This window comes from Amblyraja radiata, chromosome 1 (genome assembly GCF_010909765.2).
Source record: "Amblyraja radiata isolate CabotCenter1 chromosome 1, sAmbRad1.1.pri, whole genome shotgun sequence".
Classification (NCBI taxonomy): Eukaryota; Metazoa; Chordata; class Chondrichthyes; order Rajiformes; family Rajidae; genus Amblyraja; species Amblyraja radiata.
The window spans coordinates 158,334,206-158,456,101 of NC_045956.1; the positions used below are offsets into that span (position 1 = coordinate 158,334,206).

Genomic DNA, 121,896 nt, shown 5'->3' on the forward strand with positions numbered 1-121,896 from the left:
ACTGTTATGTAGTTGGATTTGTAGGATTAGACTATGGGTAAATTTTCATGGGCAAACTCGTTTTGTGAATCACAACACAAGATGGGCCAGCTTGAGTATAAACGCGCTTTGAAAATGTTCTAAACAATGTGAAAATGGTCCTTGAGGTGTTTAGTGTAGTATTTTAATTTCTGCCACTTCCCTTGTACTTGGGTGTATTCTGGTTATACAGCCGCAGGTTTAGTTAAAGTTCTCTGCCAAGTTAGCTGATCTCTACCATTGCTAAAATTGATTTCAGTGCTATTTTATGACTAGTTATTCCTACTGAAAATGTCTAGGTGGGAAAACTTTGTTTATTGTTTTGAAACCCTCTGCCAGTTATCTATCAACTTTCTCCTTCTCCCAATTGGTAGTTTAAACTTGGATAAGATATTAGAGGGCTATGAACATGTGGAAATCTATTGCGGCAAGGGATTTGTAGAAAGGAGTAGAATAGGTTTTTTAAAGAAGTGTGGGGGGGAGGGGGGGTCCAAAGGTAGAGATAATAAGATGGATGTGAAACTGCAGTCAAATTAGTTGGATCCAGAGGAAAATTGAAGATTTATTGTTCAGTGGAGGTGGTAGACCTGACAATTGATTCATTGTAGCCAGTAGTTTATCTATTTTGCGTCAAACACTCAAATATAATTTAATTAACATTTTAAAAATGTTGAATACTGTTTGCCAGAAAATGTAATTAGTCAGTTTATATTTGAGGACTACTTTGAGCCATTAGTGTATGTGTCCTGCACATACTGTGGTCTTTAATAAAGGACAGACCACATCAGCGATGCACAAATACGTTTGCTGTTAGTTTGAATTAAATACTAAAATATTTGGGCTGACTGGGGGCAGTAGCAGTTTATTTCCCAAAAGGGGTGAGATTTGGTTGTGGTGACTGTATGTGAAGAGCTCTGGTCTTGGGTTTTGATCATTTTGCCAGTTGGCAAGTATTGTTCAATGGTCTCTATTTTTTCCTCCCCAGAGTGAGATATCTGGAGTTGTTTAGTTCATTCTTTGTGGGGAAGTACTTGGCTAACGAACAGTTGAGTGATGGATTATGAATAGTCCTGTTACTCCCGAAAGAGCTGTAAATCCTCACTATTGAAAATGTTAAAACCTGCAAATCCTCACTGTTGAAAATGTTAAAACCTGCAGTAATCTTGTAATCATCAATCCAGCAGTGACCAAACTTCAGATCCAACCATGAATCTGCAGACGACTCCAATAATATCATACATCCTCTGAGCCCCATGGTTTATTTTCTCTAATTTTTTTTTTTGCATATCTAAACTAGCCAACATTGAGCAATAACCACTTTCCTTCCCTGATGTTTCATAAGCTGTTCAAAACTATTTTCATTATTTAAGGAATGTAAGCATCACTAGTAAGGCTCTTAATGCCCTTCGAAATTGGCAGGGAGTAATCTTGAACTGCAACCCTTCAGCAAAAAGATATTACAACAATCCTGTTTGAGTGTTCTGGCATTTGAACTCTTAAGAAGGAATGATAATTTATTTCCAAATTGTATTGGAAACTTCTTTTGAGGGGAAGCTCTCGGTGACTCTCATCGTTGAACCAGGACCGGTAACAAACAAAGGACGAGGATCCAAACGATAGTGCAATTATCCAATATACCACATTTGACCCACATGCCCATCTTGCAACACTTCAGAATTTTCTTGTTTTAAGGAACCAACTACTTTGGTGGGATATGTGATTTATTGTTTGCAGATTTTATTCATGCTCCCTAATTTTAGAGGCCACACCATTCACTACCAAAATTGAGCCATGTTACCCAAGAGCTTAAGTTGACACAACTGTTCAGGAAATCTGGAGGTCTGAGCTTCCTATATTTTGTCTTAGATAGCTTAGAATACAATGATTAAAACACAGCCTGTTGCAAAGTAGCTCGACCAAGGGGGGGATGGGCTGGTTAATTGGACCAATTTGTGTTCATTACAATTTGGCCAAGCTGTTTTTATCATATAACAGTACATGATTTTCTTTGTGTGAGCCCTTTATAATGACTGGGAAACTTTATTTTCACATTTTTCATGTTGATAAGTTAATTGCTGATTCTGGAGTTAGATAACTGCTGAAATTGTTTTGGTTTGGATATACATGTACCTACCTATTATGATTACAAAGATGCCGGTGAAAGGTATTAACAGGACCAAAGTGTCACCCATGAATTGAGCCACACATCTTCACGTATTTTAATGATTTGGGGGGTATTGCATGATTTCAATTGCAGCTCTTTTTTGTAGACTGATGAAATTTGAGACAAACCAGTGATTTTTCCAATTTTATTTTTTCTGTAAATATATGTAAACTATCAATTTGTTGGAAAATCACTGTCCCATATATTTTTTGGAGACAATAGCACAGTGATCTACATAATTGGTTTGCAACCAGCCTGATTTTTCTTTTCTGACAGCCTCTTTATGTACGGGCACCTCTCTGGTGTCACGATTGCTGAAATTTCCCACTTGTGAATTTCATTGAGACGAAACATTTACTAAACATTTATTTAGCATCCAACTGATAAATCCCAAGATTGACTGATACATTTTGCATGTGGAGTTATGGTCAATGTCCATTTTAACTGGGAATACATGGGAGAAATAGTTTGTTGCCCAACTTGCAATAAACAAAATGAGGCTCATTGCTTTTCTAAATATCTCTGGAAAATTCCATGGTATCATCAAATATTCATAACTGTTGAAGTAGTATCACCATGAAAATCAATACTTTTTTCAAATCTTAATCTGTTTAAGGGAAGCTGTATAAAGAGATAGAAGATTGCGAGTTTTAAAACTCCAGAACTTCTGTCTATACCAGAAGTCCCAATAATTTTTTTCCACTGAACTCTGAGCTGCTTGCAGCAGTAATTCGGCATTGTGGTAATTTTGCAGCATTCCAGGCTTTCCCTCATTTATTTTTTTTCCTTCTGTTACAATATGGCCCTAAGATTCTATAACTACTGTAATTTATATTTACTATTTGAGGGCGATATAATGACTTTTAAAACAGGTAGTGTGTACCTAAAGTGAACTGCATGCTTGCTTTCCCACTTTGGCCTTGTATAGACAATGCAAATATCTTTCAAAACTCCTTGTGATGTTAAATATAGTTTGCCAATGGGTGCACATTTTTTGTGACCAGGTTTCTAGCAAATTCCTCTTCCCTCCCAACAAAATAGAAATTTGAGGTTTGTTATGATCCATACATCTGGCAGTATTCTTGATTTAAGAATCTGCTGCGGATTATTAATAACAGATTTGTCCCATGGAATAGTTAGCTGGAGGTATGAGTCTGTTAACTCCATCTAACAAAAGCAAGATTGTATTCTCAACCAACAACATTCAGATTTTTTGTTATAAGTTGACAAGCGACAAGCTTAGTTTCTAGTGCTAAACTAATTGAAGATTACTTGGAAATATTAAGCTGTTATGAATTTTGTGGCCTGGTGCTTAAGTCCTAATCAGAGGTTTGCAAGTTGCCCCAGAATTGTTCATTCACTATATGTTAGAGGAGCTTCCATGTGGGAACTAGGCAAGTAGTTTAAATGCAAAATGGAAGTGATGTGTACCTCTACTGTGAGTGGTTAGTAGGGTAACTTTTCCTACCAATCACTGGAGCCGAATGCACAGTAACAAAAGGAAAATTAGGGCAGGGATAACAAATCACTCAAATTAATCTGACTTTAAATCAATTGATCCTTGTATGCTTAATAATGTAGAAGAAGAAAAACCTGAAGTTTAATAGCTTACTCACCAATTTTGTGATGGCACATGGAGCAGACGGTCCAGATCAGTTTTGTGTTGATCTTGATGCCAGATTCACATCCCATGTTCAGTGAAATTTGACAAATTACAACGTGTAATCAAGAATTCTCTGCAATTGAACGCTTGTCTAATGCTCTTTGTGACAGCTCTCCCACAGTTGATAGCTATTTGGGTAAGTGGACATATGCATCTGGACCCTGGCAAACGGGCAACCTCCTCTTACGAGAAATGGTTAGAAAATGGTGATGCAGAAAATATTTTAAAAGGAAAATGAGTCCAGTAGATTTATTTGTCCTACTGCCATACAAGAACATTATTTTGTCAAAATACAACTGCAGTTTCGTTCTCCACTCAAGGGCAAGTTTAACTTCAGTACTTGTAAATATATATCCATCTAGTAGATATACAATTTTATTTTTATTTCCACTTGAAGTTACATTTCGTATTCAAAGTTTACAAAAATAAAGGTTTTTATTTCAAGATTTTTCAGTATGAAAATTGCCTTGATGGCATTTATGATGTAATGCATAACTTCACTGCTAATTTTTTGCTTGTAGACTAGTTGATGTCAGTATTAAAATTAACACTAGTTGCCATCTTGGAATAGGTATTGAACAAATGTTCGCTAAGCATGTATTTTGTATTGGTAAACTTTAAGCTGCATTATACACTACAATTGGAAAAAGCCAAGGAAATAACATTTCTGTATTATTTCTAGTTCAGAAAAAAATACAATTCAAGAATGGCAAAAACATACCAATAGAGTTTAGTATTTGCTAATTTTACTACACTGTTTGTTATGTATATGTAGGGAAGTGATAGGGATACAAATTCAATTTATTGAGTAAAGTTTAAAACCATATATTTTATGATAAAGGGCCTTTAACTTAATGTGGCCAAAGCACTGATATATATTTGCTGTAAAGAGAATTATAAGAGTTTTATTTTTCTGATATTAAAAGTTACTTAATAAAGATGGTTTCCATTAAAACTGATTTGTCTTCTTTTTAATGTTTGACTGATTATCTTTTGAGTTGAATGCAGTATAATGAAGACTTGAGAATTGGGCTGCCAGTGCTTAGCTGGAGAGTTAACAAAAGCTAGGTTTCTAAATTAGTGTCATATGAAAGCCAAGCACACAAAGTAGAGTAAGGCATAGTGCCTTTTTAATACGATTTGCCATTTAATACGATTTGCCATAACGGTAAGCAGCTCTTTGTACGACCTGCTGCACGCAAACATGGCGCACACACAGGATGCAGGTTCTAATTCATGGCATAATCGCTTTGTTTTTACCTTGGTCGCAAATTTAAGAACTTTGCAAAAGGGTACGCAGCAGCCATTGTTCTTGAGCTTGTGACAGCAGCTAGTATGTAGATAATATACAGAAGAAAACCATTGCCCCAAATATAGAATATGGTATTGATAAACTCCATCTGATCATGATTGGAACATTAATTCTAAATGAGATTGAGAGTCTTTATCCTCTTGTATTCCACTGATTTATATACATTGTTAATACTTTCTAATGTTAATACACAGTTAACTACTGGATCTTATTCGTAGCCAAGCTGGTTAGATTTTAAATGAGAATGAGGCAAAAAGGGTACTTTAACTGAAAATTCAATGATCCACCGGTTACAATCCAAGGGGATAAGACTGTCATATTCTCTGATCCTGATGATCATTTATAAAGCAAGCAACAACTATCCACTAGCTTTCCTTGTTTTTTGATATGTGCCAAAAATACACCTGCAGTTATGTAATTATGACAACATTTTTTTGTTCTTGTTTTTAATATAAGCAAGTTAACCTTACTAATTATGAAAAATGCTTTCAGACAAAAGATTAACAAACAAAAATGAATCCCATTCATAGTGGTGTTGGTTTATTTAGTAAGTTGCAATTTCCAGAATTAGAGAATTTGTTAAATGGAAAATATTGTGAGTGTCATTTCTTCCATATTTAAAAGTGAAGGAAGCTGCTACAGATATTTTGAATTAAAATCAGGGTTTAATACAAATAAAATGGATAAAGCCCTATATATTGGGACATAAGTTGGACAAATCTCAAAGGGCTTTAACGGATGTATGTGAAAATATTTACAAAGGTGTCCATATTAAGGAATTTTGCAATTTGGACAATTGCAAATGGCACTCCAACAAAGGATGAAGGCAACTTTCAGGTGTGAGGTGGCAGAACCCATTCAATAACGAAGAAGAAGACCTGTATTTGACTTTAAATGCTGTTAAGATACTTGCCGCAACTGCTTCTTCTGGTAGCTCATTTCATATTCTGCTACCCTCTGTGGAAAATGTTGTCCCTCTGGTTCTTTTTAATTATTTTCCCCCTCACCTTAAATCCATGTCCTTTGGTTCTTGATTTGCCTGCCCATGGTAAAAGAGTGCATTCAGCTCACATAAAGTGGTGGACACTGCCCGGTTCATCGCAGACAATGAACTCCATACCATCAAAGTGGATCGTTGAGGACCCACACCACCTTGGCCACGCTCTCATTTCACTCCTGTGACAAGAACTGGCCTTTGGTCCACAATGTCTGCCGAAAATGAAGCCAAGACCAACTGATCTGCCTGCACATAATTCATATCCCTCCATTCCCTGCGTATATATGCATATCCAAAAGGCTTTTAAACACCACTGATACCTGCCCGCAGCATGCTCCGGGTGATAACCACTGTCTACATATATGAAATCTTGCCACACGCATCTTAAAGTATGCCCTTTAATCTTCTACAGTTCCTGCTCGGGAAAATGGTTCCAACTGTATACCATATCAGTCTCATAATTTTATATTCTTCAATCAGATCTCCCCTCAAACTCTGTTTGCCACTCGGGCCACCTTTGACTCTCAAGTGGACATTAACACATACACCTCATACGTTTTGGACTACATCAAATTCTGCACCGACAACGTCACAACCCACAAACAAATAAAGACCTTCCCTAATCAGAAGCCGTGGATGAGCAGAGAGGTCAGACTCTTGCTGAAGGCTCGTGACGCCGCTTTTAGATCTGGCGACGCTGAGGCATACAGCTCATCCAGGGCCAACCTGAAAAAGGGAATCAGGAGCGCAAAACTCAAATACAAACGGCAGATCGAGGAGCATTTTCAAAACCACTCCGACCCCAGACGCATGTGACAAGGCATCATGTCCATTACCGACTACAATAAAGTTAACGCCCCCCCCAGACAACGCCTCCCTTCCTGACGAGCTAAACTATTTCTATGCTCGTTTTGATCGGGACAATAAAACACCAGCCATCAAAGCTGCCCCACCCCCGAATGAACAGCCCCTCAGTCTCTCCACCTCTGCTGTACAAGGCACACTGAGCAAAGTGAAAGCACAAAGCTGCCGGCCCCGATGGCATCCCCGGGCGTGTGCTCAGGGCATGTGCTGGACAACTATCCCTGGTCTTCACTGACATTTTCCAATCTGTCACTGGCCCAGGATGTCGTCCCTACTTGCCTCAAGACCTCAACCATTGTGCCAGTGCCCAAACAGTCAGCTTCAGGGAATCTCAATGACTCGCCCAGTGGCACTCACCCCTGTCATCGCAAAGTGCTTTGAGCGGCTGATCTTGGCTCACCTCAAAGCCAGCCTCCCCCCCCACACTGGACCCCCATCAGTTTGCCTACCTGCCCAACAGGTCTACAGAGGATGCCATATCTGCAGCCCTACACTCTGCCCTGACCCACCTGGACAACAACAACTCCCACATCAGGTTGTTCATCGACTTCAGCTCCGTATTTAATACTGTCATCCCCGCCAGCTTCATCATCAAACTCAGCGGACTTGGCATCACCACCATCCTCTGCAATTGGACACTGGATTTCCTCACCAACAGACCCCAGTCTGTTAGGATCACCAACCTCACCTCCTCCACTCTAACACTGAACACCGGCGTGCCACAGGGCTGTGTGCTCAGCCCTCTCCTCTACTCCCTCTTCACCCATGACTGCGTCCCTGCGTATGGCTCCAACGCCATCATAAAATTTGCCTATGACACCACGGTGGTAGGACTGACCAGGGACAATAACGAATCAGCCTATAGGGAGGAGGTCCAGAACCTGGCAGCCTGGTGTACCAATAATAACCTCGTCCTCAACTCAAAGAAGACGAAGGAAATCATCGTAGACTTCAGGAAGACCAGAGGTGGCAGACATACCCCCATCCACATAAATGGGACTGAGGTGGAGCGCGTCTCCAACTACAAATTCCTCGGGGTACATATCTCAGAGGATCTGTCCTGGTCCCTCAATACCACCAAACTGATCAAAAAGGCGCAGCAGCGCCTTTACTTTCTGAGGAGGCTTAAGAAAGCTCACCTGTCCCCCCAGATCCTGTCCAACTTCTACCGCTGTACCATCGAAAGCATCCTGACCACCTGCTTCACGGTATGGTACAGCAGCTGCACCGCAGCTGACAGGAAGGCACTGCAACGGGTGGAGAAAACCGCTCAGCACATCATCGGTGCCCCGCTCCCTGCCATGGATGCCCTCCACCGCAAACGGTGTCTGAGACGGGCCGGGAAAATCATTAAGGACCCCTCTCACCCTAACCATGGACTATTTGCCCTCCTCCCATCAGGGAGGCGGTACAGGAGCCTCAGGTCTCGCACAAGCAGGCTGAGGAACAGCTTTTTCCAAAATACCATTACCCGGCTGAACTCACAGGCCCAACGCTAGCTATCTTTAGACTCTTATCTGTATATATTTATTGCCTATGTACTAGTTTAATTCATCCACATTGCACATATTGTTTTAACCAGTATTTTTACTACCTTGCACTCTGATTAGATGCTAAACTGCATTTCGTTGTACCTGTACTCGTATTTGTGCAATGACAATAGAATCAAATCCAATCAAATCAAACTCCAGTGTACCAGAGAAACAATACAACTTCTTCCTGTCGCTAATAGCCCCCTAATCCAGGCAGCATTCTAGCCTCATAAAATCATGTGATAGGAGCAGAATTAGGCCATTTGGCCCATCGTCCATTCAATCATGGCTAATTTACCTCCCTCCTAACCCCATTCTCTGGCCTTCTCCCCTTAACCCCTGACACCTGTACTAATTAAGAATCTATCCTATCTCTGCTGTAAAAATATCCATTGAACTGGCCTCATCAGCCTTCTGTGGCAAAGGATTCCACAGATTCACCACCCTGTGACTAAATAAATTCCTCCTCATCTCCTTCTTCAAGGATCATCCTTTAATTCTGAGGCTGACCTCTAGTCCTAGACTCTTCCATTAGTGGAAACATCCTCTCTACATCCATCCTATCCAAGCCTTTCACTATTTGATACATTTCAATGAGGTCCCCCCCTTATCCTTCTAAAATCCAGCAAATACAGGCCTAGTGCCGTCAAATGCTCCTCGTATGTTAATCCACACATTCCTGGGATCTTCTTGTAAACCTCTGGACTCTCTCCAGAGCCAGCACATCCTACCTCAGATATGGTGCCTAAACTTGCTCACAATACTCCAAATGCAGCCTGACCAGCGCCTTATAGAGCCTCAGCACTACATCCCTGTTTTTTGTATTCAAGCCCTCGTGAAATAAATGTTAACATTGCATTTACCTTCCTTACTACCGATTCGACTTGCAAATTAACTTTTTGAGAATCCTGCACCAGCACTCCCAAGTCCCTATGCGCCTCTGATTTCTGGATTCTCTCGCCATTTAGAAAATAGTCTATGTCATTATTCCTATTTACAAAATGTATGACTCTCCACTTTGCTACATTATATACCATCTTCCACTTCTCTGCCCACTCTCCAAACCTGGCCACGCCCTTCTACAGAGTTCCTGCTTTCTCTACACTTTCTGCCCCTCCAACTATTTCCGTGTCCTCTGCAAACTTTGCCACAAAGACTTCAATCCCCTCATCTAAATCATACACATACAACGTGATGAATAGCGGCCCCAGCACGGACCCCTGCAGAACTCTGCTGGTCACTGGCAGCCAACCAGAAAAAGCTCCCTAATCAACCAGCAAAAGCTCCCTAAAGCTGTCGAACTAACCACCATTCTGTCTCATCTGCACCCTTTGCGAAGCCTCCACATCCTTTCTGTAATGGGGTGACCAGAACTGCACATAACTACAAATGTGGCCGAACCAAAGTATTATAAAGCTGCATCGTGACTTCCTGACTCTTGAACTCGTATCCCAACCAAGAATGGCAAGCATACCGTACGCCTCCTTCACCACTCTACTGAGCCACTTTCAGAAAGTTATGGACTTGGACCCTAAAATCCCTGCGTACATCAATGCCATTAAGAGAACTTTTTTCACACAGAGAGTGGGGAATCTCTGGAACTCTCTGCCACAGAGGGTAGTCGAGGCCAGTTCATTGGCTATATTTAAGAGGGAGTTAGATGTGGCCCTTGTGGCTAAGGGGATCAGAGGGTATGGAGAGAAGGCAGGTACAGGATACTGAGTTGGATGATCAGCCATGAACCATATTGAATGGCGGTGCAGGCTCGAAGGGCCGAATGGCCTACTCCTGCACCTAATTTCTATGTTTCTATTATTGTATACTTTCCCTTAACATTTATTCAGATTAAAACATCATCTTCCATTTCTCTGCCCTTTTCAGTGGCTGATCTATATCTGACTGTATACTTTGGCAGCTTTCCTCATGGTCTACAATCCCAGTCATTTTGGTGACATCTGTGAACTAATCCTCATCTATTTCCTCATCTATCTTTATATGATCACCCTTCCGCCTCCAGCGCTCCAAGGAAGAATGTCTGAGCTGCCCAATCTTTCCCCAACAGCTGAAGCCCTCGAGTCCAACTACATCCTCTTAAATCTTCTGTATGCTCTTTCCAGCTTAATGACATAGTTCCTGCAGCAGGGTGATCAAAACAGAATCCAATGCTCCAAGTATGGCCTCACCAACGTCTTCTCTCACTAATATGACATCAGAACTTCTACACTCAGTACCCCGACTGATGTTGATCACAGCTGATGTAGACCCTGCTGTAATTTTGATAACTATCTTCACTATCAACAATACCACATACTTTAGTGTCATCTGCAACATTTCTCATCATGCCTAGCCCATTCTCATCCAAATTGTTGATATAAATCACAAATACCAGTGGGCCCAGCAATGATCCCTGAGGCACATCAAATGCTTTGTTTTCATTGATCCCTTAATTTGATCTACTCTAACTGAATTCTAGAGATCATCCCTGTGTTGAACTTTTAGTCAGCTGTTTGCAGCTTTTAGTCATTCGTCCTGTATAGTGAGTGTTACACCAGCAGAGGGTCTGAAGAAGGGTCTCGACCCAAAACGTCACCCATTTCTTTCGCTCCATTGATGCTGCCTCACCCGCTGAGTTTCTCCAGCATTTTTATCTACCTTCGATTTTCCAGCATCTGCAGTTCCTTCTTAAACACCAGTAGAGGGTGTTCTGTTCATTTCATCATGATATCCACCTAATTATATTAATGCTCAAATAAGTATTTTTACAAGAGGGACTGAATAGCTGTGGTATTTGCTAGTCTAGAATACCAAAAATGGTGGTCGAACATTTACCTCAATTGTAAGTACATGAAGCTCCATGGACTAAAGTTGTTCAAATTATGAAAACTTAAAATTACTGGCATTAGCAAGTAAGCGAAGTGAAATTGCCTTGGGCACCTGCACCTATTTGATATATTGTAATTACTTAATCCCAGTTGTTTAACATACTGAAGATCATAATCTAGGAGTAAATTCATGGGCAGTGTAAATTCTTCAGTCATTTATACTCAGAACATGTCTGTTTTGTTTCATGGCATTTTGCTGCAAAACTATTGCTGCTTTTGTCCTTTTTTTTTACAAAGGCAGAACATGATTGTTTTGTGAAACACCAGTTCATTTCCATTTGTTCCAAGATTGCAGCCTTTGGTAGCATTTAAATCTTTCTCTCTGACACTTTATACAGTAAAACCTCATTTTTACAGACCTCTTTCGCACGGATTTCAGCAGATGGACCTACCGACGATCACTACCAACCATGCTGCCCACACTGATGTGGCCCACACTGCCTCCCCAGCCATTTCTGGGCCCAGCTGCCGACCTTCACTGCTGTACACTTGGACTAATCCACAGACTAGGGACAATTTACAGAAGCCAATTAGCGTGAAAAAACCTGTACATCTTTGGAGTGTGGGAGGAAACTGGAGCTCCTGGTGAAAAGACCCATGCAGTCACTGGGAGAATGTATAAAATCCATGCAGACAGCACCCATAGTCAAGATCAAACCTGTGTCTCTGGCACTGTAACGCAGCAACACTACTGTGCCGCCCTGAACCACCAGAGGTTGAGGGGCATTAGGGGTAGACGGTCAGAAAGTTTTTCTCAGGATGGAAATATGATAGCTTGAAGGTGGGGGACAATGTTTAATGGAGGTGTGCAGGGCAAGAGTTGGAGAGGGTGGTGAGCAGGTGGAACTTGCTGCCGGGATGATGGTGGAGGCAGATAAAATAATCATAGTCTTACAGCGTGGAAACAGGACCTTCGGCCCAACTTGCCCACACGAGCCATCATGCCCCATCTACACTGGTCCCACCTACCTGCATTTGGCCCATATCCTAACCATGCACTTGTCTAAATGTTTCTTAAACATTGCAATAGATTTATCAGACTTGGATTGGCACATGGATGCGCAGCAAATGGTAGGATATAGATTATATGCAGGCAGGTAAGTGTTGGTATTGGCATCATGTTCGGTACAGATATTGTGGGCCGAAAGGCCTGTTCCATTACTGTATCTCTACTAAGATGTGTATCAGGTTGCTGCAATAATAATAGGATAGTATCAGTGGGGAATTTTAACTTTCCTATTACTGACTGGTTCACCCATGGTGAAAAGGGGCCAGATAGAGTGCCATTTATTACAAGTGAACAATAACGTTTTATTAATCAATATATAGACTAGACATAATACATTAAGGACTTTTTTTTCCCCAGGATGAAAATATAAAGAGACATAGCTATAAGGTCAGAGGAAAAATGTTTAAAGATGTATAGGGCCAGCTTTTTAGTGATGGGCATCGGGAAGTGGATAAGGTAGTGGCATTTACGAGGCCATTTAGGTAGGCAATGGCTATGCAGAGAATGAAGAGATATGGGTCATGTGCAGACAGAGAGTAGTTTAATTTGGTATGTTCAGCACAAACATTGTGGGCCAAAAGGCATGATTCTGTGATGTTTAGTTCAATGTTCTATAGAGAGAGAGGGAACAATGTGGGGCAAGTGACTGCCGTGTCAGTGGGAGAGCAATTTGGAACTGGTCATCATTAGTAGTTTTAATTATAAAATGTTGATGGAGAAAGATAGGAACTAGCAGAGGTCGATTGGGGAGAGATTAAAGAGAGTAATCTGCATCTGGAATGAGTTGCCAAGTGGATATCATTGTGACTTTTAAAAGATATTGGTCTCCTAATCTGAGGAAAGACATTCTTGCCATAGAGGGAGTACAGAGAAGGTTCACCAGACTGATTCCTGGGATGGCAGGACTTTCATATGAAGAAAGACTGGATAGACTCGGCTTGTACTCGCTAGAATTTAGAAGATTGTGGGGGGATCTTATAGAAACTTACAAAATTCTTAAGGGGTTGGACAGGCTAGATGCAGGAAGATTGTTCCCGATGTTGGGGAAGTCCAGAACAAGGGGTCACAGTTTAAGGATAAGGGGAAAGTCTTTTAGGACCGAGATGAGAAAAAAAATTTCACACAGAGAGTGGTGAATCTGTGGAATTCTCTGCCACAGAAGGTAGTTGAGGCCAGTTCATTGGCTATATTTAAGAGGGGGTTAGATGTGGCCCTTGTGGCTAAGGGGATCAGGGGGTATGGAGAGAAGGCAGGCACGGGATACTGAGTTGGATGATCAGCCATGATCATATTGAATTTTGGTGCAGGCTCGAAGGGCCGAATGGCCTACTCCTGCACCTATTTTCTATGTTTTCTATATTTGGACATACATGGATAGGATGGGATTAGATGGCAATGGGCCAAATGCAAGTAAATGGGATGAGCCTCTTGGTTGGCATAGTCATTTAAGGGCCTGTTTCACTCTTACTGTTTGCAAGTAAATGGTGGGAGGGCTTTTTAAAGTACGATTGCAAGAGTTCAAGTTCAGCACTTTCCCGTTGGAGTGGGCAAATTTAGGAATCACTGGATAATGAGAATTATTGAGACTCTAGCCAAGAAAAAGATTTAGGCAGTTGTTAATCAAACAACTCCCTCAAGTATAAGAAGTGGAGTATACTTGACTCGGAAATCAGGAAGTCAAAAAGAGGGCATGACTAGGATCTGGCAGGGAAGTTAAAGGAAAATCCCAAGCATAAAAAAGTGAATGCGCACAATCTTTTTCATAGACCAGGAGGCTCAAAACTACAGATGTTTTAAATGTGAAGGGAAAGATTTGAAAAGCCCCTGCGGGACAACTTTACAGAGGGTGGTGCTCATATGGAGCGAGCTGCCATGAAAGGCCATAGATATAAGTACAATAATATTGAAAAAACATTTGGTCAGGTATGTGTAAAAGAAAGGTTTACAAGGGTTTGGGACAAGTGTGGGCAAATTGTACAAGCTTAGGTGAGAATCTTGGTCAGTGTGCACAAGTTGAGCTGCAGGGCTTGTTTCTGACTGCATTGCCATGGTTTTCAAATACAACACAACTCGTCTTTTAAAGTTCAAAATAATTTCTGCGTATTTTGATCTGCCATCCCAAAGCTGGCTAGTGTCAGATCATTATTGGTTTTGTTGCAGAATTTTTTTTATATTAGAAAGATGAAAGTACTCTTGACAATAAATAAAACAAAATACTGGATTAATACTGGGTCAGGCAGCATCATTGGAGAACATGGACAGTGACATTTTGGGTCAGGATCCTACTGCAATAACTATCATATCTATATCAGTGGCAGTGTATCAACAATTGATTGTGAATATTGTAGTCTGGGCTGTAGTTCTGGACCATAGAAACTTTCCCATGTCAACTCCCAGGGACCTGATGGGATAAATGAAGGAAACTTTGCAGTAAGGAATGGGAGGGACCTGGATATCTTATACAGTGCATTCAGAAAGTATTCAGACCCCTTCACTTTTTCCACATTTTGTTATGTTACAGCCTTATTCTAAAATGGATTAAATTCATTTTTGTTATCATTAATCTACACATAATACCCCATAATAAAAAAGTGAAAACAGGTGTTTAGAAATTTAGAGCCGGTGATTCCAACCACGGCAGCCTCCTGAATGCAGAGATGTGTGAGTTTACTGAGTCCAATGTGTCGCTACAATTGTAGGTATGTTACAATACTTACCTTCAGCGGCGCTGCAATTCTGCCACTGGCCGTGTGCGCGATTTTGGCGCCTTTGAGGGGGGGGACCTGATGGGATAACTGATTAATTTTAAAATCAGTTTCTAAAGCCGTCAACGCCGACAACGGGAACGGATTTCACGTACGGGACAGGTAAAGGAAAGCCATTTATTTTATGTATAAAAGTGCTCCTTAAGATGCCTTTAATTCACATTTTACGTTGCGAAACGGTGATTTTTTCCCCATACAAACCAGCAGTATTTTTCCTGCCGATATGGGTCTAAATTCACCGCAACCGCAACGTTCCAATTGATCGGGTTCCAGAAAAGCACACTCGCAAGAAGATTTAAATGGCCATTCATTTACAGGTATTAAACATTAAATTCCTTCCATTTGGCCTATTGTGAATTCTTGTGTGAATGTTATTTGCACATTTAGGCTATTTAAAAATGTTAATCTATTCTTAAAGTGATAGATGTTTAGATCTAGTAATTGAATTTTGTAATTAGCTACAATTAGGTAACTAACTAATTATAAGCTTTAATTTCAAGTCATCTAAGTAAGATTGTTTCAGAATGCTTCAATCTATAATAACTGAAATTTTATTTCAGTTCTCTTAATTTTTAAGAAAGTTATTGGCTTTTGACTGTCCTTGATCACAGCTTTTGTGTTAAGTCAATGGAAAAGCAATAGGGAGGTTTCACGGCAGTCGGGTCACGACCCATGACCCGTACTGTTGCTATGCTACTCCAAATGGATTACACGCGATGTACTGCAGGTAGGCACTTACCGTTGTTTCCAGCGTAGCGGGCCCGTTAAAACCCGCCGAAAATGTCAATAAGCGTGTGAGACATTTATCCTACTTCAGAACTCCAAAAGTGAGGAGAAATTACGCTAGATAGAAGCGAGAGCTGAGGGGACAATAACAGACAGAGTGCTTAGCAAACATTGGCCGTTTACTCACTGCATTTCATTAGCTAAAGCATTATTTGTGTTTTTTCTTGATTTCTTTGGCATCTAAAAAGTTTCAGAAGTGATAAATCTGGCTGTAAATTTTTTAAATCGCCCATGGTTCTCAAGTGGGTTTTTACATACAAAATGAAAACGCATCTGAAGAAAAATTTACATCCAGATTGATCACTTCTGAGACTTTTTAGATACCAAAGGAATCAAGAAAAAACACAAATAATGCCTTACTGTTGATGAAATGCAGTGAGCAAACGCGATACTTCCCAATATTTTCAATTACGATATCTGCACGGCCAATGTTTACCAAGCACTTTAGCTGCTGTTGTCCCTTCAGCTCTGCTTCTCTTTACCTTCATTTCGCTTCACTTTTGGAATTCTAAGTCTCTCACACTTACCCCGACTTCCACAATTTTTTTCAACGTAAAAATTCAACATTTTGGCGGTTTTTAACAGGTAGGAAAGTACACGTTTCTTGCATTAATAACATATACCGGAAGTGACGGATGTCCTCCAGATGGATTGAGCGGCTCCGTGCATCAAGCCCTTTGAACCAGTGACCTTACGTGCAACAAGATGTTATAGGGAACAAGATGCTAATTTCCGAGTATGAAAATGGTCATAATGTTTTTAATACTGAAGATATGAAAGTGAATTAGGTGTCAAATTAAACTTCTTTTTACGCTTTATCTGATGGGATAAATTACAGACTTGATTTTTGAAATCTCAAAATGTTGTAACATTGCTAACAATTGAGTCTGGTTTAGGTTTTTAGTTCAGTCAATGCCCAAGGCAGACCAAACGTGTTAAACAGAGATTGGTCAGATACTGAGCTTCACACAGTGATAAATCATGTAAAATAATCACTGAATGTTATTTTAAATGAATGTACCTGCATGTTATACTGTTTAGTTTGGAGATACAGCGCAGATAGTCCACTGAGTTCGCACCAAAGACCTTTGGTTCGCACCGACCAGCGATTTTATTGTTTTCCTATTTGCCAATTAATTTGGCCCGATTATTTGGTGGCCAATCAGCCGTTGTCTCCAAGGGCATTGTGTCCAATCACATAATGCAGTTTAATGGTAATTAGCTGCTACGGTGAAGGTTGGAAGCAGCGGAGGTACTGACAGTCAGATGGGAGCAGGAAACATTCACACAGTGTATAATCTATAGCGCCCTAGTGTACAATTTCATAATATATACTAAATAACAGGGCTGACACACCTTGGCTGGGAATCTGGGGTTCACCAAAATTGTTCCCAATTGGGCCCCGCACCCCCTAAGGTCGGCCCTGCAGGTGTCATTCAGGTTATGGCTGATTGAAATTCATGAAATTCATGCTTCTATGTTGTATTTCTAAAACTGGTCGCTTACTTGGAAAAGCCCTTTGTAAATGTTGATAATTGTTTCGCTATTTCTTTCAGTGTGCATGCTCTGAATGCTGCTGAACCAACTGCTGGTTTGCATTGCTGTTCACCAGCACCACTTGCTGGAGCAAGATGCTACTGCATTTCAGTGAGTCATCATAAGCTTGGTCGTATTGCTGCGATGCACCCTTGGCATTATTAGAAGCCAATAGACAATAGGTGGAGTAGGCCATTCGGCCCTTCGAACCAGCACCACCATTCACTGTGATCATGGCTGATCATCACAATCAGTACCCTGTTCCTGTCTTCTCCCCATATCCCTTGGCTCCGCTATCTTTAAGAGCTCTATCTAACTCTTGAAAGCATCCAGAGAATTGGCCTCCACTGTCTTCTGAGGCATAGAATTCCACAGATTCACAACTCTCTGGGTGAAAAAGTTTTTCCTCATCTCCGTTCTTGACTCCCCCAACATTGGGGCCATGATTTCAATGCTGAGGCAGGTACGTACGTGCCTGAAGGCCATTTCATAAAAATCTCTAGACAGGTGAGCAGCATAGCCAAAACAATGGAAGGGAAACAGTAATGACCTCTTCATGGAGAGAACTACACGGTGAGAGTAGATGTTGCCAGTGCCTTGTACTGGACCCCAATCGCTGTTCTGATCTGGTGCAACAGGAAAGTTCAAGATACAAGATACATTTATTTGGGTTGGGTGTTACACTGTTCTGGATACAATCCAGTGTACTGCATGCAGTGTTCACACTATGGCCTTCTCTACAGGGGTGGTAGCAATCACAGAGCACCTGTACTCAGGCTGCAAGAGTGGCCTTCAATGTCTGGTTATCTGTCATGTTTCTTTACTCTCTAATTTTCTTCTTCAGCAACTCATTTTCTTTTTCAGAAGCTACCTATCAGCCAGGGTGATATTAGAGGGGAATTTCTTCAATATGCCAACATGGCCTTGAGAGACAATGGACTACCTCTATAACAGTCAACAGATGTGGACTTAACCAGATGCGCAAAGGTATTTTTTCCCCACTTCTAATATGGTGAGACATCTCCAAGACAGAATAAAATGAAATAAGCAGCCTTTTGTGGGGAGTTAATGAGCTTCTATTTGATAATCTATTCCAAAAAATGGGATGGAAAATTGAGGAAACTAATGCAAGTTTCTGATGCACCACATAAAGTCAATTCTGAAAAACAAATGTCAGCCATTTTGGGGAAAAAATCATCTTATTTGATTCACGGGACTGCCTGACTTGTGACTGCTAAAAATAGAGGAAACTGGTAAGGTGCCCAATATTTTTGAAGGGAGTATGCTGAAGTTAAATGGAGAAGTGCCGGTCATTTTTTTTTTAACAGAGGGTTATGAGTGCCTGGAATGCTGCTGAGGTTGGCGGATGAGGGATAGATGATAGAAACATAGAAAATAGGTGCAGGAGGGCATTCGGCCCTTCGAGCCAGCACCGCCATTCATTGTGATCATGGCTGATCGTCCCCTATCAATAACCCGTGCCTGCCTTCTTCCCATATCCCTTGACTCCACTAGCCCCTAGAGCAATATCTAACTCTCTCTTAAATCCATCCAGTGACCTGGCCTCCACTGCCCTCTGTGGCAGGGAATTCCATAAATTCACAACTCTGTGGGTGAAAAAGTTTTTTCTCACCTCAGTCTTAAATGACCTCCCCTTTATTCTAAGACTGTGGCCCCTGGTTTTGGATTCGCACAACATTGGGAAAATTTTTCCTGCATCTAGCTTGTCCAGTCCTTTTATAATTTTATGTTTCTATAAGATAGCCCCTCATCCTTCTAAGCTCCAGTGGATACAACCCTAGTCTGTTCAATCTTTCCTCATATGACAGTCCCGCCATCCCAGGGATCAATCTCGTGAACCTACACTACACTGCTTCAATCACAAGGATGTCCTTCCTCAAATTAGGAGACCAAAACTGTACACAATACTCCAGATGTGGTCTCACCAGAGCCCTATACAACTGCAGAAGAACCTCTTTACTCCTATACTGAAATCCTCTTGCTATGAAGGCCAACATTCCATTAGCTTTCTTCACTGCCTGCTGTACCTGTAAGCCAACTTTCAGTGACCGGTGTACAAGGATGCCCAGGTCTCGCTGCACCTCCCCCTTACCTAACCTGTATGATAGGGGTATTTAAGAGACTTTCCGATAGGCATATAGATGTGCAAGGAATGGAGGGATATAGATTGTGTGCAGGTAGATCAGAGATAGTCTTGGCATCATGTTTGGCACAATGTGAACCAAAGGCACTGTTCTTGTGCGGTACTGTTCTAGGTTCTAAAAATAAGAGAGCGATCCAAATAAATTGTTATTCTAGCTTATTATCCATCTGTGGTAAAGAGGGTCTTACCAGACATCTCTACCCTCATAGAACTCAGATGGAACAAGTCTGATAAAATGATTTTCATGGCTGTTGTAAATATCTTTAAATGCATTATCCTTCACACGTGTGCATTCAATTAAAAATGTACTTATCTGTCCATTGATATCTTCCTGCAGACTTCAGCTGTCCTCCTCATTGTTAATCCAATTTTTGTACCAGTGTTAAGATACCAGTGTATAAAATCATGAGAGGAATAGATCGGGTAGATGTACAGAGTCTCTTGCCCAGAGTAGGTGAATCGAGGACCAGAGGGCATAGGTTTAGGGTGAAGGGGAAATGATTTAATAGGAATCTGAGGGGTAACATTTTCCACACAAAGGGTGATGGGTAAATGGAACAAGCTGCCAGAGGAGTTAGTTGACGCAGGGACTATCCCACCATTTAAGAAACAGTTAGAAAGTTACATGGATTGGACAGGTTTGGAGGGACATGGACCAAATGCAGGCAGGTGGAACTAGTGTAGCGGGGACGCGTTGGGCCGAAGGACCTATTTCCATGTTGTATCAATCAAACCTTGTATGACAATCAGCTGGATTTCCATTTAAGACTGGAAAATGCAGATGCACCTTATCTCTGCTCCATATCCCTTTTAGTGGACTAAAGGCATTTTATTTCAAATAGCAGTTGGGAATTCAAGAAATGAATTGAACCAGGATCCAATGTTGATCGGAAAGTAAAGAAATGACAGGCAAACAGAACTTGCGTTCAAATTACACAGGCAGCACAGTAATAATTTAAGGTCAACCAAAAAAGGGTAGAACAAGGGTGGTCTGCTTAAGGAAGAGATTTCAATACACAACTAAAACTAGATTTCATTGTAAGATACTTATTCAAATAATGCTACTGTGTAACTGGAACACTAACAGATGCAGATTAAAAGTAAATGCAGTCACACTACATTAAAATGTAAAGTATGTGAAAAAAAATCATTAAACTTAGTACTTAAACGCTGTGGTATCAGGAACAACATGAAAACTTGATTCATTAACTTAGCCAATACAAATTAAGCATAGCAAGAGACAGGGTGCAGCTGCAAAGTATTTATTGCAGTCCACACCTACAGAACATAATTGAATCAATCTACATTATTTGGAGATGTACAGTTTTTCATAGATATCTGAAATTAGATACTCTTAAGAGGCTGTAAAAGTGAAAGAAATATTATACTTTGCAAACACTTTATTTATACTAGTTGCTTAAAAGAAAACGCATACATTATTTGCTCCAACCAAAACATCCAATGACATTTTGTTAGAATTGCCACCCGATCACCAAACAGTGACTCAAAGTAGCGCACATCAGAATGCCTGACTTGCAATAATAAAACCATGTTAAAGATCTGGTATTGAAGTCACAAGGGTAAATTCTTAAATTTGGATAACATTTAATTAATATGGACAGGTATGATTTGCACTATGAATTTTTTCCAGGTTTCTCCCCCACTCATATCTCAATTGAGCTCAGTCAATTCGGGTATGGCCTTGATTAGTCTATTGTTATAGTCCATTAAATGCCAAATTTGTTCCTTGTTTAGATTTAGAAGATGTAGTCCCTTCCAGGGTCTCTTGTGGAAAGGATGTTTGTTTTCCATCCGTTCACTTGTTAGCAGACAATAATAAGAACCTAAACTGAACGAGCACAAAAATTGACTTGCGCTCGGACTTGGATCTGGACCGTGTTTTTAATTCCATTTTTTAAAGTTGGGTGTTGGACATCTTCAAACTGAAACGTATTCCTAAAATTAAATACAGACTTATAGAATGAAAATTGGTATTCTGAATACATCTACATTAAGATTTTGCAATCCCCATCTCTCCCCCCCCACCTCCAAATTCAAATAATTAAAATCCATGTGTGAGACAGGCACTCAGTCATCTTGGTGGAGCTCATTATCATTATTTCATTCTATCCCGTGTAATATCACTGCACGATCTCTTGCACATTAGTTTTAATAAATACCATTATGCAATGCGACTAATGTAAGAAAAAGGGCTGCCTTTACTATTTTTAGATATTTCAGACCTTTATCATTTTTATTTTTTTTGAAGTAACCTAATAATACTTGGTTTCTAGTAGTCTCTAGATACAAATTGTGCCTAAGCATAGTATAAAGAATTTGCAAAATGTGCACACATACACATCTAAAAAGGGAGGATAAAAGGTTGCCAGCAATTCCTCCTTATCCTTTGGTAAAGTTTTAAAAACTTTACAATAGCAAATCACTTGCAATTTAAATAATAGCTCGTAATCAGAAAGCACATCATTGCAGAATCAACATTTTAAAGAGAGGTGTGCAAAAAAGAAAAGCTTGTACTGGTGTTAGCACCCATTACATTCCTAGATGGTCACACATTCAACATTATAGACAAGCAATTCAAATCTATGTGGTTTTGATATAAACAGATCTAAATTCATAGTTTCCTATCTTCACTTTTAATTCCTGTAAAAATTACAAATGGTTCATAAGAGGCACACTTCATTTTACATTTGGTTTCGCCTGAATTGGTGGTATTAATAGCAGATGCAATCAAGAGCACCAAATAAAATAATTTAGATTTCAATAATGCAAAATATTCATAGACACACTATTTTGGGAATTTCTTTCTTTGCACCAATTTGGATATCAGTAAAGGATGATCCTCGACACTTCAAACTGGTATATAATAACCCAAACTGGGAAAAAATCTATCAACATAATCACAGTTCAAATTTAGGTTGCATCGATGAGAATGTTTGCATTCTATAACACTGCTGGTGATAATGGGAGATGCAATATCATTTATGAGGAACTATTTTCAGGCCAATTACATCAAGGATTAACACTATTGAACTGTCTAAAAATTGAAGTTCAAATCCATTTATACAGTGAGATGTTAAAAACAATATAAAATTTAATTCTGTTGCCAATCTTAACAATATTCACCATCATCAAATGCTGAAAATAAGCATATCTTACAGGGAACACCACTGAACAAACAAAGTTTGTCCTTTCTTGCTCACTCCTGTTACTGGTTAAAACACAAAAGCTTAGTTGGTGGGGATAAAGAAAATAATAGACAACAGATATGCTGCTGAATAGCACATGGGGAAAAAAGTTCTGCCTTTTTAGTGTTACTATAAGATCGAGACTCTTACAAGTCTTATTTTCTCCCTTCGATCAGAAGTATTTCTTGAACCTCTTTTCTGATCATACGCTGTGCACATTCTGAAAACGTTGGCCAAACCAAGTTTATAAACAATGGCCACATGAAAATAAAAAAAAATAAAAATAAAAATGGAAGCAAACATATTAATGGTGAAGAACAAACTGTACAATATAAACAGCTCTCTGCACAGGAGATCTTTCAATGGTGCAGTTTATTTTTAAAAAATGAATAAAGTGCCAATAACAGGCAAATAAAGCCTGGATCTGTAAAGAGTAGCTAGAGATTGATCAACCTGCTAGAATGCATGTATGTTGTTGCTATAGAACTTTGCCAACCAACCACCTTTTAAAAAAAAAGTTTTTGGCTGCTCTGGAAATTTCTAAAATATAAATCAGAAACCATTCCTTTCCCCTAAATTAAAATACATCCCCTCCTTTGTGCTGCATCTTGTATAGGCAGCGAAAACAGTGGAATTTGAAAAATAAATCCATCTGCATTCCTATATTTTGTCCAACCCAACTCAGTCACCACCAACCAGATACTTTCCATCCTTACCACAGAAGCTCAATTAGAACTCAGAGGAAGTATTTAACTTAAACTGAATGGATTGTTGCTAAACCAAATTAAGCAATTTTCACAGAATTTAAATGTAGGAAATTATTCCTGAAAATGAAAATACAGTCTGTAACTAATAATGCAGGCTGTGAATCATACTGCTGCATTCAAAATATAAAAAAAACAAAGACATTAGCTGGAATACTGGGTTTCTTGTCAGAGAACATGAACAGTAGTTTTGTTTGGGGTTTTTTTTTGCGTACTTTTTTTGTTCTAAAATATGTTGAACAATGGTAAAAACCATTAGTTTTTAAGCAAGGCAGAACTCTAGTCTTTTTCCCCACCCCACTCAAGCAAGACAGTGAGTGCCATGGAGCAACTCAGTCTAGAGGTTGTGGTTCTGCAATTGGCATGGTGTGAAGCACTTCATCCAGCAGCTGAAGGGCACGGTGTAGGTGGATTTCAATCCAGCAAGGCGTTTCCTTAATGCTTTGTCTTGGGTAATCGGGTCCCCAGCCTTTAACAAAGCTCATCCTGAGAATGCACAGACGGCGCAGATCATCCACACCAATTCCAGCTGCAGCAGATAAACCTGAAAATAAAACTTATATTAATGCAAAAGGCATGCGTTACAAATGTAGATATGTCTTTAATTAACTGGGTGCAAATGATAGTTAGAAAAGCAAAGGACTGGAAACCTAAAATAGTTCAGCCAAATGACAATGTCTTGGCGTTTGCAGCTGTCGGAGCCCATCTGGCACACTGACCAGTTTTACACGAATACTGATCAACAATGGCGTGTGTACTTGTTTTGATATTACTGTTTTATTTTAATATTCTGGCAAGTCTGAGTACACAAACCTATACGAGGCTTTCAATACTGAATATGGGACAGCCAATCGAGCAGAAATACAGATCAGATGGATGATTAGTTCCAATTCATCTGGCTATTACAATTAGCAATTAAACCATCTAAACATAAAACATTCGATAGGAACCATATCACTTTCTGAAAAGTGTGGGGCAAGTTTTTTAAAACAGAGGAGTGGGCGTCTGGAACGTGCTGCTAAGGGAGGTAGTGGAGGCAAATATGATAGTTGCATTTAAGAGTCTTTTAGATGGGAACATGGGTATGCAGGGAATGGAGGGTTATGGATCACATGCATGCAGATGAAATGAACATACTTTGCCATGTTTGGCATGAATTGTGTGGGCCAAAGGGACAGTAGGCACTGTTCTACGTTTTATGATTTGTGAGGTTATGAAGAGAGGGAGGTGAGCACAGACTGAAAAAATCTTTTGTGCTGTAAAATTATGCGATTCCATTCATGAGAGTTTTTGACAATCTTGCATGTTTAAATAAAAATGTCCTGGTCTACAAATCCAGTTTTGAAATTTGAAATGTTGGGATTGGAAATGTAAACTGCCCTGTATGATAAATAACAAAGAAGATTTGGTGTCAGCTTTGAGAGGTCTATATGAAAGGAATAGATGATCCATAATGAGATGGACCAGTGCCCACTGATGACTCTTGTCACTGTTAATTACCATTTCCTGTTTTTCTGGAGAAGATTTGGTGTTCAAGACTAGATGGTCATCTTTTGGAAATATGCATTTATTTTTTTCTTTCCCCATAGTATTTTGGAAAATCAGAATGGGGAAGGAGGCTTTGGTGGTGCTGACCGTGTTTTATTTTTGCACGTTGCTGATTTGTTTGTTCACACAGAACAGTACAGCATAGGAGTAGGCCAGAGTCTGTGCCAAGCATGATGCCAAATTAAACTCATCGCCTCTGCTTGCAAATGATCCATAGCCATACATTCCCTGCATATCCATGTGCCTTTCTACAAGTCTCTTAAACACCACTATAGTGTTTGTTTCCAACGCCATTCCTGGCAGTACGGACCAGGCACTCACCATTCTCTGTAAAAAATCTTGCCCAGCACATCTCCTTTAAACTTTACCCTGTCCTTAAATATATGCCTTCTAGTCTTTGACATTTACAATCTGGGATAAAGCTTCTCTCTGTCTACCTTATGTTTGCCTCCCATAATTGTATATACTTCTCTCAGGTCTTCCATTAACCGGCTGTGCTCCAGAGAAAACAATCCAGGTTTGTACCATCTAGTTCCAGATTTCCCTATCCTGATACTCTGGAAAAAAGATTGACTATCTATCCCATCCATGTCCCCAATTTTATAAACTCCCGCAATGATGAATGATAAAACTTGGTATATCAAAGTGGCTCCGATGGGAACCTCTATGTATGTGGCTATATATTCAGGGAAAATACAAAAACACAAGTGGCAAGGTAACTTACTAATAGCTGGGGCAATTCCTCCCACTGAACCTGGTCCAGGAATGTTTCCAGCAACAGCTGCTGCTTGGGCAGCTGCTGCAGCCTGAGCAGTAGCAGCCTGTTGTTGCATCTGACGGTGACACTGTCGCAAATCAAACACCTGAAACGCAAACAGAATGGATTGTAAAATGACTGGAGTAAATACTTCAAAACTTCAAAATACATTGAGAACGAATTCCATTGGCCTATGTGAGGAAGATTTTCTCCACAAACAAACAAAATAATCAAAACCCGTAACCAAACTTCAAGACCTGTGCTCAAATTATGCTGGTTACAGTGGAGAGATAAACAGCTAATGCTAAAGAAGTGACTCAGAATAACAAGTACTTAGGTTTCATCTCTGAGCAAACTAAGTTTATTTAGAATAGAGCTCACCAAATGGGCAACTTAAAGGCTCAATCCAATTCACTGGTGTTCCACTATGATACCGTATATGGGGAGGACACTTCAATGTCCATTCAAAAAATGGCATGTTATCATCATAATCACTGGCCATCACTAGGTACTCAGTACTACTGCTATTTTTATTTTGTTTAAATGCTTTCTACTTTGAATGCAGTTCCGAGGCTTGGGACAAACAGATTCCTTTAATCCAGGAAGAGCACCAGGTAAGATACTGCATCATATCCATGCCATAAGTCACTTATTTTGTCAATGTTTGAGCAAAGACGACAAGGATGGTTTGACTCGAATAGGTGCAGCAAAAATCAAACTGACTATCTGTGTCAGCAATAGCTTCCATTATTTTAGGAATAATTGAGAATTGACTGATGGGCAGTAACTAACAGGATCAGATTTGCTTGCATTCTCTGTGGAAGGGCATGCTTAAACACTTCTCCACTTTGTTGTGGAGCTATATTGAAACACATTGGCTGGAGGCCAGCTTTGCTCGAGTACAAACCTTCAGCACTACATCCAGGATGTTATTGGGGTCTTTACTACAACTAACACACTGATCATATTTTCAAGTTCAGTGGAGCAAATCATATTGGATTCCACAATCGTGGGAAACTCAGAATTAGGCCAACAATGATTATCTTCTCTGTGTTTCTGATTTAAAAAAATATGGTGGGAAATGCTGCACGCAATCTTTTGCACTTAGGAGTTCAGCTGCTCCAATTTCTTTAAGAACGGTGAGTTTTGATGAAAAGTTATAAAGCTGAAATGTTAATTATGTTTGCTCTCTGCAAATCCTGTCTTATGGTTCAGTTGACTGAAAACAGCTGGAAAGAAACTGTCCTTGAATCTGGAGAAGTGCGTTTTCACATTTCTGTACCTCTTGATGGGAGAGGGAAAAGAGGGAGCGGGGAAAGAGGCTGAGACTCATCCTTGACTATCCTGGTGGCCTTGCCGAGGCAGTGTGAAGTATAAATGGAGTCAATGGAAGGGAGGTTGGATTATGTGATGGGCTGTGTCCACAATTCTTATAGAAACTTACAAAATTCTTAAGGGGTTGGACAGGCTAGATGCAGGAAGATTGTTCCCAATGTTGGGGAAGTCCAGGACAAGGGGGCACAGCTTAAGGATAGAGGGGAAATCCTTTAGGACCGAGATGAGAAAAACATTTTTCACACAGAGAGTGGTGAATCTCTGGAACACTCTGCCACAGAAGGTAGTTGAGGCCAGTTCATTGGCTATATTTAAGAGGGAGTTAGATGTGGTCCTTGTGGCTAAAGGGTTCAGGGGGTATGGAGAGAAGGCAGGTACAGGATACTGAGTTGGATGATCAGCCATGATCATATTGAATGGCGGTGCAGGCTCGAAGGGCTGAATGGCCTACTCCTGCACCTATTTTCTATGTTTCTATGTTTCTCTCCAATTAAGCAATTATGCATAAATCATGCTGACTCGAGTATGGTTACACTCTGACAGAACACAATTCTCTCACTGTTGAGAGCCCAGAAGCGCTGTGGAAGACGTCTGAATTGTTGACCAGTCATCAATACCATTTAGTACAAATACCCTAGGCATCTTCCTTGCACTGATCTGTCTTGCCAATGCTTTCATGAACAGACTCAGCTGGAATAGCTAGATTAATGAAGCCGAGCACGTATGTTTTCCCCTCATCCAATTGAGCAGAGTTTAAACTAATTTGGCAGGGGAGTGGGAGGCATAGCAACAGAGCAGCAGGTGAGTAAAAACTGCAACAAAAACAAAGTCCGGTGGGCAGAGTAGACAGAGGTAAGTTAAGGAGTTTGGAAGGGCTGACACACTCAACTGCGATTACTTTAATGCAAGGAGCCTCACAGATCAAATCAGATGAGATTAGAGCATGGATGGAGAGCAGGAAATCAACAGAAATCAACTGGTTGTTGTTGGATGGGGGAAAGAGAGATCTTTTAAAGAAGAAAACTCCATAATTTCCTTGTTCAAAACAAAACAGCTATCAATGAAATAAAATAAAATACTCAGCAATTAGACAGGTTATGTGGTGAAAGAAAGGGTTAATGTTTCAGGTCAATATTCTTTCAAAGGGAAAGTTGTTGTGGGTGCGTTAAATATTTTCTGTTTATATTTCAGATATCCAGCATTTTTTTGCTTTTAGATGGCTAAAGACAAACCCCCCATGAAGTATTCTGATATACTATCTAATTCCCACGACGACAAAGGATCTCTAAACTAACGTATTTGTTGTACATTATGTGCTTACTGGCAATGCTTGCATCTAAAAGAATGATAAATGAGCATTTGACAAACAGAAAGTGTAGTTCTGAAATTTGTTAGTTTCTCTCAGATTCTCAACTAAAATTCTTGCCTCATGTCAAACAGGAGAAATGGTGCTTAAATGCCCCAAATTCAAAGATATGCCATATGGAAATTGTTCAATGATTTAAGAAGTGAAAATGGGCATGAAAGAAGGGATTACGCCTCAGAAATGGGCAAATCTTAGAGGAGAAATAATGACAAGAAAAGGACAGTGAGATTTTCTTTTTTCTTTTTAAAAGACTGCACTGATCATTTTATGAACGATGCATTTTGTTGCAGATATTATGAAACAAAGATATTTTAAAATATATTCACCATATACAAAATCAAAAGAGCAGTAAATCCAATTTAACAAACCTTAATGTATGCACTAGGGTAAATCTTATGAACAGCATCTCCAGGTGCACGCCCAGCTTCTCGATCCAAATAGTAACTCTGCACAAAAACCGCATGATCACTCAAACATCGTACCCAAACGTCTCCTTCCCCTTTGCATTCTAATTGCACGCCTTTTCCAATGTGTAACCTAGTAAAAAATAAATAAAGGTGTTTTAGGTATCAGATGATAAAAGGAAATAAGAGATGAATAAAGCGCATACCCTCGTACTAAATAACCTGCAAATATTTTAAATCTGTGTAATATCATGCTTTTGTAATAAAGAAGACTGCCTTTCATAGTTGTTTCAGTTCAGCCAGGCATAAATAAGATAAGACAGAATCCAGCAGATGCAGTTAATTTCAAAAATCATTATATCAGAAATATGTAGCTGTTCAAGTTGCCTGTATTTGTAAATGCGCAGGAGTTGTGCTACTAATCATGGAAACTGTCACTGCGACACTCAGAGAGGACATACCGGAGGGTTAGTCTGCTGAGGCAACACGTGAAATAGACATAGACAATAGGTGCAGGAATTGGCCATTCGGCCCTTTGAGCCAACACTGCCATTCACTGTGATCATGGATGATCATCCACAATCAGTACCCCGTTCCTGCCTTCTCCCCATATTCCCACGAGGCAGAGAATTCCACAGACTTGCAACTGTGTGAAAAAGTGTTTCCTCATCTCTGTTCTAAATGGCTTACCCCTTATTCTTAAATTAGCCCCTGGTTCTGGACTCCCCCAACATCGGGAACATGTTCCCTGCCTCTAGTGTGTCCAATCCCTTAATAATCTTATATGTTTCAATAAGATTCCCTCTCATCCTTTTAAACTCCAGAGTATACAAGCCCAGCCGCTCCATTCTCTCAGCATATGACAGTCACGCCATCCCGAGAATTAACCTTGTAAACCTACGCTGCATTCCCTCAATAGCAAGAATGTCCTTCCTCAAATTAGGGGACCAAAACTGCACACAATACTCCAGGTGTGGTCTCACTAGGGCCCTGTACAACTGCAGAAGGACCTCTTTGCTCATATACTCCTCTTTAAGAGCTCTATCTTTAAGAGCTTTATCTAACTCTCTCTTGAAAGCATCCAGAGAATTGGCCTCCACTACCTTCTGTGGCGTAGAATTCCACATGTTCACAACTCTCTGGGTGAAAATGTTTTTCCTCATCTCCATTCTAAATGGCCTACCCCTTAGTCTTAAACTGTGGCCCCTGGTTCTGGACTCCCCCAACATCGGGAACATGTTTCCTGCCTCTAGCATGTCCAATCCCTTAATAATCTTATCTGATTCAATAAAATCCCCTCTTATCCTTCTAAATTCCAGAGTATACAAGCCCATTCTATCAACATATGACAGTCCTGCCATCCCGGGAATTAACCTTGCGAAACTATGCTGCACTCGCTGAATAGCAAGAATGTCCTTCCTCACATTTGGAGACCAAAACTGCACACAATACTCCAGGTGTGGTCTCACTATGGCCTTGTACAACTACAGAAGGACGTCTTTGCTCCTATACTGAACTCCTCTTGTTATGAAGGCCAACATGCCATTCGCTTTCTTCACTGCCTGCTGTCCCTGCATGCTTTCTTTCAGTGACTGATGAACAAGGACCCCCAGATCTCGTTGTACTTCCCCTTTTCCCAACTTGACTCCATTCAGATAATAATCTGCCTTCCTGTTTTGGCCACCAAAGTGGATAACCTCACATTTATCCACATTAAACTGCATCTGCCATGCATCTGCCCATTCACACAACCTCTCCAAGGCACCCTGCATCCTCTTAGCATCTTTCTCACAGTTCACACTGCCACCCAGCTTTGTGTCATCTGTAAATTTGCTAATGTTACTTTTAATCCCTTCATCTAAATCATTAATGTATATTGTAAATAGCTGCTGTTCCAGCACCAAGCCTTGCGGTACCCCACTAGTCACTGCCTGCCATTCTGAAAGAGACCCGTTAATTCCTACTCTTTGTTTCCTGTCAGCCAACCAATTTTCTATCCATGTCAGTACCCTACCCCCAATACCATGTGCTCTAATTTTGCCCACTAATCTCCTATGTGGGACCATATCTAAAGCGTTCTGAAAGTCAAGGTACACTACATCCACTGGGTCTCCCTTGCCCATTTTCCTAGTTACATCCTCAAAAAATTGCAGAAGATTAGTCAAGCATGATTTCCCCTTCGTAAATCCATGCTGACTCGGACCGATCCTGTTACTGCTATCGAAATGTGCCGCTATTTCATCTTTTATAATTGACTCCAGCATCTTCCCCACCACCGATGTCAGGCTAACTGGTCTGTAATTCCGTGTTTTCTCTCTCCCGCCTTTCTTAAAAAATGGGATAACATTCGTTACCCTCCAATCCACAGGAACTGATCCTGAATCTATAGAACATTGGAAAATGATCACCATGATTTCTAGAGCCACTTCATTAATGTCCATCAGGCCCTGGGGATGTATCAACCTTCAGTCCCATCAGTCTACCCAACACCATTTCCTGCCTAATGTGAATTTCCTTCAGTCCTCCGTCACCCTGGGTCCTCTGGCCACTAGTACATCTGGGAGATTGTTTGTGTCTTCCTTTGTGAAGACAGATCCAAAGTACCTGTTCAACTCGTCTGCCTATTCCTTGTTCCCCATAATAAATTCACCTCTTTCTGTCTTCAAGTGTCCAAATTTGGTCTTAACTATTTTTTCCCTCTTCACATACCTAAAGAAGCTTTTACTATCCTCCTTTATATTCTTGGCTAGCTTACCTTCATACCTCATCTTTTCTCCCCGTTTTGCCCTTTTAATCTTCTGTTGCTCTTTAAAAGTTTCCCAATCTGGCTTCCCGCTCATCTTTGCCATGTTATACTTCCCTTTTATTTTTATACTGTTCTTGACTTCCCTTGTTAGTCACGGTCGCCCATTACTCCCCTTCGAATCTTTCTTCCTCTTTGGAATGAACTGATCCTGCACCTTCTGTATTATTCCCAGAAATACCTGCCATTGTTGTTCCACTGTCATCCCGGCTAGGGTATCTTTCCAGTCAACTCTGGCCAGCTCCTCCCTCATGGCTCCATCAACTGTAATAGTGACACTTCTGATTTCCCCTTCTTCCTCTCAAATTGTAGATTAAAACTTATCATATTATGGTCACTACCTCCTAATGGCTCCTTTACCTCGAGTTCCCTTATCAAATCCGATTCATTACACAACACTAAATCCAGAATGGCCTTAGAAATTGCCTTGGAGCTTAGAAATAAGAAAGGTGCAATCACTCTAATGGGATTGTACTACAGTGCCAACCCCCTCACACTTAATAGCAAGTGGGACATAGAGAAACCGATATGTAGACAGATAACCAAAATATGCCAAAGCAGCAGGGTTGTCTTAGTAGGTAACTTTAACTTCCTCAATATTGATTAGGACTTACTCAAAGACTTAGACGGGCAGAATTTGTGAGGTGTATCAAGACGGTTTCTTGAAACAGTACGTGGATAGTCCAACCCGAGAAGTGAACATACTGGACCTTGCGTTGCAGAATGAGCCTGGCCAGGTGACTGGTGTTCAAAGGAAAAAGATTTGGGGCCTTAGATGATAGTAAGACAGTGGATGTTGACCATGGATTTTTAGAAAGCCATAGGATAAAAGTGCCCCGTGGTAGGATGATCCAGAGGTTAAGATGCACGGGATTATTTGTAACTTGGTCAATTGGATTTTGAACTGGCTTACTTATAGAAGGACAATATTCAGACAGGAGATATGTGACACAGTTAAGAGGGGTCTCGACCCAAAATGTCATCCATTCCTTGCGGCAGTGGTTTGTTTTGCAAAGTGTGGTGGGTGTCTGACACCCTCTGCCAAGGTTGGCTGTTGAGACAGATACAATAGTGGCATTTTAAAGACTATTGGATAGGCATATGGATATGCACGGAATGTGCGGGATATGGATTAAACACAGCTAGGTAAAAGATGGTCTTGACATCATGTTTGGCATAGACATTGTTTCATGTTCAATTCTAATTATTCATCCCTGAAGGACATAACTATCAGATTGCCAATTAACTATTTTTCTTGCACAATAATAGATCTAAAATAGCCTGCTATTCTTTGATTCTTCAATATATTGATTTGGAAGACCATCTCCTGCTGACTCCGCGAATTCATCCCCGACATTAATGCTGATCATTTTGGTTTGTCCAGTCTCTATATGTACGCTAATTTTCCATAATTACTTGATTGTCCTTGTTATATGCAATTCTAATTTTCCAATTTATATTTGAATAATCTCCACTGATATTTTCTGCCCCTTTGGTTTCCCAAAACTCCACCGTATCACAAACAAAGTATAACCAAATAACTTTAAAATATAGAAAGGGGAGATAAAAAGAATGTGGTGAGGTTGAGAAATCAGAAGCATTGTAAAACGAGAAACATTATTGGCACAGGAAAAATTAAGGTAGTTAATGCACAAAAAGTTTTAATAAACTCTGCAAAACCTGCATTAATGCCGCCAGGTTTATATTTATTTTCCAAGAACATAGTAGCAAGTGCATAATTATGGAGAGCTCTCTTTCAGTGCTATTGAAATATTCCTAATATTCTAAATTCCTAAATACATTAAGCCATTGAAAATTTCCACTGAGTACTGCTTGTTTGTTTATTCTTTTCAGATAATGTGCAATCTGGATCATCTGTTACCATTTGCCCTCCACATGTTTTTACCTGGCTCTTTCAATGGCTTCGGTTCTGTGAACATTGGAGAGCTGGCCCAGGCAGAAGCGATCACCCCCAGAAGGATCCACATATCCATCCACGGTGACCACAGGACAGCTACTTGGGACCTTGAATGTTTCTCCTACCTGCACGTCCATTTCAAAGTAGGCAATAGAGCACCAGTATTCAGGAACTAGAAAATGGATTGCATAGATATTTGAAATACTGAAGCACTTTTAAGTTTTTGAAGTAACAGTAGAAACAGTAATCATTCGGCAAACTAAAAAATAAATGGTAACACAACAAAGTTAAGTATTTCATATCTAGAATGGTCATATCTGCAAATATATGAAAAATCTGAGGATCACAAAATCATTATCAGATCTGTTGCTTGCATACCACCATTAAATCAATTATCTGTTTTAAATATAGATTAGCAAATTATACATTTTCAGTTTGAGAGGAGAAAAAGACCCTCCTAAAATCACAACTGTTATCAGAATTTAAAATGATGCAATAAAAGTTTCCTTCTGAAAATTTGCCTAACATATTTAATTCTGTAAATATTGTTATTCTTGCTGTTGAAACTTAAAACATAAGATGTACATTTCAGAAGACCCATTCAAATTATTCAAGTTACAAATACAGTTTTCAGATAAGACAGATGGATGTTACTACATCCCCATCAACAATCTGAAATTGCTTGTGATGATACCACCCTTAATAGAAAACTAGAAAAAAGGTGCAGGAAGAGGCCATTTGGTCCCTCGAGCCTGCACCGCTAATGGTTTTGCCATACATCAAATCCCAATAAAAATTCAACTAATCCAAGTGAATTTGCCTCCACAAATGAATCTAATGCAGACTGAATTGCAGTGTTCCCACACCCATATAGCAACACACAATTCAGGTCAGCTTCAACAAATCACAGAAATGTTGTGGAAATTATTTGATGTTTGATGTCCATGACAGCTGTAAATCGAGATTAAAGGAGGCATTTATGATGAGATCTGCAGCAAAGAAGAAAGTTGCTAGAGTGAGGCAGCATCTAGAGGAAAGGAAGAGTTGACGATTTGGGTCGAGACTCTTCACGTAGACTGGAAGAGTAGAAGGGGAGTAGCCAGTCCAAAGAGATGGGAGGAAGGGGTTAATAGGCACATAACAGTCAGGTGGAGTGAAGATAACGAAAGTGACAGAGGTGATGTAAAGAATAAAAACATCCAGGTTCTGGAATATGATGGAAATGAAGACCTTGAGTGGAACTGAACAAGGAGGTGAGTGGAACGTAGGAATATCAGAGGGAGGGGAGGGTTGAGCAGTAGGAGTGGGAAGAGGATCCATTGGAAAGAACGTATGGGTGATGGATTAGGATTAGGCTCAGGCACATCCCTAGACCTGGACTACTTTTAAATCAGCTGCTCTTTTCAGTTAAGATTCAAATTTTAAGTAACCATTAATAAGTAAAAATGAGGAAAGGCAACATGATTGTCAGATTTAGTTTTTACTAACCTGGATGATTGGAAATGGGTGGCTGGTAGGCAAGTTCATTATGTACTGCCCCTAGGAAAAGAAAGTGATGTGTAATTTCATAATTTAAATATACATAAACAACACAATTAATATAAAAGCTTTCTTTCTAAGAGTGATCAAAAATTATAACTTTATTCATTTAGCATAACCCATAGTTTCTGTCATTCTGACAAACTCTCGCAAACAACATATTGTTAAGAGTCTCACTGTGTTAATATATTGCTTTAATCAGCAGTATCTCAAGGTAGAATAGCCACATGTGTGAGAATAATTCTAGCCCATTTATTGTAGTCCTGAGGGCATAGAAGTCCCTTTGTACATAATTGCTTCTTTAACTATATTTCAATAGTTTCCTCTCTACAATACGTCATTTAATAGAATCATACAGCACTGAAACGGGTCCTTCGGCCCATCAAGTCTGTAATGGCTATTAACCATCTAATTTACACAAAAGCCAATCCCATTTTATTCTCTTTACATTTGACAGTTAAATGAATTAATTGATGGCATCACACCAGCCATGTACTAAACTAAAAAAATTAGATTGAAAAAAATTCTAATTACAGGTCATCAAGATAGGTCATCAACATGAAATATTAAGCGTGTTTCTTTTTCCACAGATACTGCCCGACCTGCTAAATATTTCCAATATTTTCTGGGGGGTTCTCAGATTTCCAGGTGCTGCAGTATTTTTGGCTTTTTGATTGTTTCATTTTAGCTGTAATGTCCAAACTATGTGAAATATGTCAATTTTCAGATGGCTTTCCGTAGGGTGTTACACAATATTAGGAATTATGGGATTAACAATGTGATAGCATCAAGGCTTGAATAACTGGCACAATAAATGTGTCATTTGTGTTTACTAAATGGTCACCAATGTCCTTATCCTTAATTGGCCAAATCAATGCTATTAAAATGTTCATTTTACCTAAATTTCTGTATTTATTTTAGACGATACCAAATTTTATTGCCAAATCTTTCTTTGATATTAGAGACTCCAAAATTTCTTCATATATATGGCAAAATAAAAATCCCAGACTAGGTAAAAAATACTTACAGAAATCAAAAAAAGATGGTGGTTTTGCATTGCCGAACTTTAGACTTTACTACTGGGCAGTCAATGTTTGTTATTTAACATTTTGGTCAAAAGATTTAGAAGATACCCAATGCCCAGGATGGATAAACCTAGAACGTGATTCCTTACAAGAGCTATCATTGGCTTCTATTCTAGAGGCCTCGTTACCTTTTACAATTACGAGATTTAATAAATAAATGACTAACCCAATAATAAGAAATACGTTCCGAATATGGTTTCAATTTTTCGTAAGTTTTTTGGACTAAATGATTTTATCTTATCGAGTCCTATTTTATCCAATTTTCTCTTCCAACCATCTAGTACTGATCAAGTCTTTTTGTTATGGAAGAGGAAGGGATTAGTAGCTTTTCGTGATTTTTTTTGGAGGGTTGTTTTATGTCTTTCGAACAACTCTCCAATAAATATAACTTGCCTAGTTCACATTTTTTTAGATATTTACAAATTAGACATTTTTTGAAGTACCACATCAATCTGAAATTTTGGATTTTTTTTTACAGTTGAACCCTTATCAGAAAGGATTAATAACGACTATTTATGAGTTGATTTTGAAATTACAAATAGATACATTTGATAAAATTAAGAATGACTGGGAAAGAGAACTCCAAATTTCTCTATCTATAGAGAAATGGGAGAGGATTCTTCAATTAGTTAATACCTCTTCAATGTGTGCAAGACACGCTTTGATACAATTCAAGGTCATACACAGAGCTCATATGTCAAAAGATAAGTTAGCTCGTTTTTATGGTCATATAAATCCTACCAGTGACAGATGTAACTCTGAAGTGGCCTCATTGACCCATATGTTTTGGTCCTGCCCTTCTTTGGAAAAATATTGGAAATACATTTTTGATACTATTTCTGTAGTCTTAGGCATAGATTTACAACCTCATCCTATTACTGCAATTTTTGGGCTACCAATGTTAGATTCTATTCATTTGTCCCGCTCCGCCCATGGGTTGATTGCTTTTACCACATTAATTGCCAGAAGATCTATTTTATTTAATTGGAAAGACTCCAACCCTCCGACCACACTCCAGTGGTATTCGGAAACGATATCATGTTTAAATTTAGAAAAAAATCAGGAGTGACATTGTTGAACCCTTGGTTAAATTTGATAAGACTTGGGGAAAATTTATTGAACATTTTCATACAACATAAATTGCTCCCTCTTTAACCGTTATAAAAATTATTTTACCTCTATAGGGTGGAACGGACTTGACGACAGACTTACATTGTTGAAATTCTCAGTTCAGATTCGGTTTTGCTTTGCTTTGTTTTGTTTTTGTTTTTTTTGTTTTTTTAATTTATTTTTATTAGAAGTACAGTAAATTACAGTAATTCACATCACATATATCTTATTACATTTGTTGTACCACTTCATTTTTCGAGCTTTAAAAAAGGTAGAAATAAAAGAAGTAAGGAAAGTGAGCAAGAGTCGTGAAGGAGCAGGAAAGTTTTGGGAAAAGAAAGCCCCTTAGAAAATAAGTTAGAGAAGGAAGTAAAGAAAGGAAATAGACCCTAGAAAAAAAAGAAAAAAAAGGAGAAACAATCGCTCTATTATAACACAAAACTCCGCAAAAAAGGATATACCAACCGTGTTTTTTTGTTTTTTTTACCCCCCGTTACCAGATCCTGGTACCATTTATTTTTTAAATTACTATTGCACCTTATGCTTGTAATAGTTCCATAAATGCAGACCACATCTTTTGGATGTGGTCTGCTTTGCCTGCTAGGAGGAGTCTCATCTCTTCCAGGTGTAATGTTTCGAACATGTTTGAAATCCACATTTTTATTGTTGGTAGTGGAGTGTTTTTCCAGAATTTGAGTATAAGCTTTTTTCCCATTATTAGCCCGTAATTAAGTAAGTTCTTTTGAAACACGTTTAGTTCGGGGTTACCTTCCGATATTCCAAAAATGATCCATTCTGCTTTTAGTACAAGTTTTACTTTAATTAATTTTGTGAAGATTTCAAATATTTTGTTCCAGAATTTTTGGATTTTTATACAAAAAACAAAAGAGTGCGCTATGGTAGCTTCTTGTGACTGACATTTATCACAAGTGGGTGAGACATTGGGGAAAAGTTTATTTATTTTGGTTTTTGAATAATATAGTCTATGTATATATAAATGATCGAGCATTTATGCACATATAGTAAGTGTTTATCCCAGCTCTCTTTTGAAATTTTTATAGCTAGTTCTTGTTCCCAGTCTCTTCTAATACCATCAGTTGTAGGTATTTCTATATTTAAAATAATGTTGTATAAGTATGATATTAGATTTGTTGATTCAGCCTTTGTCTTCATGGCTTCATCCAATAAGTCTGGAGGCATGTTATGATAGTCTTTTGTGTATTTTTTCAGATAGTCACGGATTTGAAGATATTTAAAATATTGATTATTTTTCAAATTATATTTCAGTTGTAATTGTTGAAATGATAATAATTTTCCCAATTCATACAAGTCTCCGAGCGTTTTGATTCCCATTCTTTCCTATTGTGTAAATGATTTATCTATAATTGAAGGTTTAAACGACGGATTATTGACTATTGGCATTAAAAGAGATTTGTTTTTTTATCTATTTTATTTTTACTCGTATTTTTTAATCTATTTTTCTCTTTTTTTTCTTCTTTCTTTAGTTTAGGGGGGTTTTGTTTTTTTTCTTTTTATCTTTGTGTTTTTTTTTACATTTATAAGTTTCCTTTTAAAGATTTAACTATATTTTCATAGAGACCAGGAGGTCTATATTCATTATGTATTTTGACACAGGTCTCATATTAGGTTATACCTGTTATTAATGTAATCCTGATCCCTATGTATCAATACCATTGTTATGTTTATCATTATTCTTTTTGCTCTGTTTTTTTTGTTTTATTTTTGCTTTTTTGGGGGGGAAAAACAATAAAAAGATTTAAAAAGAAACAAGTGTCATTTGTGATAGTAGGTCACAACTGGCATTATTGTATCAATAAATGTAAATCATCCAATTATACTGACAACACCGTGAAGAAAATGAAACGATTTGGCATTTCCAGCATCGCAGATAGATAAAGTGGTGAAAAAGGCTTCTGACATGCTGCAAATTGAATGCAGATGTGGGGACATTATGCAACTCAGAGGGACAGGCAGCATCTCTGGGGAGAAGGAATGGGCGACGTTTCGGTTCGAGTCTCTGTCTGAAGAAGGGTCTCGACCCGAAACGTCGCCCATCCCTTCTCTCCAGAAATGCTGCCTGACCCGCTGAGTTACTCTAGCACTTTGTGTCTACCTTTGATTTAAACCAGCATCTGCAGTTCTTTCCTGCACAGTGGGGACATTATGTTACAGTTTTACAACATTTCGGTGAGGTCCGCAGTTTGGAGTATTGTGTTCAATTTTGATGATCCTGCTATAGGAAAGGTGCCATTAAGCTGGAAAGAATACAGAGAAGATATTTGAGGATGTTGCCAAGACTCAAGGCCCGGCACTATAGGACCCATGTCACATGACCATACTCTCATTTTACTCCTGCTATTAAGGGCCTGTCCCACTTGCATGCGATTGCATGTGTTTGGCGCGACCAAACGGAAGCGGAGTTCGCGCTAAATTCGCGCGTGACATAATTGCGTCATACTTACCAATCAGCGGGGCAGGAGGCGGGCCGACTGAATATGGGCGTCGCACGGCTTTGGGCGGCGATGTCATCACGCAACGCCACGCGGTGACGTTATCGCGCAACACCACTCGCTAGGTGTATGACGTCAAGACGCTGCATAAGCTGTCAAGACGCTGCATACGCCCTCAATGCGCCTGCGGGCCGACAGGCCGTTGGCGTGCAAAATATTCGGACAGTGCGGGATTTTTGGAGCCCCGCACGATGTCGGGACCAGCCCCGCACAACTCCATATGCCTCCGCGCTTCGAAGCATGCGCCAGACGCATGCAATCGCATGCAAGTGGGACAGGCCCTTTAGGATGAAGATATAGGAATCTATAAAACGTGAATTTTAGGTTCTTCCCAACAACTATAATAGGGGACTCTATAGTCAGGGGGTCGGATAGGCGATTCGGTGGACGCAGACAAGAGACCCGGATGGTAGTTTGCCTCCCTGGTGCCAGGGTCAGGGATGTGTCTGAACGGGTCCAAGAAATCCTGAAATGGGAGGGAGAGGAGCCTGAAGTTGTGGTACATATAGGTACCAACGACATAGGTAAAAAAGGAGAAGAGGTCCTGAAAGAAGAATTTAGGGAGTTAGGTAGAGAGTTAAGGAGAAGGACTGCAAAGGTAACAATCTCAGGATTACTGCCTGTGCCATGCGACAGTGAGAGTAGGAATGGAGCGAGGTGGAGGATAAATGAGTGGATGAGGGACTGGTGCAGTGGGTATGGATTCAAGTTTCTGGATCATTGGGACCTCTTTTGGGGAAGGTGCGACCTGTACAGAATGTCATTAGAAACGGGAATAGTGCCGGAGGATTGGCGTACTACGCATGTTGTTCCATTGTTTAAAAAGGGGTCTAAGAGTAAACCTAGCAATTATAGACCTGTTAGTTTGACGTCAGTGGTGGCCAAATTAATGTAAAGGATACTTAGAGATAATATATATAAGCATCTGGATAAACAGGGTCTGATTAGGAACAGTCAACATGGATTTGTGTCTGGAAGGTCATGTTTGACTAATCTTCTTGAATTTTTTGAAGAGGTTACTTGGGAAATTGATGAGGGTAAAGCAGTGGATGTTGTATATATGGACTTCAGTAAGGCCTTTGACAAGGTTCCTCATGGAAGGTTGGTTAAGAAGGTTCAATGGTTGGGTATTAATGGTGGAGTAGCAAGATGGATTCAACAGTGGCTGAATGGGAGATGCCAGAGAGTAATGGTGGATGGTTGTTTGTCAGGTTGGAGGCCAGTGCCTACTGGGGTGCCACAGGGATCTGTGTTGGGTCCTCTGTTGTTTGTCATGTACATCAATGATCTGGATGATGGTGTGGTAAATTGGATTAGTAAGTATGCAGATGATACTAAGATAGGTGGGGTTGTGGATAATGAAGTAGATTTTCAAAGTCTACAGAGAGATTTATGCCAGTTGGAAGAGTGGACTGAAAGATGGCAGATGGAGTTTAATGCTGATAAGTGTGAGGTGCTACATCTTGGCAGGACAAATCAAAATAGGACGTACATGGTAAATGGTAGGGAATTGAAGAATGCAGGTGAACAGAGGGATCTGGGAATAACTGCACAGTTCCCTGAAAGTGGAATCTCATGTAGATAGGGTGGTAAAGAAAACTTTTGGTATGCTGGCCTTTATAAATCAGAGCATTGAGTATAGAAGTTGGGATGTAATGTTAAAATTGTACAAGGTATTGGTGAGGCCAATTCTGGAGTATGGGGTACAATTTTTGTCGCCTAATTATAGGAAGGATGTCAACAAAATAGAGAGAGTACAGAGGAGATTTACTAGAATGTTGCCTGGGTTTCAGCAACTAAGTTACAGAGAGAGGTTGAACAAGTTAGGGCTTTATTCTTTGGAGCGCAGAAGGTTAAGGGGGGACTTGATAGAGGTCTTTAAAATGATGAGAGGGATAGACAGAGTTGACGTGGATAAGCTTTTCCCACTGAGAGTAGGGAAGATTCAAACAAGGGGACATGACTTGAGAATTAAGGGACAGAAGTTTAGGGGTAACATGAGGGGGAACTTCTTTACTCAGAGAGTGGTGGCTGTGTGGAATGAGCTTCCAGTGAAGGTGGTGGAGGCAGGCTCGTTTTTATCATTTAAAAATAAATTGGATAGTTATATGGACGGGAAAGGAATGGAGGGTTATGGTCTGAGCGCAGGTATATGGGACTAGGGGAGAATACGTGTTCGGCACAGACTAGAAGGGTCGAGATGGCCTGTTTCCGCGCTGTAATTGTTATATGGTTATAACTATCAAGCTCTTGAACATTACAAACGCTAACTCAACTATGAACTGTCCTGGTTGCAGTAAAGACTTCAGGCTTTTGTACTAATATTAGAATTATTAATTTTTTATTATTACCTATGAATAACCAGGTGGCGCCACCAGCAGTGGCTGCCTCGCCAACAGTCTATCTGTCCTTTCTTCTTTTTTGTTATTTTTAGTATGTTAAAAAGTATGTTTTAGTGTTCTTTGGTTTGTTTTATGTGGGGGGTGGTTGGGGGAAAACACTTTTTTTTTCAATCTCTTACCTTGACGGAGATGTGATTTTTTTCCGTATCGTATCTCCGTCCGCACTGTGGCCTAATATTCTGGAGTTTGCGGCCTTTCCTGGAGACGCTCCAAGCTGCGGGACTTCAACATCGCGGAGCTTGCGATCCCTTTGCTGGGGATCGATGCTCCAACCGCGGGGCCTGTGGACTTTAACATCGTGAAGCCCGTGGTCTCTGGAGCTCCATGCTGCGGAGAGTGTTTCAACCGCCCCGATGCGGGAGTTTCGATCACCCATGCGGGGCCTTTGATCGCCCTGACTGCGGATGGTTTGACTGCCCCAACAATGAGGAAGAAGATTGAACTTTATTGCCTTCAATCACAGTGAGGAATGTGGAATCCACTGTGGTAGATGTTTATGTTAACGTTTATGTGGTTGTGTGTCTGGTTGCTTTTCACTTAGTATGGCTGTATGGTAACTCAAATTTCACTGTCCCTTAATTGGTACATGTGATAATAAACTGACCTTGAAAACTTGAATACTGTGTTTACAAGCCTATTATGCTGCTGCAAGTAGGAATTTGATTGTTGTGTTGTCGATGCATGTGACAATTAAAACTCTTGAAGTGTATAAAATTATAAGAAGAATAGTTAGGGAGAATGCACATAATCCTTTTCCATGGGTTGTGGAACCAAGAACAAGAGGGCAAAGGATTAAGGTGAGAGGGGGAAGATTTAACAGGAAGTTATGTTTACTTATTTCCTTTTGTAATCATTAAACAAATATATATATATTTTTAATGCACAAATTTAGATCCAAAAAGATGTTATTAACAATAAAAATTCAAAGATGGTAAAATAGTACTAAATACAGGGACTCCAATTCACACAAAGAAGCTAAAATATAATGCATCTTAGGTGGTAAGAAAGTTTCCAACATCATTTCAACTAACATTGGGTTATCCTACAAACAAAATCATGGTGCAATTAAAAATTTAAGGGATAAACTAAACCTTTTGGTCTTGGCTATAAAATATAAAAACATTTCATTCATTCCTACTGGACGATGCAAAGCTAACCACATTTTTTCTTGATCAGCATGCTTCTCGTGTGATAACTCACAGTAATGGCCAGTATGGTGTATAGGGGTATGGTGCTGAAGATGTCCATTCTGGTGATGAGGCATGTTAGGGGTAAAGGTTGCTGTTCTGTTTCCTGTCCAAGTTGCAGTGCTATCTGTTAAGTTACAAATTGGGAAGTTATAGTTGGGTATGAACATTTACACAAATTAAATTGACCATTTAGTTCACAAATGTAATAAACAGTTTTGAATCTTTAAATCTGTAAATATTGGTGAGAAAAGATAATGTAAATTTAAAATATTTAGAAACAAGGATAGTAAGTACTCGCATGCAATTTAACCATGATGTATCAATACAATCCATACATTAAATTAAACATTGAAAATATGATTGATAGCTTTACCTGTCTTTAACATGTACACCTCCAGGTCAAGGTGTTAAGCATGGATTTGTAAAAAAACAACACCCAAACCTATGTCAAAAGGACTGATATATTGAATGAAATACAAAGTGACAATCACACCCAGCTTATTATTACAATGTATTTCCAAAATATGATCAGGAAATTCATCCCATTCTAATTATTTCTCAGGAAACAAAGTACACCCAATATCATCCGCAATCACAGACATTCAGGACTCAATGTGCGATCCTGTATCTGGCCATAAATTCAAAGAACCGCTTTTAAAATGGTGGAAAGGAACTGATTTTAAATCACTAGTTATAATAAGTATATTTTAAAACAAAGTGGAGATATCTTGAGGTAGGCATTTTAAAACAAATACTAGTGTTTCTATATTTATTGACAGAGCAACCCACAGCCCTCTTTACCTACTGAAACAGATAAACTAGTTTCATGATATGCAAAGAAATTAAGGTTGTCAAAAGTCTCTTACATAAAAGGATTGCAATACAAAGTTGCACATTATAAGCTGGATTTATTTGAGATAGAAATCAATCCAACAATATAGGGTATAAGTACATCAAATGGTCAGGAATTGTCAGGACAATAAACCTTTGTTGCCAGAGATAAAATGTGTTATCGGATATGAAACTTGCTCTGTATATAAATTATTTATGAAATAATCGGATTATGTTCAAGATTAAAGGCCTACGTTTCAAATTCCCCCTGCCACACTTATTTAAACTTTTTAATTTGTAACTTTCCTCATAGTCGTGCAGTTTTCACAAAACAACATTTTATATTTGAAGAATCTGAAAACTGAACTGAAAAGGAAAAAAGTCTGATGCCACTGATACAATAAAATCTGCTAATAAAAGTGGTGAATGAAATGCATCACAACAGATTTTAAAAAAAATGTTTACTGCTGAATGTGGATCAAATAACAGATGATGTGAACATTTACTTCTACAAAGCAGCTTTTTGTTGTAGATGAAAAACATCCATACGTTTTAGTTCTAAGTGCCTCAGCTAAGAAATTGTAACTGTTTATTATTTTTAGATATAGAATTTGCTTTGGATAATAAATAGAAACAGATTTGTTAAAATTGAACAACAAATTACATCTCCCCTCATTCTCAACATATGCTGTACAATCTTTCTCCAAAAGCATATTACCACTCATTCTCCTTAAAAACATTCTGACCAAGTTGCAGAACCCACATTTCACAATCAATAGATGATGGATGAACATCCAAACTGTTCTGAAACACTGGTCTAACATAATTGTTTCTGTGGAGCTGAAGCAAGATCTATGAAGTTCTGAAACCTGGACCCAAATTGCACCTGCATTCAAATTGACTACCGTGATAAGATTCCAAAAGTTTGCATAATAAAATCTCACACTACTTCCAACCTGATCAAAGCTGTCTGAGATATATGGTGCTGTTCAACCAAATCAACCATTTCTTAAATGAGACAGAGTAAAATAATGCAAAGCAGCTCTACAATTCTTTCATTGCAAAACCTCATGCAAAGCCTACCATGAGTGTCCATGTACAATCTAGGCAAATCTGCAGAAACCGAAAAACATGTTCAAGCTTTAATATATTAAGTGCAAAATTAGTAATATCACTGTTAAATTATCACAGTGGATTGGGAGTGGGGGCAGTGTGGCTTGAAGCATTTCTCAGAATTAGTACATGTCACAGGAGCTGTAGATTTCCAGACTGCATTGTGGCAAGTGTAATCAGAGGTCAAGTGAAGCTGCCGCTTGGACATTTTGATCTCAAAAGTCAGGAATGACTTTACATATGCATCCTAAACACATCGTAAAGCCCAGCCTTTCACTGATTATGTTATCTCTTTTTTCCAGATGCAATGTGTTGAAATCATGGGTGATATGGGAAAAGGAAGGGGGGGGAGGGGGGAATGCGGCCTTCAATCTTGTAAAGATCAGGTTTAACCAAACAGATCGCACCACAAGATATGCCACTGCAGAGTAAACTTGGCTGTCTGAAAGGGGAATTTCACCCACAAACACATGTCTATGACATTTTCTTGAGATTGTATTGTCCGTTAAAATACTTTAGTTATGAAAATAACATAGCTAAGCTTTCGGTTATGTTAACTTACAGTGCAATAACATGACAGAATGGGATAATTTAGGTCCGTTAATTTAAGTTTTCATACTAAGGGCTGCAAAGGGAATGCATCAGTGCAGCAAAATAATAAAAAGCAAAAATAAATTGTGTTTTAAAAAGGGAAAATGGCGCCTCCTTTAAAGGAAGCTAAATCTACAGATGTGATGTTACACATTTTTAAGGCAAGACCACACCTTCCAGGAAAAGTCAATATTGTACAAGTTAAAAATTGTCCCCTGGTGACCCACATCACGTCATTTCATCAATTAATTCTTTGTTTTTTGAAAGGCCTCCTTTCATTTTGGCCAAGTACTGTTTCTAAAGACACATTAGAAGGACCAGGTTCCACAGTTGCTTCAGTGTTTGAAGTTCCTGAATCCGTTTGCGCTGGCCGTTGGCTAGCCTGAACATGTGCAAGAAGTTCCCGAAGGGTTTGCCCTATTAGTTGCAGGGGTGTACGGAGTGACTCAATGGAGCCACACAAATTCTCCATGTGCTCATTCATGTCTTGCCGAAGTCCATGAATTCCTTCTTCAATCCTTTGGAAACCATCGATCAACATGGCATTGTGACATTCCTCGATTTTAAACAAAGTCTCTTCAGGAATCCAATTTGAAGACCTCCACCTATTTGGCCCGTTTTCTGGATCATCCCCTGGAGAATCTGGATGAATGATCTCTTGGGGTTCCTCATAATCATCCTCATCATCACCTTCATCTTCAATGGTTACAAGGTTCGAAGCCGCCATGGTATCTGTGAGAAAAACAGGTGAAGCGGGAATCTCAGCATATATCGATTATCCAGGAGGACAAGTACATTCATATGAAAGGATTCAAAGGGGGTAACAGGATGGCCCCTAGCCTATCACAAGAGGCTGAAGTGGTTCATGTTCTTACTGAGGGAGGAGGGGATATGTTGAGGGGGTTGTGATAATGAGGCATGATTTTAAATCATGGAGAATTGAGTGAAATGCTTTCAGTGAGATCTAGAAGAAAATTAAGGGGCGCTATAAGCTAAAGTAATCACAAGCTCAACGTCCCTTAAAACTGTTGGTTAGCCTACGTATGTGCACGTCACACCAAGAGTTGACTGCAGTATATTTGATGCGTTCAAAAAGAAATTGGACCAAACTACCGATTTGCAAATTAGCACAAGCATAAATAGCACAAGCAATAAAGTTAGTGATTCTCAGATTTAAAATAACTTATTATTAGTGTGCAAAGGATGATTATCTCTGGTACGATGAAGAGGCACACCTGTGTTGCCTCCTGCCAAAGGCTTTGCAGGTACAGGATCTCACGATGAACCTGCTTCCTCCGCATCACCTCCAGCAATTATATCCAATGTGGCAACAGCACAGATTTAATGCAGGCTATTTCCTCTCAAAAATATCTTGGATAAAGAGAATAGTGTAAAGATTTTCTCCAAAAATTGACCACCGTTTTGATTTTTGCCATCTACAGGACAGTGTTTGGTTTTCTCGTCTCTGAACAGTTCCTCCTTATGGTGCTGCACTTCTACAATCAGGCCACACAACTTCTCTTGTCTGAAGTTGCGTTTTGGTGCATTACTGGAAGCTTCTGTGCCGTTAAATTTCTCTGTGATTTCCCAGCCGCAAGCTGCAAATAAACTGAAGCAGCTCATCGTAATCGTACATTTCCAAACTGGCCCGTCGCATTTTCTGAGAAAGTCATAATTTTGGATCATTGTGCAAAGAATTTCCAGAGCAGCATCAAATCACAATTGCATCAATGCAATAGAGTGCAACAAAACAAATGGCCCATTCTTTGATGTAAAGTAAAATGAAGAATGTAGAGGAGAATGTATTTAACAATTTCATTCCATGTTTCTCTTAAGGTTTTAAATATTTAAATACTGATAAAATCACGGTGCTCCAACATCTATATTTGTATCCTGTTCCGACTCACAATGGGACGAAAACGTGCATTGAGAAATAAGTTTTATTGGTAATATTCAAAACAAGGCAGTTTGGTGTGTTATGAAATAAATTTAATCATATGTTTTTGTATCAGTGGTTACAGTGGAAAAGTAAATTCAAGCAATGAGAAAATATGTAGAATTAATGACATAGCAACTGGTTATTCATCCCTAATGATCCAAGCTTCCATCCTATTTGCCATTTCCCACCTGTTCACATCCTTTTACTCCATTACCCATCACATATGTATCAAGCCTCTAAATTTAAAAAAAAGCCAAAGCTCTTGTTTCAACTTCTTTCATTCACACCACTCTACTTTAAATTGCCTCAAAATTCTTTATTTGACATTTATGTCTCCAGTACAAGCAATTTGCAATCTGCAGATTGGACTCAAGACTGCAATTAAAGTAATTATTTCATTACAAAAACGTTTGTAGACTTGAAATTAAATCAGTTAAAATTATATGCCAGAAACAACAGTTAATAAGAAAAGTGTGCTAAGAACTAACCTGCCAACATAAACTAACACTATACTTTCTGGAACCATCAAGGTAGACAAACACACAATGCATGTGGTATGCAACTTGGACACTTCATGTGTTTAGGAGCAGAGTAGTAAGCATGCCTGGGATTGAACCACTCACACTGCCATTTAGTCTAAGCCACAGAGAACTTAATACATCTGTAACCAAAATGACCAATAGTATTGTTTGGTCTTGAGACAGATCACTTATCATAACAATACTAAAAAAGAATTCTGGAATATTGTGTCCTTACTGTGATGGTAAGTTGCTGGTTGTGCTGGAAAGCCATTCTGCTGTGTTGTTTGCTGAGGCCCTGCGGCAATTTGTATTAGTCCGTCATTGTGGTTCACTGGCAACATGTTACTTGGCTGACCTAAAGAAATAAAATGGAATGTAAGACTAAACCCCAGGAGGCAGAGCGATGGTAGAGACAATCAGATCAGGGAAAATTCCAGTGATGCACATTCAGCAACATTTTTAAAATTAGACCAATTTTATTCAATTTTTCAAAAAATATGTTGTCCAATCCATTAATACATTTTCAAAATTATTTTTTTCCTTCACCAAATTTTAAAACACTGCGACTGCCACGGTTGTGAGAAATCATAACAACATATAGTTCCAATTATACTCCAGAAAATGTACTTCTTGATACAATTTGGCTTTTGGGCTCATGTACAGTTCTTGTGGAAGAATTGACATGAGATAATGTGATTTTACTGGCAAAAGGAGCAACCCAAATATTGAAAACCGTAAATAAAAACCATTGAAAATTCACAGGTTACTCTGAATCTGGAGGAAAAAATTACAATTGTAAAAATCCAGCAAATTCTTATCATTTCAGAACTTTAAAAATGATTTTATCCAATCTATTAAATTTTACCTAAAAAATCTGTACTGGGCCAAACGGTCTATTCCTATGCTTTATGTCTTTAAAATCTTAACAAAGATATTCCTGGTCTGTTGACTTTAAAACAGCATTTCTTGTTTTCATTTCAGATTTGCAGCAATTGCAGCTTTTTAATTTTAGGTTGTTCACACCACTGGATTCCATTTTAGATGAGGACATTCCATGGCTTACTTCCAAAATTTAGATGGTTTCTTTCAATTAATTCATCACTTTTTTTTTTTTAAATCTGGGTGTAGGGAATTGGAAATTAGAAATATTTTTGAAAATTCTTCTATATCTGGTTAAGAAATAAGTGAAGAATTACATTAGATGATGATTTAAAATGTTCAATATACCATGTAACAATTACATAATTTTCCACTTTTCATCTGCTTGTTGAAAGTTGAATAAACTGTCTATTCTACTGTACTAAGAACCATATTTTTTTCCAATCACAGCCAAATTTATTTTATGGCTGCACCAGCGGGAATTTGTATTCATTTTTATTGAACTGATCAACTGAGATGTTATGGTTCATTGAATCAATTAAATGTATTGACGAATGGTTTAAGAATGCCACCATTCATATATTTTTGGTGAAATAATGACCAGAGATCATGGAAGAAGGACAGAGAAGTTTGAAACAAAGCTTTCAAAAATATTAACACTATACTTGGATTAAAACCAGGCGATGATCTTGTGTAAAAAGGGGTCAGTCAACCTCTATTGAGAGAACTATAGTTCTGTGTACAAAAACAGAACAAAAGTTAAAATCCAATTGGCATCATGTCATATATCTGCCACAGAAACCTTCCTCCTTTGATGGAAAGGGGAAAATATGGTTCCCATAATGGCAGCCCAACCTGTATCAGTGTTATGTTCTCTTGGTAAGGGTGTTCGTTGTTTGCCAATTAAAAAATAAATGGTATTTGACAGCAAAAGATAGTCAACACAAATTCAAACCATTTTGCATTACATAAATGGGTTCAGGAAATAAATGTTACTTTTGCCATTGTATCTTAAAAATTTATTTAGCTGTAAGCTATGAGCTAAGAAATGTTGCTGATACTATTAGTAGATATTTCTATAAGGCAGGCCTTGCAAGAGAGAAGAGAGTTGACATTCCTATCCTATATGGAGCTTGTGATAGCAATTTGGAAATCTTTTCCACAAACAACTGACTGCAGTTCGCCGAAAATGTTCAAATCACGGGGGGGGGGGGGGGGGGGGGGGGGGCCTGTTTGGTTGAGTAGTCGCTCAAAGAGTCGTACCTTTTTCTGGTCGCCGCTGGATTTTCAACGTTTTGAACATTTTCGGCGACCTGCTACGACTATGACGGGTGCTGGCAAGTCACCGAAAAAAATCGTGTAAGTGGGACTGGCCCTTTATACTAAGTCTGAGCATGATAGATTTATTCTGCTCTCATTTCCTGCAGAGCAAAAATAGAATTACACTTGGCCTCAGTTTCTACCTCACCAGCCTCCATACAACACACAATTTCTGCCAGCTCCAACACGGAGCCCACTGTTTTATAAACCAGCACCTGCAGTTCCTTGTTTCTACTCTATAAATTGAGTGACTGCTTTGCTGAGCACCAGCATTCTGTTCTATTACATTTCCAGTTGACTTTTTTCTCTCCACTCCATATTTCCACCTGATATAGCAGGTATTTAAAACATGTGTATGCTAACGCAATCTTAGAGTTATAATTAAAATATAATTCAATAATATCTTTGAGAATAATGAGGAAAATAAAAAATAAAAATTATTCAATTTGCAGACCCCTAAGCCATTATCAGCTCACAAGACAGTTAGATCAATCCCAATTCCAGTGAACATGTATATCAGGAAGACTGATACCTTTCTGCAAAAGTACTACGTCATCTGGAAATTGGTTTTATCAACGCATCTAAAAGATAAAGCCTACTTTAGCTGTTTCAATAAATATAACAGAATGCTAACTATATGAAGTCCAATTACAAACACTTATGCAGAAAGTGAATCAACGATAAATAAATGCCAATTCCAGGGGTCGGCAACCTTGTTCTGCATAGGGGCCGAACGCATGTCTGTGAGAGGATGGCGGGCCACATCTATCACGTGCACACATGGATCCCGCCCCCATCACGCCTCGGATGGCAGGCAACAAATCACTTGTCGCATCGATCATGCCCCTTCGAGGACGCCACCCGGAGCACCGGCCAAAGATCATTGAGCGGAGCAAGATACTCCACTATGCAGTATATGCACTATGCAAAATATGCAGTATCAACAATGCCAACCATTTGCACGGGTTTGTAACTGAAGGTGCAGGGTACAAAGGCAAGGAGGTTGTGTTGAACTTTATTAAAACATTGATTTCATTAAAGCTGGGATATTGGGCACTGCACTGTACAGCGCGAAAGCACGGCAGAGAACGCAGACAAGATTTACTAGAACAATGTAGGAAGGAACTGCAGATGCTGGTTTACATCAAGGTAGACGCAAATTGCTGGAGTAACTCAGCAGGACAGGTAGCATCTCTGGAGAGAAGGAATGGGTGACGTTTCGGATCGAGCCAGTTCTTCGGTTTTACATACCGTATTTCCCGGCATTGAAGACGCACCCCCATTTTGAGTTGCTAAATTTTGAAAAAAGGCTGGCTGGACACGATCAAGGGTTTAGTTTAGCGCACAGGTCGGCTGGCAGGTCTGGCTGCCAGGCCTGGTCGGCTCGCTTGCCCCAGGTCTAGCTGTGACACCCAGGTCGGCTGCGTGCCCCGCGAATGGCTGCAGTTCCCAGATCGGCTCGCTTGCCCCAGGTCTGGCTGTTACGCCCAGGTCAGCTCGCTTGCCCCAGGTCTGGCTGCAGTTCCCAGGTCACCTGCGTGCACCGGGACTGGCTGCAGTTCCCAGGTCACGAAAACTACCGGGAAAAAACAGAGTGCTGGAGGAACTCAGCGCTCACCAATCCAAGACAGGTGCAGGAAAAAAAATACGCCTGCTGGCCGCAATCGTTCCGGGGCACGCTGAGCAGCAGGCACCGCAGCCGCTGCAACTATACTTTTAGATGCGGGAACAAATATATATATATATATACATACACATATCTATATTACTAAAACTCTGTTCTTGACCGGTTTTGGCGATCTGTGCTGCGATTTCCGAGAGAACGCCGCCATCTAGGGCCGTCATTTTTGGCCACCTCGCTCAGAGCCCCCCTCCGCCGCATGTGTGCCGAGGATTTTTCCAGTCGATGAAAAATGACAGAGATATTAATGATTTTACAAAATTCCCCATTATCTCTGCTGCCCCCGCTGGCGGCAGGGGGGATGGACTATAAAACCAGGAAGTGGTGTGCCTCAATTAGTCTGCAAGTTGGAGGAAGGCAGAGGGTCACGTTTCTCTGAGCTGTGAATAACACTGAACACATGTCCACACAACTGTGAGTAAGTACCCTTAATGTGGTTTGAAAATGAAAATATGGTTAAAGTAAAAAAGCACTGCCTGCAAATGATTCTTTGGGGGGTTTGGGTTGAAATAAAAAGGCACTCTCTCTCCCCCCCTCTCCCCCCATCTCCTCTCCCTCTCCCCCCTCCTCCCCCCCTTCCTCAACCCCCTCTCCCCTCTCCTCTCCCCCCCCTCTCCTCTCCCCCCTCTCTCCTCCCCCCTCTCCTCTCCTCTCCCCCCTCTCTCCCCCTGTCCTCAACCCCCTTTTCCCCCCTGTCCTCAACCCCCTCTCCTCCCCCCTCCCCTCCCCTCCCCCCGTCCTCAAACCCCTCTCGCCTCCCCTCCTCTCCCCCCTCCCCTCTCCTCTCCCACCCCTCCCATCATCTCCCCCCTCCCCCCCCCCCCTCTCCTCTCCTCCCCCCATGTCCCTCAACCCCCTCTCCTCTCCCCTCTCCTCCCCCCCTTCCTCCACCCCCTCTCCCTCTCCTCTCCCCCCCCCTCCCCTCCTCTCCCCCCCCTCCCCTCCTCTCCCCTCCCCCCCTCCTCTCCCCTCCCCGCCTCTCCTCTCCTCCCGCCCCTTCCTCCCCCCCCTCTCCTCTCCTCCCCCTGTCCTCAACCCCCTCTCCTCTCCCCCTCCTCACCTCTCCCCCTCCCCTCTCCCCCCCTCACTTCTCCCCCCTCTCTCTCACCCTCTCTCTCTCCTCCCCTCCACCCCCACCTTTCCCCTCTCGCCCACCCTCGTTCTTCTCCTCCTCGCCACCCCCTCTCCCTCTTGCCCCTTCTCTCTCTGCCCTCACTCTCTACCCCCCCCTCCCCCCTCTCTAGATGTGACTGCAAGTTGGGGGCTATGCGTCAGTAGATAAGGTGGTTATGGGGTAAAAGGAGCAAATTAATAATATTAATATAATATCAAGGGGGGTAATTAGCGTGAGTGCGGAGGGGGGGATAGTTAGTGTGTGTGACGCTGCATGCCGCCTCCCCCCCCCACAACCGCACGTTGGGGGAACAGACCCAACGGGTCTGCACTTGGTCTAGTATATATATATATATATATATATACAACCGCGGGCCGGATGAATGCGGAAAAAAAAATCCGCCTGCGGGCCGGATGATTTCGGGTTATGGCCGTAGGTTGCCGATCCCTGGTCTAGCCAATATTGCCTTAAATAACCTTTAAAAAGTGTCTTCCAAAACGTGATTATTGAACTGAGAACATAAAATAAAATGCAACCCCTTATGCCAACTCTGACAATCAGAAAGACCACGATAGACCTAATATTAGAATTCAATTTTCCATCTGATCTGCATACCCTGATATAGTACAAAATATTTCGCAGCTTTGAATATTCTTAATGTACTGGACCAACTTTATGCAGAGCAGTTAAGCTCTGCTCTCGCTCCTCACTTGTTGTCTGATCAGATGGGCACTACTAGGGTTCTCTGGTTAAAATATATTTTCTCTGCAAACACCACCACCCCCACCATCTCAGAAGAGTTAAAGGAAACACAGTAACACAATTAATTTTACTTCTAACAAAGGAAGTGATTAAAAAGCCAGCCAGTAGCCTGAAAATTGTCTCAGATTTCCAAAATTAATTGCTGTTTGGACGAAATCTAAATCATTTCAGATTGCAGATTGAAGCACAATATAGAGCATAATTGAACATTTAAAACAGATGATGGTAGGTATAGAAAATTCCTTATTTCATGAAATACATTAAAGTTTTTACTAAACATTACATTGAAATCTTACAATAATAATCAACACTTTACTTACTTGTGGTAGCAACAGGAATGCTGGGGAAATTGGTGGTGTTCGGAGTACTCGGCTCTGCTGGTGATAACATGGCTGGTCCACTATATGTTTCAGTTGGTTGCCTGGTGCTGGGTGGATGCTGAATAGTTTGCAAAGAATGTCCTTCAGTGCTCAACAGAGATGGTGGCCCTTCAACTTGCACATAATCATTTACAAATTCATCTTTAACTAATAGGCTTGTTTGACCTGGAATCAATGGAAAAATAATTAAGAACCTGCACGACACACTCAGTACTTTCTGTCTGAGAACAGAATCTTTCACATTAGTCACCATTTAAGTAAGAAGGTAAATATGCTTCCTAACCATCCTAAAATCAGTCAACTCTTCAGATTATAAATGCCCAGCTCCTGAACATTTGTCACCCTGGCCACAAACTCTTTGAATCACTTCTCTCTGGAAGGCGACTCCGGACTGTCAAAGCTGCCACCACCAGACATAAAAACAGCTTTTTTCCACCAAAAATCTGCACCCTCCTTTTGCTCTGGTATTTTATTTATTTAATCAATAATGTTTTATGTATCATTCTTAACTGTCACTGTATGTCATGTTGTCACCTGCGGGCAGAGCACCAAGGCAAATTCCTTGTATGTGAATACTTGTCCGATAAACATAAACTTATTTTACTTATTCTTATACCAAAGAGTCGCAACAATTGGGGACTGGGTTGAGCCGAGCAGAGCTGGGAACACTGAACAGATTCTTTCTCTTCCTGCACTTGCTCTCTCTACGGCCATTGCCACTTGTGTGATCCTGTTCCACATAAATGTTGTTAATTTCTAGCATAAAAAAAATCATGTTACGAACATTTCTCAGAAATTGAAACTTTTCGTAACCAAGGGCATGCCTGCATCTGTCTCCATGAGCTGTTCAAATGCTACAGCTCATCTGCATAATTATCTGTGCTCCCACATCTCATTTATTCTAGCATACAATTCTAAAAGGAATGATGATCAGTAGATACCTCTTCAATGTCCAAAGAGTCCATATATCAACAATATGTATGAGAACATACAAGAAACGGTTGGTAAGTTTGCAGATGACCAAATTGGTGGTATCGTATATAGTGATAGTACATCGCCTTCCATAATGTTTGGGACAAAGACCCATCATTTATTTATTTGCCTCTGACCTCCACAATTTGAGATTTGTAATAGAACAAAATCACATGTGGTTAAAGTGCAAATTGTCAGATCTTATTCAAGGGTATTTCTATACATTTTGGTTTCACCATGTACAAATTACAGCTGTGTTTATACATAGTTCTCCCATTTCAGGGCACCATAATGTTTGGGACACATGGCTTCACAGGTGTTTGTAATTGCTCAGGTGTGTGTTTAATTGCCTCCTTAATGCAGGTATAAAAGAGCTCTCAGCACCTAGTCTTTCCTCCAGTCTTTCCATCACCTTTGGAAACTTTTATTGCTGTTTATCAACATGAGGACCAAAGTTGTGCCAATGAAAGTCAAAGAAGCCACTATGAGACTGAGAAACAAGAATAACACTGTTAGAGACATCAGCCAAACCTTAGGCTTACCAAAATCAACTGTTTGGAACATCAAGACGAAAGAGAGCATTTGTGAGCTTACTAATAGCAAAGGGACTGGCAGTCCAAGTAAGACCTTCACAGCTGATGACAGAAGAATTCTCTCTATGATAAAGAAAAATCCCCAAACACCTGTCCGACAGATCAGAAACACTCTTCATGACTCGGGTGTGGATTTGTCAATGACTACTGTCTGCAGAAAACTTCATGAACAGAAATACAGAGGCTACACTGCAAAATGCAAACCACTGGTTAGCCGCAAAAATAGGATGGCCAGGTTACATTTCGCCAAGAAGTACTTAAAAGAGCAACCACAGTTGTGGAAAACGGTCTGGTGGACAGATGAGACGAAGATTAACTTGTATCAGAGTGATGGCAAGAGCAAAGTATGGAGGAGAGAAAGAATTGCCCAAGATCCAAAGCATACCACCTCATCTGTGAAACACGGTGGTGGTGGTGGTGGTGTTATGGCCTGGGCATGTGTGGCTGCTGAAGATACTGGCTCACTTAACTTCATTGATGATACAACTGCTGATGGTAGTAGCATAATGAATTCTGAAGTGTATAAACAAATGCTCAAGTTCAAACAAATGCCTCAAAGCTCATTGGACGGCGGTTCATTCTACAGCAAGGAAATGATCCCAAATATACTGCTAAACCAACAAAGGAGATTTCAAAGCTAAAAAATGGTCAATCCTAATTGAGCATGCCTTTAATATGCCCCCCCCCCCCCCCCAACATTAGGAAAATTTTTCCGGCATCTAGCCTGTCCAATCCTTTAAGAATTTTATATGTTTCTATAAGATTCCCTCTCATCCTAAATTCCAGTGAATATAAGCCCAGTCGATCCATTATTTCATCATGTGTCAGTCCCGCCATCCCGGGTATTAACCTGGTGAATCTACGCTGCACTCCCTCAATAGCAAGAACGTCCTTCCTCAAATTCGGAGATCAAAACTGCACACAATACTCCAGATGTGGTCTCAGCAGGGCCCTGTACAACTGCAGTAAGACCTCCTTGCTCCTATAATCAAATCCTCTTGTGATACATAGACCTTCGCTCAGCTCGCCTGAACCTACCTGATCTCCCAGTAGTCGGACACTTTAATTCTCCATCCCATTCCTACACTGACCTTTCTGTCCTAGGTCTCCTCCATTGTCAGAGTGAAGCTAAACGCAAATTGGAGGAACAGCATCTCATATTTTGCTTGGGCAGCTTACAGCCCAGTGGTATGACTATTGATTTCTCTCACCTCGGATAGCCCTGGCATTCCCTCTTTCTCTATCCCTTCCCCACCCAAATCGCACTAGCTTCTCATTATCACTCTACAAATAGCTACCAATGGCCTGTTTCCTTTATCATCGTTAGTTTTATGCATATATTTTATTCATTGTTCTTTATCTCTCCACATCATCATCTATATATCTCGTTTCCCTTATCTCTAACCCGTCTGAAGAAGGGTCTCGACCAGAAATGTCACCCATTCCTTCCCTCCAGAGATGCTGCCTTTCCCGCTGAGTTACTCCAGCTTTTTGTGTCAATCCATTCGCTATGAAATCCAACATCCCATTTGCTTACTTCACTGCCTGCTGTACCTGCAAGCTTACTTTCAGTAACTGATGTACAAGTGTGGAAGTTAAAAAGATTTAACTTACAAAATGGATTCAGCTGAAACTAAGACAAGCTATTACCTTCTCCTATTAAATTGTAAAGCTAGCAAAAAGCACTAACCCTTGCTTTCAGTACATTAACAAGGCCAGCAAACTGGTGATGTTCCCTTTCTAATAACATAAGGGAGATAACAAGCACAGCTTTATGAACGTCTCCTCTATAATATAAACATTGAGAGAGAATTCGGACTATAAGATTATAATGTGCGTCATAAGTAGAAAAACACAAAATGCTTGTTCTGCAGAAATATAACCTTCTCATATAACCATATATGGCTAACCCTTCCTCTGTCAGAAGAACCTGCCAATCTTAAGGATCGGTCAATCTTAAGAAGCAAGAGGCTGTGCTATGCTTTGTAGATAAGGTATAATTGAATCGTCGATTATATATATGAACTGAGATCATTGTCCCTTTGTGTGGGGATGTGAAATCTGTAGAGTCTGTAATCTGCATACAATAAAGAGTTTTACCACACACAACTGGCGAAATAAAGATTGTACTGCTTTATCACTGATTTTATTTGCGTTTTTGTCTGTTTAAGAACATTAAACCACAACACAAGGACACCCAAATCTCATTGCACCTCCCCTTTTTCCTAATCTGTCCATTCAGATTCACCATTCAGTCTGAAGAAGGGTCTCGACCCGAAACGTCACCCATTCCTTCTCTCCAGAGATGCTGCCCATCCCACTGAGTTACTCCAACATTTTGTGTCTACCATTCAGATAATAATCTACCTTCTTGTTCTTGCCTCACATTTATCCATATCATACTGCATGTCGAACATTCCATGTTCCAAAGATACAATGGCACCAACCCCGATTTTTCCTCTCTCCCACATCGATGACTGCACTGGGGCTGCCTCCTGCACCCATGCTGAACTCATGGATTTCATTAACTTTACCACCAACTTCCACTCTGCCCTCAAATCCACATTGACCACCTTGGACACCTCCCTGAAGAAGGGTCTTGACCCGAAACGTCACCCATTCCTTCTCTCAAGAGATGCTATTGAGTTACTCCAGCTTTTTGTGTCTTTCTTCGGTTTAAACCAGCATCTGCAGTTCCTTCTTACACAACTCACTCCCCTTTCTTTATCTCTGTCTCCATCACCAGGGACAGACCATCAACTGGCCACTACAAACACACCAACTCCTCATTATATTGTCCACACCTCCTCCCACCCTGCATCTTGCAAAGGATACTACCTCCTACTCTCAATTTTGTCCGTGTATGCCGCATCTGCTCCCAAGTTGAGGCTTTCTATTTGAGGACATCGAAAATGTTCTCTTTCTTTAGTAATGTTGTTTCCCCCTTGCTGTCATAGATTGATACCTCACCCGTGTCTCCAGTAAGTCCCATAGCTCGCTCCCCCTCCCTCAGACAGAACAAGGATAGAGTCCCCATGGTCTTCATCTTTTTCCCCCACCTGTTTCTTCATCCAACATATCATTCACCAACATTTCTGTCACATCCAATGTGATACCACCATCAGTTACATGTTCCCATCCTCATCCCTTTCTGTGTTCCGCAGAGACCACTCCCTCCACAATACATTCCGCAGAGACCACTCCCTCCCCAATTCACTCATCCTTTCCTACTCAAAACACCCTCTCACTAGATACTTTCTCTTGCAACTGCAGGGGATTTAACATCTGTCCCTATGCCTCACCCTCCCTTCCATCCAGGGACCCTAGCAGTCCTTTCAGCTAAGACAGAGTACACCTCCTCTAACCTCATCTACTACATATGGTGTTCATGCTATAGACAAAACATTCAATTTTTTATGTTTCTTTTGTCTTTTACATAGACAGGTAAAACACCACCACCACCACCACCACCCTGTGAAATACTTCTAATATCTACCTTGCCAACGTTGTGGGCCACAAGGCCTAAAATCAGGTTTAGCCAGAAGGTGGTGAATCTGTGGAATTCATCGGCACAGATGGCCATGGATGCCAAATCATTGGTCGCTTACAACCAGAAAGGTTCTAGATTGGTAAAGACGTCCGAGGTTACGGGCAAGCAGGAGAATAGGGTTGACAGGGAAAGATAGGCAGCCATGATTGAGACTCAATGGGCCGAATGGGCTAATTCTGTTCTTGTGTCATAAGATAGATATTCCTTAGATATTTAAATCAGCTATTTACAATATACATTAATGATTTAGATGAAGAGATTAAGAGTAACATTAGCAAATTTGCAGATGACACAAAGCTGGATGGCAGTGTGAACTGTGGGGAGCATGCGATGAGGATGCAGGGTGATTTGGACAGGTTGGGTGAGTGGGCAGATGTTGTTTAATGTGGATAAATCTGAGGTTATCCACTTTGGTGGCAAGAACAGGAAGGCAGATTATTATCTGAATGGTGTCAGATTATCTGAATGGTGTCAGAGCTCTTAGGGATAGCGGAGTAAAGGGATATGGAGAGAAGGCAGGAACAGGGTATTGATTGTGGATGATCAGCCATGATCACATTGAATGGCGGTGCTGGCTCGAAGGGCCGAATGACCTACTCCTGCGCCTATTGTCTTATTAGGATAAGGTGTGGTGCAACGAGCCTGTACAGTTGTACAGGGTTCTTGTGAGACCACACCTGTAGTATTGTGTGCAGTTTTGGTCTCCAAATTTGAGGAAGGACATTCTTGCTACTGAGAGTGCAGCGTAGGTTCACAAGGTTAATTCCCGGGATGGCGGGACTGTCATATGTTGAAAGAATGGAGCGACTGGGCTTGTATACACTGGAATTTATAAGGTTGAGGGGGGATCTTATTGAAACATATAAGATTATTAACGCTAGAGACAGGAAACATGTTCCTGATGTTGGGGGAGTCCAGAACTAGGGGCCACAATTTAAGAATAATGGGTGGGCCATTTGGAACTGAGATGAGGGAAAACTTTTTCACCCAGTTGTGAATCTGTGGAATTCTCTGCCTCAGAAGGCATTGGAGGCCAATTCTCTGGATGCTTTCAAGAGAGAGTTAGATAGAGCTCTTAAAGATAGCGGAGTCAAGGGATATGGGGAGGAGGCAGGAATGGGGTACTGATTGTGGATGATCAGCCATGATCACAGTGAATGGCCGCGCTGGCTCGAAGGGCCGAATGGCCTACTCCTGCACCTATTGTCTATTATACCAGAAAAACTATCAAGTTTAAGAATGCACATATTTGTAAACATACAGGCTGGCAAGTCATTAAAAACAACCATGCTTTCAGCATTGTATTTCATATTTCTTACTGCAAAAGGGTACTGGTAAGAACTCGTGGTAAATTGAAATATCCAGCTGTGCCTGTGAAACTAACTCCTGATATTCAAAGAGTCATCAAATTTGAATTCAGGACCAAAACACAAAGAAGCTGTTCCTGAGCCTGTTGGTGCGCGCTTTAAAGCTTCTGCCCTTTCTGCCCAATGGAAGCAAGAGAAGGAATGAGCAGGGTGGGACAGGGCTTTGATTATGTTAGTTGCTTCTCCGAGACAGGAAGAAGTGTAGAAGGAGTCGACGGTGGTGAGTATGGTCCCTGTGATGGACTGGGTGATATTTTCAGCTTTTTGCAATTTCATGTGGTCTTAGGCAGAGCTATTCCAAACCAAGCTGTGATGCAACCAGACAGTATACTTCTATGGTGCATCTGTAGAAGTTTATAAGTATTTCAAGACATGCTGAATTTCCTCAGACTCCAATGGAGGTAGATGCTTTCTTGTCTGTTGCTTCAACGTGGATGATGCATGACAGATCATTGGTAATATTAACGTCAAGCAACTTGAAACTCTCAACCATTTCCACTTCAGCACAATTGACGGTGATTAGAGGATGTACTCATGATGCTTCCTTGATAACTAGAGCCTTTGATTGTTGACACTGAAGCAGTTGTTGTCCTGACACCATGTTATTAAGTTCTCTATCAACATTGTCATGTGTACTAAAGTATAGTGAAAAGCTTTTTTTTGCATGCTAAACCAATCAAATCAGATTGATCAGATAGTACCATAACTATACATTAAGTACCATAGATAGAGCAAAAAGTGCAATATAGAGTGCAAAATGTAGTTCTCAGCATTGTAGCGCAACAATTCCAGGGACAAAGTCCAATGTCCGCAATGAGGTAGAGAAGAATCAGACTCTACCCTATCTTATGGAAGGACTGAGTGGAAGAAGCTATTCCGAAGCCTGTTGGTGTTCTCTTTCAAGTTTCTCCATCTTCTGTCCCCTGGGAGCAGAATCAGTGCCACAGCAGTAGAGTTGCTGCCTTACAGCACTAGAGACCAGGCACGTGCCGTCAACTTAGGCAAGGTAGGCACTACCTACCCTGACTAAAATTATAAAATGTTAATTACTAAATATAAATAGTAAAGGCATGGGAAAATTATGCCTATCTAAGAGATCGATCTCTTAGGTAGGCATAATTCTCCGTGCCTTTCATCCGCAGCACTTGTAACCCTTGAAGGTCTGTGCAGCCCACGTGCCGTCAGCACTGCTTCAAGCCGTCACTTTCAAGCGGGGCTGAAGGCAGCTGAAATTCTGCCTTTGCAGCACTGTGCAGGTGCAGCAGCCTACTGCGCATGCGCAGCGCTGGTTTCTTGGTGGGATTTTCAGATATAGATTGTCATTATTTTAAGTGTATCTTAGGAAACAAAGACAGAAGAATGGAGTTTGTGTACCGATAATGTGGTAAGTACATTTCTTAGTGTTTTATGTTTTTTAAAACCGTATTTCCCGGGGTGTGGGGGGAGTGTTCCTTTCACAGCGTTTGGGGAGTCTGGCCCGGGGTAAAGTTGCGGGGAGGGCACGAATGTTGTGAAGGAGGGGGTCGGGATCATACCACTTGTGACGCTCATTGAATTGTTACTGTTTTTATTTTTATTTTTTATTTTTAAGGAGAGAACAATCTGCACATGCGCGGTTTAATTTTTTGAAAAGCCGACTGACTGCCTACCTTGACCCATGGCACGTGCCTGCTAGAGACCCAGGTTTGATCTCAACTACGGATGTTGTCTGTGTAGAGGTTGAACGTTCTCCCTGTGACCGCATGTGATTTTTCCAAGTTTCCTCCCACTTTCAAAAGACATGCAGGTTTGTATGTTAATTGGCCTCTGTAAATTGTCCCTAGTGTGTAGGATAGAATTAGTGTACAGGTGATCGTTGGTCAGCGCAGAATCGGTGGGTTGAAGGGTCTGTTTCCACGCTGTATTTCTAAATTAAACTGAAGATTGAATGGCCGGGGTGGGAAAGGTCTTTACTAAAGTTGCTATGCAATGATCACATGCTCTATGCTCCAGCTAACTATGGCCTGCTTCCTTTATCGTTGTTACTTTTTTGCATATTGTTCTATTTGTTTCATTTGTTCTACTCCTCTACTCCTCACTATAACACCACCTATATCTCTCGTTTCCCTTTCCCCTAACGCTCAGTCTGAAGAAGGGTCTCGACCCGAAACGTCACTTCTTCCTTTTCTCTAGAGATGCTGTCTGACCTGCTGAGTTACTCCAGCTATCTGTGACTAGCACCTTGAAGAGATTAGAGAGAATTTGAAAACATTTGAGAATTTCAAAATCAGTCTCGTTTTGCATAAAACAAATGTAGGTGTTGAATAATCCTCAGTAGAAGCTTAAAGTTGCAAGGGAAGTCAGGTAAAGGGAGGGGACAGTGGTATTAATACTCTAAAACTACTTTGCCATGCCACTTACCAACATTCAAGTGTCCAATTTATATATATCCTAATTTTCCAAACTAAATTCCTTTATTTCCTGATATGTTCAAATTGTTCTGTTGTAAATTATTTAAAGATGTTGATAACATTGTTTAAATGTGTACTGTTACATTTTCAAGTTTTAATGTTAAATTTTCAACGGGGTGCTGCAATGGCTACAATTTTCTGGTTTAGGGAGGGAAAAAGGTGGTCAGAAGCCACGTTCCAGTTCACTATCAATTAAGGCCTGCTATGTATACAGACCAGACTCAGATGTAAATGTTTAACCTGCTTTAATTCACTATCCAGCTGCATAAAAATACAAGTATAAAATCAGTATAATTAACTCTGACTGGCTCCTGTTGTACATGTTGACTTTTCAGTTAAATTTCCATAAGCAAGTTAAGCACGCGGAGAAAACAAATTCAACGTAACTGAGCCAATTTCATTAAATTAACAGAGTCTGAAGAAGGTTTTCGGCTCGAAACGTCGCCTATTTCCTTCGCTCCATAGATGCTGCTGCACCCGCTGAGTTTCTCCAGCATTTTTGTGTGCCTTCATTAAATTAACTGTAGGCTTGTGATTCTTTTTCATTCATATTCGGGAGACTGAATACATCACCAAACGTTACATTAGTAGTTGCTCACATCTCTGAGCAGTACAACATAATGACTCCAGGTCTTTGCACTTTAAGTGCAAAGTCCTTTGAACAACTTGAAATCTTGTAATCAGAAGAGAGGACAAGCTGGGATTTTACAGATAATAGCAAGTAAATTCACACGACCAATTAACCCACAAACATGTTTCTTACCTGAACTTTGGAGCGTCAATCCTGAGAGATCTTCATTTAAAGAAAAGTAAAAAATTAGTATTCATTTTAGTTTATCTAAATTTTATAATATCTAAATAAATATGCTTATGTACTTCAATAATTACTTTTTCAAATAAATAAGTGTTAAATAATACTTGAGAAAGCAATACATTTTATAAAACTGATTGATACCAATAATACACTGAAATACACTCACCATGCGGAGTCCATGGCAGTCTGCAGAGATAGGTGCCCAGGATGAAGTCAAGACCAATGATACCATAATAAACAGCACATACGATATATAATTGTGCTTTGGTTATTATTTTTTGATAAACCCATTCAATTTATTTAACTTAAAACCCATATTTCACCATCAAATACCAATATAACATATTGGAAGTACATAATGCAAAGATATGGAAATTTAATTGGTCTCTACTCCCACTTGCAAATTACAAAGCGACAACAACCACAACCGTTATCTAATTTATGCAGCGATGTCTAAACTACAATTCCTGAACTATATATAATAAGCGAGTTCGATATTCCAATAAACGCAAGGAATTATGGGATTTGTCAAGGGTCATATGCGATTTTTTAAAAAAGCGATTAAGCCTTTCTTCATAATTTATGTGTAAAAATATATTTAATCTGAGGAACGGGTGTGCCAGGTAGCGGGAGAGTGGGGTGTAACAGCAAGAGAGAGAGGGGGCAGATGCGAGTGGGAGACGGGGGAGAGACTGGACCGGCGGAGCGACATTCTCGGCATCTCTGCTGCTGTGTGTGTATGGACCTGCGTTTCATCCGTGGTCAGGGTCGGGTCTCCGGCGCAGCGGGCGCTGTTGGGTTGCTGCTAGGCCATCCCAGTCCCCTCCCAGGTGTGTCACATCCCTGTCCGGGGGTGGCCGGGTGTCCGTGGAATGGCGGGGCGCCGACTTGGGGCGGCCCCGGGTTTGCAGCCGGTGCGGGGGAAGGCTGACTCCAGGCTCAGCTCTGCCTGGTCCGCCGGTCCGGGGCTGTCGGTTGGCCTGGCGGGATGGGTGGAGTTGGGGCTTCTTCTCCGCGCTGACTGTTGGGCCTGGGGCCGCCGCTGCTCCGGGCCGATGTCCCGTCGGTCCGGGGTCGCCCCGGGCATCTCTGGCTGCCCCGGAAGGGGATGGGGCGCTCGGGGGACGGGAGCAGTCCAGTGGTGGTTCGGCGGTGCTGGTGACCCGGGTTTGATCCTGGTTGCGGATGGAGCGCGGGTCTGTATACGTGCATCAGCTGAGCTGCCGAGAATGTTTATCGCGAGTGACCTATGACCTGGGCTTGCGCAGTCGGAATACCGAACTCGCTTATTAGCCATTGAAGTAAATTGTTCCTAATAGTGTATATTGCTTTAATTTATTGCCTGAATTTTGTCGGTTTGGGTATGTGTTGTGTGTCTTTTTCCTATACATAAAACCCAAATCAGATTACAAAACTCCATTACCATCAGCAATTTAAGATTTTTGTAGATTATATTATATGGATTTAGAAACTTTAAACATGGCTCTCAAAAGCCTTACGGTTCTACTAAAAGCAGCCAATAAAAGGTAAAACATCTGTAAGATAACAACTTTGACTGCAAATGACAGTGATATTATAGATAATTTATATCCCAACTTTATACCATAGCACTTACATATTTTGTTCAAGTAATAATTTTTAAAAGTTGTGTTTCAGAATATCCACACCAAAAAGCTAATATATGTATAAAGTGGGAAAACTATAGATAGAGCTGCACTGTATAGATCAACAGATCTCAAAATAAAATACTGATGATGAAAAGAGACAAACGTCTTAAGAATAATATGACATGCACATTAACATGACCACATTTAACATGATTAAACAGTTTTATATTCCCAGTAAATGACACATTAAACAAAATTAGTCAGTATAGCTTTGGCATAATGACTAAGTACAACAGAGATGAATAAAGCAGGTATGTTGAGAGTCATCCTTACAAATATTTAATCAGCATGGAACACAGTCACCAACAGTTACATTTTTCTAAGAAAACATGAAAACAAGAGATGACTACTGATTTCCAAATGCATGGATATCGAAGAAAAGCTAATAATTCTATTATTTGGCGGTTTATTTTAACAAAGCAATAATGCTGCATAATGCACCCAAATAATACAAATTCATGTTTGTGGATGGGAAATAATGACACTGGCATACTATATTAGTGATCCTAATGACTAAATATGTTAATAGGTTAGTCAGTGATATGATAGCACACAAGAAGGAAATTAAATCCCGTCAAACCAGTTATGTTGTGTGCAAATAAATTAAGATAGTAAGATAAATGAGTTAGAAAAGATTATGAATGCGAAAAAACAAATGGTAAAAAAAATTATGCATAGAGTATACAATACGCTGGGATATGTGCAATAAAACTAAGCAAATAAATTTAAGGATGATCAAAAGCAAAATAAAATTCTAGATGCTGATAATCTGAAACGAAACTCAACATGAAATTTAATATGGCAGTCTGAAGAAGGATGCCGCCCCGAAACGTCACCTATCCATGTTCTCCAGGGATGCTGCCTGGCCCGCTGAGCTACCCCAGCTTTTTTGTGTCTTTCCATGGAATTTAACCTCAGATAACCAGCCTTTCCACTTTGATGCCAAACCACCCAACTCTGACTATCATATTGAAACACTTCTGTTTTAAAACAATTCTGTTTCTCTCTATAGGTCTCATTTAATTGTTATGTTTTTAAAAACAAGCGTGATGATCAGAAATTTATATATCAGAAAAGGATGACAAAAGAAAAGGCAAAAGATTTTACAAGTAATAAGGAAAAAAAATCAATAGTGTGATCTATTCAGTTTCACTGTCCAGGAGATGCACATTTAATTTTGATCACTCAATTCTTAAGAGATTGTAACAAGCAAAGTAAATATAGGAGCAGCAGTCAGCCAATGAGAGGTGGATTTTCTGAAGATAATCAACAGGCTGACAGAATATATTATGAAAACTAAAGTGCTGGAATAACTCAGCGGGTTAGGCAGCATCTTGAAGATATGGACAGGTGACGTTTTAGGTTAAGATACTTCTTCAGACTATTCGTAGTAGTGCGGTAAAATCTGGCAAAAGGTGGAGTGGGACACAGCCATAGGTGGATTTGGATGATGGGCAGATAGGTGGACAAAGGCCAGAGATGAAAATAAGACGAAGTGCTGTTGGATAAGGAGCTCTGTCATGCCCCCACCACTCTTAGTTTTCTCCACAGCCCCCACTATAATTACTCTCATTAAGGGTCCCGACCCAAAACATCACCTATCCATGTCTTGCAGAGATGCTGCATGACCCACTGAGTTATTCCAGCACAGTTGATATTTTGTATATCATCATCTGCAGTTCATTGAGTCTGACAGAATAATTACGGCTGTTGTTGAGATGTTGAGAGGTGAGGGCAACATTTACACAGGTTAAGGATTGGTTAGCAGATAGAAAGCAGACAGATAGTAGAAAAAAGGGTAATTCGCCATACTACAGAGTGCAACTGGTGGAGCATCACAAGAGTCTGTGTTTGTGGCTCAACATTAACCTAAATAATCTTCATCAATGTCAAAAAAGAACATAGCAAGAGTAAAATATTGTAAAAACTTGTTGACAATACAAAGTTATGTCGGAAAACAAGACAAGAAAGTAAAGTCTACGGAAGAAAGTAGCCCCATGAGTGATTGGTTAATAGGATGGCAGTTGTAAAATGGAGAAATGGAAAATTATCCAATTAGTTTGGAAGAATGGAAAATAATTTTGAGATTTGAAACTGCAATTCAGTGGGTCTTCAAAATTGCTGCTATGAATCAAAAAAGTTAACAAGTAAATACATAAAACAATTAATGGTATTTTTGCCTTTTTGGCAAAATGATTATCAGAGAAAGTGTACGGAAATCTTTTCTTGCATTTATATATAGGGCTTAGGCAGGTGATATATGTCTGGAATGCTTTGTATAGTTTGGATCTCTTTTCTCAAGGCAAGATATACTTGATTTAAAGAAGGTTCAGCAAAGGTTCCATGGATTGTTTCCTCCGTCAGAAATGTCATATGGAGAGGAGAATTTGTTACAAACCCTTACATACACACTTGAGTTTAGAAGTGAAACAACAAACTACAAATATTTTTAGAGGGGGTTGTTAAAGTGGATGTTGATTCTTTGTTTCCATTGACTAGTGTCGAGGACCAGAGATCCTACTCTCATGAGAAGGGGTTGGTGTTGAAAAGTAGAAATGCCTTCATTCGGAGAACTGCAATTTTTTTTAGTTTGCTTCCCCAGAGGCTTGAAAATTATGATATGTTTCGTTACACCAGGAGAATCAAAGAATATAGGGAATGGGCCACAAATCAGTTGATGCCAAAGATCAGCTGTGATTTTATTAAATGGCAGGGGAGGCTTAATGGGTTGTTTGGATAACAACTATTTTGTGTGATTTATGTTAGAGAATGCAACAATACAATTGTTTCTGCTCTGAGCATAAACTGTCACAACTTTGCATTAAAGGAAAGACTTCAACCCTGCAAATTTGGTATTCTCCATATTCTCTCAAAAAGACCGATGTATTTTGGAAGCCGCAGAAATTTTAGAATACTTGGTAATCGTCTATCAATGCGTTTTCCAGAAAAAAAGTTGTATTGTCCTCCAAGTCGCCACTTTGTAATTTAATTTCAGTCATGTGTAAATCATGCACAAATTGAAAGCATCTGACTGAAGTGGCATACCAGTCTCTAATCCAACATACCAATAAGTCTCAAATTAAATTAAATAAAAATATGATACACATCAGCACCAATTTAATATAACACTGAAGTGGGTGGTTTTTGTGCTTGATGATTCAGGTTTTTACAATTCTAACCATTTTGATACCTGTCATGTCTTGCTTACATATCAAAATAACATAACCACAAGGAGACAAAAAAATGTTTTTGTTCTATCTTCAATTTTGATCAATCCCTCAACTCAACCAATACTTGATTTTCTCAACTTGTAGCAAAATAGTGCAACGGTCATCATTCCTTTGACCAGTTCTTACACCATCTTAAACTCCACACATGCTATCCTCTACACAATACTCCTCCATATATTTTCAGTGTTGAAATCAAGGTTCAAGTATTGCATCTAATTTCTAGTCTAGAACTGGAAAACAATATTTTTTCTTTCTATAGCTTGCAAAGTTTACAACAAAATGTGTGGTCAACTAACTACTCTTGAACTCATCTTTATTCATGGAGAACCAGAAACCTTTTGCTTTCAAGACATGGCCTCTCACTGAACTTTTGCAAAAGTAAAAATAAGTAAATCTTATTGCAGGTAAAGTTTAGAGATACAGCATGGAAACAGGCCCTTCAGCCCACCGAGTCCATGTCGACCACAGATTACCCGATCTCACTGGTTCTATGTTATTTTACTCCCTATACATTGGGTGTAATTATGTAGCTGCAAGTGAGTGATTAGTAATAGCAAATATTAAATTTTACTGACAAAAGTTGATATTAGTATAAAAGCATAGCAATTAAAAAAAACCTTACCAATGCCAGGAGAAACCACACGCTCATAGTGATAAGGGTTCACGCAGACGCTGTCACATTTCAGGTCAAATGCATACTGACAATATTTTACATGTTTGAGTTCATTTTTGTGAAGATCAGGCCATCTCCAGAGCCTAGCGTAAATCACATGTGGAAAACCTTTACGTCCAGCAACCTGGGGAAGAATTATTATTTTTATACAATAGTCATCACCAACTGTTCAATAGCTAATTTATGTTAATATAAACTTGGAACTTCAATTACCAAAATGAATAATCAAGCCATTTGAAAAACACACCAAAATAAGTCATAGGAATTCATCACATTATTGAAATGTTTAATGGCTACCAAAAACAAACCTTGCCCTATCACTGTTTAATATAATTTAAAACATGATTCACAATATCAGATTTCTCTCCTCTTTAAAGTTAGCAATTTCTCATGCTTTATTTAAATTCGTTCCAAATGAATTTTCTCCTTGCATGTTGATTAAGCAGTAAATGGTAGAAATATAGGCTATAAAATAGAACAGAAACATACTGAAATTGCAGCAAGTGCACACAAGAACAATCTGAAAATTATATTAAAATATTTTCCAAATATTAACATAAATAAAATCCCAAGGTGGAAGAAGTGGTGACTAGTGGTGTGCCTCAGAGTTCAGTGCTGGGCCCGTTACTGTTCGTCAAATATATCAATGATTTGGATGAGAACACACACGGCAAGATTAGTGGATGAGAACATACGCGGCAAGTTCCGGGTAGCCGCCCGGGCGGCGCACCTAATCCACCCGCCGAACACCAAGCCGCCGACGACAGGAACGACGATCGGAATGCGCCCCAGTAGGCCCTGACTCGCCCCACAGGCCTCCTAGGGGACTCCGGTGAAGCCGGGCTGTGAGGCCTGTCTGGGCCGAAGGAGCCTCAGAGGTGGCAGTGATGGAAGACTCGGCGGCAACTTGGGCCTCGGTGGAGGTGGGGCCTTTGGGGTCAATCAGTGTGAGGGGGAGAGGGGAAGACAATGGAGGACCCGGAGTAGGGGGATCGTATTATGATCGCAGATGATACAAATATGGGCGGATTTGCAGAGTGAAGTTGGTTGTGAAAAATTGCAGAGAGATCTTGATCGATTGGCCAGGTGAGCTGAGGAATGGTTGATGGATTTTAATACAGAGAAATGTGAGGTGTTGCATTTTGGTAAGTCTAACGTAGCCAGGACTTACATAGTGAATGGTAGGATTCTGGGGAGTGTTGAAGAGCAGAGGGATTTAGGAGTGCAGATAGATATGGTGGTCAAAAACGTGTTTGGCACATTGGCCTTAATCAGTCAGAGTATTGAGTAAAGAGTTGGGAGGTCACGTTGCAGTGAGGCCACATTTAGAGTATTGTGTTCAGTTCTAGGCACCATGTTATAGGAAAGATGTCAAGCTGGAATGGGTACAGAGAAGATTTACAAGGATGTTGCCAGGCCGAGACTCTATTCCTTGGAGTGCAGGAGGAAGAGGGGTGATCTTATTGATGTGTATAAAATCATGAGAGGAATAGATTGGGTAGATGCACAGAATCTCTTGCCCAGAGTAGGTGAATCGAGGACCAGAGGACATAGGTTTAAGGCAAAGGGGAATATATTTAACTGAAATGAAATCTGAGGGGTAACTTTTTCACACAAAGGGTGGTGGGTGTATGTAACAAGCTGCCAGATGAGGTAGTTGAGGCAGGAAATATCCCACCTTTGAAGAAACAGTTAGACAGGTACACGTATAGGACAGGTTTGGAGAGATATGGACCAAACTTAGGCAGGTGGGACTAGTGTAGCTGGGACATGTTGGCCGCTGTGGGCAAGTTGGGCTAATGGGCATGTTTCCACACTGTATTACTTTATGACTCAAAGTCTAAAAGACAAACAGGACCAGCATAAAACAGTTAATGCACTCAGTGACTTCTGCCAAATATCCATCAAGTTGTCTATGATGGTGGTCAATTACACAGCTAACAAGTGGAGGCAGCTGTAAGACCATCCTCATCCTCAAATGTGTGAGAATGAGATTACGAGTACCAAGAACAAGGCTGAAGCATTTGCAGGCGTGCTCAGCAAGAAGTGCCCCTGTGGGATGATCTATCTTGACTTCCTCCAGAGATCTCCAGCATGGTAAAAGCCAATCTTCAGGTCAGTTTGGTTAGTCCATAGAATTTAAAGAAATTACTTGAGATGCAAAGGAGATAGGACCTCATAGCCAGACTGTAGTATGAGGATGGGTGTTCCCAAACTAGCCACGGTCTCAGCAAGTTGTTCCAGTACAATTTCAAGAAAACCACCAACCCGACAACATAGAAAATTATCCGGGTTCAGCTGTTCACCAAAGGCTGGACAAAATTAAGAGTTGATTACTCTCCAGTCTACTCTTATTATAGGTGCAAAACAATGGAGGGTGTCATCAACAGTGCCATCAAGCAGGACTTACCCTATAATAATCTGTTCACTGAAACCAAGTTTAGGTTTCATTAGGACTGCATTACACTGTCTCAGCTTTGGGTCAAAAATGAACCAAAGAGCTAAATTCCAAAGGTGATACTAAGGATGCAAGTGGCCAACTATGACCTCAAGGAGCCCTGATAAAAATGAAGTGAATTGGTATCAGATGGAAAATACTCCAATGGCTGCAATCATACCTTGAATAAAGGAAGATGATGTGGGTGCTGGAGGTCAATCATCCCAACCCCAGCGTATCACTGCAACAGATCTTTAGGTCAGCATCTTTGGCTTATCTTCAGATGTTTCTTCCATTGCAATGTCAGAGGTGGGTGATGTTTGTTGATGATGGTATAATGTTCAATTCAGTTTGCAACTCCTCAGCAAATTGAAGAGTCCATGCCTGCACAGACCAAAACCTAGAAACATGCAGGCATGGGCTAATAAGTGGCAAAAAACATGTGTGCCATGGAAGTTCAAGGCAATGACACCAACAAAAACAGTGTCTAATCACCTACCCTTAACTTTCAATGACATACCCACAAGGCACTCCTCAAATCAACATCCTACAGGTCACCGGTGACTAGAAACTCAGATTGCAAAACCAAAGAAACACCATGATTCCAAAAACAAGTAAGAGACTGGGATCCTTATGGTGACCAACACACTTCCTGATACCTCAAAGGCTTCCCATCATATATAAGGAACAATTTATGGAACATTCTTCACTTGAATGGATGAGGACAGCTCCAACATCACTCAAGAAGCTTGACAGCATTCAAGACAGAAAGGAATAAACATTATCACTAGCAAAATAGATTCTGGACAAATTACTGGGATTATAGGCTGGACCAAAATGAAATGGCTACAGAAACAGCCAGAAACCAGAAGCACTGTTTAGCTGCAGTCGATCAAAATTCACATTCCAGAGAATTGGAAAAACACAAATCTAAGACAACTGTTCAAGAAAGGCACAGTGGCGCAGTGGTAGACTTGCTGCCTTACAGTGCCAGAAACCTGGGTTCGATCCTGACTACAGGTGCTTCCGTACGGAGTTAAGAGGTTCTCCCTGTGATCACGTGGGTTTTCTTCGGGTGCTCCAATTTTCTCCCACATTCCAAAGTCGTGCAGGTTTGTAGGTTACTTGGCTTTGGTATATTGTCCCTAATGTGTAGTAACTAATGTATGGGTGATCGTTGGTCAGCACAGACTTGATGGGCTGAAGGGTCTATTTCCACACTGTATCTCTAAACTAAACTAAAACGTGAGACATACAGCAATAAACTGCAGGCCAGATTGCCTAATAACATCAGCAAATTAAGTAAAAAAATCTAAGTGCATTTGCTTTTATGCTCAGGATTCCAGCATCTGCAGTCTTGTGTCATCATTGCAAACATCTGGTGTCAGACCCCACCCTACCGGTCCCTGGCACCAATCTCCCAAGGAAGCAGTGGACGACGCTGAATAGATTCAGGACTGGACATGGCCCCTGCTTGGCCAGCCTTCACAAATGGGGCAGCAGCCCAACCCCACGGTGTGCTTGTGGAGAGCAGCAAACAATGCAACACATCATTGAAGCATGCCCTCAACAAAGACTCAAAGGAGGACTTGTCACCCTTCATACAGCAGATCAAGAGGCAACTGCTTGGCTAAAGGACTTTGCATTCGCTAAATAAAAATTGCAAAACTGCTAGAATCCATTATGAAGGAGGTCATTACAGGACACTTAGTAAATCATAAATCAGGAAGAGTCAACAAAGTTTCATAAATGGGAAATCATGTTTGATGAATTTGCTAAGGGTCTTTTGAAGATAAAACAAATAGGATAAATAAATGGTAACTAGTATATATACTGTGTCATAAAACTGTTAATGTAGCATACTTGGCAGCACCAATCTAATAGATTTTTCAGGCTATTGGATGTTATTATGAATTTGCCACATGCTTCACATTCACTATTTCTTTTAAGGAATTATATTACATGGTAGAATAATAGACATTCCCTCTGGAAGGCAATAGGTGCAGGAGAAAGCCATTCGAGCCAGCACCGCCATTCAATGTGATCATGGCTGATCATCCCCAATCAGTACCCCATCCCTGCCTTCTCCCCATATCCCCTGACACCGCTATTTTTAAGAGCCCTATCTAGCTCTCTTGAAAGCATCCAGAGAACCGGCCTCCACTGCCCTCTGAGGCAGAGAATTCCACAGACTCACCACTCTCTGTGAGAAAAAGTATTTCCTCGTCTCCGTTCTAAATGGCTTACTCCTTATTCTTAAACTGTGGCCCCTGGTTCTGGACTCTCCCAACATCGGGAACATGCTTCCTGCCTCTAGTGTGTCCAAACCCTTAACAATCTTATATGTTTCAATGAGATTCCCTCTCATCCTTCTAAACTCCAGAGTGTACAAGCCCAGCTGCATTCTCAGCATATGACAGCCCCGCCATCCCGGGAATTAACCTTGTTAACCTACTCTGCACTCCCTCAATAGCAAGAATGTCCTTCCTCAAATTCAGGGACGAAAACTGCACACAATACTCCAGGTGTGGTCTCATTGGGTTCTGTATAGCTGCAGAAGGACCTCTTTGCTCCTGTATTCGATTCCTCTTGTTATAAAGGCCAACATGCCATTCGCTTTCTTCACTGCCTGCTGTACCTGCATGCTTACTTTTATAGACTGATGTAGAAGGAACCCCAGATCCCGTTGTACTTCCCCTTTTCCCAACTTGATGGCATTTAGATAGTAATCTGCCTTCCTGTTTTTGCTACCTAAGTGGATAACCTCACATTTATCTGCATTAAACTTCATCTGCCATGCATCTGCCCACTCCCCCAACCTGTCCAAGTCACCCTGCATTCTCATAGCATCCTCCTCACAGTTCACACTGCCACCCAGCTTTATATTAACACCCAGTGTTAATATAAAGCCCAGATCTTTAATCACCCACACAGAGTCATCTGCAAATTTGCTAATGTTGCTTTGAATCCCTTCATCCAAATCATTGATGTATATTGTAAATAGCTGTGGTCCCAGCACCGAGCCTTGTGGTACCCGACTAGTCACTGCCTGCCATTCTGAAAGGGACCCGTTAATCCCTACTCTTTGTTTCCTATCTGCCAACCACTTCCCTATCCATGTCAGCACTCTACCCACAATACCATGTGCCCTAACTTTGCCCACTAATCTCCTATGTGGGACCTTATCAAATGCTTTCTGAAAGTCCAGATACACTACATCCACTGGCAAAGAGGTAGTGTCCATTTTCCTACTTACATCTTCAAAAAATTCCAGAAGATTAGTCAAGCACGATTTCCCCTTCGTAATCCATGCTGACTCGGAACGATCCTGTTACTGCTATCCAAATGTTCGGCTATCTCATCTTTTATAATTGACACCAGCATTTTCCCCACCACCGATGTCAGGCTAACTGGTCTATAATTCCCTGTTTTCTCTCTCCCACCTTTCTTAAAGAGTGGGATAGCATTGGCTACCCTCCAATACACAGGAACTGATCCTGAGTCTATAGAACATTGGAAAATTATCACCAATGCATCCACGATTTCTAGAGCCACTTCCTTAAGTACCCTGGGATGTAAACCATCAGACCCTAGGGATTTATCAGCTTTCAGCCCATCAGTCTATCCAACACCATTTCCTGCCTAATGTGGATTTCCTTCAGTTTCTCTGTCACCCCAGATCCTCTGGCCACTACTATATCAGGAAGATTGTTTGTGTCCTCCTTAGTGAAGACAGATCCAAAGTACCTGTTCAACTCATCTGCCATTTCCTTGTTCCCGGTGACTCCGGACTGTTAAAGCCACCACAGCCAGACATGAAAACAGCTTTTTTTCCACGAGCAGTATAGAAGTTGGGATGTAATGTTAAAATTGTACAAGGCATTGGTGAGGCCAATTCTGGAGTATGGTGTACAATTTTGGTCGCCTAATTATAGGAAGGATGTCAACAAAATAGAGAGAGTACAGAGGAGATTTACTAGAATGTTGCCTGGGTTTCAGCAACTAAGTTACAGAGAAAGGTTGAACAAGTTAGGGCTTTATTCTTTGGAGCGCAGAAGGTTAAGGGGGGACTTGATAGAGGTTTTTAAAATGATGAGAGGGATAGACAGAGTTGACGTGGAAAAGCTTTTCCCACTGAGAGTAGGGAAGATTCAAACAAGGGGACATGACTTGAGAATTAAGGGACTGAAGTTTAGGGGTAACATGAGGGGGAACTTCTTTACTCAGAGAGTGGTAGCTGTGTGGAATGAGCTTCCAGTGAAGGTGGTGGAGGCAGGTTCGTTTTTATCATTTAAAAATAAATTGGATAGTTATATGGATGGGAAAGGAATGGAGGGTTATGGTCTGAGCGCAGGTATATGGGACTAGGGGAGATTATGTGTTCGGCACGGACTAGAGGGGTCGAGATGGCCTGTTTCCGTGCTGTAATTGTTATATGGTTATATGGTTATTATATAGCAGTAGCTCGACTCAACAGCCAGAAATCTGTAGCCTCCTTGTGCTCTGGTATTTTATTTCATTCTTCACATGTTTAAATTACAATGTTTTATTTTTAATTGTCTACTGTATATCGTGTTGTAACTTGCAAGCAAAGCACCAAGGCAAATTCCTTGTATGTATACAGTGCATTCAGAAAGTATTCAGACCCCTTCACTTTTTCCACATTTTGTTATGTCACAGCCTTATTCTAAAATTGATTTTTTTTATCATCAATCTACACACAATATCCAATAATAAAAAAGTGAAAACAGGTGTTTAGAAATTTTTGCAAAATAATTAAAAAGAAATAACTGAAATATCACATTTGCATAAGTATTCAGACCCTTTACTCAGTACTTTGTTGAGGCACCTTTGGCAGCGATTACAGCCTCATTCATATAAGAATGCATATATTCTTGGGTATGATGCCACAAGCTTGGCACACCTGTATTTGGGTCATTTCTTCCATTCTTCTCTGCAGATCCTCTCAAGCTCTGTCAGGTTGGATGGGGAGCGTTGATGTACAGCTATATTCAGGTCCCTCCAGAGATGTTCGATCGGGTTCAAGTCCGGGCTCTGGCTGGGTCACTCAAGGACATTCACAGACTTGTTACGAAGCCACTCCTGTGTTGCCTTGGCTGTGTGGTTAGGGTCGTTATCCTGTTGGAAGGTGAACCTCCGCCCCAGTCTGAGGTCCAGAACGCTCTGGAGCAGGTTTTCATCAAGGATCTCTCTGTACTTTGCTCCGTTCATCTTTCCCTTGATCCTGACTAGTCTCCCAGCTCGTGCTGCTGAAAAACATCATCATGTTTCACCTTGGGTATGGCATTGCCCAGGTGATGAGTGGTGACTGGTTTCCTCCAGACGTAACGCCTGGCATTCAGGCCACAGAGTTCAATCTTGGTTTCATCAGACCAGAGAATCATGTTTCTCATGGTCTGAGAGTCCTTTAGGTGCCTTTTAGCAAACTCCAAGAGGGTTGTCATGTGCCTCTTACTGAGGAGTGGCTTCCTTCTTGCCACTCCACCATAAAGGCCAGATTGGTGGAGTGCTGCAGATATAGATATCCTTCTGGAAGGTTCTCCCATCTCCACAGAGGAATTCTGGAGCTCTGGTGTTTAAATCATCTTTAATCATCAGTCATGGTGGTGCAGTACAATACTTTGTTAGTTCATCTCTACCACCAGTGTAACTACGTAATATAGGAGATGAGGGTTAATATAAAGTGTACAGTAAGGTGGAGTTAGTGGTAGTGCATTACTCTGATTGGTTCACATGCAATAACCAATCTACATCCTTCCCCATAGAGAAAAGAGTTGTTAAACAGATGTTAAAACACATGCGGTTAAACATACTCACCGTACCCGTCAGGCGGTCAGCTAACCCGACCCGAACGTGTACAGACAAACCCTTCCCCTTCTTTACAGGAAAAATTAGTAGGGCTGAGTGGTGGAGAGCCCGAGAAAGAGAACGCAGCCGGGGAGCCTGGAGAGGAACGGCGGGGCGAGCATGCAACACTAGGGGCACTGGGGCATAAGGGAACCGAACGACGCGGGGAATACAAGCTGGGGTCAGGGGGTCCGGGAGGATCAATAGCAGCAGGTGTCTTGAAAACCAACGGCGGTGCATGGGGACCGGGAGGAGCTGGTCGCAGTTCGTTCACGGGCAGAAGATGTTGACGGCTGCGCCGGTACAGAATACCATTGACGTTGACAAGGTAGGAATGTGGTTCCTTGGCCGGACCCTCAACGAAACCCAGTCGGATATGTCCAACTGCAGTCTGCAGGCGGACCACTTGGCCTTGCAGTAACGGTTTAAGTTGTTTGCTCAACCTGTCAGAGGAGTGCTTCTGGACATCATGTTTCTCCTGAATGCGCTTCTGGACCGCAGCAGGTTTGAGCACCTGTGGCTTCAGCTGTTGCTGGGCGACGGAGAGCTGTGGCCGTGTTGTGCGAGACATCAGCCGCTGGGTGGGAGAGCCTAGAACACCATTCCTGGAAATGTTTCTCAGGTTTAACAGATCCAGGTAGACATCGGATTTGGCAAGATGCGAACGCTCATTTAGCTGTTTTACGCTCTTGACAGCACGCTCAGCGAGGCGGTTGGATTGAGGGTATTCAGGGCTGCTGGTAACATGCTGAAAGTTCCAGCGTCTGGCAAAGTGTCTAAATGCCTGGCTGGTGAACTGTCTCCCGTTGTCAGTTTGCAGTCGAACTGGTACGCCGAATATAGAAAAATGTCTCTGAAGCTTTTGTATAACCATCTCAGACGTGATGGTAGGCACCAATTGGAGTAGGAATCGACTAAGACTAAATAGTGTTTACCATGCCATTCAAAAATGTCCGCAGCGAGGGACGTCCAAGGTAGTGCGTGGTGCTCTAGAGTGTCGGCGATGAGCATATCTTTGCCTTTTGGTAAACAATCTGGAAGTCGAAACACTGGAGCTGCATCATCATGCGCTGCAAACGTACAGGCGCTGCGTGAATAGTCTTGTTCAGGATGGTGACCAGGGGTTGGCGGTCAGTCTCAATTGTAATAGTTTTACCAAAGATAAAGTCTTTAAACTTGGAACATGCGAAAACGACAGCTAGCAGCTCCTTTTCTATTTGGGCATAGCGTTGCTCGGTGTCCGTCATGGTCCGAGAGGCGTACGATACAGGTAGCACGGTGCCATCAGCTGATGTTTGCAGGCAGGCTGCGCCTAAACCGCATTGCGAGGCATCACAGGTGATAGTGACTGGCAGCTTGATGTCGAAATACGTCAAGGTGGGGGCGCTGTCTAGCTGGAGCTTTAGACAGTCAAACACACTTGTTGGTGTTGCTGGTACCAGGTCCAGGCAGTGTCCTTGTGAGTGAGCTGTCTCAGTGGCGAGATAGGTTCGCTGAGGTTGGGCATGAACTTCCCCAGATAGTTAACCATACCCAGGAAACACTGAAGGCTGTGTACGTCTGTGGGAGCAGGCAGTTCATTGATGGCTGCAGTCTTCTTAGGGTCTGGCTTTAACCCTTTGCAGGTAAACACGTGTCCGACGTAGGTAACCTCTGAGACACGGAACTTGCACTTCATGGGGTTGAACTTTAGGTTAATCTCACGTGCCCTGTCCAAAAACTTTTATTAAATTTGAGTCGTGCTCCGCTAAGTCACGGCCATACACCAGAAAGTCATCAACGATTATAGCACATGGGTAGCCTGCAAACAGCTGTTCCATAGCTCTGAAAGATCTCGCTGGCCGAATTCATTCCAAATGGCATTCTGAGGAACTTGAATCTGCCAAATGGTGTGGCAAATGTAGTGAGGTTCGAGGACGCGTCATCTAGAGGTATCTGCCAAAACGAGCTTTTGGCATCTAGTACAGAGAACACTGTTGCGCGACCGATTGGGCTGCAACATCTTCGATGGTTCTCATCGGGTAGTGTGGGCGTTTAATAGCTGTGTTCAGGTCTCTTGGGTTAATGCACACACGGAGCTCGTCTTTATCTTTCTTCTTTGTAACAACCATGGTGGAGACCCAGTCTGTGGGTTCACTTATTTCAGCCAGTACCCCCATGGACACCATGTGTCTCAGTTCAGCTTGAATTCTATCACGCATAGCATGAGGTACGCGGTGAGGGGCGCGGATAGCTGGGACAATAGTGGGGTCAATAGTGATTTTGTAAGTTATTGGCAGCTTTCCCAGTCTGTCGTCAAACAAATCCTGTTCGTCAGATAAGCATAACTTGTGGACAGCGCGTCCGAAAGACACTAACCCCAGGTATTGGCATGCATGAATTCCCAACAAAGTCTCAGAGTTTGATTTTACAACGTAGAAAATCAGGTTTTTAGTGGCATTGTCCACTACACACTTTAAATCAGCTTTTCCGAGAGGGTGCAGCACCTCCCCCCCCCCCCCTTTATCTTGTTGTAGACTTTCAGCGACATTATGTTCACGCGCGTTCCCGTGTCCAATTTAGCAGTTACAGACTTGTTATTAATGTGCACCTTAACAGCAGGGTCCAAGTGCTTACCAGATGTGCGGAGGAGAGTGTGAACAGACTCAGCATATGAGATAATTGGTTCGACCTCGTGGGCGGCTTCAACCAGTTCATGGGAGTCGGAGAATATTGGGTCTTACTGCAGCAGGTGTAGACTAGACTCTGAATTGGCATTACGGTTCCCACGAGAACAACAGCAAGCAGCTAAGTGATTCATTTTCTTACAGTAATTACATGGTTTACCCTTTGCTGGGCAAAACTGTCGACCTTTACTATGGAAGTAGTTGCAGTTAGCGCACCTCTGCGGTGACTCATTCATAAATCTTCTAATGGCAGTTGACGCGGTGCGTTTAACGAAACCGGTCTGATTTATATTATTTTTCTGAGTGTCAAGCTGATCGCTCAGTGGGGCTACAACCTCCGACATACGGCAAGCATGCACAACTTGTTCAAGAGTCAGGTCATCATTACGGAGTAGCTCTGTTTTGAGCTTTTGATCAGACATGCCGCTAAAATGTTTGTTGCGTATTAGCTCATTCGTTATCTCACCAAATCGACATCTTGGGGCCATATACTTCAAATCACAAATGAAACGTTCCACAGGTTCATCAGGAAGCTGTTGGCGTGCGAAGAACTTTGCCCATTACAGAATGCGGTTCTATGGCAGGTCACATAGCTCACGGAATTTACGCAGCAGCACATTAGGGTTGCACATTGTCTCAGCTGGGACCACTACCTGGCCGTTCCCATCGAGTACAGGTGGTGCAAACTCGAAGGTTTGTGCGCGAATCATAGCCTCGGATCCCGCCAGGTTGAGCAAAAGCGATGCCTTGACATCATCCGGATCGTTGCGATGGACAATATTGATGTAGTGCTCATAGTCAATCTCAAAGAGCCTCCATCGCTCACCTATGTCTGCATCAAAGATGAGTTGGGTTGGCTTGCGGCACGAGTGAGCCATTGTAGTAAAAGATCAAGACTAATAAAATGCAAATAAAAACCGATAAACGGACGCAATGGGTAATTTCCAGCTGTCTGACACCATGTAAACAGCTTTACAGACACAGTCTGGTGTTTAAATCATCTTTAATCATCAGTCATGGTGGTGCAGTACAATACGTTGTTAGTTCATCTCTACCACCAGTGTAACAACGTAATATAGGAGATGGGTGTTAATATAAAGTGTACAGTAAGGTGGAGTTAGTGGTAGTACATTACTCTGATTTGTTCACATGCAATAACCAATCTACAATCGGGTTCTTGGTCACCTCCCTGACCAAGGCCCTTCTCCCCCAATTGCTCAGTTTGGCCGGGCAGCCAGCTCTATGAAGAGTCCTGGCAGTTCCAAAGTTCTTCCATTTAAGAGTGACGGAGGCCATTGTGCTCAGCGGGATCTGCAATGCTGCAGAAATTGTTTTATACCCTTCCCCAGATCTGTGTCTCGACACAATCCTGTCTCGGAGGTCTACGGACAATTCCTTCGTCTTCATGGCTTGGCTTTTGCTCTGACATGCACTGTCAACTGTGGGACCTTCTATAGACAGGTGTGTGCCTTTCCAAATCATGCCAAATCAATTTAATTTACCACTGGTGGACTCCAATCAAGTTGTAGAAACATCTCAAGGATTATCAATGGAAACAGGATGAACCTAAGCTTAATTTTGAGTGTCATAGCAAAGGCTCTGAATACTTATGTAAATGTGATATTTCAGTTATTTATTTTTAATTACTTTGCAAACATTTCTAAACACCTGTTTTTGCTTCTTCATTCTGGGGTACTGTGTGCAGATTGACGATAAAAAAAATGAATTTAATCCATTTCAAAATAAGGCTGTAACGTAACAAAATATGGAAAAGGTGAAGGGGTCTGAATACTGTCTGAATGCACTGTACATACTTGGCTAATAAAATTTATTCAATTCAATTCCCCCTAGGTTTTAAGGATGCTTAGGAACCCGAGGTTGGAAGGGAGCTGCAGATATCAAGGACCCATTTATCGAAAGAGAAGGGTCATAAATATCACCGGGTTCGCCAGATGCCGAACCATCAAGATTTCCCAATAGTTAAATAGCAAATTATCAGAATTTTTCTGTATCTGGTTTTCCAGAAAGCATTTAATAAAGTGTTACATAAAAGATTGGGTCCCAGCAGCACGATTTAATGTAATATTAACAATTTGTTTTCATGAAATAACAGAAGAAGCATCTTCTGTGGAGGAGGACACTAAGCACCAACAAGGAGATGTTGATTGGTTAAGTGTGTAGGCAAGAAGTCAGCAGATGAAATATAACATGGGAAAATGCAAAGTTATTTAATTTGGATGGATTAATGAAATTACATTTCCAAAATGCAGCAGTGCAAAGGAATCTGGACATCAGAGTGAATGAAACCCAACACACATTGAAGACAAGTAATTAAAATGCTAATGGAACACTGTGTTTCATTGTAAAGGACTTGGGGAAACTGATACAAGCTTGCAGGGCACTGGTGAGATCGCACTTGAAGGACTACATAATTTTTGCCATGTTTAATGAAGAATAGGCTTGTATTGGTGGCAGTGGACAGAAACATAGAAAATAGGTGCAGGAGTAGGCCATTTGGCCCTTCGAGCCTGCACCGCCATTCAATATGATCATGGCTGATCATCCAACTCAGTATCCTGTACTTGCCTTCTCTCCATACCCCCTGATCCCTTTAGCCACACGGGCCACATCTAACTCCCTCTTAAATATAGCCAATGAACTGGCCTCAACTATCTTCTGTTGCAGAGAATTCCAGAGATTCACCACTCTCTGTGTGAAAAATGTTTTCCTCATCTCGGTCCTAAAAGATTTCCCCCTTATCCTTAAACTGTGACTTGTTCTGGACTTCCCCAACATCGGGAACAATCTTCCTGCATCTAGCCTGTCCAACCCCTTAAGAATTTTGTACGTTTCTATAAGATCCCCCCTCAATCTTCTAAATTCTAGCGAGTACAAGCCGAGTCTATCCAGTCTTTCTTCATATGAAAGTCCTGACATGCCAGGAATCAGTCTGGTGAACCTTCTCTGTACTCCCTCTATGGCAAGAATGTCTTTCCTCAGAAGTTTCACTTGACTGATTCCTAGGATGAAGTGGTTGATTTAGGAGGAAAGATTCTGCATGTTCTGCCTATACTCTTTGGAGATGGCAAACAGTGATAATAATTTATTAAAATATATAGGATTCTTTGGTGAATTTGCCTGGTGGATGCCATGAGGACATGTCCCTCAATGAGGATATCTAGGGAGCAGTCTTGAAGTAAGGAGTCATCCATTTTAGATGATGAAGAGAAATAACTTTGCTCAATGCATTGTGAACCTTTGGAACGGACACAGAGTCACTGTATTTACTTAAGGTGTAGATAGACAAATAGTTAACTGCAAGGAAGTTGAGGGGTATGGAGCGAGAATGGGAAAATAGTGTAGTTACTTGTCTAGGTTACTTCTGTCATCAAAATTTGTGATTTCTACTGTCAAGGACAAAAACAGCAAATTTGGTAGAATACCACTGTCAACACACCATCCTGACTTGGAACTGTATTACTGTTCCTTCACTATCGCCTGATCTAAATACTGAATATCCCAAACCAAATGCATTTTTGAATACCTTCACCAAAATAAGTGCAGATTACTAAACATCACATTTTCAAGGTCAACCAATGATAGACAATAAAGCCCACTCTTACTGTAAAGTCTACATTCCAAGAATTGAATTTAAAAAAGACTTGAGTGACCCAATTCAATATACTCAAAGATGGTGGTCCTATTTAGTGAAGGTTATTGTCCTGTAACATAGAAAGAACTCAAATCTTTGATACTATTCCTCACAAAACAGTGCTGTCTTTGATTATTTTCATAACATAGTGAGATCTTTGATAAGCAAAGAGGTGAAAGGTTACTAATTGCAGAAGGAATGGCAGAGTTGAAGTTGCAATTAGATCAGCCATGATACACAGTGGAGCATGATTGACGGCTTACTCCTGGCTCCTTCAAATGCCTGTAAAAGGTTAATATATGGATCGTTTGTGTTTTTGCAATAATCCGAACATATATGGAAAGATATGATTTTGGCATCACCTTTACTTCTAAACTTAGATTAGCAATTTAGTCAGAAGTTCAATGCAAACCAGTCAAATGAACAGGAGAGAAAGAGAGCGAGAGCGCGCGCAAGAGAGCATTGATCACGCATCAATTAATGTACAAGATAAAAGGAGGAAAAAAACACTCCATGAACGGAGCTGAATTAATTAACCATGGATGATTTGAAGAATAATTTGAAGATATTAACAGACTCCAAACATAACATGTTCAACTACAACAAATCTTATTAACGAAGATTGTTGTACTCCATGCAAGGATGTCCTGACAAACATTTACAGAACTCTTGATCAGTTACAGAACTCTTGATCAGATGAATTGCAACCTGAGCTTGAGGTTTAACTGCAGCCTCAGAGAAGATATAGGCTGGAGAAATTGAAGTGTTTCAGGCTTGTAAAGAAGTAACAACCGGAAGAATCCTTAAAATACCAGATTAAATACCTACATTAAATGACCAAAGTTGCCTGGTTGCACATAATTACTAGCATTTTCTTCAAATTATCTGGTGTTGAACTATGCTGTCTCTCAGATAGAATATGCTTCAGTTGTGAAAAAATTCTTTCTACCTCAGCTGAGGTCACTGGTGCATACCCGAAACAAGCTACTGACGCTATATTCATGACGATATCTTGTGCATTACAACTACCTTTGAGAACTTTAGCTATGTTTTGTATTTCTTCAAGATCTTTGTTAGCTAAAATCACTCTCTCACATTTTCCTTGTGTATCTTTACCTACATCGCCAGGAATTTTACGGAAATCGTCAGTTATTTTGTTGAAAACCTGCAAGTTATTCACTAATGTTTCGCCACGTTTCTCAAGGGAAGTGATAGCTTGTGGGAAGTTTGCAAAATTGGAAGCAATAAACACAAGATCCCGGTGGAGGGACATTTTAATGTATGATTTCACTGACGATCCTGATTGCAGCAGATTCTTCTTCAAAACAGTTGACGATTTATTTTATCTTTTCAAAATTTGCAGCATAGTAGAGTACAGCAGAGAGCCATGCACCCCATCTAGTCAAAACGGGCTGAGGAGGTAGCGGAATCTCGGGTGCCATTTCTTTGAACAACTGCACACGTGCTTTGGGGAAGATTTTCTTGACATTGGAAACTAGGCGATAATTGTCTATAAACACACCAGAAGGTATGTAAGGGTCATTCTCCCAACTACACGGTTTCTTCCATAGAGACACAATAGACTGCATATGCTGAAATCTGCAAAACAAGCGGCATTTTTGAAGGCAAAGGAATAGTTCACTATCCACATATGGAACTCAGTAAGTACCTCCAGCAGTTTGTTTTTCATGTTTAAGCCTATATCAATTGACCAAGATTCACTATGAAAAATCAACCAAAGTAACTCTGAATAATTGAAGTTATGCAGATGTTGGTAGAATTAAATAAAAGCAGATTGCTTTGCTGAACACCTCTGTTGGCTATCACTTTAATAGTCAATCCTAGTTCCACTCAATTATCTCTGTATTTGGCCTCTTTACAAGGCTCCAATGAATTCCAACATGAACTCGAGGAACAGCTTTCCAGACTCGGCACCGAATTCAATAATTCAATAATTTAAGAGAAACTTCCTTTCCAGTTTGTGTAAAAACTGCCCAAATTTGATGTTAGGACCACAACCAGTAACCCAACAGCTGTACAGTTTTTCTCTCTCTACAGATGTTGCCTGACTTGCTGGGCATTTCCAACATTCACTTTTATACCAGGTTCCAGCTACTGCTGTGTTCTGCTCCTCATTCATCCAGCATTGTTTCTTTTTCAGTCATCTTTCATATTCATATTGTTCTATCAACATTTCCTCCAGACAGATCACATGTAATTAACAAACCATCATTGCACATTCCAACCGGCAATAGTACCATCTACATCATCCAATTTTAAATGGTCTCCATTCTATCATCCAGTCCTTTTATTCATTCCAGTCCTTTTCTATAACTTTAATATACTTTCCAAACTCTGATGAAAGATGAAATCTCAAACGTTAATTCTCCAGAGATGTCGCTTGGCATATGATTTCCAGCATATTGTGATTATCTCCAAGTAAATTTTTTGTCCAAAAATGGCAAAATTCAAATTATCTGACATTCTAACTGAACACTAAGCAAAAATATGTAAGGACTGCAAAATTATTCAATTTTCTTTTTAAACTTGAGAGCGTTAAATGCTAAATTTTCTGCCATATTCAATTCGGTAAAATCCTTTGGTATTGGGGCAGAGGTAAAATACATACCACAAATCAGTTACACTGGTCATAAGGTTATGTGATAGTAGAATTAGGTCAATTCGGCCCATCTAGTCTACGCCATTTAATCATGGCTGCTATCTTCCCCTCTTAAACCCATTCTACTGCCTTCTCCCCATAACATCTGACATTTGTACTAATCAAGAATCTATCTATCTCTGCCTTAAAAAATATCCACTGACTTGACCTCCGCAGCCTTCTGTAGCAAAGAATTCCACAGATTCACCACCCTCTGACTAAAGAAATATCTCCTCATCTCCTTCCTAAAAGAATGACCTTTAATTCTGAAGCCAAGACCTCTACTCCTGGACTCTCCCACTAGTGGAAACATTCTCTCCACATCCACTCTATCCAAGCCTTTCACTATTCCGTATGTTTCAATGAGGGCCCCCCACATTCTCCGAAACTCCAGCGAGTATAGGCCCAGTGCCGACAAACACCCACCATAGATTAACCTACCCATTCCTGGGATCTTTCTTGTCAACCACCTCTGGACCCTCTCCAGAGCCAGCATATCCTTCCTCAGATATGATGCCCAAAATTGCTCACAACTAAACTAGCCAATTTCAAAAGAATTCTAGAGGAATTATAAAGTTTAATCTGGTGTTGCATTCAATGACATGCAAATGCTGTAATGTTAGCAGGGATTGAGTACTGTACTTGAATATATTTGAAATGATTTAATATAGGCATCATTTGGAAATGTAAATTATGTCAGGCTAACCCATTTAATTTTATTTCCTACATCAAATTCAAATAAAATATTTGATAAGGAAAAAGACAAATTTAATAAACATGGAACCAGTGGCAAGCACATGATACATGTTAAAACTTGCTTAGAAAGAAAAAGGGGTAGAATAGAGTATCACAATTCTGGGAAGTGTCAATTGGTTCTATCCATGAAGAAACCTCAATTTTTAACCATGTACACAATTTGGTGAAAGGAAGAAATTTAGAGAAAGTTTCTTTGCAAATGACACTACATTTGTAACAGCCCATTGCACTGATGGAAGGTGAAACTATTACAGAAAAATTAGATTTCATTCATTTTGGAAGAAAAAATAAATTAAAATTAAAAAACAAAAAATAAAACAAACCCCCGCCCCCCCACCACCTAATTTCTAACGAGAATTATGGAGAAACAGGGAGAGTTGTTTAACAGCATATGTCGGAAATAAACCTCTTGCACACCTATAACATACCCTGACTGATGAAAGCCAATGTACCAAAACCCACCCCCATCTACCTGTGATGTCATTTTCGGTGAACTACGTCTTGTACTCTTATATCCCAATGTTCTACACCATCCCCATTACCCTACCACAAACCACAAAGGTCCTGACCTGGCTTGACTTCCCAAAATACAACACCTCATACTTTACAACTGAAACACTTTAAATTGAGAGCCAATGAGATCTGAAAGGTTAACCAAAATCAAAACTACTGTTCATATTCAAAGATGATTAAAAAAAAACGTGGAATGTCATCCTGATAGTTGTCTAATTTCTGCAAATGTTATAGCAATGCTTTGGTTAGTTCTGTGACGTGATCCTCAATCTTTAAATTTAAATGTTATTTCCCTTAGAATGTTTATATGTGGCACAGGCATTCTACTAAAGCAAGTAGTTATTTTTAAGAAAGTTCTCCTCTGAACACTTACCTGGAGTCTTCCATCTAACGTCCTCTGTATTGTCACACATTTGCTGGGGTGAGCTCCATTGGTTGTTATAGCTGTGATTAATGAATCAAGCTCATCTTTTTTCTCTTTCAACTTTTTGACCAAGCTCTCAATGGCTCTTTTGGCAAATGTTTCACTTTCTCCACCTTGTCGATGACACATCAAACTGTGTACAATGCTCAGGCATGCATCATTACTAGTCGGGGTGTTGGTGATAGACATGATGCTGAACGATTAATCAGTTTCGTCAGATGCACAATTGTTCCTTCCAATGGACTGATTGATCTTTCTTGCAATATATATGTTCGTGTGTACTAAAAGGCACAAGGCACAGTATATCAGCTGCGGCGAGAACTTCAAAGGTAGCAAAGAAATGGTTTTGAGGAAAATTTCCTTGGATCGACCTTGAAAACAAACCACAGACAGAACATGACTCACAAACAAGTCATCATTCACATTTTCTGAAATAATTGGAACATTGCTTACAATATGGTCGCCCCCATTACAGGAAGGACGTGGAGACTTTGGAAAGAGTGCAGGAGAGGTTGACCAGAATGCTGCCTGAATTAGGAGGTATAAACGATAAGAAATGATTGGACTAATTGGATTGTTTTTTTCTGGTACTTTGAAGGCTGAGGGAATAACTGATATGTTTATAAAATTATGAGAATTACAGGAGGTAAAATTTCTTCTTCACGCCATGGAAACACACCATTATGACATCTATTAAACAGAACATATTTAGCACAGATGTAACAAAAAAATGGGCACTAATAAACTCTGTGGGCAATTATGATAGGGTAGATAGGCAGAATATTTCTCCAAGGTATGAAAATATCAAATACTAGATGGCATAGCTTTAAGGTCAGAGGAGTTAAGTTTAATGGAGATATGCACGGCAATTTTCTTTAAATTCACAGAGGGTGCAACGTGCTGCCAGCGATGGTGATGGAAACAGATCCGACAGAGGCATTGAAGCGGCTTTAAGAACAAGAATGTGCAGGAAATGGAGGGGTATGAATAACATGCTGGCAGGAGCGAGTAGTTTAATTTGGCGTCATGTTTGGGAGACATCATGGGCCTATGGGCCTGTTGCTTTGTTGTACTGTACTATATTCTAATGTTTGGATTTAAACATCAGATTTGAACAGACCACATAGCAATGGACTCAGATATAGCTGGCAATCCCAATTAATTCAGCCATGCAGTGTCCTCCTCACATATATCAGACTTCTTATGACAATAAAGGAATGGTGCCAACAGTCTAGTCAAACAACAACCTGGCATTAACATAGAAAATAGGTGCAAGAGTAGGCCATTCGGCTCTTCGAGCAAGCACCGCCATTTAATATGATCATGGCTGATCCTCATAAATCAGTACCCCATTCCCGCTTTTCCCCCCATATCCCTTGATTCCGTTTGCCCCAAGAGCTAAATCTAACTCTCTCTTGAAAACATCCAGTGAATTGGCCTCCACTGCCTTCTGTGGCAGGGAATTCCACAGATTCACAACTCTCTGAGTGAAATTCTTTTTCCTCATCTCAGTCCTAAATGGCCTACCCCTTATTCTTAAACTGCGACCCAATTCTGGACTCCCCCAAAATCAGGATTTTTTTTCCTGCATCTAGCCTGTCCAATCCCTTAAGAATTTTATATATGTTTCTATAAGATATCCTCTCATCCTTCTAAATTCCAGTGAATACAAGCCCAGTCGACCGATTCTTTCATCATATGTCAGTCCCACCATTCAAGGAATTAACCTGGTGAACCTACGCTGCACTACTTCAATAGCAAGAATGTCCTTCCTCAAATTAGGAGACCAAAACTACACACAATACTCCAGGTGCGGTCTCAACAGGGCCCTGTACAACTGCAGTAAGGCCTCCTTGCTCCTATATTCAAATCCTTTCGCTGTGAAGTCCAACATGCCATTTGCTTTCTTCACTGCTTGCTGTGTCAGCATGTTTACTTTCAGTGACTGATGTGCAAGGACACCCAGGTCTCGCCGCACCTCCTCCTCGTAATCTGACATCTTTCAGATAATAATCTGCCTTCTTGTTCTTGCCACCAAAGTGAATAACATCGCATTTATCCACATTATACTGCATCTGCCATGCATCTGCCCAACCTATCCTAGTCACCCTGCAGCCTCATAGCATCCTCCTTGCAGCTCACACTGCCACCCAGCTTTATCATCCGCAAACGTGGAGATATTACATTTAATTCCCTCGTCTAAATCTACTTACAAAAGCATTGTATTAATGTCAAATGCTTTCCCATCAAAATCCCACAATTCTGCTCTATATCAAGAACCAAACTATTAGAGATGGCACAGTGGAATATAAGCAAAAAGGCGGGAGTAAACATTTACTCCCGCCTTGGAAGCAGCACTGAGAATAGCAAGACTACATAACAATACCTGCATGAGGATTCCAAGAGAAAACAATACCTGCATGAGGATTCCAAGAGTTATAAAGAATGACTTGGTAGACTTACTAATGACCATGCTGGTCATTTCTAAAGGATTCAGCTGTCAGAATGCTCTGCAGAACATGCTGAAAGAACCAACACAAATCAACCTATTTGACCTGATCCTTACCAAATGAGTTACTGCAGAAGGATCTGTCCTTGACAATATATGTAGGCAAGACCACCGAGCAGTCTTTTTAGGAGGCAAAATTTCCTCTTCACACCATGGACACGTACCATTATGGTGTCTTGTAAACAGAACAGATTCAGAAGAGATTTAAAATTGGGCATTAATAAAACTAGGAGACCAGGGTAGATCATATTTGTAATCTATTAACTTGGTCTATCTGCAACTTGGCCATTACTCTGCAGAGAAAGCCCAACCTCGGTTCAATGATTGAAGAGTGTGCTTGGCAACCTGGTGAAGTTATGCTTTTAGTTAGTTCGTTTTAGTTTAGTTTATTGTCATGTGTACTGAGGTAAATTGAAAAGCTTTTTGTTACATGCTAACCAGTCAGCGAAAAGATAATCCATGATTACAATCGAGCTGTCCATAGTGTACAGAAACAAGACAAAGGGAATAACATTTAGTGCAAGATAATGTCAAGTAAAGGCTGATTAAAGAAGTTCCGAGGCTCTCCAATGAGACAGGACTGTGGCTCTGTATTAGAAATGGTAGTAGCTCAGGACCACTCTCTAGTTGTTGCTTGGAAGGTTCAGTTGCCTGATAACAGTTGGGAGGAAACTGACACTGAATCTGGTGGTATGCGTTTCCACACTTCTTGTCTAAAAGGAAGGGAGAAGAGGGAGTGACCAGGATGAGATTCGTCCTTGATTATGCTGGTGGCTGTGCCGAGGCAGAGTAAAGTGTAGATGGAGTCAATGGAAGTAAGGTTGGTTTGTGTGATGGTCTGGGTTGCGTCCACAATTCTCCGCAATTTTGCTTCATAGAGTCAAAGAGTGATACAGCTTGGTAACAGGCCAGGTGGGCCCGAGGAATGGTTGATGGAATTTAACACAAAGAATTGTGAGTTGTTGCATTTTGGGAAGTCTAGCATGGGCAGGACTTACATAGAAAATAGGTGCAGGAGGAGGCCATTTGGCCCTTCGAGCCAGCACCGCCATTCATTGTGATAATGGCTGATCATCCCATATCAATAACCCGTGCCTGCCTTCTCCCCATATCCCTTGACTCCACTAGCCCCTAGAGTTCTATCTAACTCTCTCTTAAATCCATCCAGTGACTTGGCCTCCACTGCCCTGTGGCAGGGAATTGTATAAATTCACAACTCTCTGGGTGAAAACTTTTTTTCTCACCTCAGTCTTAAATGACCTCCCCTTCTAAGACTGTGGCCCCTGGTTCTGGACTCGCCCAACATTGGGAACATTTTTCCTGCATCTAGCTGCATCCAGTCCTTTTATAATTTTATGTTTCTATAAGATCCCCCTCATCCTTCTAAACTCCAGTGAATACAAGCCGAGTCTTTTCAATCTTTCCTCAAATGACAGTCCCGCCATCCCAGGGATCAATCTCGTGAACCTACGCTGCACAGCCTCAATCACAAGGATGTCCATCCTCAAATTAGGAGACCAAAACTGTACTCAACACTCCAGATGTGGTCTCACCAGAGCCCTATGCAACTGCAGAAGAACCTTTTTATTCCTATACTGAAATCCTCTTGTTATGAAGGCCAATATTCCATTGGCTTTCTTCACTGCCTGTTGTACCTGTAAGCCAACTTTCAGTGACCGGTGTACAAGGACACCCAGGTCTCACTGCACCTCCCCCTTACCTAACATAACCCCATTTAGATAATAATCTGCCCCCTTGTTTTTGCCGCCAAAGTGGATAACCTCACATTTATCTATATTATACTGCATCTGCCCACTCACTCAACCTGTCCAGGTCATCCTGCAACCTCCTAGCATCATCTTCACAGTTCACACTACCACCCAGCTTTGTGTCATCTGCAAACTTGCTTGTGTTGCTCCTAATTCCCTCTTTCAAATCATTAATATATATGGTAAACAGTTGCGGCCCCAACACCGAGCCTTGCGGCACTCCACTCGCCATTGCCTGCCATTCTGAAAAGGACCTGTTCACTCCTACTCTTTGCTTCCGGTCTGCCAACCAATTTTCTATCCATGTCAATACCCTACCCCCCAATACCATGTGCTCTAATTTTAGTCACCAGTCTCCCGTGCGGGACCTTATCAAAGGCTTTCTGAAAGTCTAGATACACTACATCCACTGGCACCCCTTCATCCATTTTACTTGTCACATCCTCAGAAAATTCCAAAAGATTAGTCAAGCATGATTTCCCTTTCATAAATCCATGTTGACTTGAACTAATCCTTACACAGTGAATGGTAGGGGTCTGGGGAATGTTGCAGAGCAGAAGGATCTAGGAGTGCAGGTGCATGGTTCCTTGAAGGTGCAGTCGTAGGTAGATAGAGTGGTCAAAGAGGCATTTGGCACATTGACCTTCATCAGACAAAGTATTATTGACGTTGGGAGGTCATGATGCAGTTGTATAAGACGTTGGTGAGGCCGCATTTAGAGCATTGTGTTCAGTTCTGGGCACCATGTTATAGGAAAGATGTATTCAAGCTGGAAAGGGGACAGAAAATATTTACAAGGATGTTGCCAGGACTAGAAGGTCTGAGCTATAGGTAGAGGTTGAGTAGGCTGGCACTGTATTCCTTGGAGCGCAGGAGAATGAGGGGTGACCTTATAGAGGTGTATAAAATCATGAGGAATGAATTGGGTAGATGCAGAGTCTCTTGCCTAGTGTAGGTGAATCGAGGACCAGAGGACATAGGTTTAAGGTGAAGGGGAAAATATTTAATAGGAATCTGAGGGGTAACTTTTTCACACAAAGGGTGGTGGGTGTATGGAACAGTTGCCAGAGGAGGTAGTTGAGGCTGGGGCTATCCCAACATTTATGAAACAGTTAAACAGGTACATGGATAGGACTGGTTTGGAGGGATATGGACCAAACGCAGGCAGGTGAGACTGAGGGATATGGTGGCCAGTGTGGGTAAGTTGGGCCAAAGGGCCTGTTTCCACGCTGTATCTTTCTATGATTCTATGGCTCTATTTGGAGTATTCTCCAATCTGAAAAGGGGTACTGGCCTAAAACAATCTGTCCATTTCCCACCACAGATTCTGCCTGACCCAGAGTTCTTCCAGCAGTTTAGTTTTGAAGATTCCAGGATGTGCAGTCTTGTGTCTCTAGATAATTAGTATTTAAATCTGTTCTTGATCAGCAGAGGTCATAGATATAATGAGCTTTGCAATGAAACGGCACAAGAACGTGCTTGTGCATGGTGACGAAGAATGCTTATTTCCCAATTTCATTACAGCCTTGGGACAAACAGGAACAGAACTGCTTATTTTGCGTAATGGAGTGATTGTGCACAATATCAAGGTAGCATTTGGCAAACAAGGATCCTTAGTAAAACTAGCAATGGGAATCCCGAAAAAAGGTCCATAGGCTGGAGTTGTGCCCAGCTAAAAAGGAACATTGTCATACGTCTTTGCTGCAGCAGTTCCACATGGTGGTATTCTTGGCCCAGCCACCTTCTATTATTTCCTTTCATTAAAAGGTAAGAGTGACAATGCACCCGATAACTGCACAATGTTTAATTTCATTTGGGTCTTCACAGATACACAAATACCATCATCCAGCAATATATGGATAACATTCTGGCTTGGGTAATATGCAACAAGAACTATTTACATCATTCATGTGACATCAACCACTTTCAACAAGAGTTGAGGACATTTTCCATGCTGTTCAATGGCATCAGCACAGTCAAATCCTCTACCACCAACATTTTAATACCAGATCCGAGTTCAGGTATTGCATGACAAGTGATCAAATCCTGAATTTCCGAATGCTTTTTCATCATCAACAAAGCTTAAAATTAAGAGCGCGATGAAAAGCTTCCCACTCGCCTTGATGAGCATCTATAATGATGTAGCTGGACAATCTCAAAGAAAAAAGCACTATCATCAAAAATGTCACACCAATAAGATTCACTTGTCCACCATTGCTGCGTCTTCGCGAGTAAGCTCTCTTCCAAGTCATATACCATGCTGACTCCAATATATCACTTTTTGTTTATTGTTACTGACTTTCAAGGTTGGAGCTCCCATCCAAAAGAATTCGGGAAATTCACTATTTCAGGGATTTTCTAACATCTCAAAGACAATTGGAGATGAGCTATAAATGATAATCTTGCCAATGACCTTAAATAAAACACATTCAATGATAGTTCCTGAGATTCTAGGAATGTATTTTTGACATTTCTTTCACTTTCTCCATCCCCCCCCGCCTCTGATCACCTGAAAAATGATTTGCCCATCTTGCTAATGTTGCAGCAATGTTTTATTTTCCTATACATTCTGTACAATTCTACACAATTTTCTATACATTCAATTTCAGATTCACTATTGACACCCAGATTTATATAAAGTTCAAAATCTTGAAAGTTTCAGATTATTTTTGAACTCTTAGATCCCTCAGCAACGCCATCTAAAGTCACTTGACACTTTCCACATAGAACCTATAACACTTAGCTCCACATTGTTACTGTTTCTCTATAACTATACACTCGCATGCTAATTTTTTATACTGGTTGGCTGACATCCAAAAACAGATTTGCAGAAATTTAGGTGGTGAGTATCTGGCTTCAGCTGCCAGAGGAAGAAGTTGAGGCAGGCACAATAACAACGATTTAAAAATATCTGGACAGCTACATGGATAGGAATGGTATAGAAGGATATGGCCAAACACAGGTAAATCGGATTATCTTAAATGGGCAACTTGGTCAGCATGGACACTTTCGTTCTCGAGTATTTAATTGTCATATATATATATACAGCGATAACAGAAAAATGAAATTCTTACTTGCCATAGCATAACTTCCCGAAACACAATACACACAAATATATAAAACAATACAATACAGTAAACACTCATTATAACGGACCATAGAGTGGGGAAAAGGTGGCGGTTATTGCCAATTGTTCACTGTAAGAGAGTAAGGTATTATCGTTGTATGAAATTGAAATAAACAACTACAGATCAGGGTTAATACACAAAAGGACACAAAGTATTACTCAACAGTTCAAGCAGCTTCTCTGGAGAACTTGGATAGTCAGGACCCTTTCTCAGACTTATTCAGTCTGCTATTACTCCAGCATTTTGTGTAATTTCACTGTAAAACGAGACACAGATGCCGTTGATCTGCACCAGCAAACCCTTCTTCACCAACTACCACATAGCCCAGTTGAAGCAGCTGTTGTTGCGGCTCACGTTGCAGCACTTTCTCCAGGCCACTGCCACCGACAGGACATGCTCGGTCACCATGGGGCTCCCTCCCCTTTCCCAAGCTGCCCTTTCTTCCTTCGCTTTGTCTGCTCCATGCTCCACTGCCACCTCCTCTTCCTCCCCCCTCGCAGCTGCCAACATCTTCCAAGGTAGAGTATGCCGGCGACTTGGGGGAAGAAGCAAGAGGCCGAGTGGGCAGAGCAACTAGAGGAGGCTGGGGTGGTGGAGTGGGGAGCAGACAAAGTGACAAAAGCAGTAGCTGGTGAGCGGGATGGGAGCCCCATGGTGACCGAGTACGCCCTGTCGGTGGCAGCGGCCTGAAGAAAGCACTGTCCCCATGGGGCTACAACTTGAGCTGAAACAACAGCCATTTCAACCAGACTGGGTGGTAGGTGAAGAAGGGCTCGCTGATGCACCTTGCAAGCCCATGTTGATGTTGGAAGCCGAGGCTGTAAACTGAGGGAAGGCGGTACGAACTGGAAGTTGGCGTGGGAGGTCTGTCCGCTATAACTAGAATCTGTTATAAATGGGTCCGTTAAAACAGGAGTTTACTGTAAATTACTCACCATAAATCTAGTGCAAAAACTGAAGCCCATAGGGCAACCAAAGACACAGTTCATAGTTGGGCTGAAGGGTCTCTTCCCTTCTATAACTGACTCTAATATCCACAACTAAATATTAGGAAGGTTCTTAATATATTAGGAAGGTGCTTAAAATAATCCCAAACATTAATAAAACCTGTTAATGGTTGGCATCTTTTCAATTGCACCAGTGATCACTGTAACTCAAGACATCCCAATTGTTTTCGTTGTCTCATCACAAAGTATTTAAACATAAGATATACAGAATCCACACCAGTAGTTCCAAATGTAAATGTCAAAATCTGATATTTCAAAAGTACTATCCGAGGGAAGTTTTCAAGTTAGAAATAATTCCTATCATGTACTTTGAAGTCTTGCTGGATGGTGGCAGGGCAAGATGGTACAGATTCAATCCAAAACGCAACTATCCCTTTGCCTCCGCAAATGCTGCCGGACCTTCTGGGTTCCTCCAGCACTGTTTTTTCTCTAGACTACTGCATTCTTTTGTGTCCAGCAAGGTAGAGTAGTAGAGAGAACAAGACAGAAATTTATGGACTCCAATTTATAATGGAGTTCCGGGCTCTAGAAAGGAAACAAGTGCATGATAGTGTTTCGGCTCCATAAAATATGCAGATTCAAAAACAAACTGCACGGGCAGCAATGAAGGAGATTGAGAGATTGGGAATACATCTTTAACATATGAGAAGGCCACGAATGGGATAATAGAGTGGTAGAAGCAGTTCTTGAATCTGGTGGTATATACTTTCCATAAGATTAAGATGTATGGTAACTATAGTAACTTGGTAGTTTGGATTGTCAACTGGCTTACCCAGAGAAGCCAGAGCATGGTGGTGGGTGTTATTCTGGCTGGAGGTCTGGGATCAGTGATGTTTTGTATGGATCAGTGCTGGGACCTCTGTTGTTAGCGACATATATAAATGACTTAGATGAAAATGTAGATAGGTTAATTAAGTTTGCAGGCAACACCAAAATTGGTCATGTGGACAGCTGTTGAACCATAGAGGAGGATATAGCTACAAATATGGGTGGAGAAATGGCAGATGGAGATTATTCCGAGCAAGTGTGAGGTGTTGCACTTTGGTAAGTCGAATGTAAGGAGAAAGTATAGAGTTTGTGGCAAGATGGACCTTGCAGTCCAAGTCTATAGCTCTCTGGAAGTAGCAACAGAAGTAGATAGAGTGGTAAAGAAGGTGCATGGTATGCTTGGACTGATCTGTTAGGCCTTGAGAATAAGAGTCAGAAAGTCATGTTGCAACTATATAGGACTTTGGTTAGCTGCATTTGGTGTATTGTGTACAGTTCTGGTCAACCTATTACAGGAAAGATGGGAATAGCTTAGATGGAACATCTTGGTCGGCATGCAGGAGTTAGGCTGAATGGCCTGTATCCATGCTGTATGACTTTATGAGTCTATGTGGATGATTTGCAGAGGGTGCAGATGAGGTTTACCAGAATCCGTCCTGGATTAGAGGGTAGACACAAAATGCTGGAGTAACTCAGCAGGACAGGCATCATCTCTGGAGAGAAGGAATGGGTTGGAGCAGGGGTGTCAAACTACCGACCCGCGGGGTGATTTGGGGGGGAAAAAGTACATTCACGACCATTTAATATGTATCTGTATGGCAGCCGCTCTCTCTCTCGCCACTCGGGAGAGGGAGGGGGGAGGAGGGAGAGGGAGAGAGGGAGAGAGGAAGAGGAAGAGGAAGAGGAAGAGGAAGAGGAAGAGGAAGAGGAAGAGGAAGAGGAAGAGGAAGATGAAGAGGAAGAGGAAGAGGAAGAGGAAGAGGGATTTGTAAAGCGAAACACTTTGTAGTTATAGCAGAGACTGAGACGCATGAAAAAACAAAGGCAACGAAAGCTGTGGGAGCACACGTGCGTGCACAACTGATCCAGCATGAAGTCGCATTTTGCCCAATCCGGCCCGTGATCTAAATGGAGTTTTCCACTCTGGGTTAGTGCATATCAGCTACACGAAGAGATTGGACAAATTTGCTTTGTTTTCTCTGTAGGGCTGGAGGCTAAGGAGTCTGTTTATATATAGGAGTACTGGAGTCTGTTTGCTACTCAGTCCACCTTCAATTCACAAGTGGACATCAACTCATACACCTCAACAGTTATGGACTATATAAAATTCTGCACCGATAATGTCACTACCCACAAAGAAATAAAGACCTTCCCTAACCAGAAGCCGTGGATGAGCAGGGAGGTCAGACTCCTACTGAAGGCTCGCGATGCCGCTTTCAGATCTGGTGACGCTGAGGGATACAGCTCATCCAGGGCCAATCTGAAAATGGGAATTAGGAATGCCAAACTCAATCACAAACGGCGGATTGAGGAGCACTTCCAAAACAACTCTGACCCCAGGCGCATGTGGCAAGGAATCAAATCCCTTGCCGATTACCAGAAAGTTAACACCCCTCCCCCAGACAACGCCACCCTTCCTGACGAGCTAAACCATTTCTATGCTCGCTTTGACCAGGATAACAAAACCCCAGCCATCAAAGTTGCTCCACCCCCAAATGAACAACCCCTCAGTCTCTCCACCTCTGCTGTACAAGATGCACTGAGCAAGGTGAATGAGCGCAAAGCTGCTGGCCCTGATGGCATCCGTGGCCGGGTGCTTAGGGCATGTGCTGGACAACTATCCCCAGTCTTTACCGACATTTCCAATCTCTCACTGGCCCAGGGTGTTGTCCCCACTTGCCTCAAGACATCAACCATCGTGCCAGTGCCCAAACAGTCAGCCACAGGGAGCCTCAACGATTTCCGCCCAGTGGCACTCACCCCTGTCATTGCTAAGTGCTTTGAGCGGCTGATCTTGGCTCACCTCAAAGCCAGCCTCCCCCCCACACTGGACCCCCATCAGTTTGCCTACCGGGCCAACAGGTCTACAGAGGACGCCATATCGGCGGCCCTACACTCTGCCCTGACCCACCTGGACAACAACAACTCCTACATCAGGTTGCTGTTCATTGATTTCAGCTCCGTTTTTAACACTGTCATCCCCACCAACTTGATCACCAAACTCAGCGGGCTTGGCATCTCCACCTCCCTCTGCAACTGGACACTGGATTTCCTCACCAACAGACCACAGTCTGTTAGGGTCAACAACCTCACCTCCTCCACTATAACACTGAACACCGGCGTGCCACAGGGCTGTGTGCTCAGCCCTCTCCTCTACTCCCTCTTCACCCACGACTGCATCCCTAAGTACGGATCCAACGCCATCATTAAGTTTGCTGACGACACCACGGTGGTAGGACTGATCAGTGACAACGATGAGTCAGCCTACAGAGAGGAGGTCCAGCACCTGACAACCTGGTGTGCCAACAATAACCTCGTCCTCAACTCCTAGAAGACGAAGGAAATTATTGTCGACTTCAGGAAGGTCAGAGGGGGCAGACATACCCCCATCCATATAAACGGGACTGAGGTGGAGCGCGTCTCCAGCTACAAATTCCTCGGGGTACACATCTCGGAGGATTTGTCCTGGTCCCTCAACACCTCCAAGCTGATCAAAAAGGCACAGCAGCGCCTTTACTTCCTGAGGAGGCTCAAGAAAGCCCACCTGTCCCCCCAGATCCTGACCAACTTCTACCGCTGTACCATCAAGAGCATCCTGACCACCTGCTTCACGGTATGGTACAGCAGCTGCACTGTTGCGGACAGGAAGGCACTACAACGGGTGGTGAAAACCGCGCAGCACATCATCGGTGCCCCGCTCCCTGCCATGGATGCCCTCCACCGAAAACGGTGTCTGAAACAGGCTGGGAAGATCATTAAAGACCCCTCCCCCCCCAACCATGGACTGTTTGCCCTCCTCCCATCAGGGAGGCGGTACAGGAGTCTCAGGTCTCGTACCAGTAGGATGAGGAACAGCTTCTACAATTATACCGTCGCATTGCTGAACTCGGAGTCCCGCCGATAGATTCCTCCGATCCCTCCGTCCCCATTGTTTAATTATTCTGTATTTTTGGTTATTCTGTATCCTCTATTTTTTTTTAAATTTCTATATTGCACTACTACTACGGACTGACGCAAAACTGCATTTCGTTGTACCCATACTCAGTATTTGTGCAATGACATTAAAGTTGAATTGAATTGAATTGAATTGAGAGATCTGAGAAAAGTGTGTAAAGTTATGAGAAGTATAGTTAAGGTAGACAGTCAGAACCTTTTTTTTTCCCTGAATGGAAATGTCAAAGATTAGAGGGCACAGTTTCAAGGTGACAGGGGCTCAATTTAAAAGAGATGATTTTCATGATGGACTGGGCAGCTTTCTCAACTCAGCAATTTATTGCTGTAAACCAGTTGCCATACCCAGCCGCGATGCATCATTGCAGGGTGTTTTCTAAGATGTATTCAAGAGAGAGTTAGATATAGCTCTTGGGGCTAACAGAATCAAAGCATACGGGGAGAAAGCAGGAACGGGTACTGTTTTTGGATGATCAGCCATGATCATATTGAATGACGAAGCTGGCTCGAAGGGCCGAATAGCCTACACCTGCACCTACTTTCTCTGTTTCTATGTTATACTTTACAAACTAGTAAAAGTAATTGGAAACAACTTCATTGCAAAGCACTCAAAATCATACCCTTAAAGCAGCCATGAAATGCAACTTTTGAAATTAAGCCTTGGGCTATCCACAATAGAATCTAACATTGTGAAAGGAATAGGAAAATCAGCTACAAACTTTTGAGAAGGAAAAATCAAAGTGCAGGTACTAGCATAGATTGCAGGTTGGCTCGATGGCAGAAGACAAAGAGTCTTTTTATGGTTGGCTGCCAGTGACCAATGGTGTTCTGCAAGGGTCGGTGCGGGAGCCGTTACTCTTCATGTTGTATATTAATGATTTGAACTAGGGGATTGAAGGCTTTGTGGCAATGTTTGCGGATGATACGAAAATAAGTGGCGGGGCAGGTAGTGTAGAGAAAGCAAGAGAAATGGCAGATGGAATATAGTGTAGCAAAGTGTGGAGTTGTGCATTTTGTTAGTAGGAAGAAAAGCACAGACTATTTTCTAAATGGGGTGAAAATCCAGAAATCAGTAGCAAAGGGACTTGGGAGTGCTGGTGCAGGATTCCCAAAAAGTTAATCTGCAAGTCGAATCAGTAGTAAAGAAAGCAAAATCAATGTTAGCATTAATTTCAAGAGGGCTTGCATACAAAAACAGGGATGTAATGTTGAGGCTCTACAAGGCCACATTGGGAATATTGTGAGCAAATTTGGGCACCATATCTGAGGAAGGATGTGCTGGCCCTGGAGAGGGTCCAGAGAAGGTTTACAAGAATGATCCCCAGAATGAGTAGGTTAACCTATGATAAGCAGTTGTCGGCACTGGGCCTGTGCTCGCTGGAGTTTAGAAGAATGAGGGGAGACCTCATTGAAATGTACAGAATAGTGAAAGGCTTGGATAGAGCAGATGAGGCGAGGATGTTTCCACTACTGAGAGAGTCTCGGACTAGAGGTCACTGCCTCAGATTTAAAGGACGTTCTTTTAGGAAAGAGATGAGGACAAATTTATTTAGTCAGAGGGCGGTGCATCTGGAATTCTTTGCCACAGAAGGCTGTGGAGGCCAAGTTAGTGCATATTTTTTACGGCAGAGATAGATAGATTCCTGATTACTCCAGGTATCAGAGGTTATGGGGAGAAGGCAGAAGAATGGGGTTAGGAGGGAGAGTTAGATCAGCCATGATGATAGATTGAATGGTGGAGTAGACGTGATGGACCGAATGGCCTAATTCTAATTCTACTCCTATCCCTTGACCTGAAAATTGCCCATCCCAACTTGCACCTACAAACCCCAAAACAATCTCTTTGGATCCACTGATAAAAAAATTTATACCAAAAACAACAATCTTCAAGTATGAGCAATTATCACAAAATGGTTTGTCAAACATAACATTCCTTGTTTAAAAAATGCAAAATAACAGGTCACCCTATAAAAATAAATACAACATACAATTATATGAAAGTCAGCTTTAATATGCAACCTTCTATTGCCTCCCCCATATCCTGTTGATAACAAGAACAACTTTGCAAAGTAAAGTGTAATGATGGAGGTCAATGTATGCTACAGGATGACATGGTGTAAAATGAGATATAACATTCAAATTAGAGATATATGAAGTGATACACTTCAATAGGAATATAGGAATCAATGCAATACTGATTTTCAAACGTTTACATAGGCTGAGATAGCCTTAAGGGCCTGTCCCACTAACCGGACTTTTCAGCGACTGTCTTCGACCTTCAAGCTCGAGGGCATTCGCCTGAAAAACCTCGAGCTGGATCGACCGTCAGCAATGAAACCGCGAGCTGGGTTGACCGTCAACACACACACACACACACATCACAAATGCGGTGGCCAGGGAAATCAGGGGAGCGCTGTCTGAAATTCGCACCCGCGATGAACAGGAAGGTAAAAGACGGCTGGCACAGTTACGGTAAGTCCTTTAGAGTGCGCGGAGAGGGGAGGGGGGAGGGGGGAGAGAAGGGGAGAGAAGTTTAGCGGGCATTTAACATTACCGGTCGGTTTTCCTTGGTTCTGAAAACTCCAATGAGCCAATTAAAACGCCCGGTCAGCAAAGGAGATTGCCCATGGCTACCTTGACTGCCTAGCGACCCCACTCCACTGCACTACGAGTTCAAAAGAACCATGCCGACCAATTTTTACTCGCGGAAAAATTTTCAGCATGCTGAAAAATGTTTCCTCGACCAAACTGAGGCCGCGAGTATGCGGGTATTTGCCTCGAGCATGAAGGAGAGTTCCAGTGACCTCCTAGGACCACGTGTGTCGACCATGCTGCGAGTTTGAGTCAAGAGCAAACTCTTCTAAACTCGCAAATTAGGTCTCCACAGTGGGACAGGCCCTTAAGGAGGAACCCTTAAAAGATGGCAAGCTGTGACAAAATGACAAACATTGTTTCATAAACAGAATACAGAAACAAAAAGATTATGCTAAAATAATTCCTGGATCATTGCATCTCAGATGGATTACAATCCACAATTCCAAGCACCATACCACAATACAGGAATTGTCTTACTGGGATGAGAGAGTCAAGAGATGATCTAAAAGGATATTTTGTTACAGTGGATGGAAAAATCTCACCTGCCACTATCAAGTTAATAATTAAAAGTTGTTGAGATCCACATTGTTCTGGTGCAAATTGGAGTCATAACAAATTTTAACAGAGTGACAGGCAGATATTTGGGATGGGATGTCAACATGGATCCATAAGGGGTAAAGTTCTGACATATCGACTCTCATATACCACATGATTCCCAATCAAATTTAAGGCACAAGAATTGAGCTCAAGGTTGGTATTGAAATTGACAAATTTCATGAGTAACGTCAAAAGCAAAGATTCATGTGAGGACTGATTGAGTACTCGACAATGATCTAAGATTAGGTGGCTTTTGTTGCCAATTTACATTGAGAGTTAACATCAAACCAAATGTATACACTAAAGTTGAAAATGCAACATGGACGTACAAAAAACTCAGGGTGGTTACATTTAAATTTGCCAACTAATTAATCAAGCAGTAATTCAATCAAGTTAATATCCACTAAATTAAAAAAGGAGAATTTATGTGCTATCGTTCACAATCAGAAAACTCCAAAGCATTCCACAGGTTAAGGAGTTACTTTTAAGTGGTTGTTAATGCTGTAAATAAAACAAGAATATCTGCTGTCAGTGAGAGAACATTTGGAAAACAATGGCAGGAAGTGAAGATTTAACTGTTGGATTAAATTGCATTTATTTTAATGTGAGAGCATTGACTGGTAAGGCAGATCAACTCACAGCGTGGATAGGTACATGGGACTAGGGGGTCCTTTTTCATCAGTCAATAAAAGTAAGCGTGCAGGTACAGGAGGCAGTGAAAAAAGTGAATGGCATGTTGGCCTTCATAACAAGAGGAGTTGAGTATAGGAGCAAAGAGGTCCATCTACTTTTTTCAGGTCCCTAGCGAGACCACACCTGGAATATTTTGTGCAGTTTTGGTCCCCTAATTTGAGGAAGGATATTCTTGCTATTGAGGGAGTACAGCATAGGTTTACAAGGTTAATTTCCAGGATGGTGGGACTGTCATATGCTGAGAGAATGGAGCGGCTGGGCTTGTATACTCTGGAGTTTAGAAGGATGACAGGGAATCTTATCGAAACATATAAGATTATATAAGGGTTTGGACACTATAGGCAGGAAACATGTTCCCGTGTTGGGGGAGTCCAGAACCAGGGGCCACAGTTTAAGAATAAGGGGTATGCCATTTAGAACGGAGATGAGGAAACACTTTTTCACACAGAGTTGTGTGTCTGTGGAATTCTCTGCCTCAGAGGGTGGTGGAGGCCGGTTCTCTGGATACTTTCAAGAGAGAGCTAGATAGGGCTCTTAAAGATAGCGGAGTCAGGGAATATGGGGAGAAGGCAGGAACGGGGTACTGATTGGGGATGATCAGCCATGATCATGTTGAATGGCGGTGCTGGCTCGAAGTGCCGAATGGCCTACTGCTGCACCTATTGTCTATTGACAGCACGTTATAGCCGTTATGGAAACCTGGCTAAGAGAGGGACAAAACTGGCAGCTTAACGTTCCAGGGTACAGGTGCTACATGTGTGCTAGAGGTAGGGGTAAAAGAGGAGGGGGTGTTGCATTACTGATGAAGGAGAATGTCACGGTAGTAGTCTGAGATGACATTACTGATGGATCGTCCAGTGAGGCTATGTGAATGGAGCTGAGAAATAAAGAGGGAGTGATCACCTTGTTGGGAATGTAGTAGAGGCTCTCCAATAGTCAACAGGACTTAGAAGAGCAAAAATGCGAGGAGATTGCTGGCAGCCGAAGAACAATAAGGTGGTCATAGTAGAGGATTTTAATTATCCCAATATAACTTTCCCTGGGACTTTCATAGTACCAATGTTTAGGCCGGGTGGAATTTGTCAAATGTGTTCAGTAATGTTTCCTCGGGCAACGTATAGAAGGTCCTACACGGGAGAGGGAAAGTTTAATCTACTGTTCAGAAATTGGGAAGAGCAAGTGACTGCAGTGTCTGTATGCCTTTTGTGACCAGCGACTACTCTTCTATTAATTTTAAAATAGTTATGGATAAAGACAGGGCAGGCCCATGTTAAAATTCTAAATTAGGACAAGGCCAACTTTGCTCAAGAGAGGAACTTGCTCAAATTGATTGGAGTAGGTTGTTTACTCAGGAACATCTGGTAAGTTGACACAATAAGCTGGAGTAACTCAGCGGGTCAGATACTTTTCTGGAGAAAAGGAATAGGTGGTGTTTCGGAGGTGCTGAATGTCCTAAGGCATATGAAGGTAAATAAATCTTCTGGGCCTGATCAGGACACTGAGTCTAGAGAGAATCTGAAGATATTACAGGCACTCTGGATGAGATATACAGCTGAGCGAGGGATGGATAATGTGTCTATATTTAAGGTTTGCAAGGACAAACCTGGGATCTACAGACCAGTGAGCCTAACACGTGTGGTCGGCACATTACTGGAGAGTATTCTGAGGAATAAGATATATATGCATTTGAATACACATGGGCTGATTAGGAAATCAGCAAGGTTATGTGCATGGAAAATCATCTTAAGAATCTGATTTGAGTATTTGAAGAGGTAACCAAAAATGTTGATGAGGGCAAAGCCACAGATGTTGTCCATATGAACTTCAACAAGGCATTTAATGAGGCTGCTCTGAAAGGTTAGATTGCGTGCGATCCAGTGAGAGCTAGCCGACTAGATAGAGAATTGGCTTCATGGAAGGAAGCAGAGAGTAATGGTGGATATTTGTTTTTCAGACTGGTGGCACCTGAGGGACATTTATTTCTCACAGAGGGTGTAGGTAAAAAGAAAGAGCAGCCAGAGGAGGTTCTTGAAGCAGGTACTACAAAAAAAATTAAAAGGCACGTGGACAGGTACATAGATTGAAATGGATATATGCCTAACATTGACAGGTGGAACTAGTGTACTCCAGCATTTTGAGTCTTTATTTTTGTAAACCAGACAGTTTTTTGCAGTTCCTTGTCTGAAGGGTCTCTACCTGAAACGTCACCCATTCCTCTATCCAGAGATGCTGTCTGCCCCGCTGAGTTACTCCAGCTTTTTGTGTCTATCCTTGTTTCTACAAACTATTATTGCCATATAGTTGGGGGGGTAAACTCTTCGCTGTGAAGAAACTTATTTCCATATAAATTCGGAGATCTTAATGTAACCAACCAAACCCCCGGATTTCTCAGCAGTACCTGGAGCGAGAAATTGACAAGCGAAAAGGAAATGTCAAGTGTGTGATTTGTTAGAGATCAGATTCCGCGTGTGAGGGTGAGGGTGAGAGGGAGAGGGAGAGGGAAAGGGAGAGGTAGAGTGGGGACAGGAAACCCACCCACTCCGGGCTCGTGTTTACGATGCCGAACCATCCCCCTCTTCTAAAGAACCGAAAGGCGCGTTGAAGAACGAATGTATTTTTTTTTTTTAAGAAACCTCAATACTAAACCATCGTTTCGGTCAATGCCCACAGACATGAAAAAGGAGAAAAGCCCAGCGCTAAACTTGCGGGTTTGGCGATGAAGTGACACGAGGCCTATTCGGGGCCTCGGGACCCCCGCCCGCCCGCCCGCCTCCCTCCCTCCCTCCCCGGAGCCGCAGGGAAAGTTTCCCGGCCTCGCTTACCGCTACTTTCTCGCGGATGGGAGGAAGCCGTTCTCCGATTATTATAATAATAATTATTTTGCCGAGGCCCCAGAACCTCCAGCCCGCATCGGAGCTCAGGCCTGCGATGGGAACTCGCATTTAAATCGCTCCTTCTGCTCCCGTTTGTGTTGAGGACACAACATGGCGGCGGCGGCAGCGGTGGCGGCGGGTGGGCGGCGCGCATGCGCTCTGTGCTACGCTGCGCTGCGCTGCAGTGTGTATGTATATTGTGGCAGAGGCGAGCAAAGGGGGAACTGCAGATGCTGCCCTACACCGATCATGCACACACAAAAACGCTGAACTAGCTCAGCGGGACAGGCAGCAGCAGCAGCTCTGGCGAGAAGGAATGGGGGAAACCCAGATGTTGCAGATGCATTCCTCAGTCTTCAGAAGAGGATTCTGCTGCTGCTGCTGCTGATTGGAGACGCCACGCAATGCTGTCATGCCCTAACTTGCCCTAACTGAGGCAGATAATTCCACAAATTCACAACACTCTGGGTGAAAAGGTTTTTCCTCATCTCAGTTCTAAATGGCTTACCCTGTATTCTTAAACTGTCGCCCTTGGTTCTGGACTCCTCCAACATCGGGAACATGTTTCCTGCATCTAGCATGTCCAATCCCTTAATAAATTTATGTTTATATAAGATCCCCTCTTACCCTTCTAAATTCCAGTGGATACAAGCCCAGTCGTTCCATTCTTTCATCATATGACATTTCTGCCACCCCGGGAATTGAACCTCGTGAATCTACGTTGCACTCCAACAATAGCAAGAATGTCCTTCCTCAAATTAGGAGACCAAGACTGCACACAATACTCCAGGTGTGGTCTCACCTGGGCCCTGTACAACTGCAGAAGGACCTCTTTGCTCCTATACTCAAATCCTATCATTATGAAAGCCAACATGCCATTAGTTTTCTTCACTGCCTGCTGTTTCTTGCATGCTTACTTTTAGTAACTGATGTACAATTACACCCAGGTCTCGATGCACTTCCCCTTTTCCTAATCTGACACCATACAGAAGAAGGATCTCGACCCGAAAGGTCACCCATTCCTTTGCTCCAGAGATGCTGCCTGACCCCTTAGTTACTCCAGCATTTTGTGACCACCTGCCATTCAGATGATAATCATCATCTTGTTCTTGCCACTAAAGTGGATAACCTCACATTTATCCACATTATGCTGCATCTGCCATGCATCTTCCCACTCGCCCAACCTATCCAGGTCACCCTGCATGCTCATAGCATGCTCTTCACAGTTCATACTGCCATCGCGATTCTCTTAAATATTAGGATCTGTAGAAGCGTTCAGGCCAAAACCCCCCATCAGTCTGAAGAAGGGTTTCTGAAACGTTGCCTATTTCCTTAGCTCCATAGATGCTGCTGCACCCACTGAGTTTCTCCAGCATTTTTGTGTACCTTTTATCTCCTGTTCTGTAATATGTTTACATATTCTGTTGTGTTGCAGCAAGCAAGAATTTCATTGTCCTATCTGGGACACATGACAATAAACTCTCTTGACTTGATCACACGTTTCTCTGTGTATCAGTATATCAATACAAATCACCAGAATATTCCATTAACTTTAATGAAAGTATTTATTCTTCTGCAAAAACTGCCAGAAACTGATCAGGTCGAATGGCCTTATTTATTTTCGGTGATGGAAAATATGCAGCTAGGGGAGAAATTCTGTACATGGATAAAACTGTTATATACAAATCCCACGGCTAGAATATTTACAAACCAAAGGTTGTCACCTAAATTTAGCCTATCTAGAGGTTGTAGACAAGGATGCCCATTATCTCCATTATTATTTGCGCTTGCTATTGAGCCACTGGCAGAAAGAGTTAGGGGGCATCCGGAAATACATGGGTATAACACAAAGGACACAGTGAATAAAATTTCTCTATACGCAGATGATGTATTAATTTACATTACAAAACCAGAAATTAGTATTCCAAACTTATTAAAGCTAATAACCCAATTTGGTTCACTTTCAGGATACAGAATAAATTGGAATAAAAGTGAAATTATGCCAATAAGGGAACATAACAAACAGATAATACAACAATTTCCATTTAAAATAGTAAATGAAAAATTTAAATATCTAGGTATTTATGTAACTAAGATATATACATCATTATTTAAAGCAAATTTCCCCCCATTACTGAACAAACTACATAAGAATATTCAATACTGGAAAACACTTCCTATCTCAATGGTAGGCAAAATCAATGCCATAAAAATGATTTTTTTACCGCAAATATTATATCTTTTTCAGACAATTCCGATATATCTGGCTAAAAACTTTTTTTAAAAATTGGACTCTATTGTTAATGATTTTATCTGGGATTATAAGAATCATAGGATAAACAAAAGACACTTGTGTAAATCAAAAATAAATGGAGGCTTGGTTTTACCCAATTTTTTGTTTTATTTCTGGGCAGTTAACATTAAAAATATGAATTTCTGGTTGGAAGAAATAGATCATCAACCAGACTGGTTAAAAATGGAAAAGGAAGATTGTTTACCTTTTGATATCGGTTCGATATTATTTGCTACGTCTAAATTAAACAAAAAAATTTATAGGGAAAACCCTATAATATTTAGTGCTATACGAATTTGGAAACAATTAAAAAAGACATTAAAATTAGATAATTTATCACTTTTTCTTCCAATTGTGAATAATCCTTTGTTTAAGCCTTCATGGTTGGACGGGGGTTTTACACAATGGAAGAATTATGGAATTAAAAATATGGGACAACTTTACAAGGAAGGCACTTTTCTGACATTTCAGGAATTGCAACAGACTTATGGACTTTGAGGAAATGATTATTTCAGATATCTTCAACTTAGAGATTATGTAAAATCGAACTCCCAAAATTTTCGAATTAGAAATTCAGAAATTCTTGATGAATGTTGGAACAAACATCCTAATACAGAAAAATTAATATCTTATATATATAATATCTTATTAGACAGTGACATTCCTTCGACGGACTTACACAGACAAACATGGGAAAAAGAATTAAATCAAGTAATAACGAAAGATACTTGGGAAGAAAGTTTGCAACACATACATCAGTGTTCACTAAACGCCAGACATTCTCTAATACAATTTAAAGTAATACATAGGTTACATTATTCAAAAACAAAACTACATAAAATTTTTCAACATATCTCACCTATATGTGATAAATGTCAACATTTAGAAGCTACATTATCTCATATGTTTGCAAACTGTATAAAAATTAAAAAATTCTGGGTAAATATTTTTAGTATAATATCTAAAGTAACCAGCACACAATTGGACCCAGATCCAAAATTAATAATACTCGGAATATTAGAATTAAATCAAACACTTAGAACAACACAAAGAAACTTTATTGATTATAGTTTAATAACAGGAAAAAAATTAATTCTAAAATTTTGGAAAGGCCCTACGGCCCCCACAATCAAAATGTGGATTATAGGAATGACGGAGACCTTAAAAGTGGAAAGAATCAGATTTTCCCTGTTGGACAAACAGGAATTATTCGTTGGAACATGGTCTCCTTTTATTGATTACTTAAAGGGTCAGAATGGTTCAGCACAGGAACCTGACTAGCACGCGGGCTAAAGAATGGATGAAATACTATACTCTGAAATGTACGAATATATCTCGAATGAAGTCTTTTTTATTTTAATAAATTTTTCCATTCTTCTTTAACTATCTTTTTCTTTTTTTTTTTTTTTTTTTTTTTTTTTTTTCTTCTCTTTCTTTTCTTTCTTTACTTCATCTATCTCTTTAGTTCTATCTAGTTTAAAAAAAAAAAAAAAGGCAAAAAGTATTGGAGACAATGTAATAATAATTGACAATATTATCAATTTAAAAATGTAAGACTGTAATGATGTAATTAGGTTATGTACCTATCTCCAATAAAAAATATTTTCAAAAAAAAAAAAAAAACTGCCAGAAAGACAGAGACAGCACAAATACTGTTTCACGACCAACTTTCCAAGTTAAACTTCTCCAACCCAGAAATAGCAGCATACAAAAGTAGTAAAACAACTTTTAAAATGTTCCAATAGCTTTAAAAATCTTGACCTTTAGTCCATTTTTTATTCCAGTTATACCATTAAATACAAGTTACCTAATTGTTTCTTAATTGATTCCATCATTGGCACTGATCAGACTGGCCAAGCAAAGCATTTGAGCTGAAAATTCAAGGGAAAATGATTAGCAAATGAGAAAACTGGGAAGAGGCCCTGCTCCAGCTAAGCCATGTGGTACGGGCGTCAATCAACTAATGTTTATTTAAGTCAGGCAAATGTTTTAACAGGCCTGTAAACACAATGCACATAGATAATATATAATAACCAAAAATCCAACAAATTAAAACTACAAACTACAAAACACAAAATACTGTAGTAACTCAGCGGGACAGGCAGCATCTCTGGAGAGAAAGAATGGGTGACATTTCGGGTCAAGATCCTTCTTCAGACGTTCGTTGGATAGTCCATGGAAGTTCATAGTTGACATTAGCCTCGTGCAGTGTTCAAGAACCTGATGGTTGTTGAGAAGAGGTTACTAGTGAACCTGATGGTCATGTTTTCAGACTCCTTTTCCTTCTTCCTGATGGCAGGGGTGAGATGAGAACGTGGCCAGGGTGGTGTGAGTCTTTGATATTAGCTGCCATTTGAAAGCAGCAACTCCTGTAGATCACTTTGATGAAGGGGAGGTCAGTACACTTAATGGACTGCACAGCATGGACCACTCTCTCTAATCTCCTTCATTTCTGGGAACCCAGTTAATCAAACCAGTTAACATGCTTTCTATCACAGAAACATAGAAAAAAAGGTGTAGGAGTAGGCCATTCGGCCCTTCGAGCCATTCGATATGATCATGGCTGATCATCTAAAATCAGTGCCCCGTGCCTGCTTTTTCTCCACATCCCTTGATTCCTTTAGCCCTTAGAGCTAAATCTAACTCTCTCTTGAGATCATACATCAGTAGAGGTTCAAGTGAGTTTTCCCATCGATGAAAAATAAAAGAGTTATTAGTGGTTAAACAATGTTGCGATTCTCTCTCCTGAACGCCACGCCCCTTCTAGAGGGGCTATAAAAACCGGAAGCGTTGAGTGCCTCAGTCAGTCTCTGCAAGATGGGGGAAGTGAGAGGGTCATGTCTCTCAGTCTGAGCTGTGAATAACATGGCACACATGTCTACTAAACTGTGAGTGTGGTTTTACTGACCTTGAGTGCCCTTAATCTGGTTTGAAATCTGATTTGGAGCTGTGGAATTGTGGAGCTGTGGAGCTGCGGACCTACCTCCGTGGAGCTGTGGAGCTGCGGAGCTGAGGACCTACCTCCGTGGAGCTGGCCAGCTTCGGAGCGTGGAGAGCTGCGGTGGCGCGCTGCTGCGACCCGACTCCGGTGGATGGTGACACCGGGAGCTCGCGGGTCCCCGGTGGGAGACTGCTTCGCGGGGCACCGGCAACGGCGACTTCTCCCGCCCGAATTGCGGGGTTGAGAGTGACCTGGAGCGGGGCCTTACAATGCCCGGCGCGGCTTTAATTTGCCGTGGACATGCTAGCGCCCGCCGGGGGCTCCAACACCAAGACCCGGGGCAGGGCCTTACATCGCCCGGCGTGGCTTTGAGTGACTTGCTAGCGCCCGCCGGGGGCTTTGACCTCGACTTCGGAAAAGGAATGGAGAGCAGGGGAGAGACAAGACTTTGCCTTCCATCACAGTGAGGAGGAGACTCACTGTGATGGATGTTTGTGTAAATTGTGTTGGTGTGTGTCTTGGTTCTTTTCTTGTATGGCTGCAGAAACCAAATTTCGTTTGAACCTCATGTGAGGTTCAAATGACAAATAAAAGGTATTGCATTGTATTATATTGAAATGAAGCACAGCAAAAGGTTGCTGCTGGTGGTGGTGGTTGTTTTGAAACTAAGCACAGCAAATGGTTGCTGGTGGTGGTTGGTATGAAATAAAGCACGATTAAAAGTCTAAACTTGACAACTTCCTGTTTGCACTGTATATTGATTGTAGATAAAATATTACCACTTACTTTTTGGCCATCTTACTCAGTCCCCATCCGCTCATCAGGTGCAGAGGATTCTTCCCATCAATGAAAAATAAAAGTGTTATTAGTGTTTAAAATATGTTGAGAATCTCTCTCCTGTCAATCACACCATGAAGGCCACGCCCCTTCCAGTGGGTGGGGGAGTGATTATAAAACCCAGAAGTGTGGGTGTGGCTCAGTCTCTGCAAGATGGGGGAGGGAGAGGTCACAACTTTGTCTGAGCTGTGAATCAACTGAACACACTGAATGTCTACTGAACTGTGAGTGTGGTGTTTTGTGTGGGTTTATGGTGGTTTCACCCTGTTTGAAATGGTATGAAACTGCACTTGAATTTGGTGGCCTTGCACCCTGCTTGAAGTGGTAGGAAACTGCACTTGAATTTGGTGCCCTTGCACCCTGCTTGAAATGGTAGGAAACTGCATTTGAATTTGGTGGCCTTGCACCCGGCTTGAAATGGAATTTCAAGAAATAGCCATGAGTCAACTGCCAGCCCACCAGCCGTGAGTGAGCTGCCAGCACATCAGGCTTGAATGACTGAGCTGCCAGCACATGAGGCTTGAGTGACTGAGCTGCCACCCCAGGAATCCATTTGGCCCACAATGTTCATACTAGCCCTCTGGAAGCCAGTGCCTTCAGCCCACAACACCCATACTAATGCTCCAGAAATCCCCCCCCTCGGCCACCAATATTGGAATTGGTGGAGAAGTGGAATATTGCGTTGGGGGACCAGCCCTCCCGTGTGAACGTGTGAACATGGGACCCAACGGGTCCCACTTAGTCAAGTCTCTTCCATATTCTTAGGAAGTAAAGGTGTTGATGGCCTTTCTTTGTGATTACATCAATGTGCTGAAAATAGGACAGATCTTCAGAGATAAGGCTATCCTTCTATCCAGGAAGATATTGATTCTCTCCACTGCCAACCTGTCAATGAAGACAGATTTGTGGATCCTCACCTTTCCCCTTCCAAAGTCAACAATCAGCTCCAAGGAGCTGACGTTGAGAGCAACATTGTAATTCTGGAAGCATTCAATCAGACCTTCTATACTCTGACTCATCATTACCAATATTCATCCAACAACAATGGTACTGTGTGGATTTATGGTGGTTTCAAATGGTATGAATGGTATGCCAGAGAATTTAAAGACAACGTTGGAATTGTGTCTGGCTACACAGTTGTGATTCGACCAGGGGCTATGCACACAACCCTGATGTGTTCCTGTGCTGATCTTTATTAAGGAAGAAGTATGTTGCCAATTGATACTGATTGTGGTCTGTGATGAGAAAATCGAGGGTCCATTTGCATAGAGATCCGCAGAGACCCAGCTCCGTAAATTTGATAGGTTGGAGGGGATGATGGTGTTGAATGTAGAGTTGGAATCAATGAACAACAGTCTCTTATACATAGAAAAGTACAGCACAGGAACAGGAACGTCAACCCATAATGTTGACATAATGTTGACCCTAATTTGAGGAAGGACATTCTTGCTATTGAGGGAGTGCAACGTAGGTTTACATGGTTGATTCCCTTGATGGCGGGACTGTCATATGCTGAGAGAATGGAGCAGCTGGGCTTGTACACTCTGGAGTTTAGAAGGATGAGAGGGTATCTCATTGAAACATATAAGATTGTTAAGGGTTTGGACACGCTAGAGGCAGGAACGTTCCCGATGTTGGGGGAGTCCAGAACCAGGCGCCACAGTTTAAGAATAAGGCTCTTAAAAATAGCAATCAGTGGATATGGGGAGAAGGCAGGAACGGGGTACTGATTGGGGATGATCAGCCATGATCACATTGAATGGCGGTGTGAATATAAATCTTGAATCAGCACTGTAAAATGGTTATGTGAAGGGAAAATGGAGGTCAGGTGAACTGGGTTGAAACTTAAAATGTCTGCTCACCAAAGTTGCTGACTATGTGGCTGCAGGCCTCAGGAAGTTGTGATCCTGAGAAATACACATTATCCTGCTGATGCTGCATATTCGCAACTTTGATCTTCCCCGCACTCGTCTGATTGAGGTGGCTGAGTTTCAGAAGGCTGAAGAATATGTAACCCACTGGCTCCCGAATGTCTGAGAAATGTCCCTGTCTTAGCTCTAGTATTGTTCCACTTATTAACATCTCCCATTGTGTACTCCCTGTCTTAGCTCTAGTATTGTTCCACTAATTAACATCTCCCATTGTGTATGTGCCTGTTATCATGACCATTGAACATCTCCCATTGTGTATGTGCCTGTTATCATGACCATTGTACATCTCCCATTCGTGTATGTGCCTGTTATCATGACCATTGTACCTCTCCCATTGTGTACAGGTCTGTCGATTGTTTGGGTAATGTGGGAGGGGGGCTAAACGGTGGCATTAATGTATATAAAGCATTGCAATTAAGGGCAGTCAGCTAGACTCTTTGCTAGGTTGTAACCTGTGTGAAGACTCCTGCTCAATAAACGTACGTTTAAAGCAACCCCGGTGCCTGGTCGATTATTGTCGAAACAACCGATGTGAGAGAAAAAACGTGAATCAACATTTGGTGGCAGCGGTGGGATGTCAACCAGCGACTGATCGAGCCGGCGAGTGAATCCACTGGGCGACGGGATCGATGTGAAGGAGGTACCGCCAAGTGAGTAGATTTAGTTAAATCTCCTCTTGGTCCTTCCTCGTATCCCGGCGTAGCAGGGTAATTCGCTGACTTGCGTCAGTTGGTGGGACGACATCCGAACGTTCCGGTTGTGGGCACTGGGATAGGGCCGTCTCGAGGATTATCCTAGTCTGATCGAGCGGATAAAACACCCCGTAGAGGGGGACCGTAGACGGTATATAAGAGGAGTGCACTGTGTATAGGAAGTTAACTAGTATTGAGATGTTAACTGAGACCAAGGTACCCCCATATCTCACCGAAAGTCCACTTCAAAGTGACTGAGTGAGATACGGTGGAACCAAGGACTCTAGGTTAACCCTGAAAGAGTTAACAAGTATTGAGTGTTAACCGAGACCAAGGTACTCCCATATCTCACAGAAAGTCCGCTTTAAAGTGGCCGAGTGAGATACGGTGGAACCAAGGACTCTAGGTTAACCCTGAAATTTTGGTTGGGATATTTGCTGTGACCGTCTCGAGGATTATCCTAGTCTGATCGAGCGGATAAAAGGCCCCCGTAGAGGGGGACCGTAGACGGTATATAAGAGGAGTGCACTGTGTATAGGAAGTTAACTGGTATTGAGACGTTAACCGAGACCAAGGTACCTCCGTATCTCACTGAAAGTCCGCCTTAGACTGGTTGTTAAGAGAGGAAATCCTCCACGCGAAGGTCAGGAATTGAAGTGACCAAGTGAGATACGGCGGAACCAAGGACTCTAGGTTAACCCTGAAAGAGTTAACAAGTATTGAGTGTTAGCCGAGACCAAGGTACCCCGTACCTCACAGAAAGTCCGCTTTAAAGTGGCCGAGTGAGATACGGCGGAACCAAGGACTCACGGTTAACCCTGAATTGTTGGTGTGTAATAGCATAAGTGTATATTGAATCGTCGGATTAAAAAGTATTGAGTGTTAACCGAGACCAAGGTACCTCCGTATCTCACAGAAAGTCCGCCTTAGACTGGTTGTTAAGAGAGGAAATCCTCCACGCGAAGGTCAGGAATTGAAGTGACCGAGTGAGATACGGCAGAACCAAGGACTCGCGGTTAACCCTGAAATATTGTGTGTGATATTATAAGTTTAAAAATGGGTAATGGTATGGACACCAGTGGTCACCCAGACCGGCCATTACATCAGCTATGTTTCTTGCATCCAGAAATGGAGGAGACCTTTAGGCGTATGTCGGGAGGACTCATTCATAAACTGGGGAAGGATGAATGGCCTGAAGGGGGTTCCAATGATATGGGTGTGTTGTCAAGGGCTCAAAGTGTGATATGGAAAACGGATAGAAAAAATATATATAAAAAGGCCATTCAGTTGTGGATCGATCATTGTAACAAAGAAAAGGCACGGTCTTTAACGGCCAGTTGGCAGAATAATGCCTTGAAACTAGGAATACCCCTGACCGAGGGGGGTCAGGAGAAGTCAGTGACAGTATTAAAACAAGAATGCAGGCATGCAAAGGAAAGTAAGGATCGTCAGCAGAGAGAGAGACAAAATAAGGCCAAGGTAGATAAAGACTTACGTAAGTCGGTGGCTGGCATAGATTTGGGAGGTGACGACGAGGAGGAGGTAGAGGATTATCCTTGGGGAGTCCGTGGAGCACCCCCGTTGAACCAGCCTGCCCCCGTTGCCAGTCCTGTGTCCGCAAATGTGCGGCTCACACGACAGGAGATTCCCCGGTCCAAATCGGTAACAGGTTGGCTGACGAAGCGGCTAAGTGTGCTTCACGCGATAGATTTAAAGTGGTGGGTAGTATGATGAGGCAGGTGAAAAGCCTTTATATGGGCTCGTCTGAATCTGAGAAACCTATGCCAACCATAAATGATGTATTGCTCTTACAGGGGGACGCCTCTGCTAATGTTATAATGGAATGGGAGCAGCTGGGCTGTCGGAAGGCTGACTCTGGACTGTGGCTCACGCCGGCCGGACAGACCTGTATGACAGACCAGTTAGCGACCTGGGTCATTGATTGCCTACATCTAGCCACTCACTGTGGGGCCACCCTGCTAGTAGACGCTCTCTTACAGGCATGGTGGCATCCTCGACTTAAGGTTTTGGCAGCACAAACTAGCGCACGGTGCCTCACCTGTGCGACACACAACCCAGGTAAAGGAGTTGTCTGCCAGACAGGTCGTACTCCATTACCTACTGCTCCGTTTGAAACCTTACAGATGGATTTTATTGATTTGCCTAAGTGTCAGTGTTATAAACATGTACTTGTTATTGTTGATGTGTTTTCTAGGTGGATTGAAGCCTTTCCCACCACTGATTGTACTGCCTCTACGGTGGTGTCTATTTTATTACGGCAGTTTGTTCCTCGATTTGGGGTTCCAAATACCATCAGTTCGGATAACGGCCCTCACTTTATTGCCGCTATCAATAAAGAATTGTGCCGACAGCTGGGAGTAACTCAGCGGCTGCATTGTGCTTATCGCCCACAGGCTGCAGGAATGGTGGAACGCTTGAACCAGACCCTGAAGACCAAGCTTGCCAAGCTGGTGGACCAATCAGGCTCCACATGGGTTAAAATGTTGCCTGTTGCTTTGTTCCAGATCAGAGTCCTTCCAGCAGGGAAGACAAGGTTGTCTCCTGCAGAGATCATCTATGGCCGACCTCTGCGCACCCCCTGGACAGACATTATCCCGGCCACAATGACATTGCATCACATGACGGAGGAGATGGTCTCTTACGTCCTTGCCCTTACAAGGGCCCTGCGTGAGATTCATGGGGAGGTCAAGGCCGCTTATGTGGGCGACATAGATTTTCCCGTTAATGGACGGATCACCCCGGGCTCTTATGTGTTGATTAAGAATTGGGTTCGTAAAGACACCCTTTCTCCTCGATGGTTGGGCCCCTTCCAGGTTCTCCTCACCACCCCCACCGCAGTAAAGGTAGAAGGACGATCGGCATGGGTGCATTTGCACCATTGCAAAGTGATTGGTGACACCAAGCAAAGGGGGGAGGTCAAGGTCAGGGAGGGGGATCCAGTCCACGGGAAGCAGGGCACGAATTAATTTTGCCATGAAATTGCACGTTCTTTTCTTTTTCCCTCCCTTGTCTTCACAGATACGAAATAAATCGCTGAGATGAGGGTCTTTGTGGCAGTCATATGTGTGGTGACCACTGCAGGGTTAATCGGTGTTGGCTGGAAATGGACAAAGCCTGAACATGGACGGAACGAACGAGGAAAGAGAGGGGAACGAGAAGACTCCAATTTATTCATCCAGGCACACAACGAGCTATTCGGGAAGGGGCAGGTGGTTTGTTATCCACAAATGACATCAGTTACCTCCCTGTTTACCCCATCCCCTGCATGGGGCAGAACCGAACGATTGGTGAAGTGCCAGGGAAAAGAAATGGTCCCTGTCAAGCCCGTCAGCATCGACTATGATATGCTTCTTGCTCCACCGGCCAACTGCTTACCGCTACCTAAGAACAATAATCACTCCTACGACAATTGCTATAATGGATCTAGGATGGCGTCAAGAGCACCAGCTAGGCCATGTAACTTCACCACCAATAATGACAACAGGCAATATGAAAATTGTTTTAGTAACCAAGGACACGGGTGTATAGTCATATATATTAAAAATAGCCTCACTTGCGCTCTGCAAGGGCCCGTTCACGGCTCCACGTGTAACCTTACCTATAATGGAGTTCAATGTAATGTGTCTAAGGACTGTATCCCTGTAAATGCTGGATTTCAGTTGTTGTGTGGATGGGCTAACGGGACCCATCTGACAGTAGGATCCCATCACCTGCCAATCCCCAAGTATAGCAATGGGATCAGTGAAGCGTGGAGGGACTGGTCTGGAGGGGGAGAAGTCATTAATACCCGAAGGGGCTGTAATGGATCATTATATACTGAGGAAGGATATTACTTTTTCTTTAATGGGAAAGGAACCAATGTCCTTAAACCCCCTTTCCCCAAGAATGTGGCAGTTGGAGCATTGGTGCCAACCACGGTACCTTGTCCCGAGCAATGGACTAAACCCATGGCTCGGGTTCATCGAAGGACAGTGTCAGCCGAGTTTTGCGCGCAATGGAGAAATCCAGGAGGCAGGGGAGCTACCCACGGACATGCCATCGGATGGGGATTATTAAGCATGCTAACCATGGGAGGAGTGGGTGGAGGTGAAGCAGCCAAGAACCGAAATTACCTTGTTTGCGGCCTGACAATTCTGGGCAATGCAACAACTGGAGCCTTGGAGGCAGTAAAAACCCAGATGGCCGAAATGAGGATGTTTTCCCTACAAAATAGATATGCGCTCGATTACTTATTGACTAGAGAAGGGGGGACCTGTACCGTCATAAAAGGGAAATGTATGATGGGGGTTCAAGACAGGACTAGCAACATCACACATCACCAGAAAGAGATTACCACCTTTTTGGATGGAATAAATGAAAACCAGGGATGGGGGAATTGGGAATTTGGGGGATTATACAACTGGATCATCAGCATGGCCATCTATGCTGCTATAGTAGTTACTTGCTTATTTGTGGGGATTGCCATTGTGAAATGTATCATAGCCCGATTAATGGTGGCCTTATTGGGCTTGGGGACCACCCCCGAGGAAACTAAAAATTCTGTACGAATAATGATCTTACAGCAGTGAGCAGGAGAAACTGTTACCATTCCCCAATGACAGCGACAACGATGAAGTGAGTGAGGAAGGAGAATTGGGGGACAAGGGTCGGACGGTCCAAGAAGCCTTGGCCAGGGAACTAGAAGGTTACGAGATTCGGCGAATGGGACTTTTAAATGGACTGTGAGTGTTGCCATAAAAATGGCAAAAGGGGGGAATGTGAATATAAATCTTGAATCAGCACTGTAAAATGGTTATGTGAAGGGAAAATGGAGGTCAGGTGAACTGGGTTGAAACTTAAAATGTCTGCTCACCAAAGTTGCTGACTATGTGGCTGCAGGCCTCAGGAAGTTGTGATCCTGAGAAATACACATTATCCTGCTGATGCTGCATATTCGCAACTTTGATCTTCCCCGCACTCGTCTGATTGAGGTGGCTGAGTTTCAGAAGGCTGAAGAATA

At 41.5% G+C, this 121,896-nt stretch overlaps 2 protein-coding genes and 1 long non-coding RNA gene across 4 annotated transcripts in view; 2 read left to right on the forward strand and 1 right to left on the reverse strand.

Moving 5' to 3' along the window:
- The window catches only part of mex3c (mex-3 RNA binding family member C), a 17,582-nt gene extending 12,782 nt beyond the window's left edge, over positions 1 to 4,800 (forward strand). Inside the window, exon 2 of the mRNA XM_033033478.1 lies at positions 1 to 4,800. This exon is cut by the window's left edge and continues 1,367 nt beyond it. The gene's annotated coding sequence lies outside the window, so the exon portion shown is untranslated.
- Positions 4,801 to 20,938: 16,138 nt separating this feature from the next.
- On the reverse strand, positions 20,939 to 108,343 carry smad4 (SMAD family member 4). Of its 2 annotated transcripts, XM_033033488.1 has the most exons (12): positions 108,132 to 108,343; positions 89,022 to 89,443; positions 70,047 to 70,221; positions 64,477 to 64,506; positions 54,722 to 54,946; positions 48,881 to 49,000; positions 43,661 to 43,774; positions 35,282 to 35,332; positions 33,782 to 33,965; positions 29,037 to 29,205; positions 25,935 to 26,073; positions 20,939 to 24,206 (listed from the first exon to the last, which is right to left on the reverse strand). In XM_033033488.1, the coding sequence occupies exons 2-12, from the start codon at positions 89,259 to 89,261 to the stop codon at positions 23,995 to 23,997; spliced, it is 1,659 nt and encodes a 552-aa protein (XP_032889379.1). In that variant the 5' UTR covers positions 89,262 to 89,443; positions 108,132 to 108,343; the 3' UTR covers positions 20,939 to 23,994. The 2 variants fall into 2 exon arrangements, with proteins under 2 accessions (XP_032889379.1, XP_032889387.1); XM_033033496.1 differs by lacking the exon at positions 89,022 to 89,443 and having other exon boundaries at positions 108,132 to 108,322.
- Positions 108,344 to 117,126: 8,783 nt separating this feature from the next.
- Positions 117,127 to 117,895, forward strand: LOC116980886. Its single transcript, XR_004414086.1, has 3 exons — positions 117,127 to 117,282; positions 117,570 to 117,617; positions 117,774 to 117,895. It is a non-coding gene; the product is annotated as an uncharacterized LOC116980886 (long non-coding RNA).
- The last annotated feature ends 4,001 nt before the right edge of the window (positions 117,896 to 121,896 follow it).

Excerpts from the sequence above, each read along its gene's own strand:
- smad4 (XM_033033488.1), bottom strand. The coding sequence starts at position 89,261 with ATGTCTATCACCAACACCCCGACTAGTAATGATGCATGCCTGAGCATT. Across the intron at positions 64,507-70,046 it reads TGTGGTTTCTCCTGGCATTG|ATCTCTCAGGATTGACGCTC; the intron begins GTAAGGTTTTTT and ends CTTTAAATGAAG. Across the intron at positions 35,333-43,660 it reads ACACCATACTGGCCATTACT|GGGCAGTACATAATGAACTT; the intron begins GTGAGTTATCAC and ends TTCTTTTCCTAG.